Below are 102,120 nucleotides of genomic sequence, written 5' to 3' on the forward strand. Positions count from 1 at the left end.
CTTGTACACTGGGCGCTTTCCTTTGTTTAAAAAATTGAGCGCTCGTCTTGTAGTGATCGTTCTCTGTGTGTGAGCTGCGACAAATTATTGTATTATGTTTCAATACCAACTGTCCTAAACTTCAGTACTTCTGAAAAGTATTTCTCTTACACTGGGTGCTTTCCTTTGTGTTAAAGAATGCAGCGCTCGTCTTGTCGTGATTGTTCTCTGTCGTCGTTTCAGTCTTGTAAGCGCGGTGGTAAGTTCGTGTATTACGTATCAACACCAAATGGCCTAAACTTAAGTACTTCTGCAGAGTATTCTCATACACTGGGCGCTGTCCTTATTGAAAGAAAATTTAGCGCTCGTCCTGTAGTGATCGTTCTCTGTCGTTCTCTGCCTGGCGGCGACAAGCTCTTTTATTGTATATAAACACCAACTGGCTCAAAATTCCGTACTTCCTCACATTGTTTCTCCTATACTGGGCACTTTCCTTTCTGATAAAAAATTGCAGCGATCGTCCTGTCGTGATCGTTCTCAGTCGTTCTCTGGTGGCGAAAAGTTCTTGTAGAATATATCAATACGAACTGGCCCAAACTTCAGTACTTCTGCACAGTATTTCTCCTACACTAGACATTTTTGTTCCTGTTAAGAAATGCAGCTCTCGTCCTGTCTCTATCGTTCTCTGTTATCCCCGTCTTGTTCGCGCGGCGTTAAATTCGTCTATTATGCATCAACACCAACTCGCCCAAAATTCAGTACTTCTGCAAAGATTTTCTCGTACACTGGGCGCTTTCCTTTCTTTTAAAATATGCTGCACTCGTCCTCTCGTGATCGTTCTCTGTCGTTGTTCCCGTCTTCTTCGCACGGCGATAAGTTCGTGTATTATGTATCAAAAAACTGTCCTAAACTTGAGTACCTCGGAAAGTATTTCTCCTACACTGGGCGCTTTCCTTTGTGTTAAAAAATTCAGCGCTCGTCCTGTAGTGATTGTTCTCTCTCATCGTTCCCGTCTTGTTCGCGATGCGACATATTCTTGTATTACTTATCACCACCAACTGGCCCGAACTACAGTACATCTGCACAGTATTTCTTGTACACTGGGCGCTTTTCTTCCTGTTAAAAAAATCCAGCGCTCGTCCTTTCGTGATTGTTCTCTGTCGTTCTCTGTCTGGCGGGGACAAGTTCTTGTAGTATAATCTGCACCAACTAGCCCAAGATTCAGTACTTCAGCACAGAATTTCTCCTACTCTGGGCGCTTTCCTTTCCTAAAGAAATATAACGCTCGTCCTCTCGTGATCGTTCTCTGCGGTGGCCCCCTTTGTCAGCGCTGCGACAAGTTCTTGTATTTATGTATCAACACCAACTGGACCAAAATTCGGTACTTCTGCACAGTATTTCTCCTAAACTGGGCGCTTTCCTTCCTGTTAAAAAATGCAGCGCTCGTCCTGCGGTGATTGTTCTCTGTCGTTCTCTGTCTGGCGGCGACAAGTTCTTGTAGAATACATCAACACCCACTGGCCCCATATTCAGTACTTCCGGACAGTACTTCTCGTACACTGCGATTTTTCCTTCCTGTTAAAAAAATGGAGCGCTCGTCCTGTCGTGATCGTTCTCTGGCGTTCTCCGTCTGGCGGCAACCAGTTCTTGTAGTAGTATATATCAACGCGAATTGACCCTAACATTAGTACTTCTGCATAGCATTTCTCCTACACTGGATGCTTTTGTTCCTGTTTAAAAAATGCAGCGGTCATCCTGTCGTGATGGTTCTCGGTCGTTCTCTGCCTGGCGGCGACAAGCTCTTTTAGTATATATAAACACCAAGTGGCTCAAAATTGAGTACTTCTGCACAGTATTTCTCCTACACAGAACGCATTCCTTTCTGTTAAAAAATTCGGCGCTCGTCCAGTCGTGATCGTTGTCTGTCGTTGTCCCCGTCTTGTTCGCGCTGCGATAACTTTGTGTATCATGTATCAACACCAACTGCCCTAAACTTCAGTACTCGTGAAAAGTATTTATCTTACACTGCGTGCTTTCCTTTCTTTTAAAATATGCAGCGCTCGTCCTGTAGTGATCGTTCTGTGTAGTCGTTCCAGTCTTGTTCGCGCGGCGATAAGTTCGTGTATTATGTATCAACACCAACTGGCCCAATCAACAGTACTTCTGCGCAGTATTTCTCGTACAGTGGGCGCTTTTATTTCTATTAAAGAAATTCAGCGCTCATCTTGTAGTGATCTTTGTCGTCCTCCCCTTCTTGTGCGTGATGCGACAAATTTTTGTATTAGGTTCCAGCACCAACCGGCCGAAACTTCAGTACTTCTGCACAGTAACACTCCTCCACTGGGCGCTTTCCTTTCTGCTAAAAAATGCAGCGCTCGGCCTGTCGTGATCATTCTCTGTCGTCTTCCCGTCTTGTTCGAGCGGCGAAATGTTCATGTAGTATGTATCAACACCAATTGGCCTAAACTTCAGTACTTCTCAGAAGTATTTCTCTTACACTGGGCGCTTTCGTTTCTGTAAAAATTACAGCGCTTGTCATTTTGTGATCGTTCTCTATCGTCGTTCCCGCCTTGTTCGATCGGCAACATGTTCGTGTATTATGAATCAACTCCAACTGGCCCACAATTCAGTACTTCTCAGAAGTATTTCTCTTACACTGGGCGCTTTCCTTTCTGTTAAAATATGCAGCGCTCGTCCTGTCGTCATCGTCCTCTGTCGTCGTTCCAGTCCTGTTCACGCTACGACAAATTCTTGTATTATGTATGTATCAACACCAACTGGCCCAAACATCAGTACTTCTGCGCAGTTTTTCTCCTACACTGGCGCTTTACTTTCTGTTAAAAAATTCAGCGCTCGTCTTGTAGTGATCGTTCTCGTCCGTCGTTCCCGTCTTGTTGGCGCGGCGATAAGTTCGTGTATTATGTATAAACACCAACTGTCCTAAACTTCAGTACTTCTGCAAAGTATTTCTCCAACACTGGGCGATTTCCTTTGTGTTAAAATTTCAGCGCTCGTCCAGTAGTTATCGTTCTCTGTCGTCGTTCTCGTCTTGTTCGCGTTGCGACAAATTCTTGTATTATGTATCTACACCAATTGGCCCAAACGTCAGTACTTCTGCGCAGTATTTCTCCTACACTGGCGCTTTCCTTTCTGTTCAAAAATTCAGAGCTCGTCTTGTAGTTATCGTTCTCGGTGTGCGGGCTGCGACAAATTCTTATATAATATTTCAACGCCAACTGGCCCAAAGTTCAGTACTTCTGCACGGTATTTCTCCTACACTGGCTGCGTTCCTGTCAAAAAAAAATGCAGCGCTCGTTCTCTCGTGATTGATATCGTCCGTCGTTCCCGTCTTGTTGGCGTGGCAATAAGTTCGTTTATTATGTATAAACACCAACTGTCCTAAACTTCAGTACTTCTGCAAAGTATTTCTCCTACACTGGGCGATTTCCTTTGTGTTAAAAAAATTCAGCGCTCGTCCTGTAGTTATCGTTCTCTGTCGTCGTTCCCGTCTTGTTCGCGTTGCGACAAATTCTTGTATTATGTATCAACACCAGCTGACCCAAAATTCAGTACCTCTGCATAGTATTTCTCGTACACAGGGCGCTTAAATTTTTTTGCTGTTAAAATATGCAGCGCTCGTCCTGTCGTAATCGTTGTCTGTCGTTCTCTGTCTGGCAACAAGAAGTTCTTGTAGCATATTACAGCACCCACTGGACTAAAATTCAGTACTTCTGCACATTATTTCTCGTACACTGGGATTTTTCCTTCCTGTTGAAAAAATGGATTTCGTGATTGTTCTCGGTCGATCTCTGTCTGGCGGCGAAGAGTTCTTGTAGTATCTATGAACACCAACTGGGCAAGAAATCAGTACTTCTGCACAGTATTTCTTCTACACTGAGCGCTTTCCTTCCTGTTAAAAAAAGTTGACTGTGGTTTAGCTCTGCTTAGCCCTAGTTGAATAGCGAAAGCTTCGTTTCCTCGGCACGTCGTCTACGCAGCGTCTCATTCCGATGCTCTCGAGAACACAAACCGGTCTCTTCCGCAGTTGAAGATTCACTCCGGGACATGGCACGACTTCTAGGCGCATCTTTGTTACGACGCTTCTCGAGTTGTGCGGCGCGTTCTTCTGGCATCTCTTGGGCAAGTTTTCTCTTCCTCGCTTCGTTCTGTCGCTTTTGCGTCTCTTTCGCGCTCTCCATAACGGCTACAATACAGTCGGACAAAGCGCATATATATATGTATACTCCCCGCGAGGCGACACATCCTCTCCCTCTACCCAAGCAGAGCACATCTGGTGGGAGAGCGACGATTGCAGCGGCATCGGCAGTAGCGCCATCTGTTTGAGCGCGGCTGCGGCGTTGCATACGGCATACGGCACACGACATACGAAATATGGCATACGGCGCGACGAGCCGAAGTGTCTCCTTGGCTGGCGTAGTAAAGATTTCGCTTTAACAATGCAGCGCTCGTCCTCTCGTGATTGTTCTCTGCCGTCGTTCCCGCCTTGTTCGCGGTGCGACAAGTTTTTGTATCATGTATCAACACCAACTGGCTCAAAATTGAGTACGTCTGCGCAGTATTTGTCCTACACTGTGAGCTTTTTTTCCTCGTGAAAAAATGCAGCGCTCGTCCTGTCGTTATCGTTTTCTGTCGTTCTCTGTCTGGCGGCGACAAGTTCTTGTATTATGTTCCAACACCAACTGGCCCAAACTTCAGTACTTCTGCACAGACAGAGAGAGAGAGAGAGACAGAAAGGCAGGGAGGTTAACTTGGCAGCGCACGGTATGCTACCCTACACGTGGGAAGGGGAACGCAGGGAGAGACAGAAAAAGGAAAGAACAAAGGGATATGGTCACTTTTCCATGTGTCCGTTCGCCGTTACTTGTAGGGTACACAGGGCACAGATGATTGTTCACTATCTCGCAGTCAGTCCTTAGTCATTCAAGAACTTTAAATGTGCATTCAAAGCTGTCCTCTGCGATGAAGGCTTACTCCAAGGACCCAGAATTTTGGCTTCAGTAAGGGGCCGAGGATCTAAACGGCGGAGTGTTGCAGCCAGGACTGCACGCTCACGCTGAAACCGACGGAAGTTGCAAAGAATGTGCTCGATAGTTTCGGCGCACGCAAACATCTCACACGCAGGAGAGTATGCCATTGCGATTAAATGGGAGTAGGCATTTGTGAACGCCACTCCTAGCCATAGGCGACACAACAGGGTAGCATCGCAGTGGGAGAGGCCGGATGGAGGACTGAGTCAGAGTAAGGGGTCTCGGTGGTGCAGACGTCATGTGGAGTTGCTAGTAGAAGACCATGACGCTAAAAGCTTTCTTGGGCTAAGCATTCGCAGATCTCTTGCTGCGTCGGCTCTTGTCAACGGTATCTGGACAATGTTGGCACTGCCGTGGGCCGCTCGTGCTGCAGCGCCAGCTGCGTCGTTTCCAACAATGCCAGATTGTCCCGGCATCCACTGGAAGACGATGTCATGACCTTCTTCCTGCGCCTGGTGTTGGAGATGTCTAAATTTAGCTACGAGTTGATCGTGATCGCCATGGCGTAAAGCAGAATTAACACATTGTCGGGCTGCTTTTGAGTCGCAGAACACAGCCCATTTGTAAGGTGTTTGTGCACCGATGTGCTGCACAGCCGCACGAAGAGCGGCCAATTCTGACCCGGTGCAGGTTGTCCGATGCGAAGTTTACTGAATAGTACTGGTCTGTCTCGCAGGAATCACTACGGCGTTGGTTGAACTTGTACCAGAGACCAAACCATCTGTATACACAGGAGTGCAATCACTATATGCGGCGTGGAGTAGGCAGAGTATTTCTTCTACACTGGGCGCTTTCCTTCTGTTAAAAAATGCAGCGCTCGTCCTCTGATGATCTTTCTATGTCCTCTGTATGTCGCTGACATTTTCTTCTAGTATATGTCACAACGAACTGGCCCAAAATTCCGTACTTCTGCACATTATTTCTCGTACACTGGGCGCTTTCTTTTCTTTTATAAAATGTAAAGCATGTAAAGATTTTTATCACAAAATCTCGAAACATGGAATTGATTTTCTTGGGCATGAAAAGTTGTAATCACCAGAGCAGCATAGGTTCCCCCGAGGACTGTCAACAACCACTCATTTCACTGAAGTTCTTGATTTGGTCCTGGGCATCCTCTGCAGTCAAACCTGCATCTTACTACTTTTTTCGAAAGTGTTTGGTTGCATGTGCCATAACAAACTAATCGTAAAACTACAGTGCATTATCAGGCAGGGGGAAGTTCAGGACTTTCTAACCGCTCTCAATTGGTAATCTTTCTAAATATGCCTTCTAGACTAACCACAATCACTTCGGGAGTTCCGTAAGGCTCCTTCCTTGGCCCGCTACTATTTTTAATTTACATTAATCATGTCGCCGCTGAAATTAACTGTAACATCAAGCTTTTTGCAGACGACTGCATAATCTACAGAAAAATAAAAAAGTCATGAAGACCACCAAGTGCTTTTCCAATTAATTGATGCAGTGGTGGATTGCTCGTCGAGATGGCAGATTGCCATAATTCTAAAACATCTGCGTGCATGTTCGCAACACTGAAAAATGCAATCATGTTTCCCATTCAGCATTTGTGGTAGTCCACTTATGAAAGTCTCCCAGCATAAATATCTCTGTGTCACACTAACCGATGACTTCAGATTGGCCGCACAGATCTCTAATGTAACATCGGAATTATTGCGCTAACTTTTTTCTATGAAAGATCTAGTCGGCATGCACCAGAATCTACTAAACTACTAAAAAAAGCATATAAAAATGAACGTTTTATTTTAGATTTATTTTAGAGTACGCTCACACCATTTGGTTTGCGAAAACAGCCACTGACATAGCAAAACTAGAAAACATACGAGGCACTCCGACTAATCCACCACAAATACAAGCGTACTGACTCTCCCTCTAACCTTGCAGCTATCTCAGCTCTTGCGAAGCTGAAAATCAGAGCTATGAACGCGCGTGATTGAAATTTTTCGCCAGCTGTTGCCAAAGAGTGAAAACATCAATGTGTCAAAACACATTTCCCGGTCTCAGCCTAGACAGACACGGCAGAAGCATGCACTCACATTAACTGAATATTGCTATCATGCAGATGTATTTAAGCACTAGTTTTTTGATGCGCCATTCGAGATTGGAAAAAAAAACATGAGGCCAAGGTTAACCATGCGCCGACTTCAACAACATTCACAACAAGGATCGAGGCCATCATTTCCGCAGAGTTACGCCCTCAGTGGTGCACAAGGGGTTTTGATTATTCATAATGAATTTTGCCCTCCCGCATCACTTACCTTCCTTCTTGTCGGGCTGAACAGCGCATGAGCCCTTGCGTAGCCTTAGTTGGTTCCAGAGGTTGCAGTGCCCGTAATTCTTTAGCGTTAATTTTTACTATCAACATATGCGTACCTTGCCTTGCTTTGCGCGCCTTGGCGCCTTTTCGTAACGTACAAGTTGTTCACTGTAATCCGTTTTTGACTATTTATTTGTGATAACCTCTCCCAGAGCCGCTTTTACATTGGTTGTTCTCAGTTGCACATTTGAAATACTTAGCTTTGTTGGATTTGTTTGCGCACGTCTTCTTGCCGCCACTGTGGTTTTTCTTTGTCTTGTGTGATCTAGCCCTGGCTTCAGTGCAAATGTTTTGTAGGCTCATTTGCTAGGGCAGCGTAAGAGGGTCCGCAGTATTGAAAGTAACTATTTAAAATAAATAAAGAAAGGTGAGCGAAGTTGGTTTGTACTCAAGACTCACATTCAAAACTCAAACGCAGGCACCTGCCCTTTCAGACATCTTGAGAGTGAACTTGTGCTTACCGGCAGTAGGCGGAAATCAGTTGTCCATTAGTGTAGCCCCAAGTTGCTTTGAATTCGCCTGCTGTGCTGTTCAAATTTAATAAGTTGAATTTACGCTGCAACAGATTAGACCTCCTGATCACTTGCGGCTACGGTGAACTGCAGACAAGGCGAACAGATTTCAGCTGTATACACCAGAGACACCGCGGTAGCAAGTGGTTATGGTGCTCGGCAGCTGACCTGCTTACAACGTACCGAGCCAGTTCGGCAGTGCTCACACCCCTCAGATGGGTGTTCAAGGGCAGATTGGAATTGTTACGAAAAAGCACTGGAATATATCCCTCTCCAGAGAGTGCACAGAGGAGTCTGTTGATTGGAGAACATTGCAAACACCTTTGTGAACTTCTTTAGATATGCCAAACTTTACGCTAATACGTTCAGAGACTGGTGTTCCTGGTGTTACCAAACAACTACGTTATATCATTTTATGTGGGACTGCTCTGTAATAACGGCTCTTGAGCCCATTAGAAATGTAAATCGGGAGCAGAGGGAGGCGCAGTTGTGCAGCTCGAAATTGGAATGCTGAGCGCAAGTTGGTCACCCGAGCCCAGCTGTTACCTCAGGCCGCAGGGGATCTGCACTGAAAGCTCTTTCTTGACGACTGGAGGATCAAAAATCTCTCACGGCATAAAAGTACTCCATCTCTCTCTCGTTTACACTTGTGTTGTGATTATTCCGTTAGCGGTGTTAAAAATCGAACCTGAAGGTAAAGTGACTGAAGTAATTTTCAGACGCCCACGGCAAAGGCACACCGCCGACGTCCTGGGTCACTTAGAAAGGCTTGGAGTAATTACCAGCAAAGATTACCAGGAGTCAAAGTCGTGCGGCTATTAAAGAATGGCTGCGGCTTTTCTTTATAGCCGCATAGTACAGGGTATTGCGGTGCTTAACTTGTCAGTTAAATTTGTCGCGACTACCGTGCAACATACGCCGCGCCGCATCTTGAGTCAGCTCTTTTGCTGGTCAAGACTAATGGGCTTAAGGCAATCCTCTATTTTTATTCCTAGATAAAAAACCTCCATAACACTTCTAGGTAGAGACCTAAGTCCATCTAGCTCCGAGTCAAGTGTCGCCGCCTGTTCTTAACACTAAATAAGGTACTGGCGTGAGCGCTCGGATGTGATTTCTTCGCAGACGTCGAACCTCTCTTCACGTGACACAGCGATGGAAATAAAGGGAGCGGCAAACAAGAAGAAAAGAAAGAAGCGTGCCGACATTATGTTGCCTGCCACTGAAACTGGCTTTCCACTGCACATGATGGCGCATGTGCCTTTATATCCTAGTATGAACCGCGAAGAAACTTACGGCGTGGCTAGATTACGTACCCGTTTCTTTGTTGTCAGACGGAGGGATCAGTGGTTACACATTTCTTTTATTGGATTAGCCACGCAAGTGATGCAAATCACGCACGCAAGACCCATTCGAGACTTAAGACCAGCAAAACTGCAGTCATCGTCATCATCAGCTATCTACACCCAATGGAGGGCAACACCTTTCCCATGTCTCTCCAATTAACCCTGTCCTTTACCAGCTGCGCCCATCGTATCCCTGCAAACTTGTACATCTCATCCGGCCACCTAACTTTCTGCCTCCCCCTGCTAAACTTGCCTTCTCTTGTAATCCACTCCGCTGCCATTAGCGACCAGCTGTCAACTTACCTTCGGATTGCATTGCCGCCCAAGCCCATTGCTTCTCTTGATTTCGACTGGGTTGTCGTTAACCCGCGTTTGTTACCTTCCGCTCTGCCTTCTTCAGGTCTTTTGTCTTGTCCTACTTTTTCTTGCCATAGAGTAAACTCTAAAAATGAGCCATCCCTGCGCCTTCGCTGTTGGTGGGGAAAAATTCTGCCAAGCCACGCAGAGAGAAAACGGCAGCTGCACAGATAACACCCGAAAACATGGGGACACTATGAGTATTGCTGAGGGGAGGAATCACATTTTCTAGGAAAATGCGGCTTAAAGGATGCTTGGCTGCACTTTCGTGACAGGCATCCGACGGAGTATACATTCACTATTTCATAGCGGCTGTGAGCAATGGTCCCAAATGAAATTGACAACAAAGCATAAATTCTGTGAGACAGGTACGTTTTCATCATCAGTAATTTTTCTCGTTTGCTACCGCAGCCCTTCTTACGCGCGTTTACGTTCATATTATGCTCTATAACAACGCAACGCGATAACTACGTGTCTGTATATTCTGCACTTCATTTTCTTCAAATTCGAGCGTTATTGTCCAGTGTTTATTGTTTTCCGTTGACTCTGTGTTTTTCGGTGTCTAATTTAAATGAGGGAGGCAAATCGGTTTTTATCGAAGCTTGTGTTGTAAAGTGACTCTGTAATTTCTGCTGAGAATAGAAGGCAATTCGCCTAAGATTTTACACGGTTTTCAAATATAGGCTTTTTGATTTGGAAGAGCGCTTTTTATCGCAAAGCATTATCAGAGCTATAGTGCATAAAAATAAAGCTACCACGTGCTAACTAACACGTCTGTGACGTGTGTCGCAGCGGAGGGTGCCGCCATTGGAATTTGAACTCGCAACGTTTAACGCTAGAACCCTATCCAGTGAGGCTAGCTTAGCAGTGCTATTTCAGAAACTAACGGGCATTAAATGGAATCTCATAGGGCTTAGCGAAGTCAGGAGAACAGGTGGGGTGTATACAGCACTAAAGGACGGACACATAATGTGCTATCGCGGATTAGCGGATAGACGAGAACTAGGTGTGGGATTCCTCATTAATCAGGATATAGCTGGCCACATAGGGGCTCTATAGTATTAATGGGAGGAAGGCAGGTATTGTAATTAGGCTTAATAAGAGGTACAAGCTGAAGGTGGTGCAGGCCTACGCGCCTACATCTAGTCATGATGACCACACTGTTGAAATCTTCTATGAAGACGTGGAATCGGCAGTGAACAAAGTAAAATTACCCTGTACTGTACTGATGGGCGACTTCAATGCGAAGGTTGGCAAGAAGCAGGCTGGCGACCAGGCGGCAGGCGACTATGGTATAGTTTGTATGAATAGCAGGGGAGAGTTAATAGTAGAGTTCGCAGACAGGAAATAATTTACGAATCATGAATACCTTCTTCCGCAAACGAGAGAATAGGAAGCGGACCTGGAAGAGCCCCGTTTTGGAGACAAAAAAATGAAAAAGACTTCATACTACGCTTTCACTCTGGCATTCTGCAGGATGCGGAGGTCATCAGAAAGGTGCGCTGGAGCGACCACACAATGATAAGATCTCGAATTCGCCTAGACTTGAAGAGGGAACGGAAGAAACTAGAGAAGCGGAAGCCAATTAACGAGTTGGCAATAAGAGGGAAAGTAGGGGAGTTCAGGATTTCCCTACAGAACAGATATTCCGCTTTAGCTGGGGAAGGCGATCTTAATGTTTATAGAATAAACGATAATCTCACTGCTATCACTAAGGAGTGCGTCGAAAAAGTAGGTCGTAGGCTGGTTCAGCAGGATACCGGCAAGCTATCTCAGGAGTAGAAAGAATTGATTATGAAACGTGAAAGCATGAGAGCCTCTAGCTCTAGAGACAAAATAGAACTACCAGAGCTTATCGAAGCTAATAAATAAGTGCAAGGTAGCCGACATAAGAAACTTTATTATGGACACAATCGAGCATGCTCTAAAGAAAGGCGGTTGCCTAAAAGCGGTGAAGAGTAAACTAAGCATTGGTAAAAATCAGATGTATGCGTTAATACACAGAGCAATGTCATTAACAAGATGGATAAGATAATTAAAGTAGCCGAAGAGTTCTCCTTACATCTAGACAGTGCCCAATGTAATCAGAACTTTAATGAAAGATACAGTAGCGCAGAGCAATGCGTCATCCCGCCAGTAACGAAACAGGAAATGCAGCTGGTGAGGATCAGGTAAGAGGAGATCTGTTGAAGGACGCAATGGAGATTATGCCAGAAAAACTATCCACTCTGTATACGCAATGCCTTTTGACATCGACAGTACCAGAAGCTTGGAAGAGCACTAACAATATCTGAGTTCATAGGACACAAGGCTCTAAGGACATGAAAAATTGCACACCTATCAGCTTACTCTTCGTTGCCTATAAGGTATTTACTATGGTAACTGCTAATAGAGTCAGGGGAACTTTAGACTTCACTCAAACAAATGATCGGACAGACCTTCGTGGATAATATTCCACAATAGATCATATTCACACTATCAGTCAGGTGATATGGACATGCACAGAATAAAACCGATCCATATTTCACCCTTCATTAATTACGAGAAAGCATTGGACTGAGTGGAAACCTCAGGAGTCATGTAGGCAGTGCGAAAGCAGGGTGGAAAAGAGCCTTATATGAAAATACTGGAAGATATCTGTAGAAATTGTAGACCTACCATAGCCCGCCATAAAGTCAGCAATAAATTTGCAACAACGAAGGGCATCAGACAGGGAGACACAATTTCGCCAATGCTATTCAGTTCCTGCTTACAGGAGGTGTTCCGAGGCCTCACTTGAGAGCAGTAGGGGATAGTAGTCAATGGAGAATACCTAACTAATCTGCGATTCGCTGATGGCATTGCCTTGCACAGTCACTCAGAATGATGAAGTGCAAAGACTGTTCAATGAATTAGACTGAAAGTGCGAACGGTGGGTCTAAAAGTTAAAATGCAGAAAACCAAAGTAATGTTCATCAGTCTAGCAAGGGAACAGCAGTTTCCAATTATTGGTCACAAGGTGCTAGAAATGGTAAAGGAATACGACTACTAAGGATACGTTGTGACCACTCAAACGGATAATGAGAGAAAATAACTATAAGGACAAGAATGGGGCGGAGCGCACATGGCAGGTTCTCTCAGATCTTGAATAGCAGTTTACCAATATCCCTCGACAGAACAGCGTTCACTCGTATATTACCGGTACTCACCTACAGGGCAGAAACGTGGAGGCTAACGAAAAGAGTTCAGCTTAAGTTAAGGACAACGCTGCGAGCTATGGAAAGAAAAAGACAGGTGTAACATTAAGAGACCGGAAGTGGGCGGAGTTGGTGAGGGAACAAATGCGGGTTAATGACATCCTATAATCAACAGGAGTAAACGCCCTTGGGGAGGGCATATAATGCGAAAGCAAGATAACCGCTGGTCCCTGAGGGTGACGGATTGGATTCCAAGTGATGACAAACGTAGCAGGGCGCGGCAGAAAGTTAGGTTGGCGCACGAGATTAAGTTTGCGTACATACAGTTGGCGCAGCTGGCAAATTACAGGCTTGTTGGGAAGAACGCGGAAGTGGTCTTTGACCAGCTGTGGGCGTAGTCAGGTTGATGATGATACTGGACTTCCTCACTCTTACTGTCAGTTTTTAGAATTTCGAAAACGCGGTTACCCTCGGTGCGGTGACCCAACGAATTTTGGCTATTTAGACTGGTTACGTGCTCCGCAGAGGTTGCTTTTCCTGCAAACTTCCCGAAAGCGCATGTATTTTAGAACGATGTTGCCAAAATTTCTTAGGCTGCAGTGTAGAGGGTAACGGCGTTTTCGAAATCCTATGAGCTGACGTCGATGTTACATTCCGCGGGCTGCACGCCTTTCAGTAATTAAGGAGGCTATTAGTAATGGTTAAAAGGTTAACTATTAAGTATTACTTAACAGGCCTCCTATTTAGCACATCTTAACTGTATCCTAATGTACTCCAGCGAAGACAATGCTGTGCCGGAAAAAGCGGTCTTCTAACTTAAGAAGCCTATTTTTATATATTGTGTAATGTCTGATGGTAAAACACCCTATATCATGCACCTGGCACTACAGGACTTTATTTAACGCGAGTACCAAACACTTTGCTGAATGAATTATTCCACCAACAAGAGAAGGCCTACATACATGTCAGGTTCTAAAGAGCATCAAGTTGCTACTTAGGGTTTTTTCATTTAATTTTATTACCTTAAAGGCCCCATAAACGGGTGTTACATAAGGGTTGGCAAGAATTAAAAGCACAAATTAACAATAACATGAGTATTTGCATTTCAGCAAAACACTTGGGGCAAGTGGTGATGGCAACGTTGTTTGGAAGGCCGTTCCAGTCTGCGGCTGCAAAGGAAAGAAGGAACTAGAAAAAGTGACGGTAGTGAGCGTGGACGGGCAACTTTTACGTGATGGCTGATGCGATGAGATATGCGTGCTGGGGGAAGAAGATAAGGTGCGATGTGCATAGGGCTGTGAAAGAGTTTGTGAAGTAAAGACAGGCTGTCAATGCGACGGCGAAGCGATATGGATGATAATCAGGATGCTGTTTTTAAGGAGGAAACGCTGATGTTATAAATGTACGATGAATGAATGAAAGGGGCGGAGCGATTTTCAACAGCTTCATTGGCATTGATGAGGAAATCTTGATGAGGATTCCAAATGGGCGATGCAAATTCTAGTTTGGACCATACGAATGATTTGTAAGCTAAAAACTAAACATGTTGTGGAGCTTGGTGAAGATGGCGCTTGAGGAAACCTAGCGTCTTGTTTGCTGACGATATTATGCTAGTAACATGGAAGCTCCAAGCAAGACCGCTTAAAATTGTTATGCCTGGATACTTGTATGACTAAGCTAGTTGTCTAGTTGGTCTTCATGATTTTTTTATTTTTCTGTAGATAATGCAGTCGTCAGCAAAAAGCTGGATGTTACAGTTAATTTTTGGCGGTGACATGATTAATGTAATTTAAAAATAGTAGCGGGCCAAGGAAGGAGCCTTGCGGAACTCCCGAAGTGATTGTGGTTAGTCTAGAAGGCATATTTTGAAAGATTACCAATTGAGAGCGGTTAGAAAGTCCTGAACTTCCCCCTGCCTGATAATGCACTGTAGTTTTACGATTAGTTTGTTATGGCACATGCAACCAAACGGTTTCGAAAAAAGTAGTAAGATCCCAGTTTGACTGCATAGGATGCCCAGGACCAAATCAAGAACTTCAGTGAAATGAGTGGTGGTTGACAGTCCTCGGGGGAACCTATGCTGCTCTGGTGATTACAGCTTTTCATGCCCAAGAAAATCAATTCCATGTTTTGAGATTATGTGATAAAAATCTTTACATGCTTTACATTTTTTAACAGAATGAAAAGCGCCCAGTGTACGAGAAATAATGTGCAGAAGTACGGAATTTTGGGCCAGTTCGTTGTGACATATGCTAGACGAAAATGTCGGCGACAGACAGAGGACATAGAACGATCATCAGAGGACGAGCGCTGCATTTTTAACAGAAGGAAAGTGCCCAGTGTAGAAGAAATACTCTGCCTACTCCACGCCGCATATAGTGATTGCACTCCTGTGTATACAGATGGTTTGGTCTCTGGTACAAGTTCAACCAAAGCCGTAGTGATTCCTGCGAGACAGACCAGTATTATTCAGCAAACTTTGCATCGGACAACCTGCACCGGGTCAGAATTGGCCGCTCTTCGTGCGGCTGTGCAGTACATCGGTGCACAAACACCCTACAAATGGGCTGTGTTCTGCGATTCAAAAGAAGCTCTACAATGTGTTAATTCTGCTTTACGCCATGGCGATCACGATCAACTCGTAGCTAAATTTAGACATCTCCAACACCAGGCGCAGGAAGAAGGTCATGACATCGTCTTCCAGTGGATACCGGGACACTCTGGCATTGTTGGAAACGACGCAGCTGGCGCTGCAGCACGAGCGGCTCACGGCAGTGCCAACATTGTCCAGATACCGTTGACAAGAGCCGACGCAGCAAGAGATCTGCGAATGCTTAGCCGAAGAGAGCTTTTAGCGTCATGGTCTTCTACTAGCAACTCCACATGACGTCTGCACCACCGAGACCCCTTACTCTGACTCAGTCCTCCATCCGGCCTCTCCCGCTGCGAAGCTACCCTGTTGTGTCGCCTATGGCTAGGAGTGGCGTTCACAAATGCCTACTTCCATTTAATCGCAATGGCAGACTCTCCTGCGTGTGAGATGTGTGTGTGCGCCGAAACTATCGAGCACATTCTTTGCAACTTCCCTCGGTTTCAGCGTGAGCGTGCAGTCCTGGCTGCAACACTCCGCCGTTTAGATCCTCGGCCCCTTACTGAAGCCAAGTTTCTGGGTCCTTGGAGTAAGCCTTCATCGCAGAGGACAGCTTTGAAGGCACATTTAAAGTTCTTGAATGACTCAGGACTGACTGCGAGATAGTAAACAATCATCTGTGCCCTGTGTACCCTACATGTAACGGCGAACGGACACATGGAAAAGTGACCATATCCCTTTGTTCTCTCCCTTTTCTATCTCTCCCTGCGTTCCCCTTCCCACGTGTAGGGTAGCATACCGTGCGCTGCCAAGTTAACCTCCCTGCCTTTCTGTCTCTCTCTCTCTCTCTGTCTGTGCAGAAGTACTGAAGTTTGGGCCAGTTGGTGTTGGAACATAATACAAGAACTTGTCGCCGCCAGACAGAGAACGACAGAAAACGATAACGACAGGACGAGCGCTGCATTTTTTCACCAGGAAGGAAAGCGCACAGTGTAGGACAAATACTGCGCAGAAGTACTCAATTTTGAGCCAGTTGGTGTTGATACATGATACAAAAACTTGTCGCACCGCGAACAAGGCGGGAACGACGGCAGAGAACAATCACGAGAGGACGAGCGCTGCATTGTTAAAGCGAAATCTTTACTACGCCAGCCAGGGAGACACTTCGACTCGTCGCGCCGTATGCCATATTTCGTATGTCGTATGCCGTATGCCGTATGCAACGCTGCAGCCGCGCTCAAACAGATGGCGCTGCTGCCGATGCCGCTGCAATCGTCGCTCGCTCCACCAGATGTGCTCTGCTTGGGTAGAGGGAGAGGATGTGTCGCCTCGCGGGGAGTATACATATATATATGCGCTTTGTCTGACTGTATTGTAGCCGTTATAGAGAGCGCGAAAGAGACGCAAAAGCGACAGAACGAAGAGAGGAAGAGAAAACCCGCCCAAGAGATGCCAGAAGAACGCGCCGCACGACTCGAGCAGCGTCGTAACAAAGATGCGCCTAGAAGTCGTGCCATGTCCCGGAGTGAGTCTTCAACTGCGGAAGAGACCGGTTTGTGTTCTCGAGAGCATCGGAGTGAGACGCTGCGTAGACGACGTGCCGAGGAAACGAAGCTTTCGCTATTCAACTAGGGCTAAGCAGAGCTAAACCACAGTCAAATTTTTTAACAGGAAGGAAAGCGCTCAGTGTAGTAGAAATACTGTGCAGAAGTACTGATTTTTTGTCCAGTTGGTGTTGATAGATACTACAAGAACTCTTCGCTGCCAAATAGAGATCGACAGAGAACAATCACGACAGGTCGAGCGCTCCATTTTTTTCAACAGGAAGGAAAAATCCCAATGTTCGAGAAAGAATGTGCAGAAGTACTGAATTTTAGTCCAGTTGGTGCTGTAGTATGCTACAAGAACTTCTCGGTGCCAGACAGAGAACGACAGACAACGATTACGACAGGACGAGCGCTGCATTTTTAACAGCAAAAAAATTATGCGCCCTGTGTACGAGAAATACTATGCAGAGGTACCGAATTTTGGGCCAGCTGGTGTTGATACATAATACAAGAATTTGTTGCAACGCGAACAAGACGGGAACGACGACAGAGAACGATAACCACAGGACGAGCGCTGAATTTTTTTAACACAAAGGAAATCGCCCAGTGTAGGAGAAATAGTTTGCAGAAGTACTGAAGTTTAGGACAGTTGGTGTTTATACATAATACACGAACTTATTGCCACGCCAACAAGACGGGAACGACGGACGAGATCAATCACGACAGAACGAGCGCTGCATTTTTTTGACAGAAACGCAGCCAGTGTAGGAGAAAAACTGCGCAGATTTACTGATGTTTGGGCCAGTTGGTGTTGATACATACATAATACAATAATTTGTCGTAGCGCGAACAGGACTGGAACGACGACAGAGGACGATGACGACAGGACGAGCGCTACATATTTTAACAGAAAAGAAAGCGCCCAGTGTACGAGAAATACTTCTGAGAAGTACTGAAGTGTGGGCCAGTTGGAGTTGATACATAATACACGAACATGTCGCCGCTCGAACAAGGCGGGAACGACGACAGAGAACGATCACAAAAGGACAAGCGCTGTAATTTTTACAGAAACGAAAGCGCCCAGTGTAAGAGAAATACTTCTGAGAAGTACTGAAGTTTAGGCCAATTGGTGTTGATACATACTACACGAACATTACGCCGCTCGAACAAGACGGGAAGACGACAGAGAATGATCACGACAGGACGAGCGCAGCATTTTTTAACAGAAAGGAAAGCGCCCAGTGGAGGAGTGATACTGTGCAGAAGTACTGAAGTTTCGGCCGGTTGGTGCTGGAACCTAATACAAAAATTTGTCGCAGCACGCACAAGAAGGGGAGGACGACAAAGATCACTACAAGACGAGCGCTGAATTTTTTTAACAGAAATAAAAGCGCCCAGTGTACGAGAAATACTGCGCAGAAGTACTGTTGATTGGGCCAGTTGGTGTTGATACATAATACACGAACTTATCGCCGCGCGAAAAAGACTGGAACGACTACACAGAACGATCACTACAGGACGAGCGCTGCATATTTTTTAAAGAAAGGAAAGCACGCAGTGTAAGATAAATACTTTTCACGAGTACTGAAGTTTAGGGCAGTTGGTGTTGATGCATGATACACAAACTTATCGCAGCGCGAACAAGACGATGACAGAGAACGATCACGACTGGACGAGCGCCGAATTTTTTAACAGAAAGGAATGCGTTCTGTGTAGGAGAAATACTGTGCAGAAGTACTCAATTTTGAGCCACTTGGTGTTTATATATACTAAAAGAGCTTGTCGCCGCCAGGCAGAGAACGACCGAGAACCATCACGACAGGACGACCGCTGCATTTTTTAAACAGAAACAAAAGCGTCCAGTGTAGGAGAAATGCTATGCATAAGTACTAATTTTAGGGTCAATTTGTGTTGATATATACTACAAGAACTTGTTGCCGCCAGACGGAGAACGCCAGAGAACGATCACGACAGGACGAGCGCTCCATTTTTTTAACAGGAAGGAAAAATCGCAGTGTACGAGAAATACTGTCCGGAAGTACTGAATAAGGGGCAAGTGGGTGTTGATGTATTCTACAAGAACTTGTCGCCACCAGACAGAGAACGACAGAGAACAATCACCGCAGGACGAGCGCTGCATTTTTTAACAGGAAGGAAAGCGCCCAGTTTAGGAGAAATACTGTGCAGAAGTACCGAATTTTGGTCCAGTTGGTGTTGATACATAAATACAAGAACTTGTCGCAGCGCGGACAAAGGGGGCCACCACTAAGAACGATCACGAGAGGACGAGCGTTACATTTCTTTAGGAAAGGAAAGCGCCCAGAGTAGGAGAAATTCTGTGCTGAAGTACTGAATCTTGGGCTAGTTGGTGCAGATTATACTACAAGAACTTGTCGCCGCCAGACGGAGAACGACAGAGAACAATCACGAAAGGACGAGCGCTGCATTTTTTTAACAGGAAGAAAAGCGCCCTGTGTACAAGAAATACTGTGCAGATGTACTGTAGTTCGGGCCAGTTGGTGGTGATAAATAATACAAGAATATGTCGCATCGCGAACAAGACGGGAAGGACGAGAGAGAACAATCACTACAGGACGAGCGCTGAATTTTTTAACACAAACGAAAGCGCCCAGTGTAGGAGAAATACTTTCCGAGGTATTCAAGTTTAGGACAGTTTTTTGATACATAATACACGAACTTATCGCCGTGCGAAGAAGACGGGAACAACGACAGAGAACGATCACGAGAGGACGAGTGCTGCATATTTTAAAAGTAAGGAAAGCGCCCAGTGTAGGAGAAATGCTTTGCAGAAGTACTGAATTTTGGGCGAGTTGGTGTTGATACATAATAGACGAATTTAACGCCGCGCGAACAAGACGGGGATAACAGAGAACGATAGAGACAGGACGAGAGCTGCATTTCTTAACAGGAACAAAAACGTCTAGTGTAGGAGAAATACTGTGCAGAAGTACTGAAGTTTGGGCCAGTTCGTATTGATATATTCTACAAGAACTTTTCGCCCCCTGAGAACGACTGAGAACGATCACGACAGGACGATCGCTGCAATTTTTTATCAGGAAGGAAAGTGCCCAGTATAGAAGAAACAATGTGAGGAAGTACGGAATTTTGAGCCAGTTGGTGTTTATATATAATAAAAGAGCTTGTCGCCGCCAGGCAGAGAACGACAGAGAACGATCACTACAGGAATCACTACGATCACTTAAGTTTAGGCCATTTGGTGTTGATACGTTATACACGAACTTACCACCGCGCTTGCAAGACTGAAACGACGACAGAGAACAATCACGACAGGACGAGCGCTGCATTCTTTAACACAACGGAAAGCGCCCAGTGTAATGAAATACTTTTCAGAAGTACTGAAGTTTAGGACAGTTGGTATTGAGACATAAAACAATAATTTGTCGCAGCTCGCACACTGAGAACGATCACTACAAGACGAGCGCTCAATTTTTTTAACAAAGGAAAGCGCCCAGTGTACAAGAAATACTGTGCAGAAGTTTAGTTTGGGCCAGTTGGTATTGATAAATAATACACTAAGTTATCGCCGCTCGAACAAAACGGTGACGACGACAGAGAACGAACGGAATAGGACGAGTGCTACATTTTTTAACAGAAAGGAAATCGCCCAGTGTAGAAGAAAACTGTGCAGAAGTACAGTAGTTTGGGCCAGTTGGTGTTGATACATAATACACAAACTCATCGCCGCGCGAGCAAGACGGGGTCGACGACAGGGAACTATCACGACAGGACGAGCGCCGCTTTTCGTGACTTTTCGTCGCAGCACTGGTTGTGTCGTGATCATTCTGTGCCGTTGTCGCCTTCTTCTTCGCGCTGCTACAAGTTTTTCTTTTATGTATCGACATCAACTGGCCCAAATATCAGCACATCTTTTCAGTAGAGACAAAGCAAAAAAACGGTCTCACGAAAAAAAAAAGAGGAGGCGAAACAATCTGCTTAAGCTTCGTCTTAATGGTGTAACTAAGGAGCATTAATAAAAAGCTAATGTCCGTATAAGAGGAATTGTTCATTATTTACATTAATAGCTCCCTGAGAGTGTGGACGACGCCACTGGCACATTGGAGCAGCGGCTGAGCGATACGCCACTGCTCTGCGCTGGCACTTGTTGCCACCGGAAGGCCTTGTGAGTGAAAAATGCCTGTAAAGTTGTTTTCTGTGTCTCGGCATGTTTGTGCAGCCAGGGGTTTCAGTAAATTGTCTAGAAACTCGTACAGAAAAAAAGTGCGATTTCATTCAATTTTCAAGCTAGACTAGCTGCTTTCGAGACATGCGATAGCAGAGAGGGGAGTAGGAAACGCAGCGTATTTTGGTTTCCTTGTTATGTCCTGTCTGAGTGGCGGAAAACATTAGTTAGATTCTATTACTTGTCAACAGTGTTCTCGCTTTAAAGAATATTGTTCGCAATTCTTTTCATCTAGAATTTGAACACTACTCAACGGTCAAATACTGACGTTTGGAAACAATAAAAATAACTATCTTTGGCCTCCCTCTAGGCTGCGTATAAAATGCGCTTCGAGATCCGCTTCTGCTTTCACATGTGCATCAGATTGAACGAAGCCAATCTAAGTGAGTGAATGCGTTGGTGCCCTCATTGTAGTTTATTTTTTATTTTTATTTACACGTATTGTCAGTTATATCGGGATTTTAATCGAAATGACATTACGCACGAAGTCTACGATTGCGACCTGCAAATATGACCCGAGTCATTTCCAAAAATTTGGTCTGGGCCACCCCCGAAATTGTGGCCACCCCGGAAAAATTTTAAGCTGTCTCAATGATATTGCGTCGCTTGTTACATCACCACTTAAAGCCACAGCAAGTTCGCACGTCACACACAGGTTTAAGCGGAGTTAGACCCCAGCCAATTTTTGTTCAAAAAATTTGATACTACGCTTGGCCATGGTGTGCTCTAGTTTACATGCTGGGCATGCTAATTAGATGGGTCTGAAATTAGTGGGTTCGTTTTTGCGTCGAGATTTGTGTACCGTAATAGCTTTAGCGCTTTTCTATTCTTCGGTAGAGTGCACGTGGCTGTGATCTATTGCACGGTATGCACAAGAATTTAGCAATCTGTCACATCTGCGAATTATGTTGCCAGGGCCGGGTGCTTTCTTTGCGTCTAGGGTAGGCAAATGATTAAACGCAGCTATTTCACTTAGTCTTATCGGCGCAAAAGGCATTTCATACAAAGGCCTTTTGAGAACAATGTCACCATCATCAACGCTATAGTGATTTGAAGTAATTATTCATGGCTTTAGCTTCATTTATATATTAGATTTGACAACTTAGGCCCCTGTTCTGTTGACCGTCCCCAGATGGAGAAATGTGAAGCTTGGCGGCGGAGTGCTCGATAATGTGGGTCCATGGCACTGGCCCAGAGTATATTGAACAGGGATGAAATCCAAGGATCTCATCGCTGCTCGGAGGGCATATTCAAGATGGTGAGGGCGGTCAGTTTAGGGTAGGGCGCGGGAACAGTAAATACAGGTGGTGGCACTATCGACCGAGATAGAGCGTCTGCTTCAGAATGCTTGCGGCCTGAGCGGTACACGACACGGATGTCCAAGGCCGAGACATCCCGACGGATCCTTGAGAGAAAGGAGCCAGCGAAGATCGTGGTGGTATGTAACTACGTCGAAGGTGGGGCTTCCAAGTGTGGGCAGAACTTCGTGATTGCTACACGATTACTGAACACTTTTTTTCAGTAACGGAGCAGTTGGAGTCCGCATTAGTAAGAGCACGGCGGCCATAGGTGACCACGTATTCGTAAAAGCCGGGATTCCGCTGCGCGAGGACTGCACCAAGGCAGACACGAGTGGAATCCGTGTTGAGGTCTGTGCAAGCATCGGGATCGTAATGACGAAGTATGGGCGGTGAATTCAAAATGTGGCGGAGCGTCGCGAAGGCGCCGTCGCAGGCGGGTCGGTGTCCAAGAGGAGAGGTTCGTGTGGCCGTTCAAGAGCTGTGTAAGGGGGCTATGAATGTAGCTAAATTCCGGAGAAAATGTCGAAAATGGGAGCAGAGGCCCACAAAGCAGCGTAGTTTTGTTAGAGAAGTCGGTTTCGGGAAGTTAGAAAACGCTCGCAGCTTGTCAGGGTACAGTTGAATTTCATGTTCGCACGATGTGGCCGAGGATAGTGCGCGTGCTGGCACCCAAGTGACATTTTTTTCAGGTTGAGTCAGAGGCCTGCGCGTGTAAGGCAGGTCAAAACCTGACGGACTCGACTGAGATGTGCGGGAAAATCGTGGCGGAAGACGACGATGTCGGCCGAATAACCGAAACAGATATTCCATTTGAGGGCGCGCAGCACATTTTCCGTCATTTTTTAGAACGTCTCTGGGGCGTTGAGAGGCTGAATGGCATAACGTCGAATTCGTAGAGCCCGTACGGAGTGGCGGATGCCGTCTTCGCGCGATCAGCTGCGGCCATGGGAACCTACCAATACCCGGAGAGTAAGTCAAGAGAGGAAAAGAATTCTGCACCTTGCAAACAGTCTAACGCACCATCAACGCCCGGGAGTGAATACATAACCCGACGCGTGATGTTTTTGAGGCGGCAATAGACCACGCAGGAACGAATGAACCCATGGATTTTCTTCGGACGGACAATAGGGACGATCAGAGACTGCCAGAACCATGAACAACACCGCGGTGGAGCATGACGTCGACTTGTTCAGTGACGACGAGGCGCTCTGCAGGTGACACACGGTATGAGCGGTTGTGAAGAGCTGGGCGAGGGCCGGTGTCGATGTGGTGGGGGACGATCGTTGTACGACCGAAGGGAGTGGACGGCGTATCGGTGGAGCAGCGGAAATGGCGCAGCAGGTCAAGGAGCTGCTCGCGACGGTGCGGCTTGAGGTCGCTGTCAACAGAACGGTTGAAGACACCACGCTAAAGCGGACCGGAAGCCACGCGAGTAGGGGTCAAGGCACCAACATGGCAAGCAGGCGAATGTGCGAAAGCGTCAATGCCGAAGAGTAGGTTCAAGGGCTCAATACGGCTAGCGCAGTTTGCACGAAGCAATGTGACGGGAGACGAGAGAGTAGTGGCCATCAGATGTGTGCTGGTACCACTGCGCAGGTCAAGTATGGCGAAGAACCGCCGTACGTGGCGGCTGCGGGAAACTACGTCGGAAGGGAAAAACAAAACAGTAGCACCAGTGAGAGAAGGCGCAGAGAGACGAACGAGACAGCTGCGACGGGTGGGATACTGATGTCCTTGGCGACGAGGAGTTGAGTAGGAGCACAAGGACTCGTCTCGTCAAGAGAGCTAGCGAATGGCAGAGCGCACGTCACGGAGAGTTCGACCTCCGGAAGGCTGCATTCAATCAGGGCATGGTGATGGGACCGAAAATCCCTGCCGAGAATGCCTTCACAAGAACAAGTGTCGAGGACGATGAATTCAATAAAATACATAACGATGGCTATTATAACTCCAGCGGTGCAGACACCTGTCGGCTGCACCTACTGTGCGTTGGCGGTACGCAGCGACAGGCCGGAAAGAGGCGACGTCACCTTGCAAAGAAAGAGACAGAGTTCTTGATTAATAACAAATACGGCGGCAACAGTGTCTACGAGGGCACGCGCCGAAACACCTTCAGCAAAAACGGCGATAACATTCTCGGGGAACATAGGACTCTGATGTTCAGAGAAGTACGCAGTTCGTGCCTCGGGAACTAAGACGGTTAGTTTCCCAGCTCGGCCGAGGGAGGTTGGCGGCGCATGGGAGAAATGAAGCGGCGACGAGGGAAAGGTCAGCGGCCTGACGAGCAGGCCTCAGGAGCAGGCCTGATGTGATGAAAGGCCTGATGAGCAGAAGACTCTGGCGGCGGCCACGGCGAAACTCAAAACTGAGGTCCCAAATAGGACATCGCAGGAGGTGGAGGGACGGAGAGCTGTAGGCGACGTCGGAAACGGCGCGCGACGTGTCCTGGTATGCCTTAGCCAGACGGGGTTTAGGGCCATATATTAATGAACAGCAAATCAGGAGCCACTCTAGCTGCAGAGTGCATGTGGTAGTGTTACTGTACGATCTTCATTAGCCAGGTTTGTTTCGCGAGGATAAATAATGACTAAGGCGATAAACTGTAAACCAATTTTTATTTCAAAAACCTGTCCACTAGATGCACCTTTTGCATTTTATGGACGGGTATCAAGTAAAAACTCGAGGTCCATTTTTGTACAAGCAGGATAATGTGCACCAATTATTGCTGCGATACAAGCTATCGCATCAAATCTTTTTCTATGACCAAAATATATTTTTGAAGTTTCCTAGTTTAAATAACATATACGAGTTTATAAGCAGCTATTTAATTCGCTATGTTTGTGGTGTGAAATACTTGTAAAATACCACTAGAGGATACGGTTTGATCACAACTTGTTTTATGCTTCTGAAAATGTTTATTATGCTTCAAGAAACAGGCAAGGGAAGAGAAAAGGGGGGCTCGTTACGACATACATGATGGAAGCTAACAGTCATCAAAACCATGAAGCATAGGAGAATTTTTGTTTTTAATTTGTGGTTTTCTATAATGAGATATTAATAGGGTAATTACTCTAATTTTTTAAAGATGATTGGTTAGGAAGAACAAAAAATAACCACATACCACCGTGGAATATTGTTTTTGTGTTTTTTAATCAATTATGCTCAAAAATAAATAAAAATAAGCTTAAGTATAACGCGATGATCTTAACGGGTTAATGTCCTAGGAATACACTCTATAGGGCAAGTGCGTGCATGGTTTTAAAAAAAGACGATGCGCTAAACAGACAACACAGGTGGAAGACATACTAAACAAGGAGAGTCACCAGTGTGCGAGAGACATCACGGCTAATGTCCATATATGCAGAACTCGTTAATCTTTTCTTTACATACATAAATTCCTGGGAGTCATACAGCTTGTGGCACAGTGGTGCAGCAGTTAGGCGATGCACCACTGCCCTGCAGTGGCAAGTGCTGACATCGGTGGGAGTTCCCGAGCAACCTCTCGCGAGCAATCATTACTTTAATTGCCACCTGCCACGCTGCTCAGTTTGGCCACAATCCGTTCGGCAAGTTGCAATACACCACAAGGTCACGTGATGTCGGTGGCCTACCTAGGTTGCCTGAGCGGCGGGTTGCTCTGGCTGCTCCCGCTGCCAGGCTTCAAACGGTCGCGACTCCGATGACGCCGGCTCTGGACAAGTTTTTCCAACATGTGGGTTCTAATACTCGCGTTAAAGGAAACAAGAACACCTACACAATAACTTTTACGTATCCATGCTAGGGAGGTTACAGAATCGAATAAGCCGACAGATTTTAAGCTTGCACGCTTGGACCTTTTGTTGCGCATTGTGAATTCTTCGCAAAACTAAATTTGGCGCTCATGATTGCACGCGTCGAGCAGTTTCCCTTTCCTAACCCTGATGCGAACTTGCAAGCCTTTAAGCAGGAGGCGAGCGCGTGCCTTTCCCCATTCTTATATCATTGCTACTTGGTTGATATAAGAAATTATTTGTGAGGGAAAAATTTAAACAACCTTGGTTATTTTTCCAAAGTACCGAGGTCCACGATTATTGCTGTACTCATGCAGAGTTGGCGCTTTTTTTATCATTTCTCCGCACATTGCAGAATTGGCAGTGTAAGAGAGAGCCGACGGGCTCCCTGCTCCTTTTCACTGGTGACAGACACCGTGACAATTAGCGATCAGTGCTTCATCGGTAGTAATTTATTTAGGAGTTTTGGTGAAGGATGTTCGGCGCAGCTTGCTGACATCTGGTGATTATTACGATCGTCCCCACTGCTGCAGGAGGGGAGCGGTTGTGCAAAATTGGTGAGATCACTGCAACGCCACCGCAACCGCAGTGAGAAGGGGACGAACCAGGATAGCTACTTGGAGGAGGAAAACGCTTAGAAAGTTGGTGCCTTGATGTCCTAAACAGAGAACCTCTTTATCGAGCTGCTCTTGGGCTTCATGCAACGGCCTCGAGACATTCATGGAAGTAGTAATGGCCTAATATATTAGGAGTGTTCGTTAATGTACTTAAAGGTAGTGCACGTTTAACTAATTCAGACTGCCCAGAAGATTAGGACAGAGAGCTGTTTTGCAATCATGGAGCATATTTACAATAAATATTCCCTTTTAGCAAGAACAACCTAGAATCTATAAACTGGAGCTTATGTTCTTCAGAGATTTCCTTCCAACGAGTAAATTACTGACGATAGCAGGAAACAAAACGTCACGGAGCTTAAGAACCTTCATGAGACACTGAACGAAATCTCAGCATTAAGCTAGTTATCATAAACGAATCGTGAAGCGTCTAAAAACTGAATACGAGCTTGTTCGGTCTTATGTCAACCTTTGCGAGCAAGGGATCACTTCATAAGGCCGGAGGACAGAAATCTGGGCAGATCCTTTTCGACAACGAGTGCAGAGAAAAAATTAAACGACATGCACTCAAGGAATTTCAATGTTTTCTTTCCTACAGAGCTTTCGAAACTATCACTCCTTTTCTATTCAATGCCTTCCTTACCCGCTATGTACCACCATCCGTCATATGGGAAATAGTTATACAGGTTATTCAGGCTAATAGAAAGAGCGGTCACGCCTATAAGGAATTCGCTTGACATCTCGCGCCCTTTAAAAATAAACGGATCATCCAAACTAGAAACAGGCCATCATTCAAGGACTTCAAGTGCTTTTCCTGAGCTTCAAGGTCTATCTTAAGCGAGCTCAAAGTGCACTGCCTTTGTTGCAGCTGTAAGGTCTTCCTTCAGGGAGTTCAAGTGGTTTTCCGGTCCTGCAGCTGTAAGGTCTTCATTCAGGGAGTTCAAGTGGTTTTCCGGTCCTGCAGCTGTAAGGGATTCATTATTAGAGTTCATGTGCATTAGCCTGTGTTGCAGCTGTAAGGTATTCATTCTCGTACTTAAACTACTTTGTGCTGCAGCTGTAATGTCTGCTTTCTGGGAGTTCATGTGCATTGCCTGTGTTGTAGCTGTTAGGTCTTGATTCAGAGACTTCAAGTGCTGCTGTTGTCCTGCAGCTGTAAGGTCTTCATTAATTGAGTTCATGTGCCTTACCTTAGTTCCAGCCGTTAAGTATTCATTCATGAACTACAAGTGACTTGACCATGCTGCAGCTATAACAGATTATTTACTTTTTGTCGCGTGGCACTTTGCCCAGAATTCACCGTAGTACGCAGTTACTCAGTGTGGGCCACTTATACCACCACAATACTTGGCAATCGTCCTTCGCTTAGGCTCCATAGACCACTTGATTTTTGCAAGGTTTGTTAGCTAATAACCCTGCCCATTCTCTGCGCTCTAGCTCTCATGCGCTAGGGTCCCCTCTGCCACTACGGGATCGCCAGTTATTTGTTAAGTTCACTCTACATAAGCTGATGTTTTTGCTTACGTTAAATTAAATTTTAATGCCATAAGCTTGCACATATGCTCGCCCGTACAGTCATCTACAAACATGTCTCGAGCATAGGAAGAAAGCACAAAGGATTACACTTGCGTCGTGTAGAAGTGATCCGGGGCTTGAAAGAAGACCGTGTCATGCAGGCACGTCCCATTTTATCGTGTTTATCTCCTCATGCCTCTATTTGCAAAATCGGGTCTGCAGATCAGTGGCGATTGTCGCTAATAAACAATAGAGCGCGCTGTCCCAGCCATTGTTACAAGTGTGGGGAAAACTCCCCACGGTAAAAGCCATTTATTTGTCGTTCTCTGAAGGCTTCATCAAAATTAGTATATTTTCGCCGCGTTCACCCAAAATTAATTTTAGTTTTCGTTTCCTCCCGCTCTCTGACTGACAGGTGAAAAGGGGCACGGTGTATCCGCTATTATATTGTTACAGGTTCTATTTACAAATAATATTTACAAGGCAGGTCGAGAGGAGCCTGGTGCGCCGGCGGCAGGATACTTGACTTTCTCTTCTACTTCCAGCCGCCGCACGTCTTCTTTATTCCTCAGAGCCCATGCGCAGCACGTGACATTTCCCCGTTCGCAGACGAAGCCCTCTGGGCCAGCCAATCAATCGGGGTCCCGAGAGTGGAATGGCTTCAGCCGTGCGACATGCACGACCTGGGTTGTCCTTGAGCGGCATCCTTGCGTTGATTGGGGAGAGATGACATAGTTGAGGTCATTGAGGCGAGCAACAACGATGAACGGGCCTGTGTAGTGGGATAGCAGCTTTTCTGATTAGCCACGCTTGCGTAGGGGCGTCCACAACCATACAACGTCACCGGGCAGGTAGGAGACATCCTTGCGCCGGCGGTCATAACGCTGCTTAGAGCGATGCTGTGATGCCAAGGTGCGTATCCGGGCAATCCGACGGGCTTCTTCAGCGCGACATAGAGTGTTGGCAATAGAAGGCTCGGTGTCGAGAGAGAAAGGTAAGATGCTGTCGAGGGAGCTTCGAGGCGGACGGGCATAAAGAAGGAAGAATGGGCTGTAACCAGTTATTTCATGCCTCGACGTGTTATAGGCGTATGTAATGAAGGGAAGCACGTCGTCCCAGTTCTTATGGCGGGAATCGACATACATGGCCAGCATGGTCGTGAGTGTCCGATTGGTACGTTCAACCAGTCCATTAGTCTGGGGGTGGTACGCCGTCGAGTGGCGAAAATGGCATGAACTAAGACGCAGAAGCTCTTCCACAACGTCTGCCGTAAACTGGCGACCGCGGTCACTGATAACAACTCGAGGAGGTTCATGCCGGAGGATGACAGCACGAAGAAGGAAGAGCGAGACCTCAGCAGCGGTGGCGCAAGGTAGGGCGGCGGTCTCACAGTAACGGGTGTGGTGATCAACGCACACTATAATCCAGCGGTTACCGTTGGACGAGCGGGGAAACGGACCGAGCAGATCGAGTCCAACTTGTTCATATGGCGTGCTTGGAGGTGGCAAAGGATGCAGGCGTCCAGGCGGAGAAGTCGTGGGAAGCTTGAACCGCTGACACTGCACGCAGGTGGCCACGTAGCGCTGAACCATGTGACGCATTTTTGGCCAGTAAAAACGTTCTTTGATGCGGTTAAGGGTCCTGGCAAACCCCAAGTGCCCAGCCGTGACGTCATCGTGCATTGCCTGCAGAACAGAGGAGTACAGAGTAGCCGGAACGACGAGGAGAAAGCGCGCACCTCCAGGCGAGTAATTCGTTCTGTAGAGTAAACCGTCGCGAACGCAGAAAGGGCTTGCTGATGTCGGGTCACGGGCTTCGGCAAAAAGCGGCGCCAAGTGCTGATCCTTGCGTTGTTCCATCTGGAAAGTGCCAAGATCTGGAAACTCTTGGGAAACGGCAGCGAGATAGTCATCGAAGTTTTCATCATCGGAAGTAGTAACCGGGAGCGGCAGCCGCGAGAGGCAATCTGCGTCGGCATGTTGGCGGCCACTTTTGTAAGACACTTTGAAGTTAAACTCTTGGAGGCGTAACGCCCAGCGGGCCAACCGACCGCAGGGGTCGCGTAGATTGACCAGCCAGCACAGAGAGTGATGGTCTGTGACGACTGTAAAAGCACTTCCATAAAGGTACGAACGAAACCGTTGTACGCCGAAAACAACGGCGAGACACTCTTGCTCTGTTAAAGTGTAATTGCGTTCCGACTTGCTGAGGGTGCGACTTGCATAAGCGACAACGTGTTGATTGCCCTCATGGCGTTGGATAAGCACAGCACCCACGCCGATGCCGCTGGCGTCAGTGTGGAGTTCAGTCGGTGCTGTCGGGCAGAAATGACGCAATATTGGCCGCGAGGTGAGGAGAAACTTGAGCTGCCGAAACGCGGAGTCGCATTCGGGAGTCCAGTGGAAAGGGGTGTCTTTCTGCAGGAGACTTGTAAGCGGGTAGGCTAAATCAGAAAACTTGGGAACGAAACGCCGAAAATAGGAGCAAAGTCCTAGGAAACTCCTGAGCTCTTTCACTGATTTGGGTTCTTTGACACTGCTTACAGCTTCAACCTTCTGCGGGTCGGGTCTGAGGCCATCCTTGTCATCGAGATGACCAAGCACAGTAATTTGGCGTTCACCGAAGCGACACTTCTTCGAGTTCAGCACGAGGCCCGCTCTCTCTATGCAGTCTAGGACAATGGCTAAGCGGCTGTTATGTTCGGCGAAGGTCCTACCAAAAATAACAACATCGTCCAGATAACACATGCAAACTTGCCACTTCAGGCCACGTAAAAGCGTATCCATAAATCGTTCAAAAGTGGCAGGAGCGTTGCAAAGGCCGAAAGGCATAACAATAAATTCATACAACCCGTCAGGTGTCACGAATGCTGTCTTCTCTTTGTCTTGCGGGTGCATCGGGATCTGCCAGTACCCGGACCGTAGATCCACCGAGGAAAAGTAGGAGGCTGAGTGGAGGCAGTCAATGGCATCATCAACGCGCGAAAGCGGGTAAACATCCTTCTTTGTGACAGTGTTAAGCCGGCGGTAGTGACACAAAATCGCCAAGTGCCATCTTTCTTTTTGACAAGGATCACTGGAGCAGCCCACGGGCTTGAAGATTCCTGAATGATGCCGCGGTGCAACATGTCACGGACTAGTTCATCGATTATCTGACGTTCGGAAGGCGAGACGCGGTATGGCTTCTGGCGAATCGGCTGTGCAGATCCAGTATTGACCATGTGATGGGTACGGGAAGCTGGAATCGGCGGTGGTTGGTCGCGAGCAAAGTCAAACACGTCCGCATGCTTCATAAGAACGGCCACTAGTACCTGGCGGTCGCTAGTGGGTAGGGATTTGTTGACCATGGCTAGGAATTGAGAGTCGCTCAGATCGCGGCGTCTAGTTGGACGAGACACGTTGTCAGTGATCACGGCAACTGGTACAGAAAAACGTTCTTCAAAGCCAGCAAGTTTTAAACCACATGGCAATACTGCAGGTTCGTTGGAATGATTGACAGTCCAAAGAGTGGCATGGCCCTTGGTCACACGGACGACGCTGCGGGGTACTAGCACACTTTTCTTTGCACAGTTAAGGGAACAAGGTTCCACCACAGCATCGAAGGCATCAGAAATCGGGCTCGAGGACACAACGGGAACGAATATGGCAGACATTGCTGGAACGACGGTATCTTCAGAGACAGAAAACACTTGGGCAACCACTGGCGAGTCTTCTATGAGAGCTGACCGAAGGCCAGGACTTAACAATATGCCACCACTGCGGAAGTCGAGAGTAGCGCCGCACTGGTGCAAAAAGTCAATACCGAGGATGATGTCATGCGTAGAACGAGGGAGCACCGTGAATTCAGTTCGGAACATGTGGCCAGCGATCACTACATTCACAAAACAAATACCAATCGGAACCAATGATTCTCCCCCTACACCCCGGAATATAACAGCACGATCCCAAGCGAACATTATTTTACGACCCAGACGGTTCTTGAAAATTGAACTCATTACTGACACCGTGGCACCAGTGTCCACTAAGGCCATGACGCAAATACCGTCCACTAAAACTTCAAGGCGGTTCCTTAACATAACAATGGGCAGAGGAATTGGCACTATCGATGATCCGGCGACCGCACCTCCATCGGCCGCACACGCTAGTTTCCCGGGGACGGTGGGGAACGACGTTGGGGGGAAGGCGAGCGGCGAGAGCGGTGCGGAGGTGGAGTCAGACTTCGGTCAGAGGCAGGGGAGTCATTCCGTGGTGGCGCGTAACTGGATGGGCGCTGAGACGATGTGAAGACACGGTCATGAACAGGCGCATTGAAACTCAGGCGAGGGTTCGACCATTGGCGCTGGGAGCGGGAAAACTGGCCCCGGCGACGGCAGAATCTAGAGATGTGACCGATCATACCACAGCGGTAACAAAGTGGTGGGTCGGGGGGGCACTCGGGATAACACTCCTTGTAGCCAGTGTCGAAACGACCATCGTACTCCGGCTGCCGCAGGTGGCGTTGCGGATGAGCTGGCGCCCTGGGGCCGGGGCGGTAGGCGGTAGGAGCGGTAGGCGGGAGCCGCCTGCAGAGAACAGCTCCCATACGGGACCTCACTGCGGCGCGCAAGATCTTGATGCCGGGAGAGTTCGTCACGCACGATTTGACGAATGACGTCAGGGCGAGTCGCCGCATTCACAGGCTCGTGGAAATCCACGCTGGCGACGGTGGTGACGTTAGGCAGGCGACCGAACTTGGGAGTAATTCGACGCAGTTTTAGAGCTTCAAAGGTGCGGCAGTGCTTGATGATATCCGTGGGCGAGTCTAAATTTTCTTTACTAATAAGAAAGCTGTAGACGTCTTCTGCGATGCCCTTGAGGAGATGACCAACGCGATCTTCGTCGGACATACTGGGATTAACGACGTTGCACAGCTTCAAGACCTCTTCTATGTAAGTCGTGCAGGTCTCTCCAGGCACTTGCGCTCTCTGAAGCAAAGACTGCTCAGCGCATTTTCGTTTGGCAACAGTATCTTCGAAACAGCTGCGGAGCTCTTCCATGAAGCGGTCCCAACTCGTTATTGATGCCTCATGGTTTTCGAACCAAGTTAGCGCGGTGCCATCGAGAAAGAAGACGACATTGGCCAGCTGAAGAGTGGCATCCCAGGCGTTGTATTTGCTCCCCCGCTTGTAATTGGTGAGCCAATCATCCACGTCTTCGCCAGCCTTCCCGGAAAACGTCCGCGGCTCACGGTAGTGGTGCCAAGCGGGCGTTGCGGCGCCGGTCGGTCGTGCGTCGGCTTCCTTGGGCATTTGCACGGGCAACGGTGGCAATCCGGCGATTCTTCGGCTGCAGCGGTTGCGAGAGGGATCCGTGGTGATCGACTCAGCACCTCCACCACACTGTTACAGGTTCTATTTACAAATAATATTTACAAGGCAGGTCGAGAGGAGCCTGGTGCGCCGGCGGCAGGATCCTTGACTTCCTCTTCTACTTCCAGCCGCCGCACGTCTTCTTTATTCCTCAGAGCCCATGCGCAGCACGTGACAATATTAATTCTATGGTCGTACAAGCAACTCGTATCACTGTAGTACAGAGGGAAGGAATTTATCTGCAATATTCAATTCAGTTCAATGCAATTCCATTTATTTTACAGAAAATTCTGGCGGCTGCCTGGACTAAAAGCTGTAGGTATATAGCTTGACGAGGCCCAGGCAGCCGTTACAAGGCATAGAAGCAGACTTTGTTGAGAACATTTACATACACACACAAAAAAACGAACACATAGTCAGGTTACAGTTTTCACAAATAACAGGACAGCCAGAAAGCACAAAATCATCAATAAATTACAATAGGGAAATACAGAAAACATATTTACATAAGATACAAGGAAGCAGCTGTACTTGGGCGCGAATTATACGTCAGGAATTATTTTTGAAGAAATAATTCACGCAATGCTTGCTTAGTAGGGTTATTTATGTCTTTATATCTATTTAAAATTACTGGAAGATTGTGCTGTAGTGCTTGGAACTTATAGTCAGTGCGAAAATGGGGAACTAACCAAGTGTCTGTATTGCGAGTATTAACTGTGTGATCGTTCTGTTTAAGTAGCGCAGTGCCTTCTATCATAGACCTAAAGGATGACGACAGATGAAATGAAAGCAATATTCGGAATTCATACATACTTTGAATTTTTAACACACTGAATGTTTCAAACGCTTGCTGTGTGTGGCTTAGGTAATCAAGATTGGCAATGTGACGTATAGCTTTCTTTTGCCGAAGGTAAATTTTTTCTAGGTTGGTCTTAGTTGTTGTCAACCAGACAAAATGAGCAATAGCTTATTTGCGAGACAAATAATGCATTATATATTTGTAGCTTTATTTTACCAGGAAGGAACGCGCGTCAACGAGCAATTGCACCTGTTACCAACGAGAGGTTTTTTATTATCTTATCAACATGCGAATCCCATGTAAGGTGTGAAGAAAATGTTACACCTAGTATGGTGTGTTAGTGAACAACTTCAATTTCTTCACCACCACAAATGATCTTTTTTTCTAGACGAAAATTTTTGTTTCTTGCACAAAACGAATTTACTTGAAACCATTTGTCGCATACTACGTTTCTTTGGCCGCATAGAGGGGGGTACAGACCATTGCTTTTCAACACAACGCTCGTGTCCCTTTGAGTGTGTCCAAACTATGTTGCAATTTGTTCGGTGCGACCGAGGTACAAACAAATTGAGCAGTGATTCACTCTCCCCTTCCAAAAAGGTTCAATAATGGTACTTTATTTAAACAAGGAATATTTTCTTTTCTTCTCTAACTTGATTTCTTTTAAAAAATTGTTTTTCAGGATATAACGCAATCCGAGTTATTTCTTCTAGCCATTTCTTCTTGCATACGCCGCATTGTTTGTTCGTGCGCTGCCGCGCTTTGTGCCATGGAGCTATTCATCGCCTGGAGCGTTTGGGCTTGCCTAGTGTCCTGCGCCGCCATCGCAGCCTGCATCTTTTGGATGGTATCTGCATGCATTTTGTTTGTATTGGCCATCTGTTCGCCCATTTGCTTCATGTGGTCGCGGTGCCACTGTGCTTGCTCGGTCATATGCTCGTTCATCGTCGTTAGCGTTTTGTCGAATGTGTTCGTTGTCATCTGCATCTGTTCTTTCATGGCGTCCAGAGTACCCTTTTGCAAAGTGGCTAGTGTCGTGACGAGTTCTCTGGTCTTGTCACCCTCGTATTTCATCAGCTCGGCGGTTCTTTGAGAGTCCATCTGATGCATGGCAAGCATCATCTGCATCCTGAAAGACCAACGCAGCGCATGAAAGGACAGTGCAGTGAGATAAATTTTCTGTAACAAGCAGGCTGTAACAAGAGATTATGTACCGGTGCTATTAGTCAAATGAAAAAAAGATGCCATTTTCAAGCATAATAAACTTTTGACAAAATAGGGTCCAAGTCTTCGAAGCAAGTGCATTCATATTAAACCAAAAACCAAACGCAAATGTGTTGGAGGAAACTGCTGCAAAAATTGCAATCTGACTGATCTGCCGCAGAAGCACCTGCAGTTTCCGAAGGCTACTGTGTGCTTGCTCCTCGCTCCACTTGTTCGTCTTGCTCAGCAAGCTAAAACGCACAAACTCTCCTCTTACCTCTGTGGGATGCTCGCCCTATGGCGTCATGTATATTGAGAATGCTTTAAATGATTGCTGCTTTTAGTTTCACTAAGGTGAGCTTCAACGTGTACTGTCATTAAGATAAACTGTGCAGCGTGTACAAACTATGGGCAAAATAATTTCTACAAAAACCTAGGCCAAGTCTGAGACACTGAAGCTCCATGTTATAATGTTTCACTCCAATACATTTACGAATTAGTGTGTGTCATCAATATCTAACGCTGTTTGCCCGCAACCACCAAAAATGTACAGTGACTTGAAGCCACCTTGGAGTTGGACGTGCGGAACACAGCATAATGCATGGCCAGATAGACAGACTGTTTGACTACACAATTTTTATAAGTTGGCTTTTCGAGTTAGGGGAGCACTTTTTTCCCATTGCTTTTTCAGCGCTGCAGCACATCAGAATTACAACTAAGACGTGGTAACTAGCAGGCTGGTTTACTAGTAGTGGATAATTAACTACCTGGTCCGAATGCTGCCACGGCCTTTTATTACGGGAACCACATCAGGACTAGCCACACTGAAAAAATTATGTGGACGCAAAAGTCACGTTAACAATGGACAGCGTTCCTGCTACTTATTTTTCTGTCTTTGTCAATTCTTTCCCACACACACGTTTGTCGCTGTCAGCGTATCCTTATTCGCGCACACATAATTATACGCCGAGTGAGTGCGCCCTTAAACTTTTTCACCTGCTCGTCCCTCCCTTTCCCAGTTGCGCACTCCTTCCTTGCTTTTTTGTTTTGAATTTTCGTGCCACTGTCGCGCGTCCTTCTTACGTCTTCAGCCTTTCGACCAATTAGATACTTTTGTCATTAACGCGGGAGGAGAAATTGCTTGATGCGAAGTGTCACAGTGGTCAGGTCGAAATTGAAATGTATTTTGCCTGCTGTACCATAACAGCTCCCTGCCACGGAGGCCCCGTTGCTCACAACCCTGTGGGAGGTTGCTTCTTGGCGCGGTGGGCAGGCTGCCAGGACGCCAAGAGGAGACGTTACTTTTCGACACCATCGTCTTGCCGAGCGCTCAGCTAATTTTGTGAGTAACGCGGGGCGCGAAATCACGGTGTGAATGCGAATGGTGTCGGATTAAAAGCGAGAATTTTATCATTCCAGCGGTCTGTACATCCAGGCATGTTGGGAAAGCCGAAACGCCAGAACTAGTGCGCCCATTATAACCTGGCGATGTGAATTTTAGCTGCTGACATAAAGAAGGCTTAACGTAGAGCAAAATGATAAAAACTAACTGAAAAGCACGTCAGCTAAATCATCCAGACTGAAACAGCCAGCACTGTGCTTTAGAAATATCACGTATCTGTCGTTTTGGCCAGTTTTTTTATAAAGGCTATGCTACATGCTCTCCATCTCTGTACGATTTTTTTTATGGCTGTCACGTGTACTTTTTAGCCTAGTTTTTTTCTATTTCCTTCATGTACGGTCAAAGTTTTTACAGCTCCTCCTAGTTCCGTACAATAATTTTGCCTTTGGCGCCTAGCATTTTGTTCAAATGAAATAGATTGTGTAGTGCCCTTTTGATGACATTGGCCCTGCATGCTTTTGTAAAATGGGGTTTTCACTCGTCGTGTACTTACATGTCGGCCGCAGTGATATTTCCCGCAGTGGCGACACTTTGAGCGGCAGCTTCTGTTGTGCACGCGACTGTGCCACTGTAGAGAAAGCAATTAAATGTCACAGGTTAGCTTCGCTAGTGAATAAGCAAGTTTTGTTCTTAGAAGGAATGAGTACTATGAAGTCACGTTTGGTGACAGAAATGCTGCTTTATTTGTCTTTCTTGATCCGGCTCTCTGTTGACCAGGCTTTCAAGCTTTACGGCTGAACTACGTCTCCGCATCGCCAACAGCAATAACTCGGTGTCGTCGTTTTGCGGCACATTGGCGACTTTCCTTTCTTGTAAGTCCCTGGCTACTTCAATCGTTCTTGGGACGCCTTCCTCACGATACGTGGGCGCTAAGAACGTCCCATTATATCTGCTGGTCATAATACGTCACTAGTCGTCGTGGCGCTGCTACAAACTCAAGCTCAAGCGTGTTTACCGGACCGCATTAGTCCTGGATAGTGTGGTATGTGGGCATTTACTTCCCGTGCGCTACACAAGGAGTACGTGGCACGCCGCAGTGGATGGCACCGAGAGGGACAACGCTGTTTTTAAACGGAAATTTTTCAGCCTCTCGTGTTCAACCAGATCATGCTGCTTCAAGCAACGAAATTAGGGGTTTCCAGCAATGGTGGAAGGAAAAGCTGGCAGAAAAAAGCAAACATACAGCAAAAATAAATTATAATGGAACGTTGCCCTGCAATACAGAAAGGCCCATTTAAAGCTGAAATACAATAGAAGCGGGTTACAGGTTTTATCAAGTGGTAACTAATTTGAGGTTTTATTTATTTATTTAGTAATACTACGAGCCTTGGCATGTCCACAGACGAAGTGGATTTACAGGGGCATTCAATATGTATGCCACTTTGTACAGGGTATTAACACATCAGTGTTTACGTAAGTAAACGCATAATACCGCTCAGGTTTTAAAAGACCTAACACAAACTTCCTCCTTGCGACAGAACTGAAAAAAATCCTATTTCAGTGAAAAAGCTAGACACAAAATTGCTATCAACAACATCGCGTGGCAAGAAATTTGAAATCACGATGAACGATGGTAAATGAACAACTTGCGATCTATCTCTCGAGGAGAGAAGGTTCCGAAAGGAATTTATCTAATGCAGGAGGGCCTTGTACTATCTTGGACGACCATAGGCACTGCTAGATATCCATCTTATTTTGTATAGCTTTCGGCCAGGTTATCAACGCGTTTAGCGGGGTGCTCGTCTGCTTTAGCGACGCGTTTGTCTATTTTCTCGAGTTCGCACTCGATGGATTAGCGTCGCCGAAAGGGATAAGCCGTGCGCATTCGTCCAGAATTGTGTAACACATGCGTCGTCTCAAATTTTGAAAGCGCTAATCATTCATTCAGTGTCAGGCCACACGAGCCGCTACGGCACTATTGCAACCGAACACCTCAACGCACGGCATGATCAAGGCAGGCTTAAAGGACGATAGATGACCACAATAATAATTTCTGCTGTCCCCGTCTACCTAGGCGTTGCACCCATCCCCACATGGTCATTTCTGCTATAGCTAGCCGCTCCCGAGTGCAGTACGGATAACAAATTTTGTTTGCATGTTTTCTTCTTTCTAATCGCGCGTAAGACCTTTGTATAGTAGATCATCACACGACATTCGCCAGCGACTGCTAAATAATTTATAGTTGTATTTATTCTGTCATGCTGTTTCCGTTCAGTTTGAACAGGTGAGCGATACTTATAACAACAGAATTCCGCGCATATATCATGAGGCTAAATAACTGCCATATAATTGCTACTGCATCGTTTGAATTCACTTGAACGCTAAAGCAACCCTGCTTCCAGAGCCGGAATCACAACTAACGAAGAAGCAGATTCCCTTGGAGTTTTTTTTTTCATGCTTGACATGGCCTGTAGTGAGTTTCGAAGCCATAGATATCACTCGGATGATGGAAGCGAAACTAAAACAAGACCGAGAAGGCCGTGGGGCGAAATATCACCATCAGCCTGACAGCGCCCACATTGGGCCGATGGCCTCTTCCATATCTGTCCAGCAAATTCTGTGCTATGCCAGCTGCGCTCGCCTTATCACCTCAAACCTCTCTATCTCTGCCGCGCACCTTTCAGCCGCCCACTTGCTAAGCTTGCGTTCTTTTACTATCCAGTCCGCTACTCTTAATTACCATTCATTGTCTTCCATTCGCATTACATGCCCTGCCTGCGCCCATTTGTGACTCTTGATATCGACTACGATGTCATTAACCCGCGTTTGTACCCTCACCTCCTCTGCCCTCTTGCTATCTCTCAGCATTACCCATGTTGTTTTCTTCGCCATAGCTCGCTGCGTTGTCCTCAATTTAAGTTCAACACTTTTCGTTAGCCTCCACGATTCTGGCTTTTAGCGGCACTATCATCATTAGCAGTGCTGCGCCGCCTCGCCTCGGCCCTTAACGCCCGCCCGCGTTGTCCCGGATCAATATCCTCCTCCTCATATTCATGTCTTTGCGGCCGACCTCCATGGCATAACGATATTTTTCAAGAATTACCTGGTGCAGACCTACCCTCAGACCCCGGTGGAGCCTGCCAACATCCCTAAGACTGCAATTTTAACACCGTTTGGCCTCTTCGAGTACGTCCGTATGTCCTTCGACCTGCGGAACGCTTCTCAGACATTCCAACGCTCCATTAACGAGGTAACTCGTGGCCGGCGTTTTGTGTTTGCGTATCTCGATGATCTGATGGTTGCCAGTTCCTCGTCAGACGAACACGCTGAACACCTACGCCTGCTCTTTTCATGCCTCGAAGAGCACGGTCTCGTCATAAATCCGGCCAAGCTCGTTTTTGGCGTCGTCGCCATCAAGTTTCTTGGCCATCACGTCAAAGGGCAGAGAATTCGCCCTTTGGAGAGCAAGGTGTGCGCCATCCGCGACTTTCCTCGCCCCAAGTCTCTTCGCAAGCTTCGCGAGTTCCTCGGCCTCCTGAACTTCTACAGAGTTTCTTGCCCGGCATGGCCCGCATTACCCTGCCCCTCACCGATCTCTTAAAGTCACCGCATGGTCCTCAAAGTCCCCTCGAGTGCATGCCAGCTGCCGAAATTGCCTTCTAAGCCGCCGAGGACACCCTTCCCGACGCTACTCTGCTCATGCACCCGCTGGCCGACGCCCTGTTGCTTCTCATCAAAGACACTTCTCGTGCAGCTGTAGGCGCCGTTCTGCAACAGCTTCAGGGCGACTGCTGGTGCCCGCTGGGTTTCTTCTCCCAGAAGTTCAAGCCCGCAGAAACGCAGTAGAGTACTTTCGGCCGTGAATTGCTGGCTGTCTATCTCGCCATTCGACACTTCCGTCACATCTTGGAAGGAGCCATTTTTAATGTGGTTACGGACCACAACTTTTGCTTTTCGTGTGAATCAGAGCTCATACAATGCACGAGAGATACGGCACCTGAGTTTTATTTCTGAATTTACGGTTGATATAAGACACATCGAAGGTCCCGCGAACAATGCCGCCGATGCGCTCTCCCGTGACGCTGCTCTTGGATCAGGTGCGCACGACTTCGAAGCCCGGATAGCCGCACAGGTGTTAGACAATGAGCTTCAAGACTTTCAGTCCAACCCTGGCTCTCTGACCTTGTCGCCAAAACCCCTGCCGTTGTGCTCGGACACCATCGTGTGCGACGTTTCCAGTTGTTCTCCACGGCCTTTTGTACCCACCGCTTTCGGCCGCCAAGTCTTCGAACAGCTGCACAGCTGCACAGCGCAAGCCATCTCAGCACCCGTGCTACGCAGCGGCTCGTGACGTCTAGGTTCGTGTGTCCAAACGTCAACCGAGATTTGGGTCGCTGGGCTCATGAGAACTTACAATGTCAGCGTGCCAAAACAACGCGCCACACGCCATCCTCCAACCACCCTTTCCGGACCTCTGACTGTCGTTTCTGCCATGTCCACGTCGACATTGTTGGCCCTCTTCCTCCGTCACGAGGTTTCTACTACATACTTACGTGTGTTGACCGCTACAAACGGTGGCCCGAAGCCTTTTCGCTGGCTGATATCACGGCGTCTACAGTGCTGTCGACTTCACTCAGTGGAGATTTCCCGTTTCGGCTGCCCCACTGTAGTGACGACGGATCGTGGCCGCCAGTTTGAGTGCGCCTTGTTTCTCGGCCTGAGAACTTTACTTGGCGTACACCATTTTCACTACTCCGCGTATCATTCCTCCGCGAACGGCATTGTTGAACGCTTGCAGCAACAGATGAAGGCTGCTCTTGTTGCACGCGAAACTCACACCTTTTGGCCCCATTCCCTTCCTTTGGTCCTCCTCAGCCTTCATCAGCCTTTAAAAAAGATCTCCAGTGAACGGCGGCCGAAACGGTTTACGGGAGTACCATCCGTTTGCCAGGCGAGTTCTTCATTCCGGCCCTCACCGAGTACATCTCGCCCCCTACCTACGTTGAAAAACTACGCCTGCTCTTCAGGCGCCTGCAACACGACCCAAAGTCCATCGACACCGCAAGTCTTCGTGGGCAAAGACCTCGCCACGTCCACCCATGTCCTTGTGCGTCATGATGTCATCAAGCCTTCGCTCACCCCTCCCTACGATGGCCCTTACCCCGTCCTGCAGCGGGATGAGAAAACTCTTAAGATGTCCGTCGATGGACGAGACGAAATATTTGCCATCGACCGCGTGAAACCCGCCTTCATCACACACGTTTCTCTTTCAACTCCCACCACGAATTCTCAAGCCCCTCTTCTTCCACTGCCTCGATCGGCGCCGTCAGCAAGCATGTCTCATGGGCGCCCTGCTGTTAATTACCATCCTCCATCCTCTCCGCGGAGGGAGCCCTGTAGTGGCACTATCTTCATCAGCAATGCTGTGCCTCCTCGTCTCGAGAAAAGCGCTCGCGCTGGCTATGTGGGCCCACGCACGGCGTAGAATATATGCAGTTGATTCCAGGCTCCCGGCCTGTTCGCTTCGTACGCATCGCGCTCCAATAATTTGTTGGGGACTAAGTCTCTGTCCCTCTACAGGCTCATAGGCGAGTACCTGTAGTATAAAGCTGTTATGGACTTTTTTCATGAGGGGTATGGGTGAACTGACATTCATGATCATGTGCTCCACCCCATTGTAACTGTGGCTATTTCACTCTCGCGATCCGGACCTGCGGTCACTACCTGCGCTTAGTAGATATATTCCCCTACCAGTTCCAGCGCCTCGATGCCAATCGTAAAAACCTGCTAGCTTCCGAGAGTGTTGAACATTACAATTAATTTCTCCGTATCAATTGTCAGGATCATACTTCTGATCCGCCTGTCTAAATCCTTCATCATGCTTTGCAATTCTTTGCAGCCATGGCGTAGAGTTAGAGCATCTGCCTCGACTGCTTATAGGACAGGGGTTCGAATCCCGGTGACACAAATGTTTTGACCAGATAAATAAAAAATTCGCGTCTCAGTGGAATTGGGTAGATAGGCCTGAGGTACGGCCTGATATAGGTTGTCATAACCGACTATATGCTGCCCATCAGAGCAGGGTATGGATAGCTTAGTGTAGTATTTGGCCACAACCATTTATATGCATATAAACTTTAAGCGAACATCACAAGGTGATGGATGTATGCTAATGGCTAAGGCGTGTGTGTTATAAAGATGAAAACATGGTCAAATAAAACCTGGTGCGGCGCTAGTTGGTCTAATTTGTTCGTTAACATGTTAGCGCAACTTATTGCAAACACGAGGTAGGCAGACAGGACCGCGAGATTTATTTTTTTACTTACAACTTATCTTACAACTAAGCGCGTTGTCATCTCTTCCTCTCTCGTGTTCGTCCTATGTCACGCTAACTTGCATCAGACGTATGCATGCAGCCAAAAATTTAGTGTATAGACTCCTTTCGAACCTCATCACCTTTATTTATAGGTAAGTAAATCTAGCAAGGGGTGCGTTTTATACACTGCCCCTCAATTTGTACAACTAATCTCTAAAAGTACGGCCCATGCATGCCCATGCCTGTGTTTGTTCTCACCGTTGAGGCGATGGTTTTGTGATCTGAGGCTTCACCCAGGAAAGCTACTGGATGAGACACGGCGTCTGTTTGTATCTAGCCCCGTGCGCTTATGAATTCTTTTTATGGTATATGACTACGATTAGGGTGCAAATTCGCTACATATTCGGAATTGATTTCGGCCTGCTTCCGAAAGCGTGATCGGCTGTTTTTTGTCGACAATGGCAACAAAACGCATGGCATGGCATGGGATGCATGGCATCTTGAGGGGTGAGCGATGACACGCTGTAGGTTGGGAGTGAGCGACGGTGCAGGAGTAGGCGGGCAGGCACACTAACACAGCTGGCGTGCGACTTCCTCACGTACAAACTGCTGGATGCGCTGGAGGAGCGACTGTTGGTCCAGAGCACCGTCCCCTGGGAGAGCCAAGCTGGAAAGTGTGGCCTCCTGAAAGCCAGCACGCCGGGTAGAAAGGCGCTGTTTGCGCAGCTCATCGAAGCTTTGGCAGTAGCCGATGAAATCGGAGACAGTCTGGGGATCCTTGGAAGGCATCATCCTCAATGCTTTTCATAATACGCCTGATCTTGTCGGCCTCGCTCAAAGAAGGGTTGACACCTTGTAGAGGTTGACGATATCTTCTATATAACTGGTGAAGTTTTCCCCGGTTTGCTGGGCCCAACTTCGCAAGCGTTGCTCGGCGCGAAGCTTACGCACTGCGGGACGGCCAAAAACTTCTGTCAGACTGGTTTTGAAAGCTGCCCAGTTTGAGATGTCAGCCTCGTGGTTTCGAAACCAAGATTGGCTACGTCGCTCAAATAAAATATAACGTTGTTGGGCTTGACGCTATCGTCCCACTTATTGTATGCGCTTGCGCGATCTAGGAGCCCAACCAATCCTCCACATCCATGTCATCTGTGAAACTGAAGATGACCGGGTCGCGCCGCCGCGCGGCTCCGGAACAGAAGACAGCTGGCAGAAGCGGGGAAGCGCTTTGGGTGACGGTCTGAGGCACCGCAGAGGCGGTAGGCAATGCTCGTTTACGAAGCTCCAGGGCGACGGGATCGCTGGAACCACCACCACTTTTAATAAGGAACGTCCTGCAAAGCACTGCTTCGCGAACAACAGAGGTACATGCAGGTACAGGCCAGAGGTAGCGGTCAGTCCAGGGCACGAACGATGGATGGAGCGTTCGGCGCTTTTCATTGTCTTCCTCGTTAAGCGCCAGCCTCTGAAGATGCCGGAGCCGAAGGCCAGTCTTACAGAAAGTTCAGTATGGAGAGAATTCAGCATGCTTTAAAGAACGTAGGTAGCCTGAAAGCGGTGAAGAGGGAACTAGGCACAGGTAAAAACCAGATGTATGCGTTAAAAGTAATGGAGGGCAATGTCATTGTCAATATGGATAAGATATTTAAAGCAGCCGAAGAGTTCAATACATATCTATACAGTAGCCAATGTAGTCAGATCGTTAATGCAAGAGAGAGTAGCGCACAGCAATGCGTCATCCCGCCAGTAACGAAACAGGAAATAAAAGAAGCCTTAGGGGCAATTCAAAGGGAAAAAGCAGCTGGCGAGGATCAGGTAACAGCAGATCCTTTGAAGAACGGAGTGGAAATTGTGCTAGAAAAACTAGCCACCGTATATACGCATTGCCTTATGACCTCGACCGTACCAGAAGCTTCGAAGAACGCAAACATTATCTTAATTTTATAAGAAAGGAGACGCCAAGGAGTTGAAAAATTACAGACCGATCAGCTTACTGTTCGTTTCCTGCAAGGAATTTACAAAGGTAATCGCTAATGAGTCAGGTCAACCTTAGACTTTTATCAACCAAATGATCATGCTGGCTTCTGTTAAGGATATTCCTCTATAGATCATATTCACACTATCAATCAGGTGATAGAGAAATGCGCAGAATATAATAAACCTCTGTATAGAGCCTTCCTTGATTACGAGGAAGTATTCGACTCAGTGGGATCCTCAGCAGTCATACAGGTACTGCGGAATCAGGGTGTAGAAGAGTCATGTCAAAATACTGAAAGTTATATGTGGCAAATGCACAGTTACCATAGTCCTCCATACAGTTAGCAATAAAATTCCAATAAGGAAGGGCGTCAGGCAAGGAGACATGATCTCGCCAGTGCTATTCACCGCCTGTTTACAGGAGGTATTCTGAGGACTGAATTGGGAATAGTTGGGGATAATAGTTAACGGAGAATACCTAAATAATCTCCGATTCGCTGATGTCGTTGCCTTGCTGAATAACTCAGGAGTTGAATTTGCAAACTATGATCAATCATTCAGACAGGCAGAGCTGAATGGTGGGTTTAAAAATTAACCTGAAGAAAACCAAACTAATGATCAACAGCCTAGCAGGAGAACAGCAGTTCACAATTGCAAGTGAGGTGCTCGAAGTGGTAAAGGAATACGTCTACATATGTCAAGTAGTGACAGCTGATTCAGATCATGATAGGGAAATAACTTGAACAAATTGAATGGGGTGGAACGCATATGGGAGGTTCTCTGAGATCATGAATAGTAGTTTATCAATATCCCGTAAGAGAACAGTGTACAACAGCTGTATCTTATCGGTACTCAACTACGGGGCGGAAACGTGGAGGCTAACGAAAAGGTTTCAGCGCGGTTATCCGGACCCGTAGGCTATCTGTTACGGGTCCAAGTTGGACTTATTTCTGGAAATGTGGCGGAAAGTTTGAAGGATGCTTCACTCCCGCCACCGGGTGGTCCGGTATTGCACTACTTCCGGGATCGGCCTTGTCTTTAGCGCGCCTTCACTATCCTGTCTTCCTATCCCATCTTTAAACTCTCCTTCTATCTGCACGTGGTAGCGATTGTGGATCGGCTTGAGTCAGTGAGCAGGCCTGTGCACTTTCCTTTCTTTCTTCCCGGCAGCAACAGACAGACAGCTTAAGTTAAGGACAATGTAGCGAGCCATGGGAAGAAAAATGATAGGTGTAACGTTAAGAGACCGGAAGCGGGCTGAGTGGGTGAGGAAACAAACTCGGGTTAATGACATCCTAGTCGAAATCAACAGGAAGAAATGGGCTTAGGCAGGGAATGTGATGCGAAGGGAAGATAACGGCTGGTCCGTAAGGGTAACGCAGTGGACTCCAAGAGAAGACAAGCGTACCAGGGGCCGGCAGAAGGTTAGGTGGGCGGATATGATATGGAAGTCTGCAGACATAGGGTGGGTGCTGCTTGCAAAGGGCCGGGTTAATTGGAGAGACGGGGGAGAGGCCTTCGCCCTGCAATGGGTGTAGTAAGGCTGATGATGATTGGCCTATTTGACAATGTTACTAAGTTTGCACCAATATTTTTTACTATCTGCATAACTATATTCTGTTTAATTTTAAGGCCTTCCCAAGAATGGAATATTCACGGCATCTAATAAAGTGCTTAATAACTCGGTCACATCGGCAAACCAATAAAATGATCTTATTCTTAACGCAGGAGTTTATCCCATGCTTTTAATCTGACGGTATGAAAACTGTGAATGGATAGTAGAAGGTCACAGTCTGAATAAAGCACCTAAACTGAAGCGTACAGGTTGTGGCCCTCCAATGAAGTATGAATTACAAGTAGCACGTTCCGGTGGCTTTATTCAGTTCTTTCTAAAAGCAATGTGTACATGTATACGTTCTGCATCTAAGTGTGACTTTTGCTTATCTGATTCTCATGGGTCGTTTTCGCCCTTTTGTTGTAGCTAGAATCTCTACGGTGAATTTACAACGCTAATGCTGTAGAAAAATTGTGCCTTGATTACCCAGCATCAGTTGTTAAGATATGACACTGATTTAACAAGCATTATTAAGGTGGGGATTAACGCTCGCCATGTACTTACAGGTTGGCCATGGTGGCGCCATTTCCCAGGGTGGCCAGACTTTGAATGGGAGCTGCTGGTTTGGACGCGACTGGTCCCCTGGACAGAAAGCAATTAAAGTTCACAGGTTAACTTTGCCAGGGCCCAAGTAAGTTGTGCTTATAGAAGGAATGAGTTACCGTGAAATCGCGGTTAATTAGCAAAGCGCTGTTTTATTTTGGATGTTAAACCTTTAAAAAGAATTTCCTTCCTGTTTAGGTTTGAAAATAATAGTAAATGCGGAGCCATCTCCGAAGAAACTTTTCTTAATTTAAAAATCTTGGAGTGTAAGCGCTGGCTTCACGGGTGACAGGGTCCTGTGGCTTGAGTATTTAAGGACACGGTAGGAACAAAATTGCGTTTGGAGCGTTTTGAAATCTGGCAGAGCATTGAAGGCGCTTTCATGAGGTATATAGATCGATTGGATCATAAATATCTGCCGGCCATCCCGTTTAGGCTTCAACATCCGCGGCCGAGAATGAATGTTTACGTTATGTCTTACGGATACCTTTTCTGGCCAGTTATCAAGGCTCACCTTTTCTGAACCAATGAATGGCTTGCGGACATCAGCTTTTGGACGTCCGCCGGCAGCGAACCTGTCGATGTCCTGCGGATTCACTCTTTGTGGATTATGAATATGTCCCACATAGGCTCGGTCATCCAAGGTGTTTTTTTTTTCCTGAGACAATTTTCATGAGCAGATGTGCTATTATCAGTTTCTTCAAACGTAGGGACACGTTTTGTGAGGATAACTATTTTTTATCTCAATAAAAACTATTATTGTCTGCATTTAAATGTGCCGCAATGTTTCCGCCGCTGTACTTCAGATGGAGAGGGCCATAACTTCCATTCCTGTCACAATCAGACGGATGTTGCACTCTCAGATCCCTACACTGCCCCTTTATGTGAACATGTGCTGCGCAGTGCGCTTTACTGCATGGTTTCTAGAGTGACTGAACTGTTTTCCGCCAGAAAAATGCTTTTCTGGCGTGAGGGAAGCAGACGCAGATGGCCTGTCACCGGTGTTTTCCACACAAGTGCTTCTGGCATCAACGAGAGCACGCCGGAGGGAAACGAAAAAGTAAAATGGCTGCTGCGCACGCACGAAAAAAATGTCTCAAAGAGGCACACAGCCGGCATCTCCGACATACGAGTCATACAACTCGCTAAACCAGTGTTCTCTGCGGCATGAGTTTCAATTGGGGCAATAACTGCTGGTATTGCCACTGCCTGCGAAACTACGGCCAGTGATGTCCGACTGACGCCAGACTAAGATCGATACTTCTGAACTAAATCCACACATTCACTAGAAGAACGATATACGCCTAGAAACGAGCGGCAGAGTCAAGATGTCTGCGGGTCTGACAGATGACTTTAGTCCATAGATGTTTTGAAATGCGGTCAATAAGACAGCAGTGAAGAAAAACATCACTTTTCCTGGCAGCAGAAATCCGGTAGATACAGTCTGATCGAAGGGACGAGATCGTAAGGATCAGAGAGAGAGAGAGAGGGAAACGACTAATAGAAGCTGATTGTGTAAACGGCAATAGTAGATTATTTCAAGTGTTGTGTCCCAGATTTTTTTTTCAATATTTATGAAACAATGATACCCTGCAACTTAAAATGTTTTTATTTCAATATCTCAAACTGCGCCTTCCTCACCTTGCATAGAGCACGCTAAAATTTCATTTAAAAACTTCGCTTATTATCCATCAACCACTACAACATGTTGAAACATGTCAGACCAGAGTATATGAGGAGAAGCGCGTGATTTGAGCGATTAGAGTGTGAGCTGCGTTCTTGTCCTTTCTTTTATTCTCGCACTCCTTGGGCCTTGCAAGGTGATCGGAATAGTTAGAGGCGTAAATAATTAGAAATATCGTGATGTCAAGATTTCAGAGATTGTCTGCCTGCAGAATTGCATCACAGTTCTTTAGAAGTCGTATGCAGGCTAATTCGCCCTCTGGTATTCAAATAATGCCAAAAAATTACTAATTTCAGCCATATTTAAATGTTTGTAGCAACAACAAAATGGTCCAAGAAACGTCTTTTTCCTGGCGTCTGAGAGATGAGAGGGCAGATATTGGGTTCTTCAACGCAGGTCTGATCACCCAAACTGTGGTGACTAGCGGATGTCATACGGGGGTCAAATGCGGTGTGGGACGTTCCGTGGACGTCTCTGAGAAGCCTACATCTTAAGTCTGGCATCTCAAGGAGGTCAAAATGTCCCTCGTTTATGTACGTGGGACGTTCATTTAGCCGCCTCTTTTTTTTTGCACGAGCCATTCAGCAGGGACGTCCCAGTTCGTATACGAGGCGAACTTGGACGCGCATCCGATATCCGTACATCTGGTATCGAGTCGTTGGTACATTCTTAGGATACCGGCGGTCCATTTGGGATGTGAGCCACAGTGCCGGGCTTTACGTCCTTTCCTGCTGTGAGCTGTGGAGCTATGTTCTTGGGCATACAGAGGTGACAAGTTGTCTATTTTGTGTTTGACATTATTTTTATTAGTAACAATATGCCAAAAATTTGAGTAAGATTCGTTGTCCGTAACTGTTGCCGGTTTCGAAGGGGATGGTTTTTTCTAAGTTGGTTTTTTGGGCGATGTCCGGAAAACGCAGCCGGGTTGCCTTCTCTTGCGAAGTTGCGCACGTCTTTCTTGTGCTGTTGAATTCCTTTTTTTAGGCTTCTAGTTTCGTCAATAAAGCTTGCGTTCTAATCAGCGCAAGTCATTTTCTAAAGAATGCCTTGCGCTTTTTTTTTGGTTTGGCTCGGTTTAACGGGATTTAACGTCCCAAAGCGACTCAGGCTATGGGGCCCGCCGTAGTGAAGAGTCCTGGAAATTTCGACCACTTGGGGTTCTTTAACATTCACCTACATCGCACAGTAGACGAGAGTCTAGAATTTCGCCTCCAGTGAAACCGACCGCGGCAGCCCGGATCAAACCCGCGTCTTTCGGGTCAGCAGCCGAGCACCATAGCTTTTTTTGTGTGGACAATCTTTGGGAGCAGGTAGGGAAAGCTCATCCCTGTTCGCAGGCGTGTTCCCCTTTCGTGGCGACCTTTTTCAGGATATGGGGCATGGTTTCGTTGCCGCTTCGGACATAAGGAAGGGTACCGTGCTTCTGTGGTGGGATTGATTGTGGTTGATAGATTTCTCGGCGCGTGGTGTATTCTTTTAGGGCTATGGTGCCACAAATAATTTTTTGCGTTTTTCTTTTCTGGTTCTTTGTTAAACGTGGTACTGAAGGCTGACAGATGAAGTACGTTAACGTATGGGCTACAGACCGTACGCAGACGTAAAAAACCTTGACCTTGACCGTTAAACAAACCTTGACCGTCCCGGACTTCTCTAAAGCTGATGATGTCGCAATATAACATAACCTAGATCTAGGGTAAGATGATTTAACTCGTTATATCTCTCTAGAATTTACGTCTGCAAACAATGCGTGGGAGAGGTTTAAAACTGTGTAGTTTGACTCGATAAAGCGATTTGTTTCCATACGCACTAAAAAAGTCAACAAAAGAAACCCATGAATTACACGAACGATTATTCATAAAAAACGCCTTTTGAAACGTCTCAGGGCTCAACAATCCGCCTCTAAACAGCACGCGAGTCTATTATAGTACTCTCTATGGAGTTGAAAATAGAAATTACCCGAGCCAAGGATCTTTATATGAGTCAAACACTAACTAGTTTTATCAAAACGGCTCCTTTAAAATTTTGGAGATAAGTCGCAAAGCCAAAATCTGACCTAGAATTTTTGATAAGCAAAGATAGAATTGTCACCGATAGGACAGAAATGGCATGCCTCGTGAATGAATACTTTCAATCAATTTTTACTTTGGATGACGGTACTAAGCCCCAAACGGAATCACTTGATATACAACCTTTACGTGAGCTTAAATTAAGTCAGACCGGCATTTTCAATCGTCTAAAACTGGATGAAAAAAAAATCCCCAGGTCCTGATGAAATTCCTAATGCTTTTTAAAGCGATATTCAGAGTGGTGTTCCTTTTATCTCTTAGAAGTTTTCCCAGAATCCCTGGAATCTGGTCAAGTACCTAATGGCTAGAAAGGGGCTAAGGTTATACTAATTCATAAACAAGTCCTCGAAGATGATATCACGAATTACCGACCAATTTCCCTGACCAGCACATGTTGCGCAACGCTGGAGCATATTTTAACTAACCACGTAATGAAATTTGTGGAGGAAAACGGCATTCTGGGGACCAGTCAGCATGGTTTTCGACGAAGGTACACAACATCTACAATTCTCACTGAGCTTATACATGAGATTGGTGAATGTATTGATGGAAGGCGACAAATCGGTATAATTTTTATCGATTTCTGGAAAGCTTTCGATAGAATATCGAATAGAAAGCTGCTTTCTATGGCTTGCTGTGTTGTCCTTAACTTAAGCTGAACTGTTTTCGTTAGCCTTCATGTTTCTGCCCCGTAGGTGAGTACCCGTAAGATGCAGATGTTGTACACTTTTTTCTTGAGGAATATTGGCAACCTGTCATTCATGATTTGAGAGAACTTGCCATATGCGCACGACCCCATTCTTATCCTTCTAGTTATTTCCCTCTAATGATCCGGATCTGCTGTCACTACCTGCCCTAAGTAGACGAATTCCTTTACCACTTTCTTTTAACAAGGGAAGGGAGATGTTCGCATTCAGTTTAAACGATTACTGCGAGTTTTACCAATACCTGATATAACCAATGTAGAGGGCAATTTTTGAACAACGTGCTATGGAAACTTTAGACGTATTATTGGAGCCATGTACAGGCCCCCCTAATTTCTCGTTGCCTTATGAAGCGAACTGCAACAATTTGAGAGCAGAATGTTCAACCCGATATTCGTAATATATTGTCAGGATATTTTAATTCTCCTCCAGTAGACTGGTGAAATTTTTCAGTTAAGAAAGCATGACCCCCAAGGTGAAGCTATGTTGGACGTGGAATTTGCCTTCGACTTAAGCAAATGTTAGAAGAAAATTCCAAATTTCAGGACAATTCTCAATCAATGCTCGACCTCTCTTGTTAGCGCATCAATTACTGCCAAAACAAACTGCCAGATAGTGGATAGAATATTTGGACCACAAAGCTGTACAGCTCACTACTGCAAACACCGCTTTAAATACGAAACCTCAAAATTCATCATATCAAACATTTTCTCGAGGTAGATTATTAGTACTTCGGACTCTTGATCACTAATGACCTCACTTGGGCTAAGCACATTGACTACGTATTGGTTAATGCTCATCGTAAGTTCTTTCTGATGAGAGGTTTCAGCCTTTCTGCTCCTTCTGCCTTACTGCTCGCATACAAAAGCCTAATTCGGCCGATACTACGCTATGCTTGAGTTATTTGGGAACCGTTTTAAATATTTTCCTTCCACGAACAGTAATTTAACAGAATCTCCTAACATATGACCACATTTCAGAATCACCTATGTCGGCATTTCTTTCCAGTATTGATTATTATGTGTATTTCATGGTTATTTTCCAAAATTTTCGAGCTACGTGTTTCTACTTTCTTTTTGTGGTCATTGCCTGTGTTATTATCAACTGTAACACAAATGCTAGAAAGAGTCCAAGACCTTGCATCTGCCCTAGATAAGCAAGGTCAAATTGACATAATTTTTCTTGACTTTGAAAAAGCCTTTGATCGCGTATCCCACAAAAGATACTTCTTAAGCTAAAACCGATCCTTAAGAATGACAAGTTACTCGCGTGTATTGAAGCATATCTTTCTGATAGATACCAGGCCGTCAGCATCGACGAAGTGCTATCCAATTTTTCATCAGTTGAGTCGGGCGTCCCGCAGGACTCAGTTTTGGGGCCGCGGTCTTCATTTACGATATCACTACAGACATACCAGTAAAAATAAAGCTCTTTTCTGATGACTTCATAATCTACCATGCAATATCTACCTCTCACGACCAAGCAACCTTAAACTCATCACTCGCTAAATTACAGGCCTTGTGTTCCACATGACAAATGCCTATTAACACACACAAAAGCAGTTGCAATGACTGTAACTCCAAAGAAAGAATCGCTAACCTTTAGATACCAAATTGTGAACCATTTTCTGGCAACAGTGTCAAGTTTTACGTACCTGGGAATCATAATCACACCTGACCTTAGTTGGAACCAGCACATAAACTATAACAAGGTGATGGTTCGGGCTAGTGGGTATGCGTTATGATCCATAGCGCAGCAACAAAACAGGGGACAAACACAAGCGCTAAACTTCCACTACGGCTTTATTTGGTGCACACATAATTTATACATGAAGTAAAGAACGATACCAGTCATATTAGACCAGATACTTTGTGAACAAAGCTTAAAAATCACATGCAATACATTTCACCGGTTGGCATACTGCTCTGAGGCAAAAATGCCGTATCTTTCTTTGTCAGCGACAATGACGGACTGCTGACGCAGCTTTCAGGTCCAGCTCTTTCGATTGCGGCAGCCTCGATAATTTCCCTTGTTAATCTATCGGCATTTCTGCCTATCACCTCGCATTCTTTAAAACCAGGCTTGCATTTATGAGCACGACTGTGCCGTGCCAAATTGCTGGAACCGCCATCCCTAACTTCCCTATGGTGCTCGCTTAACCGGTCATTAAGGCATCTGCGAGACTGCCCAATGTACGCCTTGCCGCATGAAAGCGGGATACTGTACACTATATCTTCAGTACACTGCACGAAAGGGTTTCTATGCCGAATCGTGCAACTATTCTGAAGCCTGCTGTAGGGACAGGTGGCCTTGCAAATGCGGGACAATTTTTCTGGTGCAGACATATACACCTTCACTCCCACTTTTTTTGCTACCTTCTTGAGGGAGTCTGACAGCTTGTGGATATATGGCACCACCACTACCTTGTTTCCCACTTCGCCATCAGTTCCAGTCTTCTTGGCCTTTTCCTGCTAATGCAATCTCTCAGCAACCGAAACTAATAAGTGTTTGGGGAATCCTGCTGCTCCAAGGCGGTCCACCTGCTTATAAAAACTAATTTTTATCAAGCATGCGCAGGACTTGCTAACTGCACTTGAAAAGCACGTCTTCACGACCTCTCGCTTGACCAGCCTCGTATGCGCAGACGAAAAGGGTAATTGGGGCTTCTCAGCTCTGGGCTCATACATCCAACAAACCTGCTGTCCAGTAACCAATTTTAGGTCAAGAAACCGAATAGTGCCCTCAACCGGAAGCTCATGGGCGATCTTCAGAGAATGCAGACACTCAAAGAAGGTAGAAATAGCGGTAGCGGCTGTTACAGAAACATCTCTATGGCTCTTACGAAGGACCACTAGGTAGCCATCAACATACCTAAACGTCCGAATGACAACAGCAACATCCAGTTTATTTTGCAGTCGCCTGTCTAGATTATCAAGGTAGAGATAGATCACTGAGCGCTGGAGCAATGCACGAGCTGATGCATACTCCATCCTTTTGCAGAAATATCTCCTGATTCCAGCTAACAAAGTCAGGCAGATGCAGATGCAGAGGCAGTCAGGCAGATGCCTTAATGAGCGGTTAAGCGAGCACCATAGGGAAGTTAGGGATGGCGGTTCCAGCAATTTGGCACGGCACTGTCGTGCTCATAAATGCAAGCCTGGTTTTAAAAAATGCGAGGTGATAGGCAGAAATGCCAATAGATTAACAAGAGAAATTATCGAGGCTGCCGCAATCGAAAGAGCTGGACCTGAAAGCTGCGTCAGCAGCCCGTCATTGTCGCTGACAAAGAAAGATATGGCATTTTTAGCCTCGGAGCAGTATGCCAACTGGTGAAATGTATTGCATGTGATTTTTAAGCTTTGTTCACAAAGTATCTTGTCTAATCTGACTGGTATCGTTCTTTACTTCATGTATAAATTCTGCGTGCACCAAATAAAGCTGTAGTGTGTTTGTCCCCTGTTTTGTTTCTGCGCTATGGATCATAACATAAACTTTATTAAAAATAAAGCAATGCAGCGACTGGGATATCTAAGAAGAACCCACGGAACGTCCCCGCCTGAAATAAAACTACTAGCATACAAAACATACATTAGACTGATTTTGGAACACGCAGCCACTGTATGGGACCCCTGCACAAAAACAAACATAGCGATACTAGAAAACGTCCAGCGCAAATCCGCGATGTTTATCTACAAATGCTATAGACGGCGCATGTCCTTTATCAGTCTATTACAGACTGCTAACTTATAAACACTGGAATCACGCCGGTACCGTGAAAGATTAAAGTTTTATTACTTAGTGTACAGTGACAAAACACGAATAAACAAAAAACATACATTCTGCCCGCAAATGCGCGTACAACCCGTTCGTTTCACCGCAAAAAGGCTAAGGACTTCACATGGAAAACCAACGTGTTCAAGAAGTCCTTTTTTCCCAGGACGACACGTAACTGGAATTCACTGGATGCCCAAACTGTTGAACGCTCCACTGCTGATGAGTTCACAGACGCACTCCTGAGTAAAAAAGCAAATGCATTGTAATCTGTCCTGAGCCTGTTCTTGTGCCCCGCATTCACCTTTTACACCCATGATACATTTTTTCCCCGGTCACAATTTAACTCTGTATAAGGAACCGTGCGAATTTTGACGATGGAGACCATCTGTTATCTTGAAGTGCGCTTTATTGTTATATGTACATATTCTGTATGTACATGGCCGGCCACAACTGCCCAAGGACTTGCACAACGACGGCAGTACTTGTAAAATAAATAAATTACATTCTGTTTACTTATCAGTAACGCACCCAGCTAATATCCCCAATAGAGATTGCAGTATCAGCAAATTATAGATAAAAGTGAAATTTTATAACTGCGGTACACATGTTTGCATGGAGTGCGTGGCAGAAGTAAAGGCAGAGTGATATTTTAGGGCTCAACTCGAAACTCTCTTGGTTTTGTCTCATGTATTAGCCCTAACAACTCGCACATACGCGCGCACACAGCAGTATAAGTATCTTGCCTCTCGTCTGTAGTACCTTGAGGGCTTGTCTCGTATGTTTATTACTCAGTAATATCGCCAGACGTTGCTGACTAGAAAATATAACTAGTTTTAAAAGGAATGTTAGTGAGGGTTAGGATGAAGGAGGACCGAAGATGTTAGGCGAGGGAGGGCCAGAAAAATTTTCGAAGTGAGGAAGAGGGAGGCCCGGATAACTTTTCAAATTGAGAGCGAGGGTGTTGGTGGGTCATCGATTCAAAAGTGAGGGTGAGGGAGAAAAAGTAAAAATGAGGGCATTTGCACACCTCTGGTTGCAAAACGCGGTGAGGTCCGTGATAGCGATAAAGCAGTTTCGTGGCAAGGCCGGGAGCGGAGGAAGGCACCCAGAGCCAAACGAGGGTGCCAGATGGGTATGACGCGGCAGGGTCCGAGGAATCCCGACGGTGCTTCTGATTCCACTGGAGCTGTGTAGTGAAAGAGCGGGCAAGTTTCCGGCATTCTTCGGAATACAGGTGAGCTTCGGAAAGTGATGTGGTCTGGGAAGGCTCAGGGCGAGATATAGGGAAAGTGGTGTCCATGGTGGATGTGAGCCCCCACCCACTAACAGAAAGAAAAGAAAAACCCTTGTCGTTGTCTGCGTAGCCGTATTATACGCGTACGCGACGAAACTGAGCACTTAATTGGTCCCAGTTCGAGTGGGCGGTGTCAACATACATAGCGAACATATGACTGAGTGTGTGGTTGAACCGCTCAGTCATGCCGTTGGTTTGAGGGTGATAGGCGCTGGTGTAGCGACGAGCGATTTGGCATTGCTTTAGCAGTGCCTCAACCGCGTCCGAAAAAAGAACACTGCGGCGATCACTCAGCAGTCTTTTCGCGGCGCCGTGGCGAAGAACGAGACTGTGTAGAGTGAAGGAAGCGACATCGTTTGCGGTAGCAGGTATTAGAGCCAAAATTTCGACGTGACGTGTGAGATGGCGAAGGTTCACGATGACCCAGCGGTTGTTAGCCGAAGTGGTTGGAAGCGGGCCATAAATATCAATGGCGACGCGGTGAAAGGTCGCCAAGGGAAATGTAACGGCTGCAAAAGAGCAGCGGCGGGGCGAGGTGTCTTGCGATGTTGGCAAGTGGTGCATGACCGAATGTCCTGACGTATGTAGTGGTACATACCTCGCCAGGAATATCGCAGACGAAAGCCAGCATACGTTTTCAGTACACCGGCATGGCGGCATTGTGGATCTGCGCGGAAAGAGGCGAAGATGGCAGCACGGAGGTGTCGAGGGATCACTAAGACTCACTTCCGCCCGTCGGAGAATTAGTTACGCCGGTATAGGAGGTCATCGCGAACGACGAAATAGCGGCCTTGGCGGCGAAGGGTCCGCGACGAAGAATTCGACGAGGGATTATTCAGAAAGGTGAGCAGCGATGTGAACCAATGATCCTTCAATTGTTCTGAAAGCATATCAGGGACGTCAACAATGAGAAATCGTAGGCACAGACGAAGGCTGAGGCGGAATCGCATGGGAGCGGTGAATGAGAAAGGGCGTCGGCGTTAATGTGCTTTCTGCCGGAGCGATAAATGACCTGAATATCAGACTGCTGGAGGCGTAGCCCAGAGGGCGAGTCGGCAGGAAGGATCTTTGAGAGAGGACAGCTAGCAGAGGGCGTGATGGTCTTTGAGGACAAAGAAGAGCCGTCCGTAAATGTAAGGTCGGAACTTTGAAATCGCCCAAATGATAGCAGGAGATTGTTTTTCATTGACAGAGTAGTTCGATTCTGCATTGGGAGGGCGCGGCTGGCGTAAGCGACAACATATTCTGGCTGCCCAGACTTTAATGGGGCAAAAAATAAACCCAAGCCCGCACCGCTCGCGTCAATGTGAATTTCTGTTGGACAGGTGGGACCAAAAAGACGAAGAATTGGGGGGGGGGGGGGGAGACCAGCAGGCGACGTGAAGTGCTGAACGCGGTATAGAAGGCTGGCGACCAAGACGAGAGTTTCGGGCTGCCGGCAAGAATCTGCGTTAAAGGGGCGATGATACGGGCGAAATTGCGGATGAAGCGGCGAAAATCTGCACATATCCCTATGAAACTTCTTTTAAGGTGGTCGGTTTGGGGAAGTCAGCGACGGCGCGAAGTTTGGCAGAATCAGGAAGAACGCCATCCATAGAGAAGACATGGCCTAGTATTGTCCGCTGCGTAGCACCGAATAATATTTTTTTCAAGTTGAGTTGGAGTCTGGCGTCGGTAAGGCACGTGAGTATGCGCAGAAGGCGGTGCAGATGGGAAGGAAAACCTTTTGAACAAACGACAATGTGATCCAGGTAGCATAGACATGTTTCCCATTTCAGCCCGCTGAGAATATTATCCATCAGTCTCTCAAATGTGGCTGGAGCATTGCAGACGCCGAATGGCATCACATTGAACTCATACAAGCCGTCTGGTGTGCCAAATGTGGTTTTAGGCCGGCCAGCGGCAGCCATCGGGACTTGCCAGTAGCTGGAGCGTAATTCTAGGGATGAAAAATACTCCGCTTCTTGCAGGCATACCAATGCATTGTCGATTCAGGGTCGAAGATAAACATCCTTGCCAGTGATCTTGTTGAGACGGCGCTAGCCCACACAGAACCTGATGTAGCCATTTTTTTTAATCACCAGGACAACAGTAGAGGCCCAAGGGCTGTGGGGGGCTGTACAATGCCGCGCTGAAGCATGTCGTCGGTGTTGTCACGGATGACGCGGCGCTCAGTCGGCGAGACGCGGTACGCTCGCTGGCGCAAGGGGGCGTGCGCACCAGTGTCAATCACGTGAGAGACGGCCAACGCGCAGCCAAAAAAGGGCTGGGAAAGGTCGAAAGATTTGCGGAAATGGTGAAGCTCCAAGATGTGGTCACATAAGGTCGGGAGTGATACTACGATGAAAGATGTCGAAGTAAAGCGGACCGGGCGCAGTCGCACAACATTCGAAGGCAGTAACTGGGGGAGAGGCGCGGGTATCGGAGAACTCGGTAGCAAGAGCAGGGTCCAGTTTTTCAATAGAGCCGAAGCTTTCGCCGCGAACAACAGACGACGGGCAATGAAATGGGCTGGTGACATAGATGGCGCAGCGACCATCTTAAACCGTGAGAATAGCGAAAGGAAGCAGAAGGCGGTGATGGCGGGTGGGGGCTGTGGTGTGTGTGAATAAAACCGGGCTGCTGAGGGAAGAGTCAGGTCTGAGCGGAACGAGGGCAGAAGAGAAGGGAGGTATGTCGGTGTCAGCAGCTACAAGAAGCTTTTCAGAGCGCGCAGGCAGGTCACACAATGAAACGTTACACACTGCAGAAAGCACAAGTTCCGCACGGGCACAATCAATAACTGCGCGGTTGGTTGAGAGGATGTCGCAGCCGAGGATGACATCGCGACAGCAGGCACTCCGCACAAAAACCTCGATGGCATCCCAAGCAGCACAGATCATCGGCCCAATATTGAAACAGGATGATCCTATCCTGGTCCTTTTTAGGGCCAGCTTTGCCAATACAGTTCCAATGTTGGGCCAATTACTTGTGCTGCTTGGGATAGGCGACGTCGTTAATAGAAACGCGAACCGTGCAGGCTGCGACGGGGTGGATGCAGCGACAGGTAGTCGTGCGTTGTGAGAAGTCAGACAGCGGTGTTGTGACCTTACGAAGTTAGCAGGAAGGAACAGAGGACTAAACGAGTTCGCAAAACACGCAGTTCTTGCCTCCGGAACTGCGGCATTCAATTTTCCTCTGGGAAGGGGTCCGGGTGGCGGAGCATCGGAGAAATGGAACGTCGGCGAGGCGAAGGCGAGTGGCGATTAGTGTACTGGGGGCGAAGCCTGGATGAGCCAGAAGAGACACTTGGCAATGGAGGGTCGGAATCGTATCTGAACGTGCGCACGGAATCCCCAGAACGAGGGTATCGCTGACGGCAAACACGTGCGACATGGATCCGAAGACCGCAAGCGTAGCATATTGGCCGATTGTGGTCGATACGCCGAGGGTTCGTAGGGTGTCGGCGGAGTCGACGAAGCCGGGCTGGCGGCAGTGGCATGGACGGCACTGGAGCATAAAAGGCTGTGCTGCTACGGCAGGCGGCAGGGGTGGGTGAGCGCCGTGTACTTGTGATTGCTTCACCATAGGTGAGCGGTACTGCCACAGGGGGAAGTGGGGAGCTGGATGGCAGAATTGCAGCGACTTGCTCCTGAATTGCACACCGGATAGTGGGCACAAAGGATGGCGCCAGGTCGGGAGTAGGGCAGATGGGGTCGGGAATGTGATGTAGCAGAGCAAGCCAGCACAAAAAGCGGGACTTCTTCGTACTGCTCAGAAGAGGAGACACCAAGGGCAAAGCCAGCATGACCCTCCGCAGACGCGCCGGACTGCCACGCAGAAGCGCTTTGCTTTCGTAATTCGTCGTAGCTTTAGGATAGCTGCATGACGGTAGCGACGGAGCTGGGGTTCTTCGCCAGGAGCATATGAAAATCGTCATTGGCGATCCCTTTGAGGATGTGGTTGACTTTATCAGTTTCGGTGATGGACGGTTTGACACGCTTTCATAAGTCAACGATGTCCCCTGTATAACTAGTGATTGTCTCGGCAGGAAGCTGAGTTTGAGCACGAAGACGTTGCTCGGCGCGAAGTTTCCGGACGGCGGGGCGGCCGAAAAGGTCTTTGAAGCTGGTCTTAACTGAGGACCAGGGTTGAAGGTCGGCTTCATGGCCCCGAAACCACAGGCTGGCAACGTCCGTGAGGTAGAAGAGGACCTTGCTAAGTTTAACGGAATCGTCCGACCTACTGTAACAGCGGACCCGCTCGCAGGAGGACCGCCAATCCTCGACATCCTGGTCGTCGGTGCCACTAAAGAGTGATGGGTCACGCTGGCGCTACACCCCGTGACAGAGGAGTGTGGTAGGGATGGCATATTATGGTTCGCCAGGACTTTGGAGGGTACGACGAGAAGCCTTCAGTTTCGAGTTTCCAGGGTGAGGACCGGGACGGGATCGAGTCACCTCCGCCAAGTGTAAAGGTTTATTCGAAGCGCAGGTCGAAGGCGTCGGTCGAACAGCGACACGACGGACACAATCACAGGCGTCCCTCGAAATCCAGGCCGCACAACGTCTACCTCTTCGCTTCGCTGCTTGAACTGCTGCCGGTCAGTCCCATTAAATAACTCAATTCTTTTTAGCTATTTCTAATAGGTGCCCGATTTGCAATTATAAATTTGTAACCGGCGGTTACAGAGAGGCATATCAATTTCCTGAATATTGCAAATGCGACTACCATGGCCGCTGCTGCTCAGCTGAGCAGGATGTTTTCTCACGTCATTCGAAAAAAATGTGGCTACGGCGCAGCGAAATGGGCGTAAATAAATTCGCGTCACTTCATGATGCCCGCATGCCCTGTTCATCTGCTACCTTTATTTGCCTGCGAGCGTCTGTAACGAACGTGATTACTCGAGCGCGGAGCGGCAGCGATTGTGAGCTTCTAAAAACCTGCGTGTCGGCAGCGTAGGTTGCTTCTCTGGTTTCCTTTGTCCTTGAATTTTCCGCGTTCTTAAACTTACTAGAGCGGTAGCTATGCTCGATGCAAAACTTGATTTTCAGTCCCTGTGCATGGCTAACTTTGAAGTGCCCCTTCCAAGTAGCAATTTTATCCCAAGAACCTTTACTCAGATACGGCCACGTGGTTTGACTATGACCAATGCGATAGTGTCTCCAAATTAGACCCGGGTCTTTTTCAAAATATGGTCCCTCACCGACCCCCATATTTCATGTTAATCGATTTGGACCAAAATTGATTTACATGCCAATTTGAATTTTCTCGATAGGATGACAGTCCCCAAATATGACCCGAACAACCTTCAAATTTGGCTCACTCTACATCCGAAATTTAACCATGAAGTATTTGGGCCAAAATGATGGCTACGCTAATATGAATGTTCTTAATATGATGGTGGCCTCCTAACCTTACATGGACATCCAGTAATTAAACCCGACCAACCCCCGAAATTTGACCATCATCCCCATATCAGCCTCACTACGCTACTGCAGGAAAAAGGCCCCTCTGTCCTTTGCGAACTGCGGCCACCGTGTCTCCCCAGAGTTCTTAATTTCATCCGGCCGCCTTACTTTCTGCTGCCTACTGCTACGCTTTTCTTTCTTGGAATCCACTCCGTTTACCTTAAGGGCTATCGGTTAACTTGCCTTTTAATTGCATGTCCAGGATAATTTGACTGCATCACGATTGGAACCTCCAAATTTGACCTGAGACACCAGCCGCATGAACCAAGTCAAACAAGAAGTAAGCAACAGCCAAATTATAGTAGAAGCAAGAACAGCTATCGCTCGACCATTTTCTGTATCATAGTTGAACCCTGCTAGCTATTTTTTCATTACACATAGATGAGTATTTGCATCTTCCTCAGTGCTCAGCCAGAATTCCTGGGGAATGCGTCCATTGAGAATTGTTTACATGGTCACGAAAGCTTTATCCCTTAACACGTTTCCAAATGCATTAACAAGGCTTATTTCAGATTTTTGAATTGTGCTAAGCAATATCGCATGGTGGTTGAGTGTGCAATGGCAACATATAGCTGCTTCCGGAAGATCTGCAGTATCAATGAAATCGCAGTCCTTCGAGGCTGAGATAATATTTAATTTGAACCGATTTCCTTATGCTTGAATAGAATGGTTGTTGATTGTGGAATTCTTCATGGAATTGGATGGTTGTTGCCGCTTGCATTCGAAGGTTTCCCGCTTTCACCGGCACCAAGCTCGGTTCCTGCCCCCCATGTAGGACTGAAACACGCGCATTGTGTTTTTATTTGTTTCGTTGGATGTGTTCTGTTTAAAAAGCGCTAACTCTGCGTTGTATGTTGCGGGAAGACATCTATGAAAGTGTAATATAAGCAAGTGGCTGTGTTAGTTTACACTGAACTCCTTAGTTCTTTTTGTGCAATGAGCAATGTGTGCCATGGAGTCACTCGCTGAGGCCTGTCTATGAGTTTGACACCAAAACATATGGGACAAAAAACATACACGACTTATGGTACATTGAGGCATAATAAAAGAGTAGGAAAAAATGCCATTTTACCCTAGCGACTTTATAAGGGAGATCCTATGTTAACAAAGAGTAAAAGGAAGGAAAAAGTGTCGCCCCCGAAAACTGCCCATAACTCTAATGCGCATTAATAAGGCTATGCTAGCACATGAAACTTCAAAAGCAATGTGTCTATTTTATTTGAATATGAGGGACAAGAAGTCAATATGTCTTAGCAGATTGTTAAAGCTGATTAGGAGAATGCTTTGTATGGCACAGAAGTTTGATAGTTGAAGAATAGTAATTGGGTCATCTGACACGACTTTGAAGCACCAGATTAGAAAGTGAACTGATAAACTTATACTTGTAACAAAGACGACTGGAAAGAACGGACAACGCGACTGCACTGGGTAGCAATATGCGCTGTCGCCCTAGTCTCTTAAACACAGTTTCAGCGCACCGCCTTGCCACAACTTAACCCGGCAATGCACTCGAATCAAGCGCTGCAAAATTTTAACAAGACAACCATGTCAGAGAAGTGTGCATTATATCTTTTGCGTGCTCTATAGATCGTTCCCAAATTATCGTAGCCTGGCCCCTGGATGCTTCTTGTCTAACATAAGGCAGCGCCCCTACCATCGTATTTCTGCCAATGTTATGTCTTCGAAATCATAAAACACATTATGTACTCTAGACTGCAAGGATGTTATGAACCATTAGGTTTTCCTACCCAAATAGGCAAAGCGTAAAAAGCCTTCTTGCACTAGCCAATTTGCTCTCCTTCTTCATGACTTGCGCTTGCTCCTTCACTGCAACACCGCGCTAGACATTCTTTCTTGCATGGCTTTTAAAGAGTGTGTGATAAGAACCCTCAAATTTATAAGACTGATTTCCTTGTTCTTTGACTTCCACTCAATTGCTCTAAACTGTATTCAAGAGTTAACAGTCAGTCGTCGGCAGCTGCAAATGCTAATTCTTATGCAATTTGCTTTTCCACTGCAATCTCGGGCATCTGCCAAGGATTGCATTTGTGCATCGCCTTTTGACTAGATTCATTGCGACCTTCTCTTCACAGTTTCGTATATTAAAACATTATTGACAGGCTATATCATCTGTCATCTCAAAACGAATCTCTGAGGCTTGCAAAGGAAGGTTGCACACCGCACCGCTAGCTGACAGAAATCACGGAGTCTGCGTTTACGCCACGATTCACGTCACTCCGTTCTGTGACGTCATAAGAGTTGCCGTGGCGTCATAAGAATTCCCTGAGTTTGAATCAGAGGGGCGGGAAAAAGCTTCTTCAACTTCGAATCCAAATTTCTTTGAAATAAATGCGTCTTTCGCGCCCGGACAAGCGGCAACAAAACCATGAAATGCTGAACTATCAGATTTTGCTAACAAAAAAAAATTGATAGAGTTCTCCTCAGTGTCCCTTTAATATGATGGTAGTCTCCAAACTTAACCCCGGCTGTCATCGGAAATTAGATGTCAAGCCACGAGGTAAGAATAGGGAAATCGTTTGAACATAGCGTTACATTTTTCGTTGCTGAATTGTGCTATCTGTGCCATTCTTCTATGTTTTCCCCTTGAAATAATGCCCGTTTCCCGGCGCTGTAGGTATCTGAATAAATAAATAAATTATCATTATAGAAGCAAGAGCTACCACTCTACCATTCGGTACCGCATACTTAAACAGCAGCTAATTGTTGGCCTCGGACCATCTCGTAACCAATTCAATTATTCCGAAACACGGTTCTTCCTGCTTTACTCCAAATAACAGAGATGTGTGTTAGCTACCTTAGACAACTTCATTTCAACTTCATTCATTTTTGTTCACGCCTTGAAAGACGACACTGTTCATCTACCCCACAGTGCTGTGGTTACTAAGCCCTTGCCCTTCGAACAGGTGGCTCCAGAAATCTACATAAGAAAAGAACTCATCGAGCTCATAATTTTGTAGACCATTTCAATGCTCAATGCTCAAGTATTGTCATTTAGGTTTGTTGAGAAGTAATAAATATCAAAAATATTAATCTATTAAAGAGGTCAGTCACTCACTCCTGTTTACAATCCAATACAATGCTCACTTCTTCATAATGTGCTCATCGCAAATTTTCGTTTTCAGCTGACGTGACGAAAAGGGGGTAATATAGAGCAGGCGGTGACTGTCAGAACACAGCACGCGAACTAAAGAATGCCGAGTGCGGCAGTAAAAAAAAAAGCATGCATTAGATGTATCACGTGCCAGTAGCTTTAATCAGTGTTTTATAGAGGCATGCATGTTCATGTCCTGCATCTCAATATCAACTTCCCATTCTTTTTAGCGGCACTGTCTTCATTCACACCTCGGTTTTCGGACACGTCAGCTCTCCGCTCCTCGTGCTCGCCACGCTCTTCATCGCCATCTCCTCGCACACACCATTGGGACGCGCACACTCGCAACGCTGGGCTGGCACGCGCAGCGCTCCGCTGTCCGACACACCACTGTCGCCGCACCGCGTTCGAAAATCCACGATGATTTGGTGTGCACCTTACATACGCCCCCCTTCTAAAGAGTTATTTCGCAGAAAAAAACTGCCGTTGGTGCACACAACACGTATGTTCATGTGGGAAGTAGACAAACGCCGCTGATGCACGAACAATAATGTTCACGTGATAAACGGACAAGATAGACGTCGCCGTAATCACAGAAGGAACATTACACAGTGACTCATGGAGGTGCATGGAAAGGCGCATAGAGGAAACATGTGGTCTAACATAATACATCCAGAAAAAGGGAAAATAAAAACCACACAAATCTTCGGGCACAAACTTTAAACCCGTCTGCTTCGTAAAGGTGATAATTTTCCCACTGAACAACACATAACCGGAAAACGAAGAAAAATAAACAACTTTTAGACACTCTTAGACTACCTTTGCACAGGTAACCATTGCAAACCCACCGGATAGCAGCACTGTTCATTGGGCATTACTGTCCGGTAATTTATAAACCACTCATGCAACCAGCGCATTACGAGAAAAGAAGACGCCTGCATGGTCTCTTGGGACGCACGCCCTTCGTACCGTTAAATATATTGATGTGGAATAGCTTCATAGTGTGGCCTAAATCTATCCAATAATCCACGTCGTTTTTTTTTCCGCAAACCGCAACTGAACCTTTCAGCTCCATTAGCAGTTTATTGTGGCAGCTCGGCAAAAGAATGAGGGGACGATCTCCAGCCTTTAAATGCCGCTTCTGGCTGTTCTTGATATAGTATTTCTTCTGAGATTGTTGGGAACGCAGCAAACTTTTGGGGTGCCGCTCTCACAGTTTGCTTGAGACGTTTCCTTAGATTGAGAACGAAACCATAGGTCGTCTTCGTGCCTTCTCCCAGCTCCTCTCTTGTCCAAAGCTCTCTGAAGACTGCGAGCGGTTTTCGCACATGTCGTCCAAATATCAACAAAAAAAGGAGAAAACCCAAGACTCGCCTGCGGCGCCTCTCTGTATGCGAACAGAAGCTCTGGCGATATTATGATGCCATGTTTTGGGCAGCTCCTGACAGCTTCCGCAGCATCTGCTTGAGCGTGCTGTTAAATTTTTCCACCATACCATTGCACATTGCACATTGCACAATGCACATAAGGGTCGTGCTGAGATGTTTCATTGCTAAGAGATCATTGAGCTCTCTCATCATTTCGGAAGTGAAACAGGAGCCCTGATAACAAAAGATCTTTCTCGGAAAACCTATTCTTGAAAACATCTCGACCAAACCTTCTGCTACGGTTGCTGAATCTATTTTGGCAGAGCCACGGCGTCGAGATACCGCGTGGCAAAATTTACGAGAGTGAGAATATGTCTATTCCATTTCACAGATGTGGGTGACAGCGGACCGACAATATCGACAGCGACCGAATCAAATGCGTTTCGATAAGAGGCATGCTTCCCAATGGAGCTTTCCCTACTCTGCTTTTCGGGCACGTCCTTTAGCAGGTGTCCCAGGACCTGATATACCTCTTAATCTTCTCCTGCAGTCCCGGTCAGTAGAATTCTTCCAGAACTCGATCTGTCTTCTTAATGCCCTGATGCCCCGCAAACGGGTTATTGTGGGCGAGCCTTCACACCTGTGATCGGCAAGAGTTGGGAAGTACTACCTGTCGAATTTCTCTGCGGGAGGCGAGATGATAGAGGCGGTACAGCAAACCATTTTCAACAGAATACGAGTGCGAAGTGTCGTGCTTGCCATGGAACACCTTTCCTACTTTCACCCAACACGCTTCAATGACTCATCGTTTCTTTGCTCTGCTTGTTGCACTTCCATGGTGAACCTCATAGGACCAACGCTTAAAGCAGTACTTTCCCTCCTTTGATCAGAAACTTCCTTTCCAGCCAACACCATTTTTTGGCCCTCGACCTCACCCTTTTCACTGGCTACCTCGTCATTGACTCTGGCAGGACGTAATTTATCAACGCCCTTGGTCAACGGCGTCACGAAACGCCAGAGGCTTACAGCAGGCTATCCAAGGATGCCTTTAGGCGACACGGACCCTCAGTCCATCGGCTTCCACCTCCGCACTTGCGAAGAACTCAGGAGGCTTGTGCCGGTGATCAAATGAGGTCACTGCAGCCCGGACCCAACGTCCGACGGCTGCCACCTCCACGCTTGAATGACGCGACCTCTGCTGCGCTGTCTCCCTTCACACCTCGGTTTTCTGACACGTCAGCTCTCCGGTCCTCGTACTCGCCACGCTCTTCCTCGCCATCTTCTCGCACACACCATTCGCATGTGCGCACGCGCAACGCTGGGCTGGCACGCGCAGGGCTCCGCTGTCCGGCGCACCGCGTTCGAAAATCCACGATGATTTGGTGGGCACCTCACACTCTCTGCTTTAGATTCATCGCTTCTAGGGAGTCCTCACCCCCCTCCTGCCCATCGGTGCAGCGAATAAGCGATGCGCGACGGGCCTGCGATGGTAGTTGCTTTCAGCGGTGGCCCTTGTTTAGCCCAGGTTGCTCTTCCCCAGAGGCCCATCACTGATTTAACTGCTCCCCGCAACATCTACAATACCGTGAGCACCTCTATGTTCCTTTTGACTTTGAGAACATGACACATAGGTTTGTCCTTCGCGGTACAGTCCGGGAGCCCTTGCAGCCCCCTTAAGGTAGGCCTAATCGCATCGTCAAGCCTGGTAAAAAGTTCGACTCTACCAGCGGTATCTTACCAGTTCTCACCTACGGGACAGAAACATGGAGGCTAACGAAAAGGGTTCAGCTTAAGGACAGCACAGCGAGTCATGGAAAGGAAAATGATAGGTGTAATGTTAAGAGACCGGAAGCGGGCAGAGTGGGCGAAGGAACAAACGTGTGTTAATGACATCCTAGTCGAAATCAAGAGGAAGACATGGGCTTGTGCCGGGCATGTAATTCGAAGACAAGATGACCGCTCGTCCTTAAGGGTAACGGAGTGGACTCCAACAGAAAGTAAGCGTAGTAGGGAGCGGCAGAACGTTAGGTGAGATTAAGATGAGATTAAGAAGTTTGTAGGCAAAGGGTGGATGCAGCTGGAAAAGATAGGGTTAAATGAAGAGATATTGCAGAGACCTTTGCCGTGCAGTGGGTGTAGTCAGGCTGATGATGATTATGATGATGATAATGATTACTTGATTTTTACGGTGCCCACCATCCCGTGTCTATATACCGCAATATGCAGTCATTGCTGAAGACCCGCTGTCCTCTGAAATTCCCAGACATAATTTAAAAATAACTTAGCAAGGATTTTAAACTGTAAGGTCCACGCAGTACTTTCAAATTTCACTTGTCGGCGCGCCATTTCATCGCTTTGTTTGTGATTGAAGACGCGAAAAGAGTTTTTTTTATTGATCGCATCTAGGCGAACCCGGTTCCACCTTGTTTCAGAATGTTCTAAACGTTTGCACGCTGTATCTCGAAGGTTCGCTATCAGCTTTAAATTGAGCGCGGATGACAGCGGCGGACATTCTGTTCGGCGATCGCCGAGGAGGCTTGCTGCTACGCCGCTGCCGAGTGATTAAGTCCATTGTAGGCGCAAGTCAGCCCTCAAAAAGAGTTGTTTAGAAGCGCTTTTCTCTCTTTTCCTGCTTTTCGGACTGCAGTCCCCATTACGTGAAATCTGGTGGAGCGGCGAACAAATGTACCTGACATCCTCACCCCTGCAAGCAGCCAAAGCAGCCCGAACCGTCTCGAAGAGGCAGATCACGAGAGAGCCGCAGAAAGCGTCTCAACTGAAGAAAAATAGCGAAAGAGCTATCGTCTCCAGAGGCGTTCACCTGAATACGGACTACTACCGGTGTGCGCGTTTGCGAAGAAGGAGTCCTCAATGCCGACGTCAGCCATTGCTATGACACCAGGCCCCATTTTTTTTTTGCACCATATCCGACACCCGCCCACGCTCAACTGTTCACCAGGTGAGCATCCTGAATAATGGCTCAAACAGTTTCCTCGTGTCGCCGTATTCAACAGTTTCAATGACCAGACTAAATTGAGCCACATTTTCTTTGCCCTAGAAGGTCCAGCCAGAATTTCGTCCTGAAATCACGAAGCTTTTCTGGTGATGCAAGGATAATTCAAGAAGGAGTTCCTAAAACCATTGAGAAGCTTCGTCAAGAAAGAAAAAGCTCAGCTTCTTCTACAGTCATGCACACAGGAAAGGAATGAGACGGTGACCCAATACGTAGAAGATATGAAGCGCCTTTTTCGACGTCTCGATCCTGACATGACGGACGAGAAGAAGGTGGAGCTTTTGGTGCGTGGTGCTAAAGAGGCAGTTTTCGTTGGTCTCACCCGCAGTTCATTGAAGACTGACGCTGGATTCACCAGGGAAGCAGCCACCATTGAGAAACATTTGGCGACACAAGCCCTCTATTTCTCTCGACAGCTCTAAATGACCTCAACAACCATTTCGGATGGCACAGAATTCTGAAGCAACCTGCTCGATTTCATGCGAGAAGTTTTAACGGAAGACCTGCATCACCTATTCCCATTTTTAAACCAGCCTCAAGTAGCGACGCTTGAAGAAATCGTCCGCTGAGAAGTGCGGCATGCTCTTGGCTCTCGGTCATCGAGGCCTCCAGCTGAAGCGCCAGCCTTGACTATACGCGCCACTGCAGTACGCAGTCCTCAGCCCCATCGACACATCAAAAGCCTGCCTCTTCGACGCGAACCAGCTGTTCCCGAAAGCCGCCCCCCCCCCCCCCTCCTGCCCCCGCTCTCCCAACCTACGAACGACGCTCAAACTCCAGGAAATGCGATGCCTGTAGGACTTCCGCCAGCCACCCGATGTTCCTTCATTGGAATGAAGGAGGCCATTTTCTTCGTCACTGCCCGTACCACCTTAACGGCCTTCGTGGCTTTCTATTTCACGCACCACGACCAAGCTTCATCCAACGTCGTCAAGAAATCGACAAGCACCTGCATCGAGAGGAGTATGCTCCCAACCGCCTTTCGCGTTCACCATAGCCGTCAGCTTCGCGGTTCGGGAACCCACACCGCAGCTCCGCAGCCGTAGTACGAGGAAGATCTCTCAGTCCCCGTAGGTGAAACTGAAAACAGCGATCACTGGAGGTGAGGTTGTTGACGACAGAAACGCAGATCATCCAATGACCATGCTGCATGGAGACGCCTTCCCCGACACGCCGACGCCGTATACAATCAGAGCCTCGACAAAGATGCTAACCTCCTTCAAAATGACGCCGCCACACAGAAAACCTTCGACGACACGCCCTACCCACGATTAATATACCCGACGAAGCTTTGGCGCGGCGTCGAGGACGACGTGCAACGCAAAAGCCAGGACATCCTGCTATGAAGTCGTTATTGACGGCCGGAAGCTTAACACTCTAGTGCACACAGGAGCCGATAACTCGCTGATGAATAGAACAGTCGCCGCGCAGTTGGGAAAGTCATGACCACTCGAGACGGCCCAAAAATTCGCACCACAGGAGGCAACCTCTTTACGCCATCGGAGCGATGCACAGCACGGGTCACCGTAAGGGGATATACCTTTCCAGCGTCCTTCGTAGTGCTAGCAATGTCCCCGTGACTTATTACTGGAATAGATTTCCTTAATGAACATGAGGCGATCGTCGACCTGCGTTCCAAGAACATCACGCTTTCAACGGTCGAAGCCATCCTTTCGATGACAAACGAGGAGCAGCACATTCCCTCAGGGTCCCGGATGAAGAAGTGAGCGTCCCACCCCGGTCAGGTGTCATGGTCAAAGTAAATGTCACGGATGCCAAGAAGATAGAAGCTTTCATCGAGGGGAAGAGGGAGTTGCTTCTTGACCGAGGAAACGGCATCGCAAGTGGCATCGTAAATTTTTGCAATGATCATACTGAAGTACTGCTGAAGAACTTCAGGGCAGAACCCCGGCACGTTAACAGAGGAACGACGATTTCGTTCTTCGACGAAATAGCCGACGTACGAGATTCCTTCGCCCTCCCTGACCGATACACAGAAAATTTGTGGCATTATGCAAATCGCAATCATTTCAGGGTATCTTTACTGCGATCGAGTTATTATTGCCGCGAGTGGGCTTCGAACCCGCGGTGGAGCGAACAGATCTTCGCAGGCCACTGCACGAGCACTATGCTGCCGCCGAAACCGATCGCACCTTCCGTTAAACTCCCACACTTGGGCTCCGCACTGCACGTCGTAGCCTTCATCAACTTGCATGCGGCTGCAATAAGCACATTAGCCTCTTACCCCGCGAACACGCCTTGGTCGCTGAGTGGTTAAGGCGCTCATATACTGATCCGGAGCACCTGGGATCGAACACGAGCGCGGCGGCGGTGTTTCGTTGACGGCGAAACTCAAAAGGCGCCCGTGTGACGTACGATGTCATTGCACGTTAAAGATCTCAGGGGTTCGAAACTGCTCCACTGTGGCAGCTATTTATTCCTTTCTTCTTTAGCTTCATGTTTTATGATAGTTTCCCTTCCGGCGCGGTTCGGATGTCCATCGAGATATGTGAGGAAGTTATTGCGTCATTTGCTTTCGTCAAACCCAATTCTTTTTTCTACCCTGCAGAGTCAGCAGATGGGCGTGAAGCCTTTGAGGGAGTCACGTGAAGGAATGAAACGCGCATACCTGGCTCACTGGGTGAATGGAAACCTTATTCGCGCACTGAGCTACGTGGCGATAGTAAAAGACAGGTGTGCGCTGCATGCGTTGGCAGAAAAGTGGCGCTGGAGCAATATGCGCTGTCGTTGACAACATTGTGACAGAACGTGGCACTTGAGACCCCCGACGTTGAGTAAATTGGCAAAGACGTTGAAAATGAAAGACTAAGTTGATTTACAGGAGACGAAAAACAAGGCTGAGATTTTTAAACGAATTTGACAAGCCCGGGATGGCTCAGCCTGCAAAGAGAAGGATAGCACACCTGGGTCTTCTCAGCAACAGCAGATCGCGGTAGTATCTACCTGATAATAATAACTGGTTTTGGGGGAAATAAATGGCTCAGTTTCTGTCTCATATATCGTTGGACCCCAGAAGGGAAGAGATAATAGAGGGAGTGAAAGAAGAAAGGAAGAAAGAGGTGCCGTAGTGGAGGGCTCGGGAAGAATTTCGCCCACCTGGGGATCTTTAACATGCACTGACATCGATCGCACAACACACGAGCGCCTTAGCGTTTTTCCTCCATAAAAACGCAGCCGCCGCGGTCGGGTACGAGCCCGGGAACTCCAGATCAGTAGTCGAGCGCTCTAACCACTGAGCAACCGCGGCGGGTGAATCTACCAGCAAAATCCTTTTTTCGCACAATAATTCTTCCTTAGCAGTGCTAAACCGCCAATATTGTGTTCTCCCTCGTCAAAGGCCCGAAGAAAACCTGTTGCAAAGCTTCGCATTATAACCGACGAAGACACATGCTCTGTGCGCCAAAGCCCCTACTGCGTCTCAACTTGCGAATGCCAAGCCATCCGGCACCAAGTTGAGTAAGTGCTCCGTGACGATGTCATCCAGCCATCAAAGAGCTCATGTGCAGCCGCGGTCGTCCTGGCGAATAAGCAGGGTTATCTCCAGTTTTACGTCGATTTGCGCCGACTGTGCAACGTAACCAAGAAAGATGTCTACCCGCTACCCCGCATCGACCTTACCTTAGAACGCCTCCGCGGTGTAAATACTTCTCTCTCATGGCCCTAAAGAGCGGTTATTGGCAAATCGAAAGCCTATGCAAGGGACCGCGAGGAGGCCGCCTTCACACCCGACGGGCTGCGAGTTGAAGTTATTTCTATTTGGACTTCGTTCTGCCCTAGCAACGTCCAGCGTGTAATAACCAGAGTAGTACCAGGCCCCAAGCGGCATATTTGGCTCGTATACAACATTTACGTTGGCGTCGTCTTCTGGACCTTTGACTGTCGTCTGAAAAGGTTTCGAACGCTGCTAGGGGCCATCAAGTCATCACAGCTCCTCAGAAAACAAGTAAATGCCATTTTACTTGTGAGCAGCTGCTGTTTCCAGCCCACATGGTAAGCAACCATGGAATACAAACGGGGCCGATAAAACTGCTGCTGTTGCACAGTTCCCGCAGCAAAACGACAAAAAAGCGTCGCGTCGAATCTTGGGCTGCATGCGCATTACCGATTACTTGCAAAGATCTTTTCGCGCAACACCTTGCCTTTGACGCAGCTAACAAAGTCTGATGTTCTATCCAAGTGAGAAGCTCCACAAAATAAAACATTCGAGGAACTTAAGCGCTGATACAGTCGCCGCGAAATCTAAATTGATGCAGACGTGCGCAATGTTGGCTTCAGGGTCGTTCTCGTCCCGAAGCAGCAAGGGAGCGAGGGGGGTAATAGCTTACACCAGGTGCTCTTTACCGAAGGCATAGGCGAAGTTTTCCACGACAGGGGAAGAGGGCCTTCCGATTGTGTGAGCAATGTCGAAATTTCCCCGTACTTGTAAGACAGACATTTCAAAGTTGTGACTCATCATTATGTCATGTCGGTGCTTTCGCTCAGCGGTTATGGCGCTTCGGCTGCTGGCCCGAAAGATGCGGGTTCGATCCCGGCCGCGGTGCTTGAATTTCGATGGAGGCGCAAATCTAGAGGCCCGTGTACTGTGCGACGTCAGTGCACGTTAAAGATCCCCAGATGGTCCAAATTTCCAGAGCCCTTCACTCCGGCGTCCCTCATAGCCTGAGTTGCTTTGGGGCGTTAAACCCCCACGATCCGCAAACCGTCTTGTGTCATGCTGGATCGCCCGCTTGAAAGAACCGTCTGGCCGCTCGCTCAATGGAGTGGGCAATGCGAATGTTTCAGCGTTAGCTGCGTTGTACCAGCGAATATTTTTTTACAGACATCTATCTTTTTCCGCCGAAGTACACAGCCAGACGTGAATCGGGGCTTCTTCTGGAGCGGTGTTCGGCTGCACTGGTATGGTTGCAGTAGTTTTCGAACCAACCGTTTTCCGCAGCTGAGGCGGACACCTCATAAATAAGGCTGCCTGTCCCCTCCCACATTCTCTCCCTTCTCACACCCTGCCACCTTCCTCTGTTGATAGGTGGCGCTGCGGACCCATAGGCACTCGAGAGATAGGAGCGTGTAAAGCCCCGTAGCAGTTGATTTTACCGCGCAGCACAATGACCGTGGTGCTAAAAAAACAAAAAGGAAATTACCGGAAATGCTACAGACACAGGACTACATAATGTTCTGAAGGGTCACGTAGCACAAGCAGTAAACGATATGCCCCGGGATTCGAGGATATACGGCCACAGACCGTAGGTGACGAACCTTGTATTCGTGCTAGCCGAGGCACTGTGGTGGAACAAACAGGTCGAGAGGGGCGCAGTAACTGTTAATCGCGGGATGCAGAAGTTACGCCTGGAGCAGGGCTTCGAAGTGGCAGAAGTAAACCGAGGTGTACGTGGAGCGGGCATTGCCAGTTCTTGACAACATTGCATCCATTTTAGTTGAATGAATATTCCTAAGAGACAAGCACATCACACAAGACTGCAGCCGCATAAAACTACTTATATAATGCTGCAGATTGGCGCAGGCGCTTTCTCAGATTAAAACCAAATGTTATTTGGCACCCGAAATTTAACGCAGGTGAAATCAGTGATCAATTTGATCTCTGACGACTACAAACACGCTACCAAGCGACGACTACTAAGCGCTCATCGCTGTCTCTCTGCCTGCCGGACATTGGGTCACAACAGCGTGACGATATTTCGCGTTGTGTCTCTTACCTCGCGACAGGAGTGGGAGGAGCCTCGTTGTTTGTGGCTTCTGCGAAAGTTTTGTATACAAAAATTGTTTTACATCAGAGACCGGAGACACGTTTGCAGCTGACTGTGCCGCCTATCTCGTTTCGGCAGGTCAATAAATATTATTATGCGCATTTTATGAACTAACATTTCTTGAACGTAGTTACGTTAGTGAACGAAAATATTATGACATCTGAAATTTAACGGCATACAGCAATTCTGTTCGCACGGACCAGTTCGCAAGACTATCATCTTGTAGCTGTGTCTGTGAGCACACACTCGCATTTGCAAATAATGTCTGTCTGTTTGGCCAACAACAACCCAAGGTTTCCTCATCTCTGAAAATGCAAATAATATGTAAATGACATAATTAATGCACATATATTAGGGTTCTTTTGTTTTCTTAATTTAGGTTGCTAGATGCCTTATACCCTTTTTTAGATTAAGTTTAGGTCGAGCTGTTATAGTCACTGAATAAAACTTCATCGTAGTAGTTCGATTTCTTGCTCTCAACAAGTAGATATATTTCTTGTTGGTATTGATAGCAGGCAAACACATTGCTTATTTTGTGTTTCTTACTCTCTTTTTATCACAACCTAAATATAATAAACTCAATTCGTGTATTAGGCCACCGACATCTCAAAGGAATGCCAATTAAAACAGCGATGAAAACTTACCTGCCCCGGCTGCCATCTTCATACACTCTAAGAACGTTCTTGCAACCTGGTCTCCGATGATGTCAGCAAGTTCCTCCTCATTTATTTTCTCCACGTCGGTCACAGATCTCACACCCTTGAGATCCAAGTAGGCCAATACTTGGGTCCGCTGGTCTTCACTCCAATCAGGGAAAACAGCTTCGAGGACATGAGCGAAGGCGTCCATGGATGCTAGGTGAAGGGCTCCTGGAAGTTGGGACGCATCAAAATTTGCCTCTGATAATGCTTTAAATCTGTGTGCGAAGCATTTCATTCACTATAAATACAGACATATATTAGAAATTTTGAAGTTAGCGTTTTTGTCGTACAAAGATTTATGCACTTTCAAAGCATTGCAGGCACAAATTTGGGACCCATAAAAATGGGGCAGTGAAAAACAATTTTTAATCGGAAAGCGCAGAGAACACTGTTCACAAAAACAGAAACTATTGAACTCTTTTCCTCATTCACACCTTTAATTTTTTCGAAAGAAATAAGCCTTCTATGATTTTCCTCATAGTAACACTGAGCGGTGATGAGTTGGCTAGTTTTTTCAAACACTTTATTTAAAATGTCACGCTGCACCGAGGGGTGCTCAAATTTTTCTCTCACTGCGGGCATCAACAATGCTCGAGTAGCTCTGTTTTTCTAGCCCGTTTCTATTTTTCTACTTCTTACCACTTTGCCATTTTTCCAGGCTCTCGATTATTAAGACACACTGGGTTAACAACGCCGCTGCCTTCGATTCCCTCCACTGTTGAAAGGACGGGGAGCTAACACTCCGTGCTTTCGTCCTCTAATTAGAAAATGAGAATAGTAAAAGTTGCGCAAACAGGTGTTTGGAGTTCTACGTGTGGTTGGTAAATATTTATTATACTCTGCATGACGGCCCCAACCTGCGATTTCTCGGGCAGAGATGCAAAGTGATTACGGAGACAAGGAAACAATTACATTTTAAGTAGTTTTAAAGACGCAGCAGAAGCAATTGAATATGGCAGGAAGTATATACCTTAATATTAGACGCTGCGGTGGCTAACTGATTATGGCGCTCGGCTGCTGGCCCGAAAGGCACGGGTTCGATCCCGTGGAGGCGAAATTCTAGAGGCATGTGTACTTCGTGAGGTCAGTGCACGTTAAAGAACCCCAGGTGGTCGAAACTTCCGGAGTCCTTCACTACGGCGTCCCTCATAGCCTGACTAGCTTTGGGACGTTAAACCCATATGAACCAAACCACAACTTAATATTACCCCGGCATTTCATTAAGGTTTTCTTTTGACGCCAGATCTTTGCCAGCGACCTCAATCTGCGAACTTGTTTGCACGCCTTGGGCACCCTGAATACGATCGCCATTTCCCATTTATATCCGGAAGCTTCTCGTACCTCTGCTATGCTTTTGAAAGTCATCATCATCATCATCAGCCTTACTACACCCACTGCAGGGCAAAGGCCTCTCCCATGTCTCTCCAATTAACCCTAACCTTTGCCAGCTGCATCCACCCTTTGCCTGCAAACTTCTTAATCTCATCCGCCCACCTAACCTTCTGCCGCCCCCTGCTACGCTTACTTTCTCTTGGAACCCACTCCGTTACCCTTAAGGACCAGCGGGTATCTTGCCTTCGCATTACATGCCCTGCCCAAGCCCATTTCTTTCTCTTGATTTCGACTAGGATGTCATTAACCCGTGTTTGTTCCCTCACCCACTCTGCCCGCTTCCGATCTCTTAACGTTACACCTATCATTTTTCTTTCCATGGCTCGCTGCGTTGTCCTTAACCTAAGCTGAACTCTTTTCGTTAGCCTCCACGTTTCTGCCCCGTAGGTGAGTACCGGTAAGATTATGCTGTTGTACACTTTCCTCTTGAGGGAAATTGGTAAACTGCCACTCATGATCTGCGAGAATTTGCCATATGCGCTCCAGCCCATTCTTATCCTTCTAGTTATCTCCCTCTCATGATCTGGATCAGCTGTCACTACCTGCCCTAAGTAGACGTATTCCGGCACAATTTCTAGGCTCTCGCTGCCAATTGTGAACTGTTGTTCCCTTGCTAGGCTGTTGAACATTACCTTGGTTTTCTGCATGTTAATTTTTAGACCCATCGATCTGCTCTGCCTGTCTAACTCATTGATCATGATTTGCAGTTCACCTCCTGAGTGACTCAGCAAGGCAATGTCATCAGCAAATCGCAGATTATTTAGGTATTGTCCATTTATTCTTATTCCCAACTGTTCCCAATTCAGGCTTCGAAATACCTCCTGCAAACATGCGGTGAACAGCATTGGCGAAATCGTGTCTCCTTGCCTGACGCCCTTCCTTATTGGAATTTTATTGCTGACTTTATGGAGGACTATAGTAGCTGTGCAGTTGCTATATATATCTTCCAGTATTTTGACATAAGGCTCTTCTACCCCCTGATTACGCAATGCCTGTATGACTGCTGAGGTTTCCACTGAGTCGAATGCTTTCTCGTAATCAATGAAAGCTATATATAGAGGTTGGTTATATTCTGCGCATTTCTCTATCACCTGATTGATAGTGTGAATATGATCTATTGTGGAATATCCTTTACGAAAGCCTGCCTGATCATTTGGTTGATTAAAGTCTAACGTTGCCCTGACTCTATTAGCGATTACCTTAGTAAATATTTTGTAGGCAACGGATAGTAAGCTGATCGGCCTGTAATTTTTGAAGTCCTTGGCGTCTCCCTTCTTATGAATTAGGATAATGTTTGCATTCTTCCAAGCTTCTGGTACAGTTGAGGTCATAAGGCATTGCGTATACACGGTGGCTAGTTTTTCTAGCACGACGTCCCCTCCATCCTTCAACAGATCTGCTGTTACCTGATCCTCCCCAGCTGCTTTCCCCCTTTTCATTGCTTCTAAGGCTTTCTGTACTTCGTCTTTCGTTACTGGTGGGATGAAGCATTGCTGTGCACTGCTGTCTTTCTCATTAGCGCTCTGATTACATTGACTACTGTACAGGTCTGTGTAGAACTCTTCGGCTACGTTAACTATCTTATCCATAATGCTAATGACATTTCCCTGCTTGTCTCTTAATGCATACATCTGGTTTTTACCTATGCCTAGTTTCCTCTTCACTGTTTTTAGGCTACCTTCGTTCTTTATAGCATGCTCGATTCCCTCCATATTAAACTTCCTTATGTCGGCTACCTTGCGCTTATTTATTAACTTTGATAGCTCCGTTAGTTCTATTCTATCGGTAGTGTTAGATGCCTTCATGTTTTGGCGCTTCTTAATCAGATCTTTCGTCACCTGAGATAGCTTCCCGGTATCTCTTCGAACTCTCCTACCGCCTACTTCTACTGCGCACTCCGTAATTATTGATGTCAGGTTATCGTGCATTGAATGAACATCAAGATCATCTTCTTCAGTTAAAGCCGAATATCTGTTTTGCAGCGCTATCCTAAACTCCTGTGCTTTCCCTCTTACGGCTAACTCGTTAATGGTCTTCTTCTTCGCTAGCTTCTTCCGTTTACTCTTCAAGTCTAAGCTAATTCTAGACCTTACCATTCTATGGTCGCTGCAACGCACCCTTCCGAGGACGGCAACATCCTGAATGATGCCAGGTTTAGCGCATAGTATGAAGTTGATGTCATTTTTAATCTCACCATTGGGGCTCTTCCAGGTCTACTTCCTGTTTTCTCGTTTGCGGAAGAAGGTATTCATGATCCGTAAATTATTACTATCCGCGAATTCGACTAATAACTCTACCCTGCTATTTCTAGAGCCTATCCCATAGTCACCTACCGCGTGGTCGTCTGCCTGCTTCTTGCCCACCTTCGCATTGAAGTCGCCCATCAGTACAGTGTACTGCGATTTTGCTTTATTCATTGCTGATTCTACGTCCTCATAGGAACTTTCAACGGTCTGGTCATCATGGCTGGATGTGGGTGCGTAGGCCTGCACCACTTTCAGCTTGTACCTCCTATTCAGCCTAATTACTATAGCTGCTACCCTCTCGTTAATACTGTAGAACTCCTCTACGTTGCCAGCTATATCATTATTAATGAGGAAACCCACACCTAGTTCTCGTCTATCCTCTAACCCGCGATAGCACAGTATGTGTCCGTCCTTTAGTACTGTATACGCCTCACCTGTCCTCCTAACGTCGCTAAGCCCTATCACATCCCATTTAATTCCCGCTAGTTCCTCAAACAGCACTGCTAGGCTAGCCTCACTAGCTAAAGTTCTAGCGTTAAACGTTGCCAGGTTCAGATTCCAATGGCGGCCTGTCCGTAGCCAGAGATTCTTAGCACCCTCCGCTGCGTCACAGGTCTGACCGCCGCCGTGGTCAGTTGCTCTGCAGCCGCTGAGGACTGAGGGCCGAGGGTTAATTGGTTTGATCATAGAAGGTTGTGGCCAAGTACTACACCAGGGTGGCCAAATCCTGCTCTGGTGAGAGAGTGCGTTGTCGGTTCTGGTCACCGAGATAAGGCCGCACTCCAGGCCTGGTTATGCATTTCCATCGACACGCGGATTTTTTTTTTTAAACCCGGTGGAGAGTTTCGCGGCACCAGGATTTGAACCCCGGTCCTCTTGCACGCGAGGCGGATGTTCTACCTCTACGCCATCGCTGCATCTGCTTTTGAAAGTAGGGGTGAAGAAATTCATCATCACCATCAACTTAACAACGTCCGTCGAAGCAGAAAGACCTCTCCCAAATCCAAATCTCCGTAAACTGGATGGCGGATTTCCTTTATTTCGCGAATATACTCCTGCCAACAACGTAGCAAAGCATGCTCGAAGCGTCATCCGTGATTGTCAGGACATTCTGGGTGGCTTGATGGTTTTTTTTTCCGCCAAGATTATTCTTAATCGCTGCACTGCTGCACTCTCGGTAAGTTTCGAGCGGGTGGAGTGACCGACTTCTCCCGGCGTGCGAAAGAATAGGTTCGGACTGCAGGCCTGCGATAGGGGCTACGCCTGAATAGCCGTTTACCGAAGCCATGAGAAGCAGACGAATTGAGTAAAATACACTTTTACTTGCATAAAGAATCACAAATAAATATTACAATACCAAGAATAATAACCTGCGAGAGGCAATAAACCAGATCACAGCTGCGATCCCAACAAACGCGTAGATATGAGGAAGCAAGAAAAGGGTAATAGTTCCAATAACGAGGGTGTCAGATTGGGAGACACGGCCTCACCAACGCTATTCACCGCCTGTTTGCAGGAGGTTTTCAGAGTCCTGGATTGGGTACGCTTGTGGATAAGAGTTAATGGAGAATACCTAATAATCTGCGATTTGCCGAGGACATTATTGCATCGCTGTGTCACTCAAGAGATAAATTGCAAAGCTTGATCGATGATTTAGACACACAGAGCAGAAAGCTGGCTCTAAAAATATTGTGCAGAAAACCAAAAGAATGTTCAACAGTCTCGCATGGGAAGCGCAATTCATAATTGGCAGCGACGTGCTGTAAGTGTTAAGGGAATACGTCTACTTAGGGCAGGTAGTGGCTGCTGATCCGGATAAAGACGGATCAACTAGAAGCATAACAATGAGTTGGAGCGCAAATGGAAGGCTCTCTAAGATCATGAATGACCGTTTACCAGTATCTGTCAAGAGAAATATATACAACCGCTGTATGTTATCGGTACTCATCAACGGGCAAAAACGTTTGGGAACTAATAGGGTTGAGCCTTTTTTTTTAAACGAAATTTATCGCCCCAGACCATCCGTGATTGGTGAAGGTGTGATGAAATATGTAGTAGTGATTAAAAAAATGGAAAAAGGCAAGCTGATTTGATGAAGTTCAGTAGAGAACGAGGGTACGGTCCCTGCGTCCAGGCAATGTACGAAGCAGGGTTGCTTGGCGAAAGAGCCGCTACCTTCAGGTGCCGGATCCTTGTAGTCTTGAGAGCTGGGCAGTCCCACAGTAAGTTATGAATGTCGGCTTAAATGTCCTCCTGTTTGCATATCGGACACCCTGGCCGAGGAAACAAATCTCGGTACTGAGGCCACTTCCGAGTGACGACTGGTATGAGGGCAACCCCGACCCGGATCCTCCTAAGCGCAACCTCCTCTGCACGGTTAAGGCCGCGGTGGAGAGTTAACGCTCACGGAGGAAGGAGAGCACGTGTGCAGCGCTGGAGGAGTTACTTTCTTGATGAAAGGAGGGTAAAGTTGTCCAAATGATGGAACCGAGGCTGTGATGAGTCTTGATTCGCAAGGCGGGTCGCTAAATCTGCCTGACTTTGAGAGATCAGAAGATCCCGTGAGACCCACTCAATGCGTACTGGCTGCGGGATGCATGCCTCGAGCCGGTGGATGTCCCGACATATCGTCGGACTGCGGCTAACACGTCGTAGGAACCGGACAACTTGAACGGCGTCAGTGCGGATGACAACGCGGGCCGCAAGGACCATAGTTATGGTGGCCACGGAGCAGAGTGCTTCTTGAACTGCAACGAGCTCTGCACAAAAGGAAGAAGGGCGTTCCGTAGCTGAAACCTAGATGTTTGATTCAGGGCAGGTCTGCACAGGAAGTCGATTGCTGTTTTTGCTTCGCAGGCTTGTATTTGCGTCTACGTAGACAACAATGTATCCTTCAGGCAGACAAGCATCTTGTTCCTCAAATTTCTGGCGAAGCAACGATGCCCAATTTGCAGATGTTGGTCGGCGATTATCTGTTGGCTTGCTGTCGCTGAGCTGTACAAACTTCCATGGGAGAAGAACTGGCATTAACGGCTGAAGAATAGAGTTTGACGTTGCATAAGTTCTCAGTGCATGCGTGGAGTACGATAGGACAACGCAGCGAGCCATGGAAAGAAAGATGATAGGTGTAACGGAACGGGACCGGTAGAGGGCAGAGTGGGTGAGGTAACAAATGTGGTTTAATGACATCCTAGTCGATATCAAGAGGAAGAAACGGGCTTGAGCATGGCATGTTATATGAAGGCGATATAACCGGTGGTCTTTAAGGGTAACGGAGTGGATTTGAGGAGAAGGCAAGCTTATCACGAGACGGCAGAAAGTTAGGTGGATGGGGGAGATTATAAATCTGCTGTGATGTGGTGGCCGTAGCAGGCAAAGGACAAGGTTAACTAGAGAGACATGAGAGAGGCCTTTGCCCTGCAGTGGGGCGTAGTCAGGCTATGATGATGATCAATTGTGCGCAAGAAAGAACTACTGCACAAAAGGTCAAGACGAGAAACTGTAGGCGACGTGACAAAGAAAAAAAAGAATTCGAGAGAGTGGGGAGAAACGGTGGCTTAGCTGCGGAGTGGCAAGGTCCGGTCGCAGATAGCGTGTGGCTGCGGATGCTCATTGCGGGGCGGGGCTGAGGTTTCACGTATACGAGTGAGCTTGGGCCACGCGTACCGCGCTTTACGTGTGAGACCGCCGCCTGGGCTCGATTGCGAACCACTTTCCTGTCTGACTTCACACACGTCCGCACGCACCGATTTCGGCAGGCCCACTGCTCGCGTCGCGGTTTTCGCGCCGCCGTGTTCTCGTGGCGAACTAAGAAAAAAAGTCCTCAGTCGCTGCGTACTAACGAGACGCCGATATTGAAAGGGGAAAAGAAGATGGAGAAATGCTGAAGGAACACGAGAGAAATCCGCGGTGCCAACGAGTATCGTATGCGAAGGTCGCGAAGGGTGCGGGGGTATTCAGCTCATAGCTCTCGGTTCCTGCAACGTGCAAGCTCTCACGTCCAGGCTACAATACGGGGAGGGAGCGTAATGGCCTTTACCCTTCACTCCCTCTGTCTCCGCGGGAGGTCGAAATTGTCGCCGCTTTGCCGCGACATGTTCCGGAAGAATAGAGACGTCTTGGCTATCTCGGCTGCAAAAGCTTATGAAGGACAGGGCAGGCACGAACTTTGTGACAGTGACACCGGAGCCCGCTTGTTCAGCAAACCCCTTGAGTGGGCCGGGAAGAGCGTCTGCAATGCGGATGCCTGATAATATGTTCAGGTTGCTATGCAGGTTGGTAACGGTCCTTCCATGCACGCTAAACGTGCCAGCGATATTTGTACGCTGGCCGTCCTAAGTCCACTTCTGTAGGTTTCAACTATCAATGAATGGGAGCATGTTGTGAAAAGTTTGATGTTAGCAGGAGACATTGAGTCAACGCTGGCGAAGGGATAACATAGCAGTCTAACCTAAAAGCTGATGTGCTTGCTGCTATTGCTGCATTGGCTGCAAAAAACACCCCTGCCGTGGTGATCTTAAACGATTCCGGCTTAATTAAAACCAATTTGGGATCGAGCAGAAAGGGCCTGATCTCACCACCACGCTCACGGCTATTGATTCCATGCACACTCGGTGGACAGTGAACATGCTGCTGCACTCACTGATACTTTATCCAAAGCTGCTCAAACTGAGTCAGTTTTAATAAATTCATGGCTGGACGATCCTGAGGAGCGATCCCATCCCGGCAACTTGATCTATCCCGGATCCGAGCACTAAACCTTAAGCGTTGTCTACACAACAGGTTCACAAAATGCTTTTTGACACGCTTGACGTATTTTCCCCTGATGATGGTGTTCAGGGCCTGTATCAATGAGAGGAATGAACAATTCCGAAATTCGGTTCCTTCAAAGCAAGAGATAAGAATATATCGTAGCGTCTGAAGCTTAGGAAATCCAAGATATCGATTAGTGAGGTATATCTCGCACCACACGCTAGTCCCCCAAGAAGTTGGTGCAATTCAGTAAGTCGGCTAGAGAAGAGTATCTCTTGCGATGGAGAAAAGTGCACATGTACTAAAAGTTATACGACTACTGTTCTGCCACAGACCTTGTGTGTGAATTATACTCCTTGCCGACAGTTTTCTCAACGCTGACAGACACGCATCTTGCGTTTCTACTTCAACGAGTAATAACACCAGTGCTTTGTGCACCGCTTGCAGTATCTACTTATCTGTCCACTCGTAAAGGCAGTTGCCTTCTTTTGTTCCTATGTGCTCACTGGGCCCAAGAAACGCGAAGGTCTATCTTCAGTTGCTAAGACGTGTTCAGCTGTTTCCTGTCTTCATCAAAACGCTGCTCTCGAGAGATATTTCTGATAATTATATCTTTGATTGTGACAATGCTTGAAAATTTTTCCGTTGTGACTGTACCTTGCATACTCGTGGTGACATGCTGATGGTTTGGTTGTTTGAGTTCTTCTGTGTTAAATATTACTATATATTTTGGACAGTTAGAAATAGCTAGTGCACATGTCACTCTCAGAAATTGTTATTTAATTTTTTGCCCGTGTAAGCGCTCGCCCAGTTCTCCATTAAATTCAGTTCTGAGCGACATGATGTATTAAGCGAATTAAATTGTCCGGTTGCCTCGAAGTCCACTCTTTCTTTTTGGTGGTGTCAATTCTCTAGCTCTTACCTGGCTGGACTTCCCTCTCGCAAATGAGGGTTCGTCCGAGTGCTCTCGCTTCATTAAGCTCTGCCTGGATCTTAATTTTAAGCAGCTTGATGTGAAAAATACAGGATCTACAGAAAAATCTGCTAATATTCTGCAACTCGTTCTCACTACCAGATATCAGCGCGTTCCTTTCCAATATGTATACTTCGTGTAAGAGAACTGCGCTCTTCTATTCCTTCTGCGGAAACGACAAAAGTTATTCCTGTCTCCATTAACGCAGACATTTACTCTATAAATCGTGAACCGAATCGTGAACTTCCTTCCTAGCTTCAAACTACTGTATCCAAAAAAAAAAGTGTCTTGGTTCAAGAAACATCAATTTGATTTATAAATACACTATACAGAAAATAAGTGGATTTTTCTATATATTTCTATGTCATATGGACTCTGTATTCCCATAATTCCATACGAGCTGCTCATATGGGATGTTTCTGTAGGGAAGACCCAGAGGCATAGCGCAAGACGTGAAAAAACACTGCACCTCTGTTGCGTTTCGTAGTTGGCTTGCGCTACGAATGTATGAATCCCCACCATCGCGCACAGCTTTATTGCTCTTCAGATCCGATTGTCCTTGACTCTCTTGGTGGGTTATGTTTAATTGAAAGACAGAAGCTTTCAGCACGCTCAGGTATTCAGGGCATAAGAACGAAGCTCGTGAAAAGCACATCTACCTGCTCTTCATTCATTCTTCGGGATATCTTTCTACCATCATTGTAGAGTTTTTCCGCCACTGATGAGCCAAAGGTGGTTTCGTTACATAAATCAGGCAGTATTTGTTCAGCATATAATTATCAGCCCATCCCGTGATCCAGCGCACTCAGGAAACGTCTTCAGCACAATTTATTCTCAGCTTGTTTGTTTACTCGAATCAGCAGCATTTGTAATTATTATCGGCACGGGTGCAGAAAAGTTCTTTTTCTGGAAAGCACAATTATCTTTGACTAAAAGTTACTTCGTGTTATGAAATTGAGCTCATTTAGTTTTGCTAAGGCGTTTGAGACTGTCCTTCATGCATTGGTACTATTTAAATGCAGTGTTTTTAATAATGACGGTCAGATATTAGCCTGAATGAAATGATTTTCTTCTGATGGGAGCTTATATGTGTCATTTATTTATAGTAAATGTAAAGAACGGCAAACAATGACATAGGAAAGACTACGCAGGCTTGTTCGTAGTTTGTCTGACGTCCCTGTGTTTGCCGCGCTTTAGGTTTACTATCTATCACCAACTAGCCCGCACCCACACCTGAGTAAGCTTCCCTGATTTATTATGGATTACTTCCTATTTCCTGAACTTCTGGAAGATATGAACGTTTTACCTTACGCACTCTCCTTTAAATATAAAATAATGATCTTTGTTACAATGTTGAACTTTGAACTTTTCGCATATTATTGAACTTTTCGCATTGAACTTTTGAACTTTTCGCATATTATAGTGTACTATGAGCCGTCGCGGTGGCTAAGTGGCTATGGCGATCGGCTGCTGACCCGAAAGACGCGGGTTTGATCCCGGACACGGCAGTCGAATTTCGATGGAGGCGAAATTAGAAGCCCGTGTACTGCGCAATGTCAGTGGAGGTTAAAACACCTCAGGCGGACAAAATTTCCGGAGTCCTTCACTACGGCATCCGAGGTGACCTCTCCGTTGCCTGCAGTACAGCCAGAGTTCGTGGTTGGACTACGCCCCTCAGTACCCGTGTCCCCTGATAGCGAACTAACTTCATTAAGGAGGAGCAAACATGAAGAGCGGCCTCCTGAGCGTTGGGGCTAGGGCCAATTTAAAAGCGTTAAATTAATGGTTTATCACGCAGAGGTTGTTCAGCCATTGAACGCTGCGGCGCCGAGTGGTAGCATCAGACGTAGAATATTGGCGGTTAGATAGTAAGGAGTTGTTAAGTGGTTGTAGATTAACAGCTACCAAAGTCATCTAAGGAGTCTAAAAGTCGACTAGGAGCTTGTAAAGATGCCAAAGGAACCACAAAAGAGCAGAAGAGGTTTAAGGATCCCCCAAGGTTGGCTAGGAGCTACTATAGAACACTAATAAGTTACCAAAGTCGACTAGGGGCTACTAAAGAGCACTAAAGAGTTACCGAAGTTCACTAGGAGCAACGAAATTTGCAGCAAACGTGCATTCTTTCGTATTTCTCTAATGCATTTTCTGCAGTGGTCTCATAGTTTTTACTACTGGTTATTGGAAACATTCCCTACGCTTTATCAGAAGGTCACAAATTAGAGTGGTGACTAACAAAGTAGCTGTGAAAAGAAGCTAACAAAGCATTCAATACCCTTCCTATCACAATTTTCGGTTCTTTCAGCACATCTCACTAGAGCATCACACTGCGACCTTGTGGATTGGAAAAATTTGAAATGTTGACAACAACCTTGCAGGCTTTAGCTGTTTTTCTTATTAGTAATGAATATTTGAATGCTTGTTGAACTCGCAATTTGTATGGCTATCAAAAGCACTGAATTCAACATCCAGCATGCGGGCTAAACCAAACCGTGTCCATTCTGCTTCTCTGTGCCTTCGCACTGCTTTGGCATAGCAAATGAAAACAGCAATCCTTTCCATCTACGGTTTCAAGTCTAGCAGCATGAAACAAGTGTTGGCTGCACGCCAAAATATTAGAGACTCGAAATTTCATTCCAGAGATCATGGCACAGGACGCAGGGCAGGAAAAGAAGTCAAGTAAAGAAAATTAATGGACGGCATCAAATTGGCATGGAAACAAAGGACAGCCACTCACTTTTCGTAGAAGTGATGCCAAGCAGGTGCTTTTTTATTAGTACTCAGGCGTATGGTAGCACGAAGTCCAACGCTGTACCCCTTGGTTAGAAGCAAGTGTTACGACGGGAGCAACTGAGGCGTCTGATGGCAAAAACTATCGCACTACAAAGAAAAAATGCGATTCGTGGTTCACAGAAGCGCGGGCCGCAGATACTCATAGTCTCTTTTATTGGCGGCTGGCTTTATGACGTCAAGAGACGCCAGCGTTGTATGCTTCCTCTGTAGAGAGCAGACCAGGAACTTTCTGTTGCCTGTTGCCTCCATGCATGCAAGAGTCCTATAGTCAGCCGAGCGGCACCACTTATCTGCTGGGACGGTCGTTTATCTTTCTATATACGGAGGTTTAAAAGCATATAGGATATGAATCACAGCTCTCCTGCTGCTGCCGTTCTCAGCTCACAGGAACCGCGGAGGCCCTTATTGCACAAGGCAGAGAACGGCTTAAGTCTAACGAGTAATTTAATATACCAGCTCACCGTACATTGCTATAAAAGACCAAAAACCGTAGTGCATAAAGAACAAACAACAAGTTCTACGTTCCTTAGAGGTGCCTACGCATCAAAGCCTTGCTCTTTCCAAGCATTGCAGTCTACCTGAAATTTTCTTGGAAAACAGCAGTACGGGTGGTGTTAGAGGTGTTGGTTGTATTAGTATTAGCATCATTAATGGTACCATGGTACGTTTAGAAGTATTTATTGTAGCAGTGGCGGCACTAGTAGTAGATATCCCAGCAGCAGTAGCAGTAGTAGTATTATTAGCAATATCAGTAGTAGCAGCAATAGCTCTACTACTACTAGCAGTAGTAGTTGTATTAGTAGTAGTAGTAGTAGCGGCCGCAGTAGTGGTTGCAGTTGTGAAGTAGCAGGAGTTGGAAAAATCCTCTTATGTGCAATCAGCGGCGCACAACCCGAGAAAAGTTGTAGTCAGGCATGACATGCCTGTCGTCTTCTCAGTGCAAAGAATACTGAGGCAGCTTGTGCTCACATAATGGGCGAAAGAAGAAACCCCACTGCGAATAGAGGCATAGCGAACCCATTGTGGACTATGCGATTCGTGTTCAGTATCAAACAGCTTTCACGTGTGGAGGGGTCGCTGTAGGGCTAACGGGACGCTGTATCAACTCCTGTGAATGGGAGCACCATAAAACATTAAAAAAAATAACTTGGTCGAATATTCCCCGTCAATACAAAGAGTGCAAATGTGAGCCCGTTCTTGGAGGTATCAGGATACTGCGCCGGAGTAGCGATCAGGTCGCTCGTGAAGCACTTGAGTCCTTTCTGACTGGAAAGAAAGCCGACGCACGCTGTAGTGACATCTCCATTTCCCTTGGGAAAAAAGTTTGCTTCATGGAATTTTCTATAATTACAAAGGTTTTAAAGGAAGAACTCCGTTTGCTTTTGAAAAATGAAATTCAGTTCTGCTTAATGAGGTATAGTTTGTTGGGCGGTGTCACCCCGCTGAAAAATAGTAACGAGAGGAGTCTGATTCCGTACGAGCCGTATACAAAATCATATGATCAGTAGAAGAATAAAAATCAGTAAATATACGTAAGCTCCACTTTAATGGTATGACGCAATAGCGTAGTGGGTTAAGATTTCTATTCTGAGCAGTTTTAACTATTTAAGGCTATTTTTTTTCAAATTTTCAATACTTTAAGGTAATCACCTGGTCAATTACACACTCGAAATTTTTGTACTTAGCATCTACAAGCATTAGATTTTAATTTTGAGCATTTTGGTGCTTTTGAACTGCCTTTTTGGAATTTTTTCACTTTTTATTTTTTTAATAATTTAATAACTTCAAGGACTTCATTAACTTGTCATCGCCTATCACAGAGCACTTAATGAGCAATCACTAGAGCCAGAAATTGCCATGATACGATTATTTCCGAGACGCGGTCCCGACTGCACCGACGACTTTTCGACATAACGTGCTGTATACGCGCTCATGTAATATGAGAGCTAATGAAATTTTTCTCAAATTTATTCCAGTTCTGCAAGCCATAGGAGTCTCATTCACATGTGAAGGGCGTACCATCAATGCTATGAGGTCTTTACATTTCTCGTTGACAATATTCTCATCCCTCCCTAACGTTTGGTATGAAGACTGCGCTTTTCACAGCCTTCTCATTACATCATAGGAAGGCTCTCATTTGCGAGCACGAGCTCTCGTCAGCAAAAAGTACCTATGCTGTAGATGTCAACTTATCGCTGTCACGGGCTACTTGGTGACTTCATTCCGGCGTTTGAGTCCCAAATCACCATACGCCAGTTAGAAGGCAGCTCGCGTCGCAATACCCACGATTTTATTTTGTAGCGATAGCTACATAACGGTAGCTTTTCGAGCCTTCAGCGTGGCGGCGCCGTGCGGTGGCGGAACCGCCACCCTGTGGCTGCGCCGCCACACTGTCACGTGGTTGGTCACGTGATGTGGAGCAGCTGCCTGCGGCGCGGCGCCGTGGCTATCACGTGGTTCTTCATGTGGTTGGTCTCTTGAACAAATACCACTCAGCCAGCTGTAGCTATCGTGTCACTCTAGGTTTAACCAAAGCTAAACCATGGCCAATTTTTTAACCTCTGGCACTCCGCGCACTACTTGCTACCAGGGAATTTCCTTCCGGCGGACAGCAGACGACCTGATCAGCCTGACTACGTCCACTGCAGGATGAAGGCATATCCGATACCTCTCAAATTGACCCTGACCTATGCCAACTGCGGCCTCCTTATCCCCGCATACTTCCTCACTCTATACCACCTCCTGCTCTGCTTGCCTTTTATTGGGATCCAGCCTGTTACCCTTAACGGGCATCGGTTATATTGCCTTCGCATTGCATGCCTTATTTCATCTTCTTGATTTCTGCTAGGTTGTCATTAACGCCCGTTTTTTCTTTAACCCACTCTGTCCCTTAACGTTTTACCTATCATCTTCGTTTCCTTAGAGCGCTGCGTTCTCCTGAAGTTGAGTTCATTCTTTCTCGTTAGCTGCCACGTTTCTGCCCGATAGGTTAGTATTGGTAAAAATACAGATGTACATTTTTCTCCTGGGGAATAAAGGTAGAATTCCATGCAAGATCATCGAGAAATGTCCAAACATGCTTCCCCCCCTTGTTATTCCTCTTGTTCCCTCTCGTGATCGGGTTCTGAGATGACTGCCTGCCCAATGTAGACGTATTTCTTTACCATTTCCAGCGCCTGGCTACCAACTTTAAACTGCTGTTCCGTTCATTCGCTTTCGGGGCAAACAACTGCACCGAAAGCGAAGTGCCGCGCTGGCAGTCCCATTGAGTTAAATGCGGTGCACATTCTTAACACTACACATGTTTCCGGAGGAGGATATCGCGCATACACCTCAGATGAGGTCCGTAGCCCTTCCCTCAGCCATCGTAAAGCTTTTCATTCTTGCGTACCTGTTTTCCACCACACACGGACGCGTTCAGAGCTGCGTGCGTGGATTGTTAGCTGGGGTCGACAAGAGGTTTGTGTTCGCTTGTTTTGCGAAGTCTTCTGCACCTTTACCAGAAAGCATCGCGTGAGTTTACTGGACCGGCTAGCGCTTGTTGGAAACGTTTTGCGTAGGCTTTTGCCTTTCTGCCTATGGAGAAGGTTCGAGCTGGCTATCGCAGCTTGTTGGTCAACTTCATGTGAACCGCGCCGCGAGCAGTGACACATGCTGTTGGGCTAGTTGTCCTTCCATGAAAGGTGCATCTCGCGGAAGGTCTCTCTCTACATGAGGAAGTGCAGCGCCTGCTTAGCCCAGGCCGGATGTTCGCCACTGAGCCAAGACTTTCCGCAATGGAATTACTGGCTTGACGTCTTGCGCCTCAAGCTGAAGTAGATCGGTGCATATCTGAATGAGTCGACAAGCTGATGATTTGTGAAGGTAATAACACCGAACTTGCTTTAAAAAAAAACTGTAGCCTTTTTAAAGAAAGGAATCTAACTTTTCTCACTGCCGACAAGAAAGGGGACTTCGGTGTTATTCCCAAAGATGTTTATCTTTCTTAAGCACTTGAGATGATTGAGTTTTCTTTTCATAAGTGTTGTGTAGTTCCAATTTCCAGAGCAAGAAAGCAGGTGAAGAAGCTGTGTGAAAACTTGAATTTTCTAAATGTAGCTAGAGACTTAAAAAACAAGCTCAAAAATCGACCCCAGATAAATTTTCTATAGTTTTAGCACAAAGGGCGGAAAGGGCGCACGGCGGCACCAGTAAGTGGCTCACAGTGTGGCAGTGCGTACTATAAACATGCATGCCACCACGTCGCATTTATGTCAGGGGATGATGAATAATTATAAATTCAGTGGTGCCTTCTATCTTTTATTATTGTCCTTTTGCAGCAACATGAAATTGGCCCATTATTTTCTTTGAGATATACCAACAGTCTCATTTAGCTCTGTCCTGAAGATGAATTTTGCGTTAGATTCAGTAACAGCAATCCAGTGGTTGAGTAATAACATAATCTTTTCGTCACAAGTTTACTATATATGAAGCATGCCTTGATGAGAAGTAGAAAAATCTCCGGCGTAAGATTTTATGTTTGAGCCGATAAATATGATTTATCGATTAATGCCTTAGGTCGCTTTTTTGTCGATTTTGAACTAGGTGACTTAAGTGACCTAATAACAAAAAATATTACTGATCTTAAAATTCTAATGGACTAGGGCCGATGCAATTTTTTACAAATAAACCCAATTAAACAAAGCTAATCGTATTTCACTCACAAAGTAAACGACTTCTAATCGTTTGGGACATATACTTGAACGCATAATTCTCCCATCAAGTTCTCTAACATTGCTGGGTGCGGCGCTTGCTCCGCATTTATAATTTAACCTCCAATCTAAATCTAGTAGCAAAAAAGTTGGATTTGTTATATGTGTACTAATTAAAAAGCCTCATTATTTTGAACATATTCTTCGTCCACTTTATTATGCATTCCTTGATAGCCACCTCAATTACTGTTTATCGTAGTGGGATAAAACACATTACAGCCATCTGTCTTTATGTCATCTTCAAAACCAAACTGATAGAATATTGACAGTCAGCTCATAAACCGCATCCAGTGCTCCCGTTTACCTCGGAATCCACATATTACCTCTCGTTTGTTTGCTGATTCATAGCGCCCCTCACAACAGCGCTCCTATCCCTAACTTTACAGCTTCCCATTTGTCTAAAGTCAGTAATAGTAGATTCTCAGAACAACATCATACCTTGCTTCCAAAAGTCAAAACTAATTATGGCAAACAGTCTACTTTATTCTCAGCAAACACTGTCTAGAGCTCGCTACCCACAATCATCAAATCTTCCCGTGTCGAAGCATCATTCTGTAAAACTTGAAAAAATATGTCCTTTTTAATTAACCTCAATTATCATGCCAATGAATGCTGTAAATATTCTCTACGTCTTTTATTGTTTTTGTGGCTCTGTACAGTAGTGCGTTGTCTTTTTTTTCCATGTTTCTTAATGTATTTGTAAAATTTATCATACTTAATAAAACTTTATTATTAATTCCCACTGCAGCTGCTTTCCGCTAAGGTGTTGCTATTTGCAATACCTTTATCATGCATTTTATGTGCAATCAATAACAGGAGGTCCGCCTTAAAGTTTCAATTTCGGGACCTTCTTCCGTACTCATTATATATCGACCATATGCCTGCACTTCTTTTTTAATAAACAATTCCAAGTACTGTTTCCATTGCCGAAAACAGGAAGCTGACGTAACATAAAGAGAAGTAATAATAACTGCACAGTATCTGGTATATTTCGTCGACCCATGTTAAACACTTACAAGCACAGATGGATAGCTTTGTTGGCAACAGGAATCTCCTTCTATATTGCCAGTTGACTTGCCTGCAGGCAGCCTTCCAGGTATGTATTGAAAATTTGATTGTGTTGCAATTATAAAAAGCTGCAAATAAACAACCATAAATAGAAATGAATAACGCTTGCACCACCCGACATATTGCTAGAAAATCGCACTTGTTAGGTATAGAGCAACCATGTTTGAAAACGTGAGAAAATGAGCATATGGGCTGCTGCTCATGTAGGAAAAAAGTTACGTATCGGGCGGATGTATATATCGGGTAGATTTCCCCGTGTCCTGTTAATCGCTTGGCTTTTCATTTGTATGTGAAGGGATTCTTGTAGCAGGCTAGTTGACAAACATTTTTCTTTTTCAAGTTGGCAATCCCGTCAATCAAGTAACCCGTGTTTTGCTGGTGTTCAGCGAGAGCGCTAGAAGTCACTGTTTCGTTCCTGACGTCAGGCTAGTGTTCTTTAAAACGTCTCTTGAAGTCCTCTGTTTCACCCATATATGGGTATATTTTGTAAACGACACGAGGGTAGCTTCTTTTCAAGCAGGTCCTTTACCCGTATCAGATGGGTTCTTTGCTTGTTGGATGTGACATGGCACCTTGGATGTCATAGTGAGTCAATATCCGGCATAACGTCTCGCTGACACTAGGGGCATAAGAGTTTGCTGCAAGTGTTTTCTTTATGGCTGCTCTTGCTTCGGCTGGAGGGCCCGCAGCGTGTCGATCTTGTGACTGTAGTACTTGACGCGGGTATCCGTTCTTTGTCAGCTCCTTTCTTATGCGGCGGGCTTCGCGAGTTCTTTTGCATGGGTTTTAGCAAAGCATGAAGACCCGATTATAAAGCGCCGTGGCAAGTGAGCGTTTGTGCCCTATTAGGTGCGCAGAAAGAACATTCAGGTGCTTTCCTTTGTGAATAGGCTTCCTGTCCACGCTCGTCGTGATGCCGTTTGCTGTTCGCTCGATGAGGACACGCCGAGGAAATGGAGGCGCCCATTGTTCTATTCTTCCGTAGTGAATTATACGCTTTCTTGAAACGAGTACAGGTGCCGTAGAAATTTTTCTGCATTCTGTCGTCGGATGACGCAGAAACAGTCGTCAACGTACCGCAGGAAAAGCACTAGATGATTCAGTAAACGACAACTTTACCGGCACTGCTTTAATGTACAGTCGTGAGCTAAAGCTGTATTGCACAACACGCAGCCGGTAGCGGAGCTCTGGAAAACTGCATTGCAATGCCATCTAGCAGCAGCTATCTTGGACCTAGACAGTAGTGCCGGTGCCCCATTTCATCGACAAGCATGTCAGTTAGCTCGGCTCGATGTGTCGCGCTCCTTCTCGCCTAAATGCTCCGACGCAATAAAAGTCGCGTGGGTGGCGTTTTTATTTTTTTCATAGTTTTGTTTTCACTGCGTGGTCGAAATGCGACAACCGGCGCATGGCCGCCTCTGGCCGCGCTGCGATATCGCCAGCGTAATGGTCGTTCGCGTGACGCTAAGTCGCCGAAGAAAAGGCCATGTCTCTGTCGTCCAGCTTTATTTCGACGTTAACAGGCGCGGTTTTGATGCGGCAACGCTCGGGATTTCATCCAACAGTAGCGCAACACACCGAAAGGAGCCAAATGACATGCCTGCAGATATGATGGGTCCCCCTCGAGCTGTCCCGGCCCCTGTCGCTGTCGCTAGATGGCTTTTCGATGCAGTTTTCACGAGCTCCGCCATAGGCTGCGTGTTGTATACCACTTTTTCTCACGACTATACGTGCGGAGAAAACGTTGCGAAACAACCAAACAGCCACATCTTCACGTCACGAGCCAACAATCCGCGATCGCCGCTAAAAACGCGTCGGCGTGTAATGGAAAGCGAAGATACGGGACTGAAAAGTCTTCCCGCGGCTTAGAGAGCAGTCACGAAGCTCATGTGAACGTTTAACTCACAATATCATCCTCTAGGGACATAGAAAGTGCTCATAATACGCAACATGCATCACTCAGAATGGTCGCCAGCGTGGTGCTCCGATTTCCGGGCAGCTGGTGTCTGCCTGAGAATAGAAGCAAGGGAACAGCAGTTTATAACTGGTAGCCAGGCGCTGGGAAAGGTAAGCAATACGTCTGCTTAGGGCAGGTAGTGACCGTAGATCACACTAGAAGAAAAAGAAAGGTGTGAAGCGCATTTGGCCGGTTTTCGGCGAACGTGAAAGGCATTTTATTGGTATCTGCCAAGAAAAAGATTTATAACAGATCTATCCTACAGCTACTCCTCTATGGGGCAGAAATGTGGCGGCTAATGAAAAGGGTAGCGCTTCAAGTAAGGACCATGCATCGAGCTAAGAAAAAGAGAATGATAGGTGCAATGTTAAGGCACAGGAATAGCGCAGAGAGGGCCAGAAAAAAACGCGGGTAATGAAATCATAGTCGAGATCAACAGAAGAAATCTGCTCCAGTAGGGCATGTACTACGAAGGCACGATGACCGGTAGTCGTTAAGGGTAATTGCCTTAATACCAAGAGGAGACAAGCGCAGTAGGGCGGAACAAAACTAGTTATTCAGATGTGATAAAGAACTTTGTAGGGATAAGGAGACCACAGCTAGCACGTGACACGTTTAAATGGAGAGGTATGGGAGAGGCATTTGTCCTCCAGGGGACATAGGCTGATAATTGTGATCATGTCATCTGCTGCCTGCCAAAGCAGAAATTCCGTCCCGCCCAAAGTAGTCTGGCGACTGCCAGCGGCGAGAAACGAATGCGTTCCTGTGCTGATGTGGAATGCTTTCTGAGCGGTGTGCGGCACATATAGGGCAGCTCGAGAAAAGTAAACGCCGAACTGGACTCTGGGGCTGTCCGCGACTCCATATCGAATATGGCCGCCGTCTCTGCTGCTGTGCTCCTAGCGGCGCTTATATCTGAGTCAAATTTTCAGTTTAGTTTTTACGACAAATTTGAAGAACGCACAAAGTTGTTTGTTTTCGGAATGCACACTTCCTGAGGCTTTAAGTGGCCGCTTAGCGGCTGTCAGAGGTTTGTGAGAAAGGTGATGCGTAGTCGAAGTTCTCCGTTTGTTTCTTCATTTGAGCCTGGTACATTGCGAGTAATTCTGTCCGAAGTGTATGCTATCTATTTTTGCAGCGAGAGGCTGCAACAAAAGCCGCTTCGAATAGCGGGGTACCGGTGACGCAATTTTTGCCCATTTTGAACACTCTCTTGTCTTTCTGATATGTGTCGATGAGGAACTGGATGGCGTGACCTGTCACAGAATGGGCAGGTGACAGCATCCGGTTCTGCGGACACGAACACGCCGTCAACATGATAACAAGACTGCCAAGCTATTTCGCAGTTCCTTTTTGCTTCAACTGTGGTAATCTTTTTTCATCTCGCAGGGTCATTCATCGTAATGTGGAGAGGCAGGCACATTGCCTGAGTCAATCGCACCAGTGCATCAGTTTTTGACCTGTAGCTGCTCAAGGCTATAGCGCAAACGCACGGCGTAAGGAAGCTTGCTGTGACTGCTCGTTTTGCTCATATAACAGCAAGTAGAGGTTGCAGTTCACTTTAGTCGTAACAGGTTCGCATTGTACTAGTTGGCTTGTAATAAATGAACAGTAATGGCGTTACAATACTTGATCATCTTTTTATATGGTGGTGTATTTCACAATATCACCAGGCACGTGCTTGTATTGAATAGGTTTCACTGTATATTGAATAATTGGAGTGATATACCCTCACCTGAATTTTTGCACACTTTGGAGGTGTCACAAAATCCTCACGAGAAAGATATTGCATACCTACAAAAACACCACTGAACACACGGTGTAAAATGCAGCAACCTACTGAATAAAATCCCGACTTAGTATGTAATGTGACCGTACAAGAATACGAGCGTAAGATGTTCCTCCTTTCTCATTATTTGATTCTGAATTGGAGCATAGAAGTGGTAATTTGACGCAACGGTGCTGCTGAAGTCGAGGAAATGCGTCGTCTATTATAAACAAATTTGCAAATATTTGCTGAGGTATAATGTTTGCGTATTGAAGAAACATGTCATTTTATTTGGTTGCTGCGTAAAAAGCGTAAGGTCTTTCACTCAGCCATTCTAAAGCACGAATGCAATCGAATGGCTGCGAATGAAGGTGTTGTTGGATGGTTTATTTATAAACTCAGAAACAGTATTAAACGTATATATACAACATAAATGAAAAGCGTCATAGCGAATACTTGATATATATATATCAGCCTTACTCCTCTTTTCTCCAGCTTCGCATTTTCTGGCAGCATATGCTTGTATAGACGAAATTATGGTGCCTTTGTAGACTGCACACAGCTGGGCGATATCAAGCGAAAGGCAGGTAGGTCATGATACTCTACAAGACTCATTACCTGAATTTAAGAAATGCCTTCTAAAAGTCATGCTTATGCCATGTGTTGCAAGGTGCTATATGAATTTGGCGCATTTTTTGGTCAGTTGCTTGCTGCACTTTGAAGGGCATCGTTGTGCAGTAGTTATGGTTATACATAAGTAGCCCGACATGAAATAGGGGCGGCAAGGGAGGGAAATCGGTATGCTCAGGTATTCCATTTTCCCAGATCTCTCAATGCCTTGCATCACCGTCATACATGCAACAGTGCAAGGGTAATCTCGTATAATCAAATTAGTCGTTAGACTGCAGCCGTCCTCTTACGTTTGTGTTCAGGCCCTCAGGGTTTTCTGTGACCCGAAAGCCAGTGCAAAGGAAGGGCTGCGACTTTTGCCTTGCGTGCATTCAATCCTCCGAAACTAAAGAATAAGTTGCATCGTTGTTATTAGCTGCTATGTTTTCCGTCGAAGATAACACTGCAAACGGCTCTGATCGCCAAAGATCTCGATCAGTGAGGTCGCCTCCTGCGCCCATGAACGACACCACGACAAAAGCAACATCCCTGGCGAATTTGAACATTTATATTAGAGAAAGTGACAAAAATGCTTGACACGTCGCGATAACGTCGATTAACCTGTCAATCAATGCATGCCGGGCTGCCATAACGGTTTATAAATTTTATTCCACATGTTCTGCATTTGACATATGTATGCAAGGAAAACTTAACAGGCTCGTTTTTGATGATTTCAGCCCCAAAATGCTGTATGTTAACAGAACGATTTGCTATTAATCATAAACTTTCAAAATTCAAACTTACTTTTCATCTGGCTAAGATCATGTACTTTAAATTACTAAGCTACAGTTTATTCTCATTAAATCATTGAAGTGTTTTAGACGTCCTAAATTTCCTTTGCTGAAAAAAATTATTTAAATTTCCTTGCGGCTTTTCTGGACCCTTGCACGCACGTAGTTTTCATTCAAATTCGAGCCTCCATGCTGGCTTCATTTTAACTGGTAAATGCAGAATACTTATAATACTTATATGCTAATATCTGTGGGTGTTTGAAATAATGGTGTATTAAAAATTAACCGCATTTTGTCGCGTTATTTTCAATTACAAATGCGAAAGGCACTACGGAAACTTTCTATATTGAAAGTAGGTAATTAAGTCAGTTGTAATATAAGTTTTCCCATTCTTAAAGTTAATTTCAGATATTAGATGTATGTGTGAACCTAGACGGCACATCTAGGGCCCCATGCAGTCGCAGTAGGCTTCATCATCCGGTTTAGTAGCGGCCGCTTTAGCAGGGCCACGTCAGCATAAGAGTGTTTCCTTCTCGGCAGGGGAAAGGCCCTGCGTCTCATTTGGCAATGAAGAGAGATGTGCATCCTCACGAGGGCGAACCCTCATGAGGCCGTCCTCAGCCTCACCTCATGAGGATTTCACTCGGTGAGGTGAGGGTGAGGGAGGATGGGCGGATTAAAATACGTTAGGACGAGAGTGAGGTAGGAAAGACATGATGAGGTGAGGGCAAGAGAGGGCATAATTCGCTGTTTGAGGGCGAGGGTGGTGGCCCGAACCGTACTGCGGGCTAACGCTTTTGTCTCTGCCGCCCCTTATGAGTTCCCGTTTTAAAGCGCTACTTCTTAGGGTGAAGATCCCGGGGAGGACATAGTCTCTGCACTCTGGAGGTACACACGGCAAACACGAAACGCAGGTACAGCACACCTTCTCCGTCGCCGTGATGTACTACACCGCCGAAAAAAACTGCTTTTCTAACTCAAAAACCTTTTTTTTTAGACTGTTTAAAGTAGTCGCTGAAACACCTTCTACAATGCGCTAACAAAGGGCCACTTGCCGGGCCGTGCGGGTGGCCGCCAGTCCAACGAATACCATGGTACCGCAGTCAACATTTTCATTATCAGCTCCGAGTCTGTCGGATGATCAGAGTGTAGAGTAAAACACGTAGAAATTATACCTAGCAAGGGTATTGAATTCTCAATTTGTAGGCCTTCTGTGCCGGAACGAAATCCGATTTCTGCTGAGTGAGGTTTCACAGAATTCGCTGTAGCGCAAGAAACGCTTTTGCGAAATTTCACTCCCAAATCAAAGCCTGTTGGGGCGTTGGTGTTGAATTTGTTTATTGATGCTGTGAGTAGTTCAGTACTGCTATGTCTTCTTTCTTTATTCTATTTTCTCTGGGACTGCGGTATAGGTAAGCGGTGCCGCCATGTAGTGGACAAAGGCGACCACTGTAGTCTTACCAAGAAAACAAAGCAGCACCTTAACCACCTTGGTCTGACTCACCGCTCGCTCCGCCCTGCATTCTACAATGTGCTAAAAAAGAAAATGTTGGACTGCTCTCCAAAAAACATGAACATCTCTTGGTTTATTTCGGTTCCTGGTAAGACCTGTGACCGCGTAATCGCGCGTCTGATTTTATGACGCAACTTTCTAGCAAGCAAGGTAGGGAATTGACACTCAGCGGTTGAGTAAGGCGTATGCGTCCAAACAAATAATTCACGGACGGTTTCACTTGAGTGTAACCATGAATTATCGTGCTCTAGCACAGTTAGTCCTGTTGCGAGTGGTTTATATTGAATTTTATGTTGTTGCTCGTAATGAACATGCTTACTCTGGTTAATATCTCATATGGTGTAAGTTTTCTTGTTATTGCCTCATTTTAGACTTGTACTGCGATAGTATTGGTCATTCTCTCATTCACAGCTACCTGGGAGTCCTGATTCCGCTCCAGGCGTAGACGTGCACCGCGGTTAAGCTACGCGCCACTGCCCTGCGATGGCAAGTGCTGCCATCAGTTGGGTTTGTGAGACCTATTTTGTTCCTGAGGAATCTCTCGCGGTAAATCATTCAGTTGAGCTGCCATGTGGGCAGTTTGCTCACAATTGAGGGGGAGCCTGTGACGACGTCACAACGTCACGGGACCAAGGTGGCCCACGTGCTAGGAGGAGGCTTGGGCAGAGGGACAACCACTTTTCGGCGGATTGGAAGCTCTAGAGCATTACATTGGCAACCACAGGAGTCGTTCACTCCAGACTTGGGGAGTTGGTGATTACTATAATTCAGCCAAAATGCTGCATTTTAGTGAGCCGTTTGATATTCAAGTAGCATCAATAATGTTTTCTTTTAAGCGACCCCGTAACAACCCCACTGCAGGGGAAAGCCGGCACAACACTGGGGTAAAACACTAAAGAAATAAAAAAATATAAAGCTTGGGGAGCAGGATCCGAGCTCGCGGCGCCACTAAAAAATGAGTTCCGCTGGCCGCTACATCACACAACTACGCCGTCGCCACAGTTTTTTTAAGCATCACATTTATAAGTCTGAAAATATGTTCTGTTTATATTGACTGAGTTATTTACAAAGCTTTTAGGAACCGCCATGCAACACATTTCAAAAATACAGCAAC

The 102,120-nt window shown here is 46.6% G+C and overlaps 1 protein-coding gene across 2 annotated transcripts; it reads right to left on the bottom strand.

The window, feature by feature from the left end:
* Window positions 1-35,048: 35,048 nt before the first annotated feature.
* LOC144132383 (uncharacterized) lies at window positions 35,049-88,681 on the bottom strand. Of its 2 annotated transcripts, XM_077664741.1 has the most exons (7): window positions 88,494-88,681; window positions 76,340-76,564; window positions 75,645-75,684; window positions 47,963-48,034; window positions 47,410-47,487; window positions 37,551-37,625; window positions 35,049-35,581 (listed from the first exon to the last, which is right to left on the bottom strand). In XM_077664741.1, exons 2-7 carry the CDS (start codon window positions 76,542-76,544, stop codon window positions 35,131-35,133), a joined length of 921 nt encoding a protein of 306 aa, XP_077520867.1. In that variant the 5' UTR covers window positions 76,545-76,564; window positions 88,494-88,681; the 3' UTR covers window positions 35,049-35,130. The 2 variants fall into 2 exon arrangements, with proteins under 2 accessions (XP_077520867.1, XP_077520868.1); XM_077664742.1 differs by lacking the exon at window positions 47,963-48,034 and having other exon boundaries at window positions 88,494-88,678.
* Between the last annotated feature and the right edge of the window lie 13,439 nt (window positions 88,682-102,120).

The sequence above is a fragment of the Amblyomma americanum genome, chromosome 5, assembly GCF_052857255.1.
Source record: "Amblyomma americanum isolate KBUSLIRL-KWMA chromosome 5, ASM5285725v1, whole genome shotgun sequence".
NCBI classification, from domain to species: Eukaryota; Metazoa; Arthropoda; class Arachnida; order Ixodida; family Ixodidae; genus Amblyomma; species Amblyomma americanum.

Bases quoted from the DNA above. Each gene is read 5' to 3' on its own strand.
- LOC144132383 (XM_077664741.1), bottom strand. From the start codon at position 76,544: ATGGACGCCTTCGCTCATGTCCTCGAAGCTGTTTTCCCTGATTGGAGT. The intron at 47,488-47,962 runs GTGAGCCTTGAT...CTTTCTGTCCAG, and splicing joins CATTCATTGGTTCAGAAAAG to GGGACCAGTCGCGTCCAAAC. The intron at 37,626-47,409 runs GTAAGTACATGG...CTTTCTCTACAG, and splicing joins GGCGCCACCATGGCCAACCT to TGGCACAGTCGCGTGCACAA.